The sequence below is a fragment of the Lepidochelys olivacea genome, assembly GCF_965140295.1.
Source record: "Lepidochelys olivacea isolate rLepOli2 genome assembly, chromosome: 10".
Classification (NCBI taxonomy): Eukaryota; Metazoa; Chordata; order Testudines; family Cheloniidae; genus Lepidochelys; species Lepidochelys olivacea.
The window spans coordinates 37374497-37518172 of NC_140420.1; the positions used below are offsets into that span (position 1 = coordinate 37374497).

General features: G+C 49.6%; 1 protein-coding gene across 1 annotated transcript; it reads left to right on the plus strand.

The window, feature by feature from the left end:
- Positions 1-1721: 1721 nt before the first annotated feature.
- Positions 1722-91768, plus strand: NTN3 (netrin 3). The gene is made up of 7 exons (XM_084641435.1): positions 1722-2105; positions 23563-24574; positions 43152-43340; positions 55441-55590; positions 57034-57087; positions 83363-83437; positions 86526-91768. Exons 2-7 carry the CDS (start codon positions 23608-23610, stop codon positions 86852-86854), a joined length of 1764 nt encoding a protein of 587 aa, XP_084497561.1. The 5' UTR covers positions 1722-2105; positions 23563-23607; the 3' UTR covers positions 86855-91768.
- The last annotated feature ends 51908 nt before the right edge of the window (positions 91769-143676 follow it).

Genomic DNA, 143676 nt, shown 5'->3' on the forward strand with positions numbered 1-143676 from the left:
CAAATGATGATTAAATTAGTTTCATCTTTTCCTACACAGGAATTTTGGATTCATTTCACAGGTGACCTAGGGGCTGGCTGAAGGATAGGGAGATCAGGGTAAAACCTGGATGTGGATCAGCTGGAGAGACCATTTGATTTGTGAATTTTATTCCTAGACTTGAAATCCTGGAAACTCCAGTCAAACAGAATGGGAAAAATCCATCCCAGGCATAACCACACTGGCTATGTGTAGCCCAGGTCACCTGATGAAGCTTCAGGTTCTGGGAATTGGAAGTGCTCAGGGAGAGATCTGGCTTCAGGAGATAATCCTGGATCTTTTCACGTCTGGGATGTGGGCAGGATGCTAGGCATAGTTCTGCTCCCCCTTCTGCATGACATCAGCCTTTGATATACAGCCTCCTGGGCTGTTGGCTCACCAGTGCACTCCTTTCTCTGCAGAGTGGCTCAGATGGCTTTCCCTATCAGGGTGGGTGGCTGGTCCCAGTGGGAGGCCAGGCACAGATTGGTTTAGTCCTGGCAGCTTCTCGGCCAGGCAAAACAGGGGTTACAGACTGCATCTGATTGAAAAAGAAAAATCCCCTCTGCAGTTTCTGCAGGTCAGACTAGCTGATCCTGGTGGTCCCTTCTGGCCTTGGAACCTATGAACCTAGTGTCTAATGGTGGCTTTTCCTCTCCCCTTGTGTCAAAGCTCTGCACCAGTCAGGTGCATGAAGATAAAGGAGGTCATTTAGCTAGGCAGCTTATTTGCATATGCAGATGAGATCAGACAATCTCTAGCTAAGGCTACAGTTTGCTTCTGGTGTCTGTGGATGCACCTTTGTTGATGCTGGCCTAGGCCAGCAGTGTACATCACCCAGGTCTCTGAGGCCATTTCACTGCCCCTGAAACAGCCTTAATGACTGCAGTGCCCAGGGACTGCAACCAGACTTGGGGACTCCTAGAACCTGCCAGGGCTTTCCCTGTGAGTGTCACCAGTGTAAAGTGAAAAGGCCACAGCAGCATCCTCTGGCACCATGATAGTTATGTAACAGCATTCTTCTTCCCGCCCCCGCCCCTCCCCCCGCTCCTTTGGGAAAAGCACCCCACACAGGAGAGCTAAGAGTCCTGGACGTTGCTGACACTTTCCCCTCCAGCCCCAGTGTTTAGCTTGAGCCCAGCCTCCCCCAGGCCCGCCCCTCCTTTTTCAATTTCCTAGAACCTCCAAGAACCCAAGTGCCTGTGAAGCGGAAAGTTTCCTGTTCTCACCCTTTGCAAAGAAGCTGGAGGTGAGGCACTCTCCCACTCCCATACACCCTCCTAGCCCCTGCTCTGTTTGCTATACCCTCCCTCTTCTCAGTTGAGCTTTCCTGCTAGCATCCCCCCTCTCCTAGAGCATTCTGGCCCACTCTCCTCTGTTTCCCCTCTGCCATCCTCCTCCCTTTTCAGCTCTCTGGCCTGGCTTGGTTCCCTTCCTCTCCAAATACATTTGACATTGTTTTCCTCCTGTATTTCCTTTACATTTCCTCTCTTCCCCTCTGTCTTTTCTTGCAATGGGGATGGCTTAGGCAGCCCCTGCTCTCAATAGAGCAGAAGAGGGAGAGCAGAGGGAGGGCTGGAGAAGGAGGGAGGAGGCAAGCCACATCACACACACACACCTCCCTGCATGTGATTAAATGTCTTGAAATCTGCTTCTGATTTCCTCGGGGAGTTGACTTTTCCCTTCTTTTCAACCCCTGGATTTATTGAAACCTTTTTACTCTGCTTCAAGGCAGCAGCTGGGGCTCAGTTTTTTCCCTCTTGCCTATGTTTTCCCCTCTCTTCCCTTTTGCTCTCGTCCCTCCCAGCAGCAGTTCAGTGAGATCCAGGAGAGAGGAGGAGTGCAGCGAGCTGGGAGAACCCCGAGAAGCGGCCAAGGGATTCGAGGACCAAGCGAGGGGCTGCTGCAGACCACACCGTGCGGGGGCTGGGCTTTGCTTTACTCCCCCCTCCCCACGAGATAAATAAGCACAAATCTTACACTCGCGTCTGTGTAAAAGGGCTTTGGCGTCTGGAATTACACCCCTTCGGCTGCATCACTGCTGGGAACCGCGCGTTACCAGGAACCGTCTACCTGCCGGGCTCCCAGTAAGTTGCTTCCAGCCCTACGAGTCTATGACAGTGTTTCTCATTCTAAGGAGAGGGGAGAGATCTTGTCCCTGGGGCTGGGGGGAGGTTGTGTCCTGTCTCCCGTCCTTTCCCAATGCCTGGACGCTTGTTTGGGGGAGGGGGCCCTTTTCTTTCGCTTACTAGCGATCTGGGGCGCGCACCCCCTGCTAATTCCGCCCTTTCCAAGTTAAACCCCGCTCAATGCGCTTTTCCTTTGCCCTAGATGCTTTTTCTGCTCCCTTGTTCTCCTGGGCTCCCCCCGGGTTTCCTGTGGGATCTGTTCGCGGCCCCGTCCCGCAAGCGCAGCAGAGACGGAACTTTTCACCAGTCTCCCCCCGCCCCGCTCCTTTGCTAACGCGCCGGGGCTCTGGCAGCCGGCGGTCTCCCAGGCGCTGCTTCCCCGGAGCTGGGGATCGTGTGACAGGCTCCGCTTTCCGCCCAGTTTGTGAAAGAGAGAGTCGGGGGGGGCGGGGGGCAGCGAGCTCCGGGATTCGGTCCGGAGAACTGGGCCGCAGCCGGAGGCGGTGCCCGGTTCTGCCGGATGCAGACCCGCTGGAGAGCCGCCAGGGGCTGGACACGGGGCACCCCGGGCTGTGCGCGGGAGGACACGGGCTGGCCCCTGCCAGCTGGGCTGGTCTAGAGCCCCGCATTCCGGGATGGGGCGGGGGGGATGCGGGACCCCGGGCAGAGCCTGCCTGGCGAGGGACCGGCCCCGTCCTCCTACACAGCTCCTGGCTGGCGGGTCCTGCTCCGTGCGAGCAGCAGCCGCGCCGTGCTGGGACTTCCAGCGGCCCGCTGCCCCGGGGGTGAGGGCGGGGAGCACCGACTCCAGGAGCCCCTGGCAGCTCCCGGGCTGCGGTATTCGAGCTGGCTCTAAGCCGGGATGGGGAAGGGCCCGGGGCGCTGGCCTCGCTGCCTCTCCCCCGGCCCCAGCTTCGCCTTGAGCCGGGCCCGCTCCGTGGCGAGCCGCAGCCTCCCCAGCGCTCGGCCGCTTGTTCTCTTTTCGCTTCCTTTGCAAGTGCAGGGCCCGGCGGCGGGGTCCTAGCAGCGGGAGGCAGGTGCTGGGAGAGGCCCCTCGGCCTCTGACCTGAGGGCTCTTCCCCTCCCATCCTGCTGCTGCTCTCTGCGCCTTCCCCCTCCGCCACGGGTAGGCGAGGGAAAGGCCTTCGGGACAGGTGGCGTCTCCGATGGAGCCCGCTGCAGCTGGGCCGGGGGGCGGGCAAGGCAGAGATCTGGGCATTTCAGTTGTCAGAGTAAAGAAGGAAGGTGTATGTGAGAGAGAGACTAAAAGTCAGCTGATCAGGGGATGGGATGTAAATTGGGAGGAAACGTTTGGTGGGGGGCCATTGAAGCGCTTGGTTTCTTTATATGTTTGCCTGATCCCATATCTGCTCCCTCCCCCAAGTCCCCATGGCTGGCACCCAGGGGAGATGGGACAGAAGCATCTTTCTTCCTGGGCAATAGCTTGCAGAGTGGGGTGGCCAGAGCCAATTCCAGTGCAGCCTGCAGCTCCTGGCCCATCTGGCCCTGTGGCAGTGGCGGGTGGAATGGGTTGAGGGAGGAAGACCCAGTGCCAGACACAGGGTGGCTGCTCACCAATGAAGTATGCCAAGTAAAGTTAGATGCAAAGGAAGCCCTCTCCTCCCAGGGCAGGTTTTGTCTAGCCCCAGAACTTGCACTGCTAAGTTAAATCAGAGTAGTTAAGCTAGCGCAACTTCCATGTGCAGACTCTCTTATAGCCATTTAAAACTCATTATACCAGGCCTGGGCTACACTTAAAAGTTAGGTGGACATAGCTCACTCAGGGGTGAGAAAATCCACAGCGTTGTAGCTCTGCCAACACGATCCGGGTGGAGACGCCGCTCGCTCAGCAGAAGAATGGTATTGCCAACGCAGCTGCCATCACTCAGGAAGGCAGAGTTCCCACAAGTGACAGAAAAGCTCCTTCTGTGGTGCCCTAGCCATGCTATTGTAGTGTAGACGTGGCCTCAGGTTATCTTGTGCCTTCAAGGCCTGGCTTAAGCTTGTACCAGCATCACTATGTTGTTTGCGGGAGAGGGGGGGTGTCACTTTTATTTTACCAACATAGCTGTGCTGGTATCAACTCTAGTGTGGACGCACTTCTAACAGCGCAGGAAGAGCTTTGGCAGGAGTCACTGTCTGTTGGGGCACTCCTCTAAGCTGTCCCGGTAGAAGTGCTTGTATGCCAGTCTGAACTGCTTGAAGGGTTTGTTGTGATCTACCTGTGCGGATACAGCTATGACAGCAATACTTTTCTAGTGTGGACAAGGGCTCTGTCTCTCTTCCAGAGCCTATGGCCGCATAGCCCCCTCGTGTAGGTGCTGCCTACACCGACGGGAAGGAACACCACCTCCCTGAAGGACATTAGCTCTGCCAACAGAAGCATTCTTCTGCTGGCACAGCTGCAACTACGCTTTTTGGGGTAGCTGTGTCGCTCCGGGGGGTGGGTGTTTTCACACCTCTAAGTGATCAGTAGCTATGCCAGCATCAGTGGCCAAGCCCTGAATTTAGCAGTGCAAACTAAACTGCTTTAAGCCAGGTTTAAACTGGCCTAAGAGTGTCCATGCACAAAGCTGTACCAGTCCAACGACATGCAGGGACAGGGGCTCCACATAAGTGTTGAATGCAAGCGCAAAGGTAACTTTAGGGACTGCCTTTTTTCTGCAATATTCCCTTTATAAAACAGAGGGAGCTGACGTGCTTTTTTGCTTATGTTGAAGAGCCCAGCTCTGTGTGGAGGTCCCAGAGACCAAGGTTTGGGGGAGGGTTGGAGCAGGGTACTATGGTCTGAGGGGAATACAGATCCCCAAGCACAACTTAAGGGGCGAGGGGGAGGTTTCTGAGCATGGGCCCAAGGGAGGGTGGGGTCCGGAATGTGAGCCCCACATACTGAGAGGAGTCCAGGTCTAGTGCTGGGCACAGGGCTGGGTTTTACAAGGCATGAAGTAGATCCAGGGCCTAAGAGATGTGTGAGTCCCAGAGCCAGGCTTGAGATGACAGAGGCCTTGGTGCAGGGAATACTGGGGTCTCAGGGGGATGCAGGTTTCACAGCTTATGGCGATACAGGCTTCCAGGCAGGGATTCTGGGACCTGAGGGGACACAGGTCTCAGAGCAGGGGGCTCAGTTTCTGGGAAGGGGTCAGGGCAGGGGTTCACAGTCATTAGAGGGTCCAGTCTTTGGGTGAGTACGGCTCTTGGAGCATTGGTGCCAGGGCCTGAGAGCAGTACAGCTGTTGGAGCGGGGCCTGTGTTCTGCATCCTAGGAGAGCTTAGTATTACTACATTAGCAAGCAGCTGCTAGTACTCAGGGTTCATTCAGCACCTCATTCTCCTCCCACCTCTCCCCAAGTTCTGCACAGGACGCTAGAGCATTTTCCATATTCCGCCTTGCCCACAATGGTAAAAGTGTGAGTCCATCTATTAAATCTATTCCAAGTCTCACAGACTTGGCCTGCACTCAAGCACAATACATAGCCATGTGACACAAGGAGAGTTAAATGTCTTACCAGTAACCAAGGAGAAACATTAGATCAACCCCATGTCAGAGTGAAATAGATTTCTGGACCCGTTGTCATATGCCGCCCCATACCATACGTGAGCTATCTTTCAAAGCCAGCCAAGAGCTGTCGTCTATTAATAACATATTAAATATTCATCCAGTCTATTTTAAACATCTGTGCCCGGCATGTTATGAAAAGGCAACAAGGAACTTTATGGAAACCAGATCACTTTGTTCCCGGATGGGGGCAAAAACAATAGGAGTTCTGCAGCAGAACTGTGAGAATCCCACAGCCCCAGCAGTCGGGATTGGATCAGCAGTAATAAAGCCCTTTGCATACCAAGTGATAGTCCTGAGAGCACGTGACAGAGTGGAACAATGCGGCAGGAATGTGTGAAGGGGTTTAGGATGGCTGGGCCAGGATTAAGGTCATGTAAAGCAACAAGTTGGGCACCATTAGACGTTACTAAATGGTTTAGTGTCGGGACAGCCGCACTATCCCGGCTTTCCGTTCCTGGAAGAACAGTGGCTCCAGGTGTCTTCTTGAGCTACTGTTGGTCTTGAGTGTCGTTAGTGGGAGAAATCACATAAGTAAGCATTGGAGTGATGAGCTAGTCGGTGAATGCAGCAGACTACGTCACTCCTTAAAATAGAATCAGTTTTTCAGTGTGCACATCTAAATCATCCCAAGCTGCCCTTCTGTGTGGTTTTTACCCTAGGGTTCCAGTGAGCAAAGCTCGAGTTGGCAGAATCTCAGGGTTAAAAGCAAGATGGCCATTGTCACCTCGCTAGTTTCCGTTCTTTTCTCTCCCTGTGGTACTAAAAACTCTGCAAAACAGCTTCCTAATGATAATGGGAATGCTTTTAAGCAACCATTCATTGGCAGCTCTCCCTGCATATTTGACAGTCTTTGTTCAGGTTTGGGCCTCTATGGATTTCTCTCCATTGTTTTTGATAACATAGGAAATCTGGTCTCTTTAGGGAAGACTTTCTCCCCTCCTCCCACCCCCATGTCAAGACTGAAATTTATGTAAGCCAAGTTCTGAGAAATTAGGCCAGATTCTGAAAAACAAATGTAAATTGGGAGTAATTCTACTCATTTGCATGCAGTTGGTTATGTCTTATTCTGGTGTAACTGAGATCAGGATCTGGCCTATGTAGTTTAAACCATAAAGTTCTGTTTGGTGTTACCTGTACTTAGTAGGGCCACTGTGGTTTCACACAGCTTGCGTAATACTGTCTCGTTAGTCTGCAACAATGCACTGTAGTGGCCAGTGCTGTGAATGCCTGTTCCAGGGAAGGCTCTCTTGGATGTTCTCCCTGCATTATAGTGAGTGCGTCCATACATGTATGCTTTGTGGAGTGAACAGCAGATGCCTCCAGACCCACTCTACTCTGAGAATCAGCAGAATGATCAGCAGACCAAATCCAAGAGCAAAAAAATTGGTGTGTCTATATATAAATATTTTGTATTGATTTCTGATATTTAAATTTAAAATGGGCCAGAGGGACAGAGCACATAAGGAAACACCAGTAGCCTCATTAGCACCATTGACATACAGCACATCATGCTATGCATGTGCCATTAGCAGCCTCCCCTGTGTACACTGATCATTCCATTAACCCTCTCCCATGGGTGTGCTGGAAATGCCATTCGCTCTGTCTCTTTCTGGTCCTCCTCAGCATATTGTTGGAGCACCTCACCAGCTTTTCTTCTAGCCACACTGTCGGTGGTGTCCCAGGCATACAGCTCCTTGGCCAGCGCCTGCTAGTTTGGTTTAACTGTTATATGCGTTGCCACCTTATGTCAAACCAGACGTTGGTCCCACCACGGGCTGTGTGGAGTTTTTCCTTTCATTTTACATTTTTCTCAGTTGTGTTTTTATCCCGGCGACACATGGAATGATTTATCCGTGGCCGGAGCTGAGTTTGGTCTTGGCACATTCCGCTCGTAGATTGGGGACAGAAACATTCCACAGCTGACGCTGGGCTAAACATGCACGGGAAGCAGCACCAAAAAGGGGTTGGGAGGGCAGAGGGGCCGGTTCTGCAGTGAAGTGCACTCATGGGTGAAATAGGCTGGACCCCCATATTAGAGGGATCACCACTTAAGGGGAGCCCCGATACAATGAAGAGTTCAGAATCTGCAGATTTCTCACCAAGGGTTTCAGTGGAGCAAAGTGGGAGCAAGAGAGAAAGGACTCCCTCATTATATGGACTAGTTCCTGCATGTTCTGGTATCAGACATACCCTATTAATGGGGCATACTCCAGTAGCTGACACCCATCTATGGTCTCCAATCTAAACCAAGCAGAAGGAGCATAAGTTCAGCAGTCTTCATATGAAGGCTTGGATGGTTTATATGTCGTTCCTTATTTTTTAATTATCTTTCTGATGCTGCTGCCCTTCCATCCAGGCTCTCACATCTAAATCATTTCCACACAAGGACACCTCCTATCCCTCGCATTACAGACCCCAATCTCCCTCCTCCACCCCTCACCTGCTGCTAGCCTGCTCCCCAGGGTATCCCTTCCCTCTCCCTTCAACATCAGAACCAACTTCCCACCTGCTTCACCTGTTATTTTCTTCTTTTTAAAAACCTTCAGTCATCCAATCAGTGTGCAGAATCAATATCATGAGGCCTAGGTGACCAATCATCTCTTCTAAATAGTGGATAATTAATCCTGAATGGTCAAAGTGAACAAGCTGGCAAACAACACAGAGGTTGAAAGTCAGTTGTTGAAAATGCTTGTGAATAATATAGACAGCCCCTAGAGTTGGGATCCCTTTGGCAGGGCTCTGTAACTGCAATCAGAGTTGAAATAATAATCAATATTATTTTAAATGAATAGTTTAACCAGATCTAGTGGTGTCTATAGAGAGCTGCTTTTCTAATTGGTTGCTGGGGTCAGGTGCCGCATGGCCCATGACTGGGTGCTGGGGTGAGAGGCTGCGTGGCACAGAGGTCTGTGACTGGGTGCCAGGGAAGGGGGATGCCTGGCACTAGGGTTTGCTGGTGACAGGATGGTGCCCACACCTGTCCAGTACAGTTGGACTTTGGGAGATGGGCTCTTTCTGAATCTATTTGTTAATCTGCAATTTCTTGTTTAATCTGAATCCCCCCCCCCCCCGATTCCGACATCCTTGTGACTGAGGTTTCTAGAAAGGGTCCCCTGCTCCTCGCCAATGCCACTGGACATGTTCTTGCTGATTGTCATTGAGCATCTCCATGTTGGAGGGCATTGGGCCTGGCTGCACTGTAACAGAGCACGTACGTGCTCCTTCCTCTCCAGACAATTGTAGCTCTACGCTGGAGCAAAGGGCAGCTTGCAAACGAGCTCATCCCTCACTGATCCTTGGAACTAATCCCCGGGGGTGTGCCAGGCAAGCAAAGGAGTACTTCTGGAGGGGAGACCAGAGTTTCCATTTCCAAACTAATTCCAAATAAGGAAAAGTGTTTCCCCGGAGAGCTGCTGGAAAAGGGGGCCTGTGAAAATCCCCTGGAATGAAGCTTTATTTTCCCATTTCCCCAAGAGAAAAAAGATCCATTTTATCTGCACTGTACTCTCATTCTGGTCACTATATAAAAACGGTAGAAACTGCCCTTTGGGGAACAATCCTGGTGCGTAGAATGGCTGGTGATCTGACAGTTCTTTTCCATCTCGGAATTCTGAGACTCTGGGCTGATTTCACTAATTCAATTAGTCTTGATTAACAATCGCCCATTACCTATAAAGTAACTCTGATATGGCCACATTTTCCAAGGATGGCCCCAAACCTGCCATGTAACAGACTGGCCTGTTGTATGTCGTGCCCCGCTCTAGTGGTGGGCCCACCTAGAGGATAACCATCTAGTGCTGCTGTCTGCTAATTTAGTTGCACTTTTTGCTTAACTAGGATGGTGCTGTAGGTCCTGGGCTCAAATTCTTCTGCTGACCCACAATAGGGTTATGTACAAAGGATCTCTTTTGCACTAACCTGTTGGGTGCCCTCATAAGGTCCTTTGCAGGTCCCAATGTGGCTTGGCTTCTTTTGCTTTTTTGCTGGCTCATCCATTGCGCCTGTCTTTGAAAATCTGACCCACAGGGAAAGAGCTTTAAAAACAAGTTGCTTGTCTGCGCCTGCAGTCTGTGGGCACCGAGCTGTCCGGTCAGACAATTAAGCACCATGTTGCATCCCAGTTGATTGAGCTGGTGTGCTAAAAATAGCAGTGTAGCTGGGGTAGCATGGGCAGTGGCTCGGGCTAGCTGCCTGAGTATCAGCTTGCTTGGATCCCCTGGGTACATACTCAGTTGGCTAGCCTGAGCTGCCACCTGGGTTCCCCTCGGCTACTCTGTTATTTTTAGCACACTGGCTTCCAGCTGCAGTGTAGACAAACACATAGAGCATAGCTACGGCACCACGAGCAGCAGGATGGGGCTAGCTGCCCCGAGCACAGTTCTATCCAAGATCAGAGGTACTCAGGGCAGCTAGCCACTTGGGCCACTCACACCTCTACAGCTACACTTTTATTTTTAGCATGCTAGCTTGGACTGAGCTAGCGCAGAGATGTCTCCTTAAGTGGGAATTTTGCACCAGCCAGCTCTAGTGTGGACATATGGTTAGACATCTAAATGACACACATTGATCTTGCAGTTATTTATACCCCCATAACTGTGGTTGTAAAACAGAAATTCCATTTAAGGCCAGGCTGAAAATCTGGCCCCATAAATTCTCTCCCTTAAGACATGCAGGGTAAGGATATCCACAGTTAGTGTTTATAAAATGTTTTAAGAGGCGACGTGTTTAGGTGTTAATGGAACAGTTACTTAATTATTAAAATCACACTGATTTCTAATGTAAAAATGTAATACCTCCTTTTAAACCTTAAACCCTATCAAGGCTCCAAAAAATAAATTAGCAGGGGAAATCACTTCACTTATCACTAAAATGCAGCCACCTCAAGGGTGGATCGTGGCACCTGTTTAACAGTGTGCAGTAACACTGCACGGCAGTTTAGGACAGCAAGTCAAGGAAAATATCCAGCTGGACCTGTAGTGGGAATTCAGGCCTTCAAAGGGCACTTTCGAGACATCCACTGGTGGCTTGCTCCTGGTAAAGGGTTAATGATGTGCTCTCACGGCCCTCAGAGGCTCTGACTCAGGTCTCACTCAGAGCCTGTCTGCTAGCGGAGTAAAAGTGCTTGCTGGAGCTGGTGGTGTTACTCACAGTGTATATTGGTATAAGTGAGATCACATTCAGGTCCTTTCTACTGTGTGTAACCTCCAGAGTCTCCATTGGACATGTTAACTGCGGGAGGGCTGCCCTAAACTTTCTCCCCACCAAGGGCCTCCCTGGTAACTTGCCAGTAGTCTGTGGGTCATGCTGAATAGGCATCAAATGGAGCAGATTGCAGCTGCCGTGATCTGCAATAGGCAGGTGAGGCCCGCAGATACCACAGTCCCCAGATCTCTTTCAGTGGTGTCCTGGGGTGAGTTCTGGGTGGTGTGTGTGTGGTCTCTGTCTATGGGATGGTGATAATGATTTCCATTCATGTGGGGCCTCTGCAACATTGATACATTAGTCTGCAAGTGTTGGCTCATTGCTTGACACAAGTGAGAGGCAGAAGCAGCAACCAAAACTGAAGCAAATGTTTTGGCACCAAGCCTTCCAGCCCCAGTCCTGCCTCTCTCCCCCCAGCCCTTCCACTGGGTGAGTCTCAGAAGCATCTGATCCTCTGTAGGGGAGAGAAAATATTTACTCAGCATGACTCAGAAAGCCAATAAAATGAGAGAGTCGGGCAAGAAACGTTTATCTCCTGGAGAGCCATTCTGCTGCCCAAGGTCCAAGGTCAGGCCCTGGCCACAGCTCACTGCTGCTAACGGGAGCCCTGGCACAGTGCGCTTGTAGCTGGCTGCTGGGCTGAGGACAGAATGGGGGGGTGGCTCGTTGTGACCCCCCTTACATGCCAGTGTAAGGATCAGCCACAGTCTGGGCTTTTATGTTTCTGTCACTAATAGTGAGAGCTCAGGCCAGATCCTCAGCTGGGGTAGATGGGCACAGCTCCATTGAAATCAGTGGGGCTGTGTCGCACCCGCTGGGGCCCATTATTAATCGTTGTTGGTTCCTAGTGCTTATGTTTATTCTTTCAGCTCTCACTAGCGGATCCGTTTTTTTAAGTTGGGCTCTTTGACGTGCCTCTTTAGTTTGGAGTGCTGTGGAAACTGAGCCTTGGGAATGGAATCTCCCAGAGTTACTGCCAAAAGGGCTTGTCATAATACGAGTGGCGTGTCTGCCTATTGCTCCGGGAATGACTGAAAATGGCCCAGACGCTCCAGGATGGTGTGCTTCAGATGGAGAAACATTGGTGGGAGCTAATTCCATCCCAAAGGCTGCCAAAACCCATTACAAGCCAGGGACCTGATCCTGGTCTCACTCCTGTCTGACAGCAGGGTGACTTCAGTACAGCAGAGGTTGATTTACGCTGGTGTGACTGTGAGCAGAACTGGGGGATATGTTTTTATCATTGACACGGGGTTTAACAGGCTTCTGATTTTACTCTCCATAGGCTGAGGTTAGCCTGGTGTAAGTGGGGTCAGTTCCCATCAGAGTCAATGGGAGATGAGGGTGCTCAGCTCTTCCCAGATGCAGCATCATCTCAGCAGCAGATCAAGGTTTTGACTGTTCACTATGGATTCCTCCTTCTTGCCTCTCTTTCTCCTTGGCAGAGATTTTTCCAAATGGGTCACGCCCCTGGATTATATCACCACGTTAGGTTGCTTCGTGAACATGTGGACCCCATCTTCGTTGCGATGCAGAGCCATAGATAAGTGGCTCAGGGATTATGCTGTTTGCACCTATGGGCTGGAGAGCAGAGGTCTGGTTTTGCACTAGTACTATAATATTTTTCCTTTCAAAAATAAACCTGATTAAAATTAAATCTGAATTTAATACAAAATATGTTAAGGCCTAAACATTTTAAAATCCCTTAAAACATTAAAATAAATATGCTGAATCCATGAACCGCTATCAAAAACTTTGCGTTAAAGGCTGCTTTTCATTATAAAGAGAGATTTTCCCTCCTGATTCTAACTTTTGAGGTCAAGCTTTATAAACAGCACAATAGATCAATTAAGGGCTTGTTTTGTTTAACACAACTACATTTGATATGCTGTTTAAATTACTATCCTAATGCAGTCTGATACTAATCATGAGCAAAAAATTAACTGGCTGGTAAATAAGCAATATATCATTTACCATTTTCTAACACACTAACAAGGTACAATTAATAAGAATCTGAAAATATTACGCTATATACTTGCTTAAATAAATGCATATAGTTATCGTGTACCCTCATAGGTTGCCACAAGATGTAAAAAATCTCATGTAAAGGCTCTATTTAGCTGTAAATCAACATAGTTTAATGGTTATATCAACCAATGCGAAAGTACCTTTCTTTAGAAAATTATCTGAAACACAAATGGAAAAGTTGATTAATGACTTAAATGGAGGCTTTCCACTTGGTGATTTAAATGGCTGACTTAAATTGCCTTGATTTTAAATCAATCCACTCTGCCAGCAGGTGATGCAGTTGTGGAATCATGAAGGTGTCTTTGCAGTAGAATGCACACTGATGTGTTTGCTGGTGGGTACTGGTTTGCAAATATTAGCAAGTTTGGGTTTTTTAAAATTATTATTATGGTAGCTCCTCACTGAGATTGGGGCCTCATTGTGCTAGGTACTGTGCAAACAAAGAGGAAGAGATGGCCCTGTCCCAAAAAGCTTACAATCTAAAGAGACGCGAGACAGCTCCTGCTGGGAGAAAGAAATGACTCTCACCTCTGTTTTACAGAACGGGAGCTGAAGTACTGAGAGGCTAAGTAACTTGCTCAAAGTCACTCAGGGATTTGAACCCACAGCTCTTGAGTTGCTAGCCAGTGCCTTAAGCACAAAACTGTTCTACCTCTCTGGTCGCTCACTGGTTTAAAGCAGTCTCCTCCTGGCTGCTCATGTTCACGTTTGCTCATGCAAGATACGTTGAGGAGCGTTAAATTTAAATTTTGATAAACTCATCTGGGAACAAATGAATTCTGCACAGGAATTTGCTATTAGAAGCTATTCCGAATGTAATAAATAACTGAAGCATAATAGGGTGAGATGTAGGAGGGCTCTCCAGGGCCTTGTAGGGTGACCTCTCTGCATTGGGGTCTTTTGGTGATGTTGTGGTGGAATGCTTGTGTGTCATAAACAGACGAGGCATGTGTGGTAGTCTCTCTCCACTGAGAAAACGGGGGAGCTGGGTGTGTTGTTTGGACTCTCTGCACATAGGATAACAGTGCTAAGTGTGCTAAGTCTCTGGGTTGGGCTCTCTGCCCATGGCATAATGGGGGAGCTCTGTGTGTTAGGGTCTCTCTGCCCAGGAGAACAGGATGGGCTAAATGTATATATGCTGGAGTCTCTAGCACTGTTCCCAGATCTTACTGCACACACAGATCTTAAACCCCGCGCACACGGTGAAGCACCGTGCGCACTCTGGCTTTGGCGGCAGCTTTTATTTATTTATTTTTTTGCTTCGGCGGCGGCACGGAAGAAATTTTTTGCGTACACGGCCTGTTAAAAATTAGAGGGAACATTGGTCTCCACAGTATAACAGGGTGGGCTCTCTATCTTTGGGATAACTAGGTGTGCTGGAAAGGGAGTCTCTCCATGAGACAGGGCAAGGCACATTTGGAAAGCTCCAGCTTCTTTGGTGCTTTGTTATTTTTTAAGTAGGTTCCCCTTAGTCTGGGAATAGGTTGAACTGAACCTGGAATCGGGGCCAGGGAATGTCCAAAATCAGAGCAGGGCAGGGCATAAGAGCTCAGAGGCAATGAAAAGTATAGAAGAAACAGGAGCTTCCTTCCAGTGCTGTATCTCCTCTCCCCATAATGTTGCCCTGTCCCCAAAACAGCTGGTGTGGTGTAACTCACCCTGCAGGCAGACCAGATGCAATGGCATACGCACACAGAGGAGCAACATGTGCAATGGCAGCAGCCTTGTTAGTTTGTAGGAAGGAAAGAAATGAATGACAGCCCATTGCACCGAGAGCAAGGAGTCTGTAAACGCCAAGCACCCTCTTTGCACTGAGTTACCACTGGGGTTCTCTGCTGCTGGGTAGGAGGTGGAGTGAGCTGGGTTGTCCTCCGTGTATTGTCCTCTGCCAAGAGGATCTAGCTCTCCGAGCAGCTTGGAGGGAGAGGAAGAGCAGGTGGTGGTGCTTTCCAGTGTCCTCAGATCAGGATTCAGCACTGATCTCGTGTGCTCTTTTGCTGGACAGTTCCCAGTGCACACTGGACAGAAGAGGAGCAGCTGCAGCATCCTGCCCCTCCTGGCAGAGCTTGGGATGGGAGATCAGCAGGGCTTCTCTCTCTCTCTCTCCCTGCAGCTTTCCTCTCCTCATTCTGTCTGGGCCTGAGCTGAGCTCTGAAATAGTGGATGCTGGCATTGGACTGGGGAGTACTGAGTCTGGGCTGCTGCTGGATTAGCCCCAAGGGGATTGAAGTCCCTGGCCAAGGTGCCAGACGATCCAGGGTGTGCTGGCCCCAACACTCAGCAGGGTGTTTAAGACTTATTAAGTGGGGGCGATTAAAGGGAGTTTGTAGGCTGGGGAAATGAGTGCTTGGCCTCAGATGGGGGAGACTGATTGTATTGACTAGAGGTGTTGGGGGGGGGATGCTGAGCAGGTGTGGATTGCACACACTCACAATAATGCATCTCTCGCTCAGATCAGCCATTGCCCCTTGGGAGGCATTTGGACGAAGCAGCCGCCCTGCTATAAATCAAGGGTTCAGTCACAGATCAGCTAGCTGCTTTACTCAGAACAGCTAGCTGCTTTGCTGCGTCTGCTGGCCCTGCCAGGAGTATTTCCTACAGCCAGCATTATCCTGTTCTTTCTCTTCCAGTGTGTTTTTGCTGTATGATCCCAGCAGCGCTGCAAGTCTGGACTGTGCCCGTAAAGGGAAGGAAGCCACCAGACAGGCTAAACTGATGCTCTTGACAGAGAAACCAGTGACCATCTGCACATTTCAGTTAGGGCAGCAGCACCAGGGAGAACCTGACAAAGGGCCCAGTGAATTAGGAGAGGAGTTAGAGAGGGTGGGGGCTTGTCTGCATTAGGAAAATTTGCAATGGTGTTATAACTACATCAGCCTTATTACACTGAAACAACCACCTAATCTACCACTAGTAAGCAATTTACTAGGGAAAATCTCACTGCTGCAAACCTTGTTTTGTATTGGTAGAGCAGTTGTCTGCATTAGGGGTTTGCACCAGGGTCGTTATACTAGTGCATTGTGCGGGCAGGACTCAGTGAGATAGGCATCTTGGTTCATGGTACCTGACACTAGGAGATTTAGCAGGCTGGTAATGTTTGGGAGTTTTGGGGTGTTACCCCTCCCCGCCTCCAATTATCCACAGCATTTTGCTCCATGTTAAAGGTCTCCAGCATTGCATTGGGGTGGTAACAAAGCAATGCATTTGCAGAGGAAAGAATGTCATACATTCAAACAAAAACATAATTTAGAAAGAGTTAAGGTTGGAAATGTTTTCCAGGGGAGTCCAGCTGTCACTGTCCCCAAAATGACACTTGCTCTACAAAAACGTTACAGATAAAAAAAACCAAAAGAACCAAAGGGCAAACGTTAAAAAATCTGGCAATGAATAGACAAGGGCTTGGGTTGTCTCCCCCATTATCCATCCATCATTGCTGCCTGGCTTAAGCCCAAATGTCGTGTCCTTGCCTTCTTTTGATCTGTAATGGAGATGTGCTGTTGGGTGGACGCTGTGGAGTTATGGATTGTTCGTTAATGATACAGGAAAGATTTCCAAAGGAATTTGGTCTCAGGGCCCATTAGCTTAGTCAGAGTTTGATCAGTTTTCTCACAATGCCATGTCGAGCTGGAGTCAACAAATCTCTGTTCTGCAGGAGGTCAGACTAGATGACCATAAATGGTCCCTCTGGCCTTCACATCCACAGGTCTTTCCATGCCTAGTGGTGTAATGACTGGTCTGCTCTGTGTTGTGAAATGGGTTGGTTATATCATCTGCAGAAGCCTATCACAGTCTCCCTGATGTGTGAAGTTGGAGGAGGGGGAATGACACTAGACAGAAACTTCCTGGTTTGTTAGCCTCCCTGCACCCACATCCCTGCCTCCAAATCAAAGCAATGATGAAAAGATGCACCTGCCTTTTCTGCCATCAGACTGGGGATGGGATTTGTGGCACATACCCACGAGCCCCTCTCTGCCCTCCCCAAGATGGGTTATGCTGAGAAGGATGGTTCAGTGGCTAGGGCGCTAGCCTCGGGCATAAGAGACCTGGGTTCAATTTCCTGCTCTGCTACAGGCTGCCTGTATGACCCTGGGCAAGTCCCTTACCTGCTTTGTGCCTCACATTCCCAATGGGGATAATAGCTGTGTCCTACCTGCCATAGGATAAATACGCTTCAGGTTGTGCGGTGCTCTGATACTAGGGGGGCATCTGAGTACTCTAGCTAGGTAGAGCAGAAGCTTGTTCTCTCTCCCATGATGGGATATCAGGGGAGGAAATTTTCCCTTCCAAGCCTGGGATATGGAGGCAGGTCTCTCCGTCCCTCTGTGACTGGACATTATGGAGACAGATTCCCTCTCATTCCGCCAGGGGGTTATTGAAGGAGGACAGTTGTGGTAAAGGAACAGGTTGGGAGTCAGAAGATCTGGCCTTTAGCTCGGGCCCTGCTCCAGATATTGTGGGTAACCTCAGGCACGTCGATAATAGCGTAATAGCACGCCGGTCATTGTTTTAAAACAGTCTCCAGTTTTGAATGCATAGATTCAAGCAGTTAGGCATCCATCTGTCCTACGCACACCGGCACTGGTACCCTCGGTTAGTTTGGGTGCAGAGTTGCATACCAAGAGGAGGCTGATCAGATTCTTGATCACTCAGTGCCTCAGTTTCCACACTTGTAGATCAGGGGTAACAACACTTAGCTGCATTCAGTAATGTTTTAAGTGCTTTGATATCCTCACAGGGATGGTCCCATAGAAGTGCCGAGTCTTATTGTATGGGAAGGCCCCAGTGTTCACACAGCAAATTGCCCCTTCTCTTCTGACATGGATTGCTGCTGAAAATAGATACCAAATAGGGGCAAGTCCAGGGATCAGTCTGTGTGGATCCCCAGTGACATGCTGGAACCACCTTTCCCTGCCACCTCTCCTCCTGTTGGCTGGAGTTGTGAGGAGTCTGGTGCCAGCTTTGCTGTTCCAAAGTAGTCAGATGCATGGCTGTGCCTGGCTGGGAAAGGAGGAGCTTCCCAACCCATTAGTGGTTTTGGCATTAGGAAAAGAGCGAGCTTCCTTCCAAAGGACTGGCTCTGTTCTTTAAAGGAAAACCTCCCAGATCATGTTAACCTGATCCTCAGCCTCTCTCCCTTCCTCAGCGGGAGCGAGTGGCTGTACAGTCAGGAGTGGTGTCCAGGAGACGGTGAAAGGTGGTGAAGTCTGAGCTTTAGCAATGTAGGGTTTGCCATATTGGATCAGAGTTTGAGCATCCAGTATGATGCCTCCAATACTTGATTCTTCAGAAGGTAGTGCAGTGGTTTACACAGGGGTGGGGGAAGGATATGGGGAAATTTCTTTTGCATCACTAATAAAATGAGAATATTTAAAAACTACAAAAACCACAAAATATGGGGAAGAAAGTGATTTAGCTTCCCCTACATGCCTGCTCTAGGACTGGTGAGTGGTAAGTGCCTGCTGCGAAGACTGTCCTGTGCTTGGTGTATCTGCAGAAAGAGAAATCCTGCAAAGTGGCAGTTTCTGCTGTTCTGAATAAATACTTTGACCTGGCTTGTGGGGTGGGGGCAGCACTGAACACTGTTGGTGTCGAGACTGATTCCCCACTCTGGCACTTTGAGTGCAGAAGGTGGGGGCCCGCAAGGATTTTAAAAATTAACATTGGCCACTCCAGGCTTGTATTAAACTCCCAAGGTTACAGTTTCTCTCTGAGCTTGGATGGGTACATGCTGCCACCACCCAAATGCAAAAAACCCCTTTGAAACCAGAAAGGCGCACTTGGGAATTCCTTCCTGTGGGGTACCCTCTAGCCATTTCACCTGCCCCTCCCCCCAGGGGAAGAGCTGAGAAAGAAAAACAAAGGAAATTAGCTGTTGCCACCAGCTAATTTAACAACATATGCACAAACCTCTTAGGACACCAAAAACCCAATCCTGTTAAAAAAGGTAAATTTTATTAAAAACAAAAAGAAAGAAAATATATCTGGAACTTAGGCTTTTGCTAGATTTAAAAAAACGACTTACAAAATTTAAACATCAAGAATAACCTTCTCGAGGTCCAGCTTAAAAGTTACAAGCAAAACAAAAAGCATCTGGGGTTAGCACAGAGGAGTCCACTAGCCATAAGAAATAAACAGAAATAAACTAATCACGTCTTTCCAAACATTCCTGATCTACTTATACATTTGGGGTTTCCAAATAAGTAGTTCTAGGTATGATCTGATGATTTATCATCATACCTGGCTTAAAGCTTCTCATAGCATAACTGCTCCCTGTTCCCCTCTTTCCCAGAGAACCACAACAGAGACAAAGGAGAAGTTTTTTCCCATTTTAAAAAGTTCTAGCCTTTCCATTGGCTCTTTTGGTCAGGTGCCCACTCTCTTTCCTTTACCTGGGGGACTCTGTTAACCCTTTACAGGTAAAGCGAGCAGAGAACAACCACCAAGAGGGATTCCATAGCCAACTGGCTGGCTGGGTGTCCACAAAAGGAAGCTATCCCCCCTCTCATTTATCACAGCTGGTATCTCTGTTTTCCTAAAACTCCTTTTAAGAGGAAAGTGCCCAAGTTTGGCAGGAGCAAACATCAGCTCCCCGAGGCAGCACTGTCTTTCCAGAGCTGGGGATGTGACATGGTTGCTTGTCCTGCTATTTCAAAAGACAGTCCCAGTTTTGGCAGGGCCATTGAAAGTTTAAATGCCTCTTGCTGCATCTTCAAAGCCAATAGCACATCAGCACATCTTCAAGCCGTAACAGGGGGATGGTGCAATGTCATAGTGGAGTGATACAAAGTCAAGATGTCTTGTTACATGGTTATTCTAGGATGCGGGGTGGAAGAATCCATCTCCGAGGATTGAGATTTCTCTCTCTCTCATTTCATTTCTACTTAGACCAGATGCTGATCTCAGCTGCCTGGATGTAAATCCAGAATAACTCCATTAAGATAGTGGAGTTACTGTAGATCTGCACTGGTATAATCCAGAGTAGAATTTGGCCTGTTAATCGTACTCTTCTTTTAGAAGAAGGAACGTTTGATTCCAGTTGATTTTTTGTCCTTTTCAATTTGGCAAACACTTTTGTTGGCTTTTTTTCATCCACTCTCCCCTCCCAGCTTCATCTGCCACCTCTGACCCTGCCCAGGAACCTCAGGGTAACAGAAAATGTTCTGTTGGTTCTGGACAGCAGCCACAGGGACTTTGAAGTAACAGGGAATGCAGCGGGGGCCTTAGGCAGACGCAGCAGCAGGAATGGCAGGGCGTTGGTTAGTATGCACTGGGCATAACGTCTGTGAAGTATCACTGCACCACAGCCCTGTTTGTCATGCCCTGTTGCACTGTTTTGTCAGGTCACTGTTAGCACTATTATATATTGCTTATATTGAGGTAGCTCCCAAAAGCCTTCATCAGGCTCAGCGTCCCATAGCGCTAGGTGCTGCATGTTTGTACACAGACAGACGTGGCTCTTGCATGGAAGAAATTAAACCTAGAGTGAAACAAGATGAACATGCTAAACAAAAGATGGGAAGTGGGGAAGGAGATTGAGGATGAAGAAGGTAAGATCCAGTGGTTACATAGATTAGCTACATGCACAACTCCATGGTTCCTGGTTATTCCGACTTATCTGAAATGTAAAATAAACCAAATCACCTGTCCTGAACTGCTGGCCAATCTAGCCATCAATGGTTTCCTGTAGAAGTAGATCTTAGAGTGGGCAAGCTCACCCTTTAGATGCATTGAACGTTTCTCTTTCATGGGCCTCCTGTACAATAGAAAATTTCTGCTTCAATCTCTCAGCATTGCTTCCCCTGGTTCAGCTTGCCCACTGATGGCAAAGGTGAGAGCTAGACGGGCATGCGTGTCATTTCTGTGACATCACATAAAACATTTTCACTATCCTGCTCACCCAAGCATGGGATTTAATTTTCTACATGCTCATGGGCAGACTTACACACAATGATATTGCCGGTTGTTACATGTCAAGCACATTCATGAATGTCACAATTTGCATGACTCTTCTGTCCCGTACCCTGCCATGTTCACTGATATTTTCCTCCCCTTCATGCTTTCTCAAAGCCAGAATATCTGCACAGCTATTTTTAACCCCACAGCCTGAGCCCGCAAGCCCAAGTCAATTGATCCAGGCTCTGAGACTCAGTGCTGGGCGTTTTTCTTTGCAGTGTAGGTATATCCATAGGACTTAAAACACAGACAGAGGCTTGCAGCCCTGTCTACACTAGGGCTCCCACCATTGCTAACATGGAACTGCCCCAGGGTTAGCACCGGTGGGAGAATGTTTCCAAGCCTAGAGTCAACCCGCCACACTAAAAACAAGCCCAGCGCGTGGCTGAACACAGCTTGACTGTGACAGAGAAAGGCACCCTGGCATTAGTGTCACATGGTGTGAGGGGTCAGTGCATCAGAAGCTGGGCTGCCCCTGCTGTAGTGGGTTCTCCCCACTCTGTGCTCCCCACAGTCACTGCTTCACTAAGGCCTCGTGTATAGTCCCTACCTCACCGCGTGGCTGTTGAGGAGAAATACAGTATGATGCTGAGGCACTCAGCTCACTGCAGTGATGGGGCCAGATAAGTACCAGTAGATAGATATGGAGGGCACCGAAGAGCCAAAGGCAAATAGAAAAGGTTTGCCAGGGTAGCTATACCAGCAAACCCTCCTAATGGAGGCGTAGCTTCTACGGGCACAGCTGAGCTTTTGCCAGCACAGCTTCTACTAGGTCCCCAGTGAGATAAGCTAGCCCAGCAAACACACTCTCTTCTGGACTAACTGCATGGAGGTCTTGTAGAAAAGGCTTTTACTAGTATAAAAATGCCCCACCCTGTCACCCCCTCATCGACGTTCCATTATATTCACACAGGGTTCTCCTGGAGATCCAGCCTGAGGATGGGTGACTATCAGGAGAGCCAAAGGCAGGGTGAGGGAAGAGGGAAGGAAATGGCTTGATTAACTTCCCACTCAGAGAATAAACTCTGGCCCTGGCTTTGCAGTGGGTGGGATATGCCCTGTTCTCTCAGAGAATGGCTGCCCAGCAGGCTCTGCTCAGTTCTGGTGTGTTCACACCTCCCCCTCTGACTTTGATGTGGGACACAGAGTTTGGAAGCTGGCTGGCTCCCCTCCTGGGGGCATTAGGAGCTAATTAAATCCCTGCATTCTCACCCTGCCTGAGGCAGGAGCACATTGTCCGGGGCCAGGGGGAGAGAAGGACATCAGAAGTTCTGGAGTAATTGAAAGATTGACACTGGTGCCGGAGGGAAAGGGAGCAGAGCAGTGTGAATGGACAGTGAGAAAATGCTAGGGGAGCATTGAATTGGGGTCAGGAAAGCAACCTGGGCTGATGCAGCCCACCGGAATCTAGATACTGCAGTGTAGCATCAGCTGCTTCCTCACTGGGAATTCTTAGTGCAATTCAAACTGGTTTTGTTGGCTGGCTGAACAAGTGTGGCGAAAACACAGAATGACAGAATCTCTGTGTGTTATCAGAGGCGCTTAGTGTACTTTGCAGGTGCTCAGACACGACAGTGGTGAAGGTAACAACAGAGTGATTAATAATAATCAGGCTTAGCTCTTATGAACTGCTTTTCACACATAGCTCTCAAAATGCCTTAAAGGAAGGCAGTATCCTTACCCCAATTTTACAGATGGAGAAGCTGAGGCCAGGAGCGGGGTAAATGGTTGGCCAAGGTCTGACAGCAGGTCAGTGGCAGAATTGGGAATAGAATCCAGGTTGCCAGGTGCCAGTCCCCAGTTAGTGAGAGCCCCTTCCTACAGCACTATGGCCAAGCGTCTCAAAAGTGTTTAAGCACCTAACTCTCATTGAGCTAGGCACCAAATCCCTTTGAGGACCTGGGCCTGTGCTCCTACCTTTAGCAGCTCTGAATGTGTGATTATCTTCAGTGTTAATGACTTTACCGGTATGACGCAGTGTACATGTGTCGCCAAAGTTAACATATCGAGTAGCGCTGGCAGTTACTCACTGTCTTCTTCTCTTAATGATACTTTGCAATTTTTTTGCACCTTCTAGAGGAGGCTATCAAAGTGCCTTAGAAACACCAGTCTCCCTGTGCCACCAGGAAGGAGGGGAATATTCTGACTTCCATTTTACCAGTGGGAGCCTAGGCATGGAAAGGTTATGTGACTTGGCTGAGGAGACAGAGCTAGTTTCTAACAGAGCCAGGAAAATAACCAGAGCGGTCTGACTCCCAGCCCATTGTCTGCACCATAAGGCCATCCTTCCTCCCTTAACCCACAGACCCGTATGCTATCTATCCAGCTGTCTGTGAAGCTATTTTATGGAGCAGGGAGATAACCATAAATGACGTGTTACTGAGAACCCTGCCCCCCCCCAAATCTAAATGAGATCTGGCTGCTTTCCGTGGTTACAATCTGGGTAAAAGGCACCCAAAGGAGAGATGTCATCAGACTCAGACCTCTGCATGCTCGCCAGCACTGACAATAGCCAATCAATCAGCTCTGGCTATTCTCTGCCATCTGACACCAGCATAACCCCCAGCCAGCCTCCAAACACTGGTTTGGCCTCTGCGCTTCTACCTGCTGAAAGGGAGCTCAAACCTTGGGGGTTGGAATGTGTGATTCACTGCTCCTTTGCTTTATGTTTAGGGAGGATTTGGCTTGTGTGTCTTGGAGAGAGCTTATCCGGCGAGGATGGATCTCTTGCACCTCTTACGGCTGCTGCTTAGTGCCTGTGTGTTCGGCCTGTCCCAGACAATCAACCCCTTTGTGGTGCAGCAAACTGCATCTGACCCTTGCTACGATGAGAACAGCGCCCCCCGGCGCTGCATCCCCGAGTTTGTCAATGCCGCCTTTGGGAAGGAAGTGCAGGCCTCCAGCACGTGTGGGAAGCCTCCCACTCGCCACTGCGATGCCTCAGACCCCCGCAAAGCCCACCCGGCATCTTACCTCACCGACCTCAACACTGCCTCCAACATGACGTGCTGGCGCTCCGAGAGCCTGCACCTTTCCCCTCAAAACGTCACGCTCACCCTCTCCCTGGCCAAGAAGTTTGAGGTGATTTACGTCAGCCTGCAGTTCTGCTCGCCCCGGCCTGAGTCAGCGGCCATTTTAAAATCTATGGATTATGGTAAGACCTGGGTGCCTTACCAGTACTACTCCTCCCAGTGCCGGAAGATCTACGGCAAGCCCAACAAAGCCACCGTCACCAAGCAAAATGAGCAGGAGGCGCTGTGCACTGATGGTCACACAGATCTGTACCCACTCACTGGGGGCCTCATTGCCTTCAGCACGCTGGACGGACGGCCCTCCGCCCAAGATTTTGATAACAGCCCAGTGCTCCAGGACTGGGTGACAGCTACGGACATCCGGGTCATTTTCAGCCGCCCCCATTTGTTCCGAGAGCTGGGGGGCCGGGACAATGAGGAGGAGGATGGCGGGACCGGCTTGTCTTCATACTACTATGCCGTGGGTGAGTTCCAGGTCGGGGGGCGGTGCAAGTGCAATGGGCACGCCTCCCGCTGCGTGAAGGACAAGGAGGGCAAGCTGGTGTGCGACTGCAAGCACAACACTGAGGGCCCCGAGTGTGACCGCTGCAAACCCTTCCATTATGACCGCCCGTGGCAGAGGGCCAACGCCAGGGAGGCCAACGAGTGTCTAGGTAAGAGATTGATCCTCTTCCTCGCCCACCACAATCAGGTCTGGGAGCATGTGCAGAGAAGCAGGGGCAGATTCACTCAGACAGCATTCTGTTTATATCGCACTCGTCGACATGGTATCTCCAGAATGATCAACGGAGCAATGCCAGGGATGAGTGCTCAGTATTTTCTATCTGTCTGTGGGTATGTCTACACTGTAGCACATACAGACAGACCTGAGCTAGCATTGATCTAGCTAGCGTGGGTACTAATGGTAGGGAAGCTGAGGCAGCAAGGGCTGCACAAGGCCGGCTGGGACCTTGGGTATGTACTCAAGCGCCGCTTTATTGCCCAGGGCTTCACTGCTATTGTTATTCGAGCCAGCTAGATCAAAGCCAGCTCAGGTATGTTTGCATGTGCTGCACTCACACATCTGATTGCAGTGTAGCCATCCCCTGTCTCACATTCAGTAACAGTGCCTCTCCAGAGTGGTCAGTGGAGTTACACCAGGAACAACTTTGGCCCAGTGTTCTGCTTCTCAGAGCAATTACTCCCTCACTGAGCACAGCACTTGGGTTCTCCTAAAGAGCAGCTGCTTTGGGCTGGATAGATTAAAAATTCCCTCTGCCATCACATCTATTAGAGCCGCACCTAAAATTCATAACAAACCTCAACCTTTTTAGAGGTTTGGAAAAGCTCAAGTAATTCATTCCCCCCTCTTGTATTATGCTTCATTCTCATAGGTGTCTTTGCATCTTCCATGAATCAGCCAGATGCAAAAGCACCAAAGTACCTTGGAAGTTATTGTTACGATTTATTACTTGAATGATGCCATAAATGTCAAGCACAGCACTTTACAACACAATTAAAAATTGATCAGGGCCTGATGCTGCTCTCGCTTACACTGGGTGTAAATGATGAGTTACTCAGTGTAACAAATTGGATTACTTCAGTGTAACTCTGGTGTAAGTGAAATCAGAATTGAAACCTGAGTCTCATAGGGGAACCAGAGGGAAAGGAGGAAGGAGAAAACCATATGATTATGCAGCCACTTGAGAGGCTAATGAATGTGTCTAGAGGACACGGGAGAAGCTTGTTAGGTTCTTTTATATTTAATGTATTGTTTATATGCGCTAGAACCCAACTTCCTGTTCAAAACAATATTGCAAGAGTACTTTTATAATGGCTTGTGGGTCAGTGTCTAAAGCTGGGCTCTCAAGAACAGAGTTAGTTGCTGTTTTGAAAATGTATAGGCCAGTGTGTTCCCCCCAACCCCTCAGTCTCAAAACTGGTTGAATCAGTTTTGCTCAAACAAGCAAGCAGACCCCAAAAGAAGCCAAATCTGGTAAATTCTGGACCGAACAGTGAAACTTTAGGAAAATCATGAACTGAAAAGAGAATACTAAAATGGGAATAACTGGGCAAGCTTAAGAATAGCTTCTGCTAGTCGCCCTGGCTGTAGCAATCCATTCTATCTAGTATATGTCCAGACTAACTCCACTGGAGTCAGTATAAAGTGGATTGATAAGCTAGAGGAGACTCGGGGGCTGAAGGATTCAGACCAGGGCCTGGGTTTTGAGGATGTTTTCCAAACCCAACCTCTGAACCTCATGAGGTTCACCTCCCACCCCACCCCCCACCCCCACCTCTGGGTTCTGATTGCATCACTGAACTGCGTGGCTGGACCATCCATGTCCATGCTTGAGACAGCAGAGTATCCTCTGACCTCCCCAGGAGAGAGGAGGCTGAAAAAGTCCCTCACAGGCAGGTAATGTTCGCCATCCCTTCCAGAAATATACAAGGAGATTGCTCCTTCTTTCCCACCCCCACCACCATTGGGGTCAGTCCTTTGGCAGATGGAACTGAAAAGATAGAGAAAAGAAAAGCTGGGAGGAGGAGGGAGAGAAGCGCTGGCCCTTTAAGATGTCCATGACAAGCCCACCACACACACAAAGGCGGCTTAGCAGAGCTGCCGTGTGAAAGTTTTTCCTGTGGTCTCCATCTCCTCTGCATCCCTTTCCCCTCTCAGGCTTTGTGCCCTCTGTGAAGGGCCCTGAAAGAACTCCTCCATCACACGCCTCCGAAGGGTTTAGCGGCTGAAAGCCGGATTAGCTCCTCAAGCCTTCCCCTCTGTGCCTTTCAACAATGACATCTTGCTAGCCAGCCCGAACAGATGCAGCAATTAGCACCAATTAAAGGGAGAGGGCCTGCCTGGCCATTCGCTTCACACAGTCTTGGCATTTCCTCACTGCCACCCCTGCGAATCCCCCTGCAGCCCCCGTTCTAGGGGCCCTGCACCTCTGGAGCTGGCTCCACCTTGGCGTGGGGCTCGGCTGGGCCTGAGCCTCAGTAGCTGGGCAAAGGCAGCCTAAACAGAAGGTGCTGTCATGATGGAAGGTTGGATGAAGCCAACGTGGAGGGCGTGAGTCTTGGTAGCTGGATTCCGGCCCTGATCCAGGCAGGCAGGACCAGGGGTGATCTGCAGAGTGCCTTATTCCAGGACCTGCTCCGGATGACAAACCAGTGGAGTTTACAAATACATTTTTCTTAATGTTCCCATTGGGGCTGTCACCGCTTGTCTCAGCTTGCTGTCATTGCCAAAGGGAAAGATCCAGCCCTGAGGTAGCTCAGAATCTGCCCCTGGTGGGAGACTGGAATGCCCATGATGTTCTCCTTGGCTGACACCACATGGGAGAAAGATAACATGAAATGATTTGTAATGGGGACAATTACACATTTCTGACTAAGTGAAGCCAGGCACAAGTGGGGCTCAGAAACCGTCTTTGTGGCTGCCTGGATAGGTTCTTTCCTCCTTCTGTAGCGTCACTTGCATGGCAGCAATACTGTAGCCGTGTCTCCTGTGGCCTCCACACTCAAGTCCTGAGATTCTGGAGGCAATCCTGAGAGCTGGACACCCCCTGCCCCCCCTCAGGCGTGCATTTCGGGCTGTGATTTCATGGGAGGTGCCGGAGTGAAACTAAGAGTTCATTTGGCCCACAGTGAAGAAGCAGAAAATGGGGAAAGCACTGAGGGATTCTTTGGGCTCCACTGACTTTGCTGAAGTTCTGTGAGTTGAGTCCTGGCAAAGAGAAGCTCCCATTAGATTCACAGAACAACCTGGTCTCAGCTCACAGCCAGATATTTGTTATGATGATTTGGGTGTTTCCAGTCGCAGCTGAATCATAGAAATGCAGTGGTGGAAACAAACCCACAAAGAAATGTGAATTTAATGTTGTTTTTGCGGACCTCAAAAAAGACATGGGTTTGAGTTTCAGGAGGAAGCCTGGGTCGGTTCTTCTTTTGGAACTGCCTGCTGCTGTCTGTTTCAAAGCGCTGGTGTAAGGTGCCCACTTAGCAATGTTAGCTCCTGGAACCAAAGAGTCACCTGATGCCGTGTGTTGCTGGGTTGTATCATGGCAAGGTACCAGTGCAATGCTGCAGGGCAAATGCAGTTTCATAGAATCATAGAAGATTAGGATTGGAAGAGACCTCAGGAGGTCATCTAGTCCAACCCTCTGCTCAAAGCAGGACCAACACCAACTAAATCATTGCAGCCAGGGCTTTGTCAAGCCGGGCCTTAGAAACCTCTAAGGATGGAGATTCCAGCATCTCCCTAAGTAACCCATTCCAGTGCTTCACCACCCTCCTAGTGAAATAGTGTTTCCCAATATCCAGCCTAGACTGCCCCCACTGCAACTTGAGACCATTACTCCTTGTTCTGTCATCTCCCACCACTGAGAACAGCCAAGCTCCATCCTCTTTGGACTCCCCCCTTCAGGTAATTGAAGGCTGCTATCAAATCCCGCCTCACTCTTCTCTTCTGCAGACTAAACAAGCCAAGTTCCCTCAGTCTCTCCTTGTAAGTCATGTGCCCCAGCCCCTCATCATTTTTGTTGCCCTACGCTGGACTCTCTCCAATTTGTCCACATCCCTTCTGTAGTGTGGGGACCAAAACTGGATGCAGTACTCCAGGTGTGGCCTCACCAATGATGAATAGAGGGGAATAATCACTTCCCTTGATCTGCTGACGCTGCTCCTACTAATACAGCCCAGTGTGCCGTTAGCCTTCTTGGCATCTAGGGCACGCTGCTCACTCATATCCAGCTTCTCATCCACTGTAATCTCCAGGTCTTTTTCTGCAGAACTGCTGCCTAGCCAATGCAATATGGTGACAAGGCACGTACCGGCAGAGTCATTAAGTCCTTTGCAGCTGTGTAGGCCTCCCGGGTCGATAGCACCGCGAGCTGGTCTGCCCGTTGTTGGAGAGGGGGTTTCACATTGCCCCTCAGAGTCTGCAGTGTGGTGCTGCCGCTGGGCTGCCGGGAAGGGAGAGTGGCCCAGCACAGGTAATGTAAACCATGGCATAAAGACGGGGAACTCGTGGTGTCATGTCATGCCACTGGGGCACAAATGGCCCCAGTATACAACACAGCCCCCTGGTGGGACATGAAAGGTCATGGGATGCTGCAGCATTAGCCCCGGGGATAGCTCCAGATGGTTTTGATGTGCTGCAAGGCCTGGCTGGCAGAAAGGGAGAGCACGCTGTCACATTCAGGCCTTCCCTTGGCACTCACCATTTTGCCTCTCTCCTAACTGGAAGGAAGTTGAGAGTGTATTTCACTCTCCAAGGCTCCTTGGCTTCTGTTGGGAGGATCCAGAGGGGGACGGGCCATGGTGCCGTAGTGCCTGGTTTTGAGCTGAGGATATTGAAATGGGAGCCACCAGCTTATTTCATGCCACTAAACAGCCAACTGCTGGTAACAAGTTTTGCCCATATTGGTCTGAGTCAGATGGGAAGGCTCCGGATCTGATTGCCAATGTCCTGAGCAGCGGGTCCCTTGCGGGACAAACATTCATGGGCGTACCTTGCCCAATCGTCACCCCCTGCTCCCAAAGAGGGGATGCTTATGTCAAAATGATCAACAGGAAAATAGTGAACAATATTGATATTTAGCTTGCCTTCATTAGGCTTCCGAATCAAGCCCCACTTGAGATGAATGGGGGCAGATCACACCCCCTTTCAGCACTGCTGTTTCACGCTGTCTGCAGACTCTGGCAGGCAGGTCACATTCAGAGGGTTTTCTTAATTTGCAGTGAGCTGGGCTAGATAATTGATTTTGAAAATATAAAAGCAAAAGCTTAACTTCTGCCAAAGCCTAAGGAAACTGCAGAGAACCACTCCCACCGGGCCGCAGGTCAGTCTACTCCCACCCGAGCCACCCTGTTCATCTCTGCCACCCCTCCATGCCAGCTCAATCCATCCCCTGCCACCCAACACCCTGCCGTCTTTCCAGTCTATGCAGCCCAGCCCAGCCTTTGTGCAGATGTAACCCACACACTTCCTGGGTGCCGTGCTCTGCCCCGAGACGGACCACTTAGAGGGAGATTGAGTCTGCTCTATAGCCTTAGCTAACAGCCATATGGCTTTTAGCTCATGCAGTAGCGGCTCATATACTAAGCTCCAGAGACCCCAGGTTTGATCCTGCCCCCTAACGACAGGCATCTGTCAGAGTTACACAGTCACTGCCCCTCTTTCCCGCAAGTATGGACCTTGCTCAGCAGTAAGGTTTGTTAATTTCTTGTAAGAATTGGGAAGAGAAGCTGTGAGATGGGGGCTGTGCCCAAGACTCTGCTTTGGCATGATTCAAAGAAATCTCTTGCAGATTAAAACTGTCTGCTGCGGGGGGGAGGGCGGGGGAGATCCCTCCTTCCCTCCCTCCCACTTCCTGATGGGCATCGCCTGCCAGCCACCCACCTGGGTAGATCCCAGATGGGGGAGAATTGCCAAGAGAGAAGGAAGCCCCTCTGATAACCCTGGAGGCTGAAAAATTGCAGTCAGGTCTCTAGGCTCAAGAGACTCCCGTGGTGATCCGTTGGCTTCATTTTCATAGGCTTGGGGCTTTTGTTTTCTTTTTAACAGCCCACGAGGGGGGGAGTCAAAGGGGTGTGAATGTGTGCACAGGCTCCTCCTAGTGATTGTGTTATAATAAGTGCGAATTATTCTTGCTGGGCTTTCCCTGCCCACCCCACATTTAATTGTTAGCGTGCATAAGAAATGCAGCATTCCTCAGGCTCCTGCTCTTGGAATTAGACCTGTCATTAGGGCTTCTGCAGACACCAAGGGCTGCATGTGGGGGGGATTAGCAGGATGCAGCCACTGGAAGTAATTGATCCACTCTCTGGTAATTCTTGAGCTCTTGTTCCCATTGTCGCCACCACGGCTGGAGCACTTTTCTGAATGGAGTACAGAAGGGAAACCTTGCTCCGGTGATTGGAATCCGTTCCGTTTGTAGAGGAGCAAGAGGGAAATAATAGCTGAGGGGAGCTTTGATCCCAGCACTCGCCAGGGAAATGGTAAATTCTCCTGGAAGAGCCAAGCTGGCTGGGCTGAGCTGGGAAGCCGAAGGCCTAATGAATTTGTAACACCAGTGTCTGTGAACAATTCCTGGCGTCACAACCCTTTGCCTTAGCCATCTCCTCTCTCAGCTCCATCCTGTGCCCATTTCTCTCTCTGTCCTCTCAGGGCACCTGTCTATAGGTGGGAAACTATCTCAGAAATTCAAACTGGTTTTAAAACTGGTTGGAGTCATAAAGTAAACCTGGTTCCAGGTGGCCTGGAGCCTTTACAGTGGCTTTGTCCCCCTTCAGAAAAAACAGGCCAAGCTGCCTGGAGCCTGCTCTATGTTGTCTGCAGCAACTTGGAACAGAAGAACTGGGTTTAAAGCCGGTTAGAATTTTTGAAGCAATTTTCCCAACGCGGAGGCTCACAGCTGCCTCCATCACCGCAGCAGTGAAGCTGTTGGAGACCCTCCACGAGAGAGCAGCATTAAGCCAGGCACATCAGCAGACAGGCATTATGAGAGCTGGGTCGGCAGCTTATCCAAATAGAAGGCAAGCCTGGTGTGAGCAGGCTTTCTTTCCTAGCTCTGGCTGAGCCAGCCGAGGAACTGCCTTTCCTGCAGCGTTCTTTCCTGCAGGGCTGTAAGGATGTTTTGGGCCAGCCCCAGTCACATGCCTCCAGCATGCTCAGTACCTGATCCTGCTAGGGATGAGAGAGATGCTCACCTGGACTCCAGGAATGCAGGGCAATGGAACGACACTGGTGAGCAAGGGCTCGGGTCAGTTCCTCTCTGACTGGGAGCGTCTCTCTCTTCTCTAGCAGGATTAGGTACTGAGCGTGCTGGAGGCATGAGGGGCTCTGGCCTGTGACTGGGGCTGGCCCAAAACATCCTTACAGCCTCAGAAGGTTAATGAGCCTCTCAGTCACTCCTTCGGCCCCTTTGCAAGCCTCGTTTCAGAGGATGCAAGATGGTTGCCCCGGGTGGGGCAAGGAAACACAATCAGCATAGCGAGGATTTGCCTCTAGTCTGGTGCGCCAAAAGAAGCTTTGTGTCTGGGGCTCCTTCAGTCAGGTCAGACTTCCCCGGAGCTGGGGAAAACCCTCAGTCTCATTCTCTGGTTCCTTCACATCTTCACAGAATAAGTTATTGCAGGACTGAGAGCATGAGAACTGCCCTCCCCCCAAATTCTTGGTGGATCCCTGTCTGTGCACCCTTCCTCAGGTCTGGTTAGGATGCTGCACTGGGTGTCAGTTGGACCTGGCTTCCCTTCCAACCTCTGCTACTGACTTTGGGCAAAGTCACAGTACTTCTCTCTGTGCCTCAGTTTACTTATCTCTACAGTGGGGATTGTGACACTGCCGTCCTTTGTAAAGTGCTTGGAGCTCTGTGGCACAAATTCCCTAGAAAAGTGTTATTGGGGGTTTTATTTCACAGGCCTGCGCTTGTTGCAATTGCTAGACGGCCTGAGGTCGTGGCTCCAGCCCCAGGCCGTGCTGAATGTTGCTGGCTATGTCTGGGAGGTAGCACAACAAGGCCTGGCTCGTAGCCTGAAGCCCCTGCCTCCTCTCCCCTGCCCTGGAAGATAAAGCCTACCTGGCCAGAGGAGGGAGCACAGCCAGACAATGGCAGGGGACCCAAGTCGGGGGGCCGCCTGTATTGTATGCAGCTCTCCAGCCAGTCTGGACTCCATCATCACCTGAGCGAGGGATCCCTCTACCCATCCCGGAGGATTAGTAGTAGCAAGAGGTCTCAGAAAATCTGAGAGAAGGCAGAGGCGGCTGCTGCCCACTCCATCTCCAGAGCTGCTGTAGCACAGAGAACAAGCTCCCTGGAGGCTGGGGTGAAGAGTGGGATGAGGGAGAAATGCCAAGAGCGTCTAGCTCTAATGTTCGGTCTTATATGTTAGTCGCCATGTCTCTCTCTGCTCTCTGGCCTGGGTCATAACTGCTGCTGACGGCTGCGAGGGGATGCTCTGGGAAAGGCTCAGGTCAGTTAAAAGAGCCCCCTTTGAGGTCTGTGCTGGGCCTGTCCATGTGACTGGAGATGACTGGGATCCAGGTGGTGGCAAGGAAGCAGGACTGAATGCAAGGGGAGGCTGAGTTTACCTGTGGAGCAGGGGCGGCCCCACCCCTTCTGACGGGAAGGAGGAGCCATGCTGTTTTGGAATGGACAGTAGCCACCGGCATAGGCCAAATGCAAATGACTGTGGTGCAGCATGTAGCATCACCAAGAGCTGCTCAGGTGGCGCTCAGCAGAGGGAGATGGTTACTAGCCAGCGGGGCACTGGCTAACGATGGCTGAACCTCAGACTGTTGGCACTGAGCCTCCACATGCTCAGCTGCTTTTCCAACCTCTTGCTCCTGCCAAACAGGGTTGAAAAATCTCCGAGAAGCAGCTTTCCTTGGGGGATTCTGACAGCGGGTTTGGTCCCCGTTGTTCCCAAAGTCACACAAAATTGGAAGAGCAGGGAAAAATGAGCCGGGCTTTGCCGAACCTCAGGGAGTCTGTGTGAATTTAGAGAGGTTTGTGGCAGTTCTTCTGGCGTGCTTGTATACAAACCTGCAGGGGACTGCAAGAATAGCTGGCGTGCTCGCATGAGACCAATGTAAGCTGCATAGTGCTCTCAGCCATGGCGGTAGACTTTTCTTCATAAGGCACAATGTATTTCTTTAGGGTGGGAGGTGAAGGGGGTGTTTGGGTCTAGATTCCCCCTCCCACAGGCTAGCAGTAGCAACCGTGCCTTGCAAGCATCCCGGCTGGGCAATCCTCCAGCAAAAGCAGGGGCGTAGTTCGAATCCATTGTGGGTTTGGCAGGACTGGCCATTCTAGGGTTTCGCTGAGACTGTTCCGTTAAATAATTATTCCCAGTGAATTCCCAGACTCAGGGAGCTCTCTCTCCTCTGCTCGCCAGCCTGGACTCCATCATCACCTGAGCGAGGGATCCCTCTACCCATCCCTCGCCAGCCTGAGCTCCATCATCCCCTGAGTGAGGGATCCCTCTACTCAATCCTCACCAGCCTGGGTTCCATCATGCCCCGAGCGAGGGATCATAAGAACATAAGAATGGCCATATTGGGTCAGACCAAAGGTTCATCCAGCCCAGTATCCTGTCTACCGACAGTGGCCAATACCAGGTGCCCCAGAGGGAGTGAACCTAACAGGTAGTGATCTAGTGATCTCTCTCCTGCCATCCATCTCCACCCTCTGACAAACAGAGGCTAGGGACACCATTCCTTACCCATCCTGGCTAATAGCCATTAATGGACTTAACCTCCATGAATTTATCTAGTTCTCTTTTAAACCCTGTTATAGTCCTAGCCTTCACAACCTCCTCAGGCAAGGAGTTCCACAGGTTGAATGTGTGCTGTGTGAAGAAGAACTTCCTTTTATTTGTTTTAAACCTGCTGCCCATTAATTTCATTTGGTGGCCCCTAGTTCTTATATTATGGGAACAAGTAAATAACTTTTTCTTATTCACTTTCTCCACACCACTCATGATTTTATATACCTCTATCATATCCCCCCTTAGTCTTCTCTTTTCCAAGCCAAAAAGTCCTAGTCTCTTTAATCTCTCCTCATATGGGACCTGTTCCAAACCCCTAATCATTTTAGTTGCCCTTCTCTGAACCTTTTCTAGTGTCAGTATATCTTTTTTGAGATAAGGAGACCACATCTGTATGCAGTCTTCAAGCTGTGGGCGTACCATGGATTTATATAAGGGCAATAAGATATTCTCTGTCTTCTTCTCTGTCCCTTTTTTAATGATTCCTAACATCCTGTTTGCTTTTTTGACGGGTGCTGCACACTGCGTGGATGTCTTCAGAGAACTATCCACAATGACTCTAAGATCTCTTTCATGATTAGTTGTAGCTAAATTAGCCCCATCATATTGTGTGTATAGTTGGGGTTATTTATTCCAATGTGCATTACTTTACATTTATCCACATTAAATTTCATTTGCCATTTTGTTGCCCAACCACTTAGTTTTGTGGGATCTTTTTGAAGTTCTTCACAGTCTGCTTTGGTCTTAACTATCTTGAGCAGTTTAGTATCATCTGCAAACTTTGCCACCTTACTGTTTACCCCTTTCTCCAGATCATTTATGAATAGGTTGAATAGGATTGGTCCTAGGTCTGACCGTTGGGGAACACCACTAGTTACCCCTCTCCATTCTGAACTTTTACCATTTATTCCTACCCATTGTTCCCTGCCTTTTAACCAGTTCTCAGTCCATGAAAGGATCTTCCCTCTTATCCCATGACAACTTAATTTATGTAAGAGCCTTTGGTGAGGGACCTTGTCAAAGGCTTTCTGGAAATCTAAGTATACTATGTCCACTGGATCCTCCTTGTCCACATGTTTGCTGACCCCTTCAAAGAACTCTAATAGATTAGTAAGACATGATCTCCCTTTACAGAAACCATGTTGACTTTTGCACAACAATTTATGTTCTTCTATGTGTCTGACAATTTTATTCTTTACTATTGTTTCAACTAATTTGCCCAGTACTGATATTAAATCCCTCTACCCATCTCTCGCCAGCCTGGACTCCATCATCCCATGAATCAGGGATCCCTGTACCCATTCCTCACCAGCCAGGGCTCCATCATCCCCTGAGTGAGGGATCCCTCAACCCATCCCTCGCCAGCCCGGGCTCCATCATCCTCTGGGTGAGGGATCCCTCTACGAATCCCTCATCAGCGTGGGCACCATCATCCCCTGAGCGAGGGATCCCTCTACCCATCCCTCACCAGCCTGGACTCCATCATCCCCTGAGTGAGGGATCCCTCTACCCATCCCTCGCCAGCCTGGACTCCATCGTCCCCTGAACGAGGGATCGCTCTACCCATCCCTCACCAGCCTGGGTCCCACATCCCCTGAGCGAGGGATCCCTCTACCCATCCCTCACCAGCCTGGACTCCATCATCTCGTGAGTCAGGGATCTCTCTACCCATCCATCACCAGCCCGGGCTCCATCATCCCCTGAGTGAGGGATCCCTCTACTCATCCCTCGCCAGCCTGGGCTCCATCATCCCCAGAGTGAGGGATCCCTCTACACATCCCTCGCCAGCCTGGACTCCATCATCCCCGAGTGAGGGATCCCTCTACCCATCCCTCGCCAGCCTGGGCTCCATCATCCTCTCTTCTTGCCCAGTTGTCCCCAGTGTCAGCTGCACGACCAGAAACACTTCACCTCCCACCCTTGTTGTTTGTGCTCACTTGTTGCCAGTCTGTACTGGAAGGAGAAGGCATCTCCTCGGGGAGAGCAGGAGGTGGCTGCTGTTAGTGATTGTCTCCCTGGGACTGCCCGGGCTACATTCCCTGCCATGGCACAGGGAGCAGCAGAGTGTTGGTGCAAAGGAGTTTCCAGCTAGATCAGGGAAGGCTAAAGTGTCCCCAAGACACTTGAAAGGAGGACAGAAGTTGCCCCATTGCAGAGGGTTTAAGTTGAATTAGGCTATTATTGCAAATGAGTTGATCATGGGATTGTTTATTTCATCCTGTGATTGTTTAATGGGGCGTACTGTCTAAGGAAGGAAGCAAGGCACCATGTAATTAGCTCCAAACTGTGCAATTAAATTCTTATTAATACCCAAACAGCAGGGAAGGTTCAAGCCTTTAATTAGTGATTAATGTGAGACAGACAGCTAGCTGCACCAGCCCAGCTCTTAGTCACAGCACACGTCCCAGGGAAGCTTGTTTGCTTAGCACTAGAAGATGTGGATGGCTGAGCCTGAGAACAGAAGGAGCGCGCTTTGCAAGCTTTGCCCCTCCTCTCTTCCCCAGTTGGATCCGTGCACCCCTGGCTAATGAGGCATTCCTGTCTCTTAGCACAACCACCGTCCTGTGGAACTCGGGTTCTCCAGATGGACCGCATGCCACCTTCAAACCTGGCCTCCCAAGCTGGATTTCCACTGGTCTCTAGGGGCCAGATTTATAACGCTGTTTAGGCGCCTATCTGTATCTTTAGGCACCTAAATACCTTTATGAATGTGGCCCTCTGCGCCTTGTCCTCGCCAGACACTCTTCCCTAGAATTTCGCACTGTGGCTAGCAGCTGTGCAACTCCACCAGCAGCATCAGAGGTTGAGGGAATAGAGTAGCCAAGGTGCTGGGCTGGCAGCTGCTCCCCATGGGTGAGATTGTCAGGTGCTCCTCATTGGTCTATCTCAGCTGCCACTGATGCTACAGAGCGTTTTCCCAGTGATGCCTGTGGGAAGAGCTCCAGGCCAACACTGTAACCCCACTTCGTGTCGCCTAATCCTGCGTGGTTCAAATACTCTTGCCCTGACTTCACTCGCTCTCCCAGGATTGCTACCATCGAAGCTGCACCAGTGACGAAGTGGTGGGGGACGAAGGGATGGAAGTAGAACGTTACCGTCTCTTTGTTCTAAGAGTACAAGCTAGTCATTTCCTGGGGGAGGAGTACCCTGGACAGATTCCAGGCCTATGGCACAGCCCAGGGAGCAGCTCTCCCCAAAGAACCCCTCCCAGGTGCCACAGGAGATCCATCGCAAGCCAGCAGGACAGGCGTGTGGGAGTCTGTTGGTCCTGAGCACTGGTAGTTGGGTTCAGTAAAGTCAATGGTTCTTTCCATTGCTATTGAGACCCCTGGTTCCCAGCATTCTGCATGGGACCTCTCGGGGTTGAGGCCGTGTCAGAAATGGGCTCAGGAGCTCCTGCAGGGCCAGGACTTGGCCAGTGGGATGCAGTTGGGGTGACAATCCGATCACTTGCTGGGCTACCTGGGCTGCTCCCCGGCACTTTTTTCTCCCTCCTTTGCAACAGGCCCCTCGCCAGTTACTCTCTCACTCATTAAACTGGAGGCAGAGAGCGAAATGGGACAAGACTGGCCAATTATTTACCTGACCTTTCCCCTCGTCTGTGCCACACTTCCACCCCAGCCCAGCCCCCATCCGCCTCCAGGGGAATACTGCAATGGGGCTTCCTTTTGCGAGGAGCAAGGTGGAAGTGGGGCACTTGCACTTGGCATTGCTGAACCAGCTGCAGCCCCACCACAGCTCAGATTTATAGTGTGAGCAACCGGCAGCGTGATGGGAGCTGCCCTCGGTTCGTAGCTGTAATGGTGAGCAGCGTCTCTAGCCCTCCATCACCGCCTGGGTTGGGTGGTTGTGATGTCCTATCCCTGCAAGGTCATACAAGGCCTGAAACCCTGCTTGGCCAGCGGTGGCAGAGCGTCAGTGGAGACGATGCCGCGTCAGGAAGCAATGGTGGGCTATGCAATCTCCCAGTTAGGCTGAAGATGGGGGGCAGCATTGCAGCTGCTCCCTGATTTCGTCTGGTCATCGCATGTGATGGGAGCCTCCTCCCAGAGCGTTCCTGGCTGGTTTGTTATGTTCACAAACCCTATTGTGGGGACATGTGGATGGCACGAGGGGATGGATTGCTTGTTCAACAGCAGTGCTGGACCTCAGCCTGAGTCAGATGTTCAGTTCAGAGAAGCCTCCAGAGCCTTCAGAGCCCAGTTCTCCTTTCATACTGATTTGCCACTGCTGCAACTTGCTGACTTCCACAGCGTCCCTCCCATTTACTGGCTTGACCCAAAACTCCTTGCAGTCAATGAGAGGCCTCCTGCTGACTGCAGCGGGCTTTGGATCAGGCCTGGACAACGGTGGGCGGGAGGAAGAGAAGAATCAGGCCCTTCTGAGGCTGAAGAATCAGGACCTGCACCTGTAGCCCCTGGGTGCAGTCTCATTAATGTTAATGGATTTCCTCCCCGCTTGCCAGAAACTGGGAGGTGCTGTGCACCCTCCTAACACCTATTGCTTAACTAGCTCTGTCCAGCCACAGAGCTCAGAGCACTTGGTAAAGGAGGCAAGGATCAGTGTCCCTATTTCTCAGACAAGATGCTGGGACTCACTGAGCAGCTGAGCCAGAAAAGAAGCAAGGTTTGCTGAGCCCCAATGCAGTGCCCTGTCTGCTAGGCCACAGGCCTAACCCTAGTCATCCTTGCCTCCAAGTGAGTTGGGAGCACTCAGTGCCCCGCAGAATCAAGACCGGTGTGGAAGTGCTGGAGGAAGGAGCCCTCACGTGGGACTAAGCCCCTGAGAGCCTCTTTCTCTTGAGAGTTCCATTAGGTTGGAATGCTATAAGAACAGCTTTGTTCCCTCTTCTGCCACTTCTCTCCTGGTCCAGGCCGGAAGGTGGAAATGCAAAAGCCCAGCAGATGCACAAAGGAAAAATCACAGCAGTATCTCCCACTCGCGTGATGTCATCACAAAGCTCACCATTTTCGATGCTTTTCTTAAAGCTCCAGCTCCTGAAGTCATGTGCTTATGTGAGAATCTCAGCTTTGGTTTAAAACAAAAGTAAGTTTCTGTCCCTCATGGTTGTGGAGCAAATATGAGCTCTCATGGCTCAAAACCAAAGAGGCAACTAAAAGAAACCCAAAAGGTAGGATTTTTAAACCAATCTCATGATTTTTGGGGGTGCTGACTTGTGATTTTTTAACATTTGGGAATGGCAAATACTGCAACCGGGGGCAGAAAAATGTCGCTGAGCTTTTTCCCACCTCCAGAAAGGCTCTTGGTGTACAGAGGTCTGGTTTGGGGAGAAGGCACAAGGTGGTTTGGAACCCCATTTCCCACCCCTACCATTCAACAGTGTCTCCCCACCTCTGAGGCTGGGCCTGAAAGCAGCAGACAGGGGAGAGGGGCCTTGACAATAGGCAGCAGGCAGCAGGCAGCTGTTTGACCTTGAGGAGTTAACCCTCCCCAGCTTTCTTCTGTCGGCTTCTGCAAAGGGTTGAAGCTGGGAGCTGATGGGGAGGGGGCTGGGAGAGGAAATTTCACACAATGACAAGCAGGCCCAGCAGTTAAATCTTGGGCTGACATGTTAATGAATTTCACAGTATGCCTGGAAAAACTCTCACCCAGCCTCAAGTTCCCAGAGAAGCGGGGGAGGGAGAGGGTGCTGGGCTTCGCCGAAGGAAATCTTGTTCCCATTATCTTTTTGCGAGAGTGTTAAACAGGAACTGGCAGCGCTTTTTCCTTTTTATCTCACACACGTGGATTTGGAATTCCCCCCCCCCTCCCCTTTGGGTTCCTGCGGCTAATAAAAAATAAAGGGTATGTGTGTGGTGTGGGGGGGGAGATCTGAAATAAAACGAGTTTAGCAGCTCTCTCCTCTGCTGCTTCTGGCTAGCAGATTGGAGACCAGGCCCTTCCTCTCCACCACAGCACCCTGGCCACAGCTGGCACTGTTCATGCTCCCTAATGGGCCTGGCACTGCACAACAACAGAAGGAGCTTTGCCGTTCCACCCCGCAACCCAGTGCAAAGCGGGTGGTCCTTTTAAAGGGCCAGACTGGGGGCTGTTGGGGAAGAGGGCTGTGGGGACAGGCCAGAAAACAACAAACATAACTCTCCTTGCACCTCAGGGGCCCAATTCTGCCCCCATGACAGTAATAGCACAACCTCTATTGCCTTTAATAGGGCAGAGCCTAAGGGAGTGGGGCGCTTCCGTGGCTTTTTTTCACACAAAAGGATCTTCTGGACTTGCGGTGACACAGATCTGGTAGCCTGGCGAGGATCGTGTGTGCAGCCCAGAATGAATCCCACCCTGCCTGTGCCCCCGGGAGAGGCAGGGGGGAAGGCTTACAGCTCATGGCCACGGGGCAGACAGGCTGGTCAGAAAGGTGGGGCATGCCTCCCAAAGTGAAAGCTACCAGGCAAGGCTGCGGTTAGGCAGTAAAACCTGGTCTCCATTCTCTGACACTGACATACTGGGTGGCCTTGGGTAAGTCACTTGGGAGTTAGGAGCCTAAATACCTTTGAGGCTCTGGGCTTTAGCCTCTCCGTGCCACAGTTTCCTCATCTCTAAAATGGGGATAATAATAATGACCTCCTGGGGAGTTATGAGTCTCAAGTAATCAGCAAGGAGCACCTAGCAATACAGGTCTGTGTGTAGCCTTCTGTAACAGGCAGGTTGGAGCCACGAGCCATGTGAGCAGGGGGCGCACAGGTGGCATGGCAAGTGGCTCAGTGCCAGGGCCCGGTTCTCCCAATCTTTCCCAGAAGCATACTGTGTGCTGCCACGGGGGGGCTGGGTGCGAAGCAGATTCAACCTTATGTTCCGGGTAGCTCTGTGCCAGGGGCAGCTGCCATCTGTTGGCAGCAAGGGGGGAGATGCCGTGGCAGCAGGATGGCAGGTGCTCAGCTGGCCTTTCCGCTGGGTGTCTCATTCTAACCATCCACTTTGCACTTGTCTATGATTTAAGGCAGAACTGGCCTCCCACCTTCCCCTTCCACATGCCCCAGGTCCTCAGCAGCGACCTCCCCAGCACCCAGCCCAACGGGGCACAGAGGATATTACACATCTGGAGAACACATGGAGGCAAGCTGCTCGTTCCCCTTCCCCGTCTCCTCAGCCATCCTGCCAGCAGCGAAGCCATAAGCCAGTCGATGGGCAATGAGACAATCACGGCTCCTCGGAGGGAACTACACTAGACAACAGGCGCTGGGCAGCTGTCTTCTTCTGAACCCTCCTCCCCTCTGCCTGCTGCATGGTCCTTTGTCTGCCAGCACCGCCCTGCCCTTCCCTAGCTCCTCAGAGGCCCTCTGGGTTGATTGTTTACTCCTCCCCTCTCCCTTCTCTCCTTCCCCCCTCCCCCCGCAGTGGAGACAAGTTCCTGTGGGGAGCCTGTTTATGGGGTGCGATAAAGGTCGGCACCTGCTCCTTCCACCCCATGGAGGGGACTTGGGCGAGATCTGGCAGCTGCCGGGGAGGGGTTCCTCCCTCTCTCTTCTCTCTGGCTTCAAGCTCCATTAGCCCAGGTTCTGCGCCTCATTGGAGAAAGGCGTGGGGGTGTGTGTGTGAAGGGTGAGGGGAGGCTGGGAAGAGTTAGCCTGGTATGAGGTGCTGGAGGTTTTGAGATTTTGGCTGGATCTCCAGGGTGGTGGTTGTTATTTGAATTGTGGTAACACCCTGGAGCCCTATTTGGACCAGGCTCCCTTGTACTAGGCACCGAACGAACGCAGGACACAAAGACAGTCCCTGCCTTGTATAAGAAGAAGTACACCAAACGCTCAGAGGAAAGTCTAAGGCAGTCTAGACCGGTGTAGCCTGCAGTGCCTCCTGCCCCTCAGCATGGGTGTTGCACCAACCTAGATGCCCTCCCGGCTCCCTGAGACCTCCTCTGTCCTTAGCCTCAGATCTTGATCCTGCTCCGGCTGAAGTCCATGGCAAAGCTCCCAATGACATTTGTGGTGCACACAGAGTCGCTCCCTCACCCCATACCACCCAGTGTGCCGCTTCCCTTCTCTTTTCCCGTCACTCCTGCGCTTGGCCCACTGTGCCTAAGCAAGTCTCAGCCGATGGAGCTCAGATACACTGGATGGAAGACCTGGAGCAACAAAAACAACTAAGGGGAGGGTAGATGAATATCTGGATACTCCCGGCTGTAATTTACACCTCCTGATTTCTAGGTGTGTAAATTACATTGATTTAGACTCCCTGACACTGTGGTGAGTGGGTATACAATACGTCCAGGGAGTCTGCGCATGACTTACAACACCTTACCTGCAATCCCCTCTGAGTGTGGATCTGTTCTCTGCAGCGATGGGCCAAAGCCAAAGGTTCAGTACCTCTCTCAGGTTTGCAAAATGGGAGGGAGGTCTCATGAGAACAGGCCTTTTCGTGGGAGTTCTGGCTTCTCCAGCTTCTGTTCACAGCTGTGGCCTGCAAGGGCACAAACAAGAGCAAAAGGAAAAATAGCATGTGAGTGCGAGTGAACTAGCAGAAGTTTCCGAATGTTTGTTTCCAAGTTAGGGGTGAAGGCTCAGGTTGATTTGATCTGAACTAGTTGTCCCAACCTTACTCACTGATCTGTAGCCAATCAACCTCCTACCATTCTGCTCCTGCCTGCACTGCACACACAGAATGCCTAGGAGGTGCAGTAGCCGTGCTTTGGGCTCTTTGGCCCATTCAGTCCTTGACCTCTCAGCTAACATTGACCCCACTTACCTCGCTGGGGGATTGCACCACCTGAGTACAAGAGCTTGAATCGGGCCTCCCTTTCGAGGCGTCTATGGACGTTCTGTGTTGGGTGGCTCACTCCGACCTCCTCTGGCTTAGTGCCTTGAGTTGAAATTTTGCTAGTGGCTCTGAGTCTGCATCCTGGCCAGGGCAATCCTCTGAGTGGGTCTGGCCCTGGGGTTGGAGGCTGCGTGAGGGGACTCTTCTCTGGTCCCTGAGCCCTTTTTTCACCTGCTCATCCTCTTCTCCCCCCTCCTCCTGCAGCCTGCAACTGTAACCTGCATGCCCGGCGCTGCCGCTTCAATATGGAGCTGTACAAACTCTCAGGCAGGAAGAGCGGAGGTGTCTGCCTCAACTGTCGCCACAACACAGCCGGCCGGCACTGCCATTACTGCAAAGAGGGGTTCTACCGGGACATGAGCAAATCCATCACCGACCGCAAGGCCTGCAAAGGTAAGGGGAGCTGTCAGCAAGGGGGATCCGCCCCCTTCGGCCTTCCTCTCCCCCTAGACCCCATCTCCCAGCCCTTTCCTCCTCTGTTGGCTGCACCATTGCCCTCTCTAAGGGGGCACACCTACTTTTCTCTACTTAATTCCTTCTGAATGCAGCTGTTTGTCCTATATAGCCCCGTAAGTCCTGCTGCCCCTGCCAGGTTCTAAACTCCACTCACCAGGGCAGTCATCTCCCTCTGGCTGCAGGCTGAGGTCCCTGCTGCTTTCCCAATGAGCTGATGGAGCATGAGGGAGAGCAGAAGGGAGACAAATAACAGGTTGGGCTTGTCTTCCTCCCACAGAGAATCCCAGCATTCTACTGATGGGAGTGTGTGAGTTTCAGCTGCCCAGGCAATAAGGATGGAATCCATCTGTCCATCAGCTTAGTCTGTCTTTCTGATGTCTAATGCACCCATCCTTCATCTCGAAGAGGCAATGCATAGACACACATAGATATCTAAAGCCTTGTCTATATTAGAAAACATGCACCAAGGTAACTAAATTCATTTAATATTGATCTAGTTACACCAGGGCAAACCGTTAATGTAGACGCACTTAAAAGGATGGAAATTACTTTCGACCTGATTTAGATTAATGCGGTCAATTATTACATTGGTTTAAATGCAACTGGAACTGATTTGGGTGTGTCTATTGTAGGGGGTTGCACTGGTGTAACTAGATCCACTTTAGTTCCCCTGGTGCAAGTTTTCTAATGTAGATTGACTTCTAGGACCTGGTGCTTGAGGGGGGCTGTGCCCCACAGCTCCTGTTAACTGCAATTGGAGTGCTCAGCACCACTGAAAATTGGATCAGATCTGCACTGGATTCTGCCCACTGTTGGACTTATCCTCTCCCTGGTTTTTGCTCTGCCTTAGGCAGATCCTTACAGCCAGCTGTTCTCATTCAACCCCCCCTCACAGCACACTTCCTCTGTGATGCAGCATGACCACAGTCTTCCCAAGGAAAGGAGCGCTTCAGATAACAGAGCAAGTGACAGTTGGCATCACCTAGGCCATCGCTGGGAAAGCTATTTACCTGGGATGAAATACTGCCCCCTCTGATGTCAACACAAGTTTGGCCATTGACTTCAATGGAGCCAGGATTTCTCCCCTGGACTGTGTCTAACGGAGATTGTCAGTTTCTTCAAGAAGGGAGTGGGGCTGCCTTGCTGGCATCAAGAAGACATCTTATCTGCACAAGCCGGAGAGGCTGCTGGGAACACACAGGCCTTGTCTTGTCTTTCTTTTCTACTCTGGAACACTCTTCCACCCACCACAGTGCGAGACAGTGGCCAGTATGCACTTGGCAGCTGGCTTTAGGGATCTCTCAGCTTCTGGTCATGCCGGTGGGAGCCTTTCCATTGGCTTGTTTGGGGCTGGGTTGGGCCCAGGGAACGGGTGGGTAAAATAAGTCTCTCTTTACTCCAACAAGTTTGTGCACCAATCTAGAACCAACCTCTCCTTCCCCCTGACAAGAACGGATCCTTTTTGAGGTCTGAGAAAACAGGCCGCTCATTATGGTTCATATTGGTCCTCTGCCACCCTCCTTACGGGTTCTGGAAGCAGACACGCCCACATAAAGAGCCACAAACCAGGCTGGTCGCTCAGGATCTCAAGCCTGGTTTCCCATATGCAAGAGGTGCAGCATATTTAGAAAAGCTTTGGATAGGCATCGAAGCCAGCACAGCTCCAGCGGTCTGAGGTTCACCCTACACAAACTAGTAGTTCCCAGGCTGGAGAGAGGGAGCTGGGAGAAGCCAGTTCACCACCTCAAAGGACTCCAATCTGGGTGGTTGGGAGCTTCTCTTCTTCTCCAACCTTGATGCCTGTGTCAGACTGTGGTGGGTGACCATCCATACTGGGAGGGACTTCAGCCCTGACCCAGTCACATGGTGGGAGCATGCTGATGGGCCAGGCAGCCTTGGAGAGGGGATGCAGTGGATCGTTCTTCTTGTGGGTGTTGCAGAGTCGAAGGAGTGCCAGACCACAAAACGTTGCTTTTGCGTAGGCCTTACACATAAACAGTGACTGCTAAAGATTTTGGGGAGGAGGGGGCAGTTTTGCAGCAGTAGGATAGGTTTAGAACGTTGACATTTGGCCCCTGTTCTTTGGCAGATTAGAACAATTTGAAGGTAGGGAGCTAAGCATGTTGCTTTGTGCTGGGCAAGTTGGTAGCCTCTTCATCAGCCCTAGTGCATGACGTACACAAATCCCACCCCGCCTTCGGGGAGCGGCGCGAATGCGGATGCGAGGAGGAGGAGGGAAAAGTCCCCGTTTTAACGAGCGTCTCATACAGTGAAAAGCAGCAGTGGCAGAGGCGCGACTGCGTCTGGCGCTGGTACAGACAGCTGAGACCTGCCTTGCCGCCAGGGCATCAGGAACTGAGAACAAATCGTTTTTAATAAGTGGAGCCTCTGAGTTGGCAGGCCCCCCATGCGTGTGTGCCTCACCTCGGCAACCAGCTCTCCCGTGGCTGGGGGATTTTACATTTGCTTCAGACACCATTGGCCTTTCGGTGACTCGGCTTGGAAATGCTCCCCCCCCCGCCCCCCAGCTCGATGTGGGAGCCAAGTGGGGTGTGGTTTATGTCGAGCACCTTGTGCCAGAAGTGAGCTGAGTGTCCTACTGTGGCAAAGGGAGGGAACGTGGCTCGTCGGAGCAGGAGCAGTGCTCCAGTGGCTTGTGGTGCACCCCCACCCTGTGATGCTGCCAAGGGGAAATTTTCTTCCTCTGGGAGTCCTGCAAGGGACAGAGAGCTCTGCAGAACAGCTGAGTGGCTAACCCTGGTCTGATGCTCCCAGGCCATCAATGCCCCACTATCCCAAGAGATGTGGTGTTGCCCAAGCCGGCTGCAGAATCAGGCTGTAGCTCTGAATCCAAGCATGGGGCTGAAGGTGCAGGAGACTTGTCACTCTTTGCATCCGATGAAGTGAGCTGTAGCTCATGAAAGCTCATGCTCTAATAAATTGGGTAGTCTCTAAGGTGCCACAAGTCCTCCTTTTCTTTCTTTGGGGGTGGGTCTCAGTACCCACTTGGGATGACACCTTTTGTAAAATGGGAACCCCTATGTCTGCTTTGTGGGGGATGGGAAATATCCCCTTCTGCTGCGCCATTCTCCATTTCCCTCCTCCATCTGAGGGCCTTAGGGAAGAGGGGATGGTTAGATCTCTGCTTTAGGGGCCTTGGCTCCCTGCTGCTCCCCTTCTGCCAACCCCTCTTTATATGGGTGGGGCAAGGGTCAGTCTTGGCTTGGAACATGCTAACAGCAGTTGCATCTGATGGAGAGACTTGGGATGGAGCAGTGAGGGATGCAAAGGAGGAAAATGTTATCGGCAGAAAAGAAAGAGGAGGAATAAGGGAGGAGGGCAACGTGGACTATCTGGAAGCTGCACATTTCCAACCTCTATACATACAGCCAGTGTCACATGCCAGGGCCCTGCTGCCAGAGGTCACCCCCTGTGATGAGTGTGTGCATAGGATATACACGCCAGGGCACTGGTGCAGGATTCAAAGGCTGGTACTGTGAGTGGTAATGCCCGCGTCTGGATCTTGCTGCATGAGAGCTGGAATGAAAGGGAGCCAGTGTCTCTTCCTCACAGATTTTCATTCCAGCGTCTCCAGTTTCGGGATCTATACCCAGGTTGCATTGTCACTGTGGGAGCATTCTTGCCATCTCCAGACACTGCTCATCATGCCTCTGGGCTTGCTGCTCTGTTGGTCAGGCCATATGGTTTCCCAGGAAACAGCTCTGAGTGCAAAGTATTCCCTAAATATTGCAATCCAGCACAAATGCAGAAGGGCAGGCAGCAGACTTGTCAGCCTGTGGTTTCTCCAAAAAGCCCTGAGTCATTTCCTCTGGGGGGTAGGGAGGGGATCTGCAGGAACTGTTGCTGCAACGCAATCTCTCCGGCTCCCTATGCCACTATTCTCTCCCGCTCCTCTCTCTCACACACCTGCCCTGTGAAAGTTTTGGTGGTGGCAGTTTGCTGAGGCAGTGCTTTATTTCTGCCTTTGTTTCATCTCTTTACACACCTGCCCTTGATCTGCTCAGTCAGTACCCATGCCACTGCTGCTATGCTTCTGACCAGCTCCAGCCAATGCTGTGTGTGACTCCCACAGTGGCCCATGTTTTGCTGGTTGGCTGTTCAGTTCTGCAGAGGCTAGAAAGCGATGCCCTCAGCCTGCCAAGCCCTCCAGAATGTGGCTTCAAGCTCTCTCTCTCTCTCTGCCTGGCTTCTTCAGGCTTCTCTTGCCAGTACAGCAGCTCCCCATGCATGGAGGAGCCGTTGTATCAGCCACGTGGTGCTCCCTCTATAGAACTCCTTGCCCAGTGCTGTCCTGGATGCTGTCCACTGCTGACACTGCAGACTTGGGCAATGTTAGCTCAGCACCGCAGATACTGGGCCGGATTCTGATCTCTCTTACTCCAGATTTGCACTGTTGTGAATCCACTAGGAGGAGAATCAGGCCTTCTCTTGCCTTAATTACAGCATGTCTTTTATAAATAACTCTTCCTTTCTTATGGGTCAGAGGCCTCTCCCGACTTCTTTGTTACAAGCTAGGCTGGAAGTCTTCTGAGTTCCAGCTCTATCTGAGCCACTTAGGCCCTCCAAAAGACCTCTGTCACTTCTGCAGCTGGTCCCAGCCCAAACCAGCAAGAGCAGAGGGAACACTACATTGGAAAAGGTGGAAGCGAGTTAGCCAACTATTTCCAATCTCCGCAGTTCAGTCTGAGTCTTGCACAGAGATTTGTGTGAGCTCTGATCTTCTCTGAACCTGTTTGTCCACCCTGGTTGGAGATGGTTGGGCATCGTCATAACCCGGCACTGTGAAAGCAGAAACTGTTGTTACCCTGCCTGTGTTCTTTGCTGGGGATTTTTAGGTGCCTTCCTTGCAGATGTCCTATTTACCCTATGCACCACCCGTGTGTGCACACAGACAAGTTGCTGTGGAAGCCTGTCAGACAGACAGGAAGACACTAGACAGTGTGTGTATGAGTGAGTATGAGTATTCAAAGGACCAGGCAGATTTATTTCCACACTGAGTCGTGGGAGGAACTCTGAGCATTTCCTCCCCTGGCTGTCTTTCAGGCTTCTTTATTTTTGGAGATGAGGGCAGGGTAGCATAAGAGGCCCTGGTCTCCTCCAATGAAGTGTGCCACAGTTCTGACTGCCTAATCCATATGGCAAAAGCAGCAGCTTGAAGTCTGTTGGGACAGTCCCACTCTGATATCCTCACAGAACGTAACTGCAGAGTATTAGGCTGATGGAAAGTATCCATTCAGAGGCAATTCTGCTGTGATTTTATAGCCAAGCTGCAGCCTGTGATGCACAAAGGAAGCCTGCTTGCTTACCCTGTTGCTCCTCGGGACAGATCCTGCAGGGCTGGTTGTGCTGCTGCTGAGGGCCTACAAGCCAGGCAGAAGAGGGGCAGAGATGGCCTTCTTCCCAGTGGCTTTTGACATTCCCATGTTCCTAGATCCTAGACAGGGATTCCGCTCGCTAATTCAGACTTACCGGGAACACCAGGAGTCCCGGCTAGGTGAGGAAGTGATAGGAATCTCTAAACACAGCTTGCCTGCTGGCAAGGAAGGCTACATAGTTCTAGGAAGAGGGAGGGGACTGAGAGGGAAGAGCTCCAGCATGCAGTTCACCAGGAGAGCTCTGCACAATGACTCTGCACACTCAGCTGAATCTTTAGCAGCTCTCTCCTGGGAGGCAAGCACCCCCGGTATGTACTGCAAGCAAAAGGCAAGTGTTTTGCCAGCTACATTTTTGGGTGCGTTTTCCTGGAGAGCCGGCAGAATTTGCAAACACCCCCAGAATGTCACAAAGTTCGACAAAACCAGGGGAATGCTTGCACTGGGTCATCCCCTGCTGCATTGTCTGTGTTGAGCGGGAGGCTAGTCTTGTGGTAAAGGCACTCTGCTGTGACCCAGGTGAACCTGGTCCCGTTCCTCTACCACAGACACCATGGGCAAGTCACTTCATCATTCGGCATCTATAAAATAGGGATCATCCTATTGTCTTTCTCCCATGGTTCTCTATCTTGTCAATTTGAATGGTAAGCTCTTTGTAATCAGGATGATCTATGTGGTTATATGGTGCTCAGCACAATGGAAGGGCCCTCGAGATGTGATCATAATACATATAATACGGAGCAACATTTCCACCATATGGGAACTGTAACATCTCTGCCACACCAGCTGCCTACTAATTCTCATGCAGAGCAGCACAGTTAATGAGCCGCTCCAGCTCAGCCTTGCACTGAAACGGACATGAGAGCAGGAGTACCTGGGATCCTACCAGGGTCCATTTTGCTTAGTGCACTAGCAAGGTTGTTTATAAATCACACCCTGTGCGTGGCTAGGGGAAGGTTTCCAAGTGTCAGGAGGCAGGAGTGACCACTCCTGATTCGCTGCCATTTCCAATTGCAAGCCAAGCTTTAGGTATGAGTGAAATGAGTCAACTTGATGCACTGCAAGAGGTGTCTATATGGCAGCATTTCAACAACTAGCAGTTAAGAAAGCCCAAAATATTCATCAGAATAGGACTACGAGCTATTCTAGCAGGCAAAACTAGCTCTGTACTAGATGTGGATGAGAACATGATGACCTCCTGAGGTCCCTTCCAACCCTGATATTCTATGATTCTATGATCCAAGAAATTGCCCATAAAAGCAACAGGAAAGATGATTTTTCAAAGGCTTGTCAAATAGCTAAAGCCCAGAGTGCTCAAATACTTGCAGAAAAGCAAGGCAATCTCCTTGTAGGTACAACATCTGCAGCAGAGCAAACTGCTTCAGACTGGCAAATGCAGTCAAATGGCAATGGCAGAACTGTAGCTTTTCAGTTGAGATACTGGAGCACAACTAGAGTTATTCCAGGGAAAATATAGAACAAGCTCACTAAGGAAACTGTACAGGTGTCTGAAGCAAAGACATGGAGAACTGCTTTCTAGACCGACGGCTGAGCAGCCAGTGCCCCAGCAACACTCGATACTTGCCGCAAGTTAAAGAACTATGGATTGAATAAGGTGGATAGAAAGCTGGCTAGATCGTCGGGCTCAACGGGTAGTGATCAACGACTCAATGTCTAGTTGACAGCTGGTATCAAGCGGAGCCCCAGTGGTCAGTTCTGGGGCCGGTTTTGTTCAACATCTTCATTAATGATCTGGATGATTGGGTGGATTGCACCCTCAGCAAGTTTGCGGATGACACTAAGCTGCGGGGAGAGGTAGATACGCTGGAGGGTAGGGATAGGGTCCAGAGTGACCTAGACAAATTGGAGGATTGGGCCAAAAGAAATCTGATGAGGTTCAACAAGGACAAGTGCAGAGTCCTGCACTTAGGACGGAAGAATCCCATGCGCTGCTACAGTCTGAGGGCTTACTGGCTAAGCGGCAGTTCTTCACAAAAGGACCTGGGGATTACAGTGGATGAGAAGCTGGATATGAGTCAACAGTGTGCCCTTGTTGCCAAGAAGGCTAACGGTATATTGGGCTGCATTATTAGGAGCATTGCCAGCATATCGAGGGAAGTGATTATTCCCCTCTATCTGGCACTGGTGAGGCCACATCTGGAGTATCGCGTCCAGTTTTGGTCTGCCCACTACAGAAAGGATGTGGACAAATTGGAGAGAGTCCAGCAGAGGTCAATGAAAATGATTAGGGGGCTGGGGCACATGATTTATGAGGAGATGATGAGAGAACTGGGCAGAAGAGAAGAATGAGGGGGGATTTGATAGCAGCCTTCAACTACCTGAAGGGGGGTTCCAAAGAGGATGGAGCTAGGCTGTTCTCAGTGGTGACAGATGACAGAACAAGGAGTAATGGTCTCAAGTTGCAGTGAGGGAGGTTTAGGTTGGATATTAGGAAAAACTATTTCAGTAGGAGGTTGGTGAAGCACTTGAATGGGTTACCTAGGGAGGTGGTGGAATCTCCATCCTTAGAGGTTTTTAAGGTCAGGCTTGACAAAGCCCTGGCTGGGATGATTTAGTTGGGGTTGGTCCTGCTTTGAGCGGGAGGTGAGACTAGATGACCTCCTAAGGTCCCTTCCAACCCTATGATACCCCTGCAGCACAGTCACAGTCATGTATTGTACCAACAGGCAGAGATGCCAGAGGAATCATCAAAGTTGTTTAAAATGCCTGAGCCATCCCAGGCATCTGTCAAGAAAGGAGATGAAAGTGCCCATTGCTCTAGTCCAGAGAAAGGCAAAGTAGTATTACTATTAAGAGTCAATAGCAGTGGGGTTGGCATGATGAGTTATACAGTTTGTTGCTCTCTGGCATCACTTCTGTAGTTGTTGACATCACTCAAGCCCCTAGATTGAGAGATGGCTGATAAATAACCACCTGCATCACGTCAATGAAAAGTTAACATCCCTGCATCTCAGTCTTGCTGCGTGAGACCCCTCTGCCCATCTGGAGGGGCATTTCCCAGCACTCTGTTGGCGTGGAGGGTGGCTGAGTCTAGGTGGGAGTTTCCGTAGTTCTGCCCTCGAGAGCGAGCATGTCACTGTTGTGGCTACCCTGTGAGAAGTCTGGAGCAGAGCCGAGCCTTGGAAAGGGAGACGGGATGAAGCAGTGAGAGGGATGGACTCAGTCCACTGAGGTTCAGGGGAAGGTGCTGGGTTGGGTTCACTGCAAATTGAAGCCTCATGTTAAAGAAGCTGTGTGGACAGGGGCTAGCCAGAGCCATAGAGCTGGGTGAGAGCTAATGTGACTGGCTCCAGGGAGCAACTGGCTCTGGGTTACCCCACAGTCCAGTCCAGGGACCTGGGCAGTGTCACGCTGCAGAGCAGCTCCAGGGGCCCACACAGGATCCCCCTAGGACATGGCCCCAGGGGTCTTCTCAGGGTTTCTGCTGACTACTTCGTGTTTCCAGGAGAGCTAGTGAAGCCGTGGATTGCTAAGTGAGGCGTTACAGGCCCCCACAGTCCTGGCACCAAAGCATGCTGGGGCTGAAGAAAGGTCCCGTGTTTCTGAAGGTCCCATGCCATGCCAGGACTCCCTCATCTGCTGCCATTTGTTATCACAGCTGAGCCCCCAAATACTCTTGCCAGAAACACGTCCGTTTCCAATCCCAGCCAAGATCTGATAAGGACCAAGGCATCTGTTCCACATTAGACACTGCATGCTCTCATTTCTTGCTGAGCATGAGAAGGCCTGGTGAGCAGGGATGCTGTGCTCCAATGAGATCCCATCTGGTGAAAATTAGGGAAATGATAACATCTTTGGGGGGGGGCACAAGGGGAGTTGTTTTTGTTTGGCTTTGGAGTCACGTTTGACTATTACACTGATGGAAACCAAGATACCTTTCCCAGTTCTTAAACAGCCCCAGTCCTAAGCTGGCTGATGAGACAGTCATCTCCTGGTTTAGCAGCTTTTCTCTCTCCTGTGACTCTCCCATCAAGCACTCACTACAGAATGAGTAAACCGTGTGGCTGTAGGGCTGGGGCACGGGAATGAGCCAGATTGGGTCCTCCCCATGGAGCTGGAGATCAGATGTGCTGGGAATCACCAAGAAGACTCACTTCAGATTCATCCCATGGCTCTAGAGCCAGAGAGGAAGATGCGAAAGCAAGAACCATGAAGGAATAACTTCACTTCCATCCCCTGCGTATAGCTCCTGCGATGAGGGAGTGAAAGGGAAAGACCCACTGTGAGTCTTTCCAATGAAGACAGGAGACTCAGATTGACTCTAGCTTAGCTGTGTCCTCTGATGAGGGGAGATTGGACTATGGAAGTGTGTGGTGTGTGCATGTGCGTGCCTGTAAGGAGGGAACTGTATTCCAGTCCCAGTTCTAGCACTCATCCCATCTGAGAGAGAATCACCCCATTGCTATGGAAGAATGAGAAGATGGGTCTCGTTGCTAAGCATGGCTGTGATACAAGCAGTGTTACTGGAGTGAAGCTTTCATCCCAGTCCCTCAGCTTCCTCCTTGAGGGTGTCAATGGTTTGGTTCAGCAAATTCCTGCTGCATCAGCAAAAGTGTTGCAACCTCACGGGTGTTCCATTCATTGCAGTACCTTTCATCCCGTGAGATTGACGCACTGCTCCAGGCTCCAAGACCTCCTCTCTTGCCTCTGTAGACGGAGAGAGGGAGATAGCATAGAGGCCAGGAGTAGCTGGAAGGCAGGAGGGAGGAGTCCAGACCATTGAGCCTAGGAGCAGCACAGCTGTGGTTGCTTACAAGACACTGAGCGACTGGTATGGTTGGATCACAAGCGATGACACAGGTGTTGCCTCTCCTCTCCCCCGCTCTGCCCTGGCCATGGCACTGCACCAGGCAGATCCCAGCTCACTGCCCCCTTTGCCAGTATGCTGGGCTTGCCAGCCATGGCACGCACACTCCTCACCTTGCCAACAATAAAAACGAGCAGAGCATTGTAAATGGTTCTCCCTTTTTCTGACAGAAACCAGGATCGGTTTTTACACATTTTTTCCAAAGTTAAAAATCCCCTGCTGGAACCCAACTTTTTTATTTCTCTCTCTCTCTCCTCCTTTTTCACTCCCTCCCCTTTTTCACAAGGCTGCAATTAGTTACCTTTAATGAGCCTTAACACTCTCTCTTTCACCCTGGGCCCCCCCAGCCTGCTCACGATTGGCTAATTGATGGGGCCAGCTGGCAGGAGAGCCCCTGGAAATTCCTCCCAGGTTCCACAAGGTCCTCTGAAGCAGCTGCAGCTGTGTTCGCCCTAAGGTAGGGAAGGGGGTGGGAGAAATTGGCTGTTCTGATGTCCGAAGCTCGAAGGATGGCAGACAGCTGTAAGTGCCAATTCAAACACTCTGAGCTCTAGGGACTGAACCTGAGGAGACCTAACTGAGAAGAGGTCATGCCCTGCTCCAAGCCCTTTATAAAAAGAAACACACAGTAGGAGCATCCTCTGGGCAGATCCCTGCGCTTGGAATGAGATGGGAATTCCAGCTGTATGCTTCTCTGATCCTGGAGGCTGCTTCTCCAGTTGGCCCCCGTCCCTGACTGAGGGGGAACTACCTTCTCCCATGGGTGAGAAGAGAATTAACTCTCCATATTCCAGTCCTGGACCATCCCACTCTTGTCTGTTTCACCCTGCCTTGAGAGTCCCATGATGTCACTTGCATTGCTCAAGGCTCTTTCCTCTCAGGAGAATCCTCTGGGGAGTTTCGAAACTCCCTCTCCTTTACGGTTGGTCACCGAAGCTAATGTGTTTATCCAAGCAATAGGCTGTTAGTTGTAGCTGGTGCTAGATGTAGGGCAGGCAGGTGTTCTGCAAACTGTTCCTACCTAGTTTTGTCAAGGCACTTCAGTCGTGACCGGCAGCAGCCCCTGCTATTTCAGTGCCGCGCCCCACCCAGCTTTGCCAATGCCCTGTAGTCCTACCTTTATATTCATTATGCAGTCGATTAGTATGTGTGCAAACAGCCTGTGCAGCACTTACATCACACGCATGCCCTCACCTACACAAATGGGCTCCTGATATTCGGAGGGGGGGTTGTTCTTCATATAAATACCTTTAGAGACAATCACTGCCATTTTTCATTAGTCACTGGTCACCATTCATTATTTTTCTGCGTAAAAACTTCAGTCATCCAATCAGGGATTAGCAACAATACCATGTTTCGGAGTAGCAGCCGTGTTAGTCTGTATCTGCAAAAAGGACAGGAGGACTTGTGGCACCTTAGAGACTAGCCAATTTATTTGAGCATGAGCTTTCGTGAGCTACAGCTCACTTCATCATGTGATTCAGGTGACGAGTCACATGCCACGAATACCAGATCGTGAATAGCCAGTTGTGAGAAGCCCTTCGGTTTAAAATTGTTTATCTGAAAGGTTCAGTGAATTCATCAAACCCATACACAGAAAATCAGGCTTGGTTAATGAACAGAAAAGAAGGGTCTAAATGAGCTAAGTAATACCCCCAGCCAGATTTATGGTGTTTTAAAAATATTTTGTTAATTTTCAGTCTGTGTGCAATGGCTGTTATCAGAGACATGTCCTGTTCAGCACAGAGGACTGTGTGTGAAATACATCTATTGACTTTCTTTTCGCAGCATTTCTCTTTTTCTCTTGTTTACTCAGCTTGTGACTGCCACCCTGTTGGTGCAGCTGGTAAAACCTGCAACCAGACCACCGGGCAGTGCCCATGCAAAGATGGTGTGACAGGGCTCACCTGCAATCGCTGTGCCAAGGGCTACCAGCAGAGCCGGTCACCTGTGGCTCCATGCATCAGTGAGTAACGCTGTCAGCAATGCCTAGTTCCAGCAGTCCTGTGTTCTAGAGCCCCGGTTCCTCCTTCGCCATCTTTACAAGTGCAAGATCTTATAGCCATTTTTTTACCTGGGGCTGCGAAGTGCTGTCCTGCTGCCAGGGACTGTGAGGTCATTGGCTGTTAGAAGCTAAGCAGGGCTGGCATGGGGCAGCAGTTGGGTAGGAGCCCTTCAGGGGGCACCACATGCTAGTGGATCCATACACTCAGGGGCTCTGTGCTGCTGGAGAACATCTTTTGAATGACCCTGCAGCCATGTGGGAACTCTGCACAAGAGGTTTTCTCTACTCACTTCCTTCTCTTCCATCTCGCTTTCTGCACTGGCAGCCCGGCCAGTGTCCCAGCTCCCACAGCAGTGCTGGGTTGAAGCTGAACTGGAAGCCTTGGGGAGGTTGTAAAAGTCTTTCCATGCTCCTTGCCCCAGGGAGGCCAGGGGTGGGAAGAGATTAAAGGTGGCAGCTGCGTTGTGCCAATGGGAATAGGATGCTCCTAGTTCGGCTCCCTTGCAGGAGCACAAGGGAGCAGAGTGGGGGCCCCATAGTGCACAGAGTCAGCTAACTGGCATCTCTCTCCACCCACTGATCGCAGTGCTGCAGGGAGCACAGCAATGGCTCTCGGGGCCAAGATAGGCAGCTCTGGTGATTTCTCTAAAGGTCTCCTGGAAGCCTCCAGTTCCTCTTTATCTCTGCATCAGCAACAGCAGAGCTGTCCCAGCAGGGTCAGCGGATGCCTGGCCTGGCTCTCTTGTCCAGAGAGCAGCACTGGCTGGGAAGAGGAGGAGATATCTGAGCAGAGAACATCTCTTCCAGAGACTGGCTGGTGCCAGGGCGGAGGCAGGAAGACAGTGCTGCTGCACAGAGAACATGAGACAGCACACACTGGCCTTGTCCCTCACTGCCACTTATCTGCCATGGCTCCCAGCAGTCACCGCTCTGCCTGAACTGTATATAGTGGGACAAATTCCCTCTTGGTGTTAACTACATTGAAATCATCAGAGTTATGCCGGTCTTGGCCCGTTGACTTCAATGGAGTTATTCTAGATTCACCCTGAAAACAGAACCAGCGGCCACCATGAATGAAGCTTGTTAATCCTCTATATGACTCCTTTGGGGTGTGTTTTTCCTGGGCTTATCCCTAGGGGAACCCTACGACTCCCAGGGCTCCCTCTAGCCTGACTGGCAGAGTCAACAAGGGGGATGTGTTGTGATGCACCCCCTCTTAGTACCCCGCATGTCCCAATGGCAGCAGCAAAGGAAACCAGCAGGGGGAGCTGCTTTGTCCTTTCTTGCTGCTAACAATGATTCTCTCTTCACCAGCAGAAACGGGGGAGAAGGTATAGGTTTGGACAAACCCAGCAGTTGGAAAGCAAGCACACTTCCTTAAGAATCTCACCCTTTCTTTTCCAGAGATTCCTGCCATCAACCCAACCTCCGTGGTCACCAGCACAGAAGAGCCGGCAGGTGAGTGCTCTAAATTCCGGTTTACAAAAGACATAAGAAGAACACTATCTGGGCACCTTGCAGCTATCCCTGTCTAATTGTATTTTCCCCTTGCCATTCCTGGAGGACTCCCCACTCTCCCCTTATTTAAGCATGTGCTGGCATTGAGCACTGAATAGTCTCCTCATGCCCAGCTTGGTTGCAGAGAGCAAGCAGGTAGGTCTCCTCCAACGAAAAATAAAATGTGCAAATGAGGTTTTAAATCCTATTTATTTTTGGAAACCAACCAAAGAAACTTGACAGGAGTCCTAGCAGCCTGCATGCACTCTGGCCAAGAGCAGCCCACCCCTTTGGAGGAGGGGACCTAGTGCTTTCTCACACTGGGATTCAAGGGGAGTTTGTTTCTTTAATCTCCTCCAAACACAAGAGATTTCCCCTGAGTGCTCTTTGCTGCAGCATCAGTTCCCTCTGGGGAACGTGTGGTTTCGAAATCTGCTGTTCTTGTTCCAAGGCTCTCAGGCCATGGCATCTATCCCACAGCTGTGCCATCCAGTGGCAGGTTGAGAAATGGATCAGCTCGCACCACTGGGACACATGTTGAGTTCTCTTTTCAGAGCCAGATGGGGCCTGGTCCTCGGGTGGGTGCATCCCCCCATCCTTGCATTCCCACACAAGGGCCTGGCATAGTTGCTGTCTTGGCATTCTCCTGAGAGCGGGGAGCTCCTGGCCTGCCTAAGCAGACAGCAACATTGCTGGCTACAGCTGATTTCTGAGATTAGATGAACAGCCATGGTTCCAAATGGAAGACTGGCCTCCTGTTGCTAGCTCCTCCGACGGCTTCCCTCCACCTATCTGCATCGCCTCCTTCCTCCCAGACTGGGCTTGAGCCAGCTGTTTTCTGAGAGGCTAGGACAGCAAGGTGATGGTGCACACTTGATGGGAAGGGGAGAGAGAAGCCAAGTGTCAGCTGCATAGCGATGGCATGGTAAGCCCATAATGTCTCGCAGCTTCCACAGGAGGCACATATCTGAGTTAAGCGGATTTAAGAGGCAACAGGATTGATAACTATGGGAAACCTAGGAGCATGCTTTGACAAGGAGAAACAGCTGTCCGTCATAGTCCCAGGAGCTATCTAAGAGGAAGGAGCAGGACTGTTTTAATGGAACTCCACTCACCCCTGCTAGATCCTGTGGGCAGGTTAGTGGCACCTCATGGTCCACAAGCCAAAGACTGATGATAGCAAGAGCAAGGCCTTCTGTCCTCAGGCTTCATGACATCATCCATCAATATGATGGACCCTATCTCCATTGAAGGCCCAGATCTTAAATCTAGGCCTGGAAAGGGTCTCAGATATTGCAGCAGAGGAGATGCTGCTGGAGGAGACCCATCCGCACTGAAGTAGAGGGATTAGAGATAGAATGGCATTGACAACATTGCTAGCATGGAGGGATGGTGACCTGAGCAAAGACCTGACCTGGTAAATTGTCTCTCAAAGGGGAAGTATCGACAGTCTTTCTCATTAGACATCCAGACACTTCCACTGCTTTGCACTACCCCAGAGAGGCACAGGTCTGATTTCCAGTTGGTGGCTTGGACTTCCTCAAACTCTTTCAGAAATTGTGCCTCTGAGATGTGCCAGTACTCAGTCGGGCCAGGCTCCCAGATACCTTAGTAATGATTGTGGGATGGAGGGATTAATAGATAGAGGTGGTGAATCTTTTACACAAAGCATGCTGCTATCGACTTTCAGTGCTACCATGTTTGTGCCTGAGTCTGGATAAAGAGTCCAGAAAGATATAGCAGCCAGCCGACAGTCTTCTGACTAAAAGAAAAGGAGTACTTGTGGCACCTTAGAGACTAACCGATTTATTTGAGCATGAGCTTTCGTGAGCTACAGCTCACTTCATCGGATGCATACCGTGGAAACTGCAGCAGACTTTATATACACACAGAGAATATGAAACAATACCTCCTCCCACCCCACTGTCCTGCTGGTAATAGCTTATCTAAAGTGATCATCAGGTTGGGCCATTTCCAGCACAAATCCAGGTTTTCTCACTCTCCACCCCCCCACACAAATTCACTCTCCTGCTGGTGATAGCCCATCCAAAGTGACAACTCTTTACACAATAAGAAAAGGAGGACTTGTGGCACCTTAGAGACTAACCAATTTATTAGAGCATAAGCTTTCGTGAGCTACAGCTCACTTCCTCAGATGCATATCGTGGAAACTGCAGCAGGCTTTATATATACACAGAGAATATGAAACAATACCTATTCCCACCCCACTGTCCTGCTGGTAATAGCTTATCTAAAGTGATTTCCAGCACAAATCCAGGTTTTCTCACCCTCCACCCCCCCACACAAATTCACTCTCCTGCTGGTGATAGCCCATCCAAAGTGACAACTCTTTACACAATGTGCATGACAATCAAGCTGGGCTATTTCCTGCATAAATCCAGGTTCTCACATCCCCCCCACCCCCATACACACACAAACTCACTCTATTTGTGTGTGTATGGGGGTGGGGGGGATGTGAGAACCTGGATTTATGCAGGAAATAGCCCAGCTTGATTGTCATGCACATTGTGTAAAGAGTTGTCACTTTGGATGGGCTATCACCAGCAGGAGAGTGAATTTGTGTGGGGGGGTGGAGGGTGAGAAAACCTGGATTTGTGCTGGAAATCACTTTAGATAAGCTATTACCAGCAGGACAGTGGGGTGGGAATAGGTATTGTTTCATATTCTCTGTGTATATATAAAGCCTGCTGCAGTTTCCACGATATGCATCTGAGGAAGTGAGCTGTAGCTCACGAAAGCTTATGCTCTAATAAATTGGTTAGTCTCTAAGGTGCCACAAGTCCTCCTTTTCTTTTTGCGAATACAGACTAACACGGCTGCTACTCTGAAACCTGTCTTTACACAATGTGCATGATAATCAAGGTGGGCCATTTCCAGCACAAATCCAGGTTTTCTCACACACACCCCACCCCCATACACACACAAACTCACTCTCCTGCTGGTAATAGCTCATCCAAACTGACCACTCTCCAAGTTTAAATCCAAGTTAAACCAGAACATCTGGGGGGGGGGGTAGGAAAAAACAAGAGGAAATAGGCTACCTTGCATAATGACTTAGCCACTCCCAGTCTCTATTTAAGCCTAAATTAATAGTATCCAATTTGCAAATGAATTCCAATTCAGCAGTTTCTATCACCAGCAGGAGAGTGAATTTGTGTGGGGGGGTGGAGGGTGAGAAAACCTGGATTTGTGCTGGAAATGGCCCAACCTGATGATCACTTTAGATAAGCTATTACCAGCAGGACAGTGGGGTGGGAGGAGGTATTGTTTCATATTCTCTGTGTGTATATAAAGTCTGCTGCAGTTTCCACGGTATGCATCCGATGAAGTGAGCTGTAGCTCACGAAAGCTCATGCTCAAATAAATTGGTTAGTCTCTAAGGTGCCACAAGTACTCCTTTTCTTTTTGCGAATACAGACTAACACGGCTGTTACTCTGAAACCAGTCTTCTGACTAGCTCTACTGCTGGCTGTGACCTGCCACATGCAGTGGTGGAAAAGTAAAGCAATCTCTTTCCTTCCCTCATCACTGTGGTAGAGGAGCCACTGTTTTTTAGGTCACATTTTCCTTCCCATCCCCATGTAATCCTTCCATCTAATCTGTCTGTCGCCTGTATTTCTGAGGTGTTTATTGCCATAGTAATAGTCTCACAAGCAACCTCCAACTCACTCTGTATCCATCTGTAGTGTTCCTTATTAGCTAGTCAAAGAGCAGGGGAGGAAGGGAGTGTAAGGGTCTCTGACACTTTTTTCTTCTGCCCATCATACTACTCTCCTCAAGGCCTTGGTCTTCTCATACACCTCAGCATGAGAATAGCAGACACCCTACCCAGTTTCCGCTCCTGGTCGATAGCACACATGGGGATTCAGGTGCTAAGAGGACAACAAATGCATGTTCTTGCTGCTGAGCACCTCCTCAGGGTCAACAAGCCACCTTCTCCAGAGCTTCTCCAATAGCTGGCTGAGATCAGGAGACTCCTTGTAATGATCATGTGTTTGGACAAGTCCCTGACAGGGTGGAGTAGCATGGGCTTTCTGTATCATAACGCCTCCATGTTGTCAAGATGCCAGGTTATCTCATGCCACTTCTGCTTTCCTAGTGTGAATGGGCTCCAATGGACAGGTCATTGCCCCCAGGTACATATGGAGGATGTAGCTGCAACAACATGAAGTCTAGAGGTGTAGAACAAAGGGGATCCTTAGTGACCTCTCCCAGCCTCCTCAACCCCTCGTGCCTTACCCAGACTGGGCATAGAGTGACCCCCGACAGCATATCCCCCCAGCCATTTGTGGAGTTAGTAATCTCTGTCCCCCCACCCCCTGGCACATCTGTGCAGTTGCTCTTTAGTGCTAGGAGTTCTGTGGGAATGTTGTTGCACGTCTCCCTCTGACTTAGGCTCGTGGCTGTTGGAGTTCTTGCAAGCCCTTCTCCCAGCCTGGCTCAAGGGTGGACCCTTCAACAACAGTATGTCAGTGCTTTGGGCCATTTTCTGAGTCCCATGAATCTGTGGGGCCCCCACCTGGCCCACTTTTTTTAAAAATATTCAGATATTGACTGTGTTGGTTGCTTTATTTTTCCAAGGAAAGCCACTTCAGTGTGAGCTGGAGTTGGCTGCATGTTTTATAGACTAGTGAAGATACTTTCCTGGGCCAGACTCCCGGCTGGTGTGAACTGGCCTGGCTCCATTGACAGTAATGGAGCTATGCCAATAGCTGGGGCTTTGACCCACTGTCTCCAATGGAGCTGCAGTGATTTACCCCAGAAGAAGAGCTGGCTCAGAGTATATCAACATAATGTCAAACTGGAGTGACATTTATATTTTTGTAGCCTAGTCTATAGTGTCTATAAACTACGCTTCATTTCATGCAACAAGCATGGCATAGGGACAGTTCTCTGCAAGTCAAGTGACTTGTGCAGTATAATTGGACAAATAATAGGGGCTGTGATGCATTCTCGACAGTGTTTCCTGGCTGGGGAGACTGACAATAGACCAACATGCCCTGTGCTCCTACATTGTTCCCTAAAGCACCTCCTGCTGGAGGAGACTGGGACTCTGACAGCCACCTACCCCCACCTCTTCTACACATCATTCCTGACAGTACCTTCAAGTGGGGGCAGCTAGGATTGGAGTTCCACAAAGCAGCACTCCTGCCCCATTCCCTCCAGTCTGAAATGGGATAAGGAGCTGTGAGATCCCCCAGCAGGAGTCCTTTGTCCAATCCCTCCTGCTGGGATAGTGAGAATTGTGACCAACATATCCACTGTTACCTAGCAACTCCTGCTTGAGAGGCTGAGCTTGGTACCACAAGATGCGCCCTGATGCAGTCCACTCTGCCATTCAGGGGCTCCATTTTTCATCCCTACCTCTGGTGAGAAGAAGGTGGGGAATCTGAAATAATTTCTTTGGTCTTCATTGTTGGGCAGGAAAGATTGCAGGGAATAAATTCAAGACAACTTCCCAGGTCACTTGGAAATAGAAGCTTTTTGCTTTTGGACATTAAAAGTCCTAATCAGGAACATCAAAGAATGGACACTTTGGAAAGGAAACAAATGTTTTTTTCCGTAAGTGTTGATCCCAAGTCTTGAGTTACACTTTGAGAGGAGTTAATCGATGTACCCCACCCACAGTGCTTTACAAATAGGATGGTCTTAGAAACAGATCCTAATATTTTCAGCCGAATAAAAATAAATGACACTTGATGGAGACCTTAGTGTTTATTTTGCTTTAGTGGAGTGAGCCCGTGTTAAGCTGCTTGTAGTTTTATCCGCGGGGTTGTATTTTTAGGATTTTCGGCTTCTAACTCAAGTATCTTCAGTGCAAAATCCACTCCAGGAGGCCACAGAAATCCAGTTCAGGTCCCTCTTTCTCTTAGATACACAGATTTTTAAAACCAGAAGAAGGGACCATTATGATCATGTTGTCTGACCTCCTACGTAACAGACCAGAGAACCCAGCTACATCAAGCCCATAACTACTGGTGGAGCAAGAGTACAGGACAGCCCATGAATTGGGTTTGGGGTCTGCTTCTCCCTGGAGCTGTACCCATGGGCCATTCCAGGAGGGCACAGGAATCCAGTTCAGGTTCATAGCTGGTCATAAAATTTTCACTGCAATGCAGTTTTGATGAAATAAGTAAAAATCCAGTACTATTCTTGTTCTGCCCTGCTCTACTCAGATTCCTCTTCCCCCAGTGTCAGTGTCTCTCAAGTCTGTATGCATCCATCCCCTTGGGGTTGTCCTCCTCTCTGCAACCCCTCCAGGCTGGCATGCTATGTCCACCTCAGACTTCTCTTTCCGAGGTTGGGTCTCAAAGGGAAACATGCTCTTGTTTAGGTTATCAATCCTGGATCCCCACAACAGCTGCTGAAAGGGAAAGGAGGGGGAGGGGAAAGCAGGTACAGAAGCTAGAGGACCAGACTGGCAGACCTGGTCACTAGGGAGCCTGGTTCCCTTGTGCCCATTCCCTCCCCTCCATGCTCCCAGTCTGCGCCTGGGGGAGAAGGTGAGTGGCTTTTTGGGGAATGGATGGCAACTGCTGGGCAATCCTGGCTGCCTTTGTTCGTGAGAGGTGTCAAAGGTTGGGGTGCAGGAGGGGGTATGGTCTCTCGACTGGGGGTGCAGGGTCTGGCGTGGGGCCAGGGATGAGGGGTTTGGGGTGCAGGAGGGGGCTTCGGGTTTGGGTGGGCTCAAGGCTGGGGCACGGAGTTGGAGCTCGGGTTTGGAGTGTGGGCTTACCTTTGGCGGCTCCCGGTCAGCGGCACAGCAGGGCTAAGGCAGGCTCCCTGTCTGTCCCGGCTCCATGCTGTGCCCCAGAAGTGGCTAGCAGGTCCGGCTTCTAGGTGGGGGGCCCCAGGAGGCTCGACGTGCTGTGCTCCCAGCTCCCATTGGCTGTGGTTCTCGGCCAGTGGGCATGCAGAGCCAGTGCTCGGAGCGGGGGCAGCACATGGAGCCCCATGGCCCCCCCACCTAGGAGCCGGACCTGCTGGCCGCTTCCGGGGCACAGCGCAATGTCAGGACAGGCCTTAGTCCTGCAGCACCGCCAACCGGACTTTTAACGGCTTGGTTGGTGGTGCTGACCACAGTCGCTAGGGTCCCCTTTCAACCAAGCGTTCGGGTCGAAAACCAGATACCTGGCAACCCTACCAGCTGGTCCTGTTCCTATGGCAATCTAGCAAAGCCACTTCCTGTTGCCTTCCATCACTAGGCCTTGCTCACCTGCTGGGGCATGCTTATCTGCTTCATCCCTTCCTGGTGGTGGGAAAGCAGACTTGAATCTGTCTCTGATTTTTATTGCTGTTGTTATTGGGAGAATTTTGCCCCGATGAAAAGGGAGGGATAGTGCCACAGCTGAGAGCTGGGCAGGTGCTGGGCAGGTCTGAAGCAGTGCATTGGGTTCTTCCGTCTTAAGTGCAGGACCCTGCACTTATCCTTGTTGAACCTCATCAGATTTCTTTTGACCCAATCCTCCAATTTGTCTAGATCCCTCTGTATCCTATCCCTGCCCTCCAGCATATCTACCACTCCTCCCAGTTTAGTATCATCCGCAAATTTGCTGAGAGTGCAATCTACACCATCCTCCAGATCATTTATGAAGATATTGAACAAAACCGGCCCCAGGACCGACCCTTGGGGCACTCCACTTGACACCGGCTGCCAACTAGACATGGAGCCATTGATCACTACCCGTTGAGCCCGACAATCTAGCCAACTTTCTACCCACCTTATAGTGCATTCATCCAGCCCATACTTCTTTAACTTGCTGACAAGAATACTGTGGGAGACCGTGTCAAAAGCTTTGCTAAAGTCAAGAAACAATACATCCACTGCTTTCCCTTCATCCACAGAACCAGTAATCTTATCATAGAAGGCGATTAGATTAGTCAGGCATGAATCCATGCTGACTGTTCCATGAATCATGGTGAATCCATGCTGACTGTTCCTGATCACTTTCCTCTCATGCAAGTGCTTCAGGATTGATTCTTTGAGGACCTGCTCCATGATTTTTCCGGGGACTGAGGTGAGGCTGACTGGCCTGTAGTTCCCAGGATCCTCCTTCTTCCCTTTTTTGAAGATTGGCACTACATTAGCCTTTTTCCAGTCATCTGGGACTTCCCCTGTTTGCCACGAGTTTTCAAAGATAATGGCCAATGGCTCTGCAATCACAGCCGCCAATTCCTTTAGCACTCTCAGATGCAACTCGTCCGGCCCCATGGACTTGTGCACGTCCAGCTTTTCTAAGTAGTGCCTAACCACCTCTTTCTCCACAGAGGGCTGGCCATCTATTCCCCATGTTGTGATGCACAGCGCAGCAGTCTGGGAGCTGACCTTGTTCGTGAAGACAGAGGCAAAAAAAAGCATTGAGTACAGTCTCAGTCTAGCAGACAAAAGTCTAACAAAATCCAATGGGTGGAATTTGAAACTAGACAAATTCAGACTGAGAATAAGGTGAAAATTTTTAATGGTGAGAGTAACTGACCATGGAAATGACTTACTGAGGATCATGGAGGAGTCTCCGTCAGTGGCAATTTGTAAATTGAGACTGGCTGTTTTGCTAAAAGCTCTGCTTCAGGAATTGTTTGGGGCAGGTCTCTGGCCTGCATGATACAGGAGGTCAGCCTAGCTGATCACAATGGTCCCATCTGGCCTTGGACTCTGTAAACCCCTGCCATCTGTGGGAGCAGCTGCCATGACATCGCAGGCGCAATGATGTGAGGTATACAGGTGATGTGGGGGGGAGGGTAATTCTTCCCTAAGGTACACTGATGTAAATAAGCTGTAGTATCACTGAAGTCAGTGGAGGTTCCCTGGTGTTGACAGGGTGTAGGTGAGAGGAGGGACAGGTCCAGCCAGGTCCCAGGTCCTGTCTCCGTGGGAGGAGAATAAGGTTAAAGTCAGTCAGACAGCAGGAGTCAGTGACTGGAAGTGGTAGAGCAGGCTACCTGACACCCATGTGCATTCAATGGGTGGGCAACGTACCCCCTCCTTTATCTTACACCTTCCTGTTACTTTTCCTGTTACTTCTTTGCCACGCCTCCCCCCTTCCATGCCCCGCAGGCCCAACTCTGTCCCCACTGTACGGTTTCAGAGTAACAGCCGTGTTAGTCTGTATTCGCAAAAAGAAAAGGAGTACTTGTGGCACCTTAGAGACTAACCAATTTATTTGAGCATGAGCTTTCGTGAGCTACAGCTCACTTCATCGGATGCATACTGTGGAAACTGCAGAAGACATTATATACACAGAGACCATGAAACAATACCTCCTCCCACCCCACTGTCCTGCTGGTAATAGCTTATCTAAAGTGTTCATCAAGTTGTGCCATTTCCAGCACAAATCGAGGTTTTCTCACCCTCCGCCCCCCCCCCCCCCACACACAAACTCACTCTCCTTCTGGTAATAGCCCATCCAAAGTGACCACTCTCTTTAAAATGTGTATGATAATCAAGGTGGGCCATTTCTAGCACAAATCCAGGTTTTCTCACCCCCCATCCCCCTCCAAAAACCACACACACAAACTCACTCTCCTGCTGGTAATAGCTCATCCAAAGCGACCACTCTCCCTACAATGTGCATGATAATCAAGGTGGGCCATTTCCAGCACAAATACAGGTTTTCTCACCCCCCCACCCCCATACACACACAAACTCACTTGATAATCAAGGTGGGCCATTTCCAGCACAAATACAGGTTTTCTCACCCCTCCCCCCCCCCCCCCCACAAACTCACTCTCCTGCTGGCAATAGCTCATCCAAACTGACCACTCTCCTTACAATGTGCATGATAATCAAGGTGGGCCATTTCCAGCATAAATCCAAGTTTAACCAGAACGTCGGGGGGTGGTGGTGTAGAAAAAAACAAGGGGAAATAGGCTACCTTGCATAATGACTTAGCCACTCCCAGTCTCTATTTAAGCCTAAATTAATAGTATCCAATTTGCAAATGAATTCCAATTCAGCAGTTTCTCGCTGGAGTCTGGATTTGAAGTTTTTTTGTTGTAAGATAGCGACCTTCATGTCTGGGATTGCGTGACCAGAGAGATTGAAGTGTTCTCCGACTGGTTTATGAATGTTATAATTCTTGACATCTGATTTGTGTCCATTTATTCTTTTACATAGAGATTGTCCAGTTTGACCAATGTACAAGGCAGAGGGGCATTGCTGGCACATGATGGCATATATCACATTGGTGGATGTGCAGGTGAACGAGTCTCTGATAATGTGGCTGATGTTATTAGGCCCTTCGATGGTGTCCCCCGAATAGATATGTGGGCACAGTTGGCAACGGGCTTTGTTGCAAGGATAGGTTCCTGGGTTAGTGGTTCTGTTGTGTGGTATGTGGTTGTTGGTGAGAATTTGCTTCAGGTTGCAGGGCTGTCTGTAAGCAAGGACTGGCCTGTCTCCCAAGATTTGTGAGAGTGTTGGGTCATCCTTCAGGATAGGTTGTAGATCCTTAATAATGCGTTGGAGGGGTTTTAGTTGGGGGCTGAAGGTGACGGCTAGTGGCGTTCTGTTATTTTCTTTGTTAGGCCTGTCCTGTAGTAGGTGACTTTTGGGAACTCTTCTGACTCTATCAATCTGTTTCTTCACTTCTGCAGGTGGGTATTGTAGTTGTAAGAATGCTTGATAGAGATCTTGTAGGTGTTTGTCTCTGTCTGAGGGGTTGGAGCAAATGCGGTTGTATCGCAGAGCTTGGCTGTAGACGATGGATCGTGTGGTGTGGTCAGGGTGAAAGCTGGAGGCATGTAGGTAGGAATAGCGGTCAGTAGGTTTCCAGTATAGGGTGGTGTTTATGTGACCATCACTTATTAGCACTGTAGTGTCCAGGAAGTGGATCTCTTGTGTGGACTGGACCAGGCTGAGGTTGATGGTGGGATGGAAATTGTTGAAATCATGGAGGAATTCCTCAAGGGCTTCTTTTCCATGGGTCCAGATGATGAAGATGTCATCAATATAGCGCAAGTAGAGTAGGGGCGTTAGGGGACGAGAGCTGAGGAAGCGTTGTTCTAAGTCAGCCATAAAAATGTTGGCATACTGTGGGACCATGCGGGTACCCATAGCAGTGCCGCTGATTTGAAGGTATACATTGTCCCCAAATGTAAAATAGTTATGGGTAAGGACAAAGTCACAAAGTTCAGCCACCAGGTTAGCCGTGACATTATCGGGGATAGTGTTCTTGACTGCTTGTAGTCCATCTTTGTGTGGAATGTTGGTGTAGAGGGCTTCTACATCCATAGTGGCCAGGATGGTGTTATCAGGAAGATCACCAATGGATTGTAGTTTCCTCAGGAAGTCAGCGGTGTCTCGAAGGTAGCTGGGAGTGCTGGTAGCGTAGGGCCTGAGGAGGGAGTCTACATAGCCAGACAATCCTGCTGTCAGGGTGCCAATGCCTGAGATGATGGGGTGCCCAGGATTTCCAGGTTTATGGATCTTGGGTAGTAGATAGAATATCCCAGGTCGGGGTTCCAGGGGTGTGTCTGTGCAGATTTGAACCACTGTACGGGTTCACCTCGCAAACACTCATGTAGCTGAGCACTTTGGCAAGCCCTTGGTGGCCTGATTTACCACTAATTTTTACCACTTTTCCACTGGTTCTTCTGTCAGTTCTTCTATCTGATCCCCCTCAAATGCCCCTTTGCTCTCTCCCTGAGCCAGTGCCAGCAAACCTACCGGGTTTCCCCTGTGCAGCCATTCACCCAAGCCCCCCCATTCATTTACTTTCAAACTGAAGATCCACTGCTTGGGGCCAGCATCCCACTACAATAAAACCCAGTGCAGGCGTGTGCAGGGATCCCACAACTACCTCAGAGCAGTGATGATTTACACACAACATTGGTGAGTCCCCAAATACCCCACATGCACCCTCCCTCCCCCTTTCATTTCATCTCCAAAGGCTTGCAGAGTTCACAGCAGGTGTGTCACATTCTTTGAGGCGTCTGCTAACAGTGTTTCATTGTTTCAAGCCTCCTGCTTTTCAGGTGTTTGGCTCCCCTCCCCTTTCCTCCCCCACTCAGGTCCCTGGCGGAGCCCTGGTTTTTCTCTAAGATCTCCATTTGCCCAGCTGGCGTCTTCTAGTCCCCAAATGTCTCCAGCAACCCAGGCTTCTGCTCCTGAGCCCCGATTCCATCTAAGTGTCAGGCTAGCTTTGGAACAAAGTGTTCTGGGCCCTCTTTTTATTATTACTATTTTTAAAAAAATTCTGCTCAGTGCTTGTTCCCCATTAGAATTAGCAAAAACTGGCAGAGTGCGTCTTAGGGCTTTAAAGGAATTCAAAGTCAGCAGTAAAAGATTTGCAGCCGTAACACCTAATTAAGTTACATCTCTCTTAAAACAAAATATGCCGTCTTTTTTTAAAGCAGGGAGAAGTAAACCAGATGTGCAAACTCACTCGCACACTCACACACGCGTACAGCCAAATGCAGTTTGTGTAACTGCCCTCCAAGTCAATGGGAATAACACCTCGTTGTGCCAGGGCTGGGTTTAGTCCCCTTTCTCTCTCTCTTTCACACACACACACACACTATCTCTCTCACTCTCCATCTGTTTCCCGTATACTCACTCATTGTCTCATGCACTCCTTCGTATTCCCATACTACTGTCACTCACAGAAATACATACAATACACAGACACAAATTCTGGCTGGCTGGCTAATGGCCTCTCTTTGTCACTCACACACAGAGTACATGTATGCTTTACCCTCATACACACCCATATATTTTCCCATACACAGAGCCTCTTTCTTCTCTCATTTACACCGGTGTATATCCAGGGTCAATACACTGACATGAGTGGAATTACTTTAGTCTAAGGCCCACAATGCATGTGCATGCGCACACACACACACACACACACACAATGTAGCCATACAGTCTCATATACACAGTATGTACACAGACACACCCAATACACACTCACATACATTCACTCTGTCTCTGTCTCACACACACACACACACTCATCTATAATCTCTATCATGCACACACCCATGCACTCTCTCTCTCTCTCCTGTCCACGCTCACACAAATGGCAGCTATTTCCTTTCTTTGCCCACCTGGATTCGTGCCACAGTACCGGGTCCCCCTGCTGAGCATGATGCATTCAGATCATTCCTAGTGGTGTTGAAAGTTCCAAGTTGAGCTACGGAGACTTGGTTAAGTGGAAAAAGAAGTTTCGGGGCAATGGAGGAGGGATGGGAAGGAGGGAGGGGACGGAGGGTATGTGCTTTGGATTAGAGAGGCTGACCTGGGGAATGTGTCTATGGAGGAGAGGAGAGGCAGGAGGAGGAAAGGCAGTTTATTGACGTCTGTTTTTAATCTGATATTCCCCTTGTGTTTCAGTAAAGCTTTTCGTTGTGATACAGGTGAGTGCCCCAGACTAACAGCCCAACTGAAAGTTAAAGAGCTCCGCCCGACTCATTCTTCCTGTAGGGGAGAAATTAACTGTTCCGTGGTGGTGTTAGCTAAGTGTTAGAGAAACCTAAGTGGAGTCGAGTACCTCACTGCCAATGCAGGGACTCCTTCACAATACCACTTAGCACTTACATAGCTCTGTGCGGGCCAGATTCTGCTCAGCCACTCCAGCCTCCATCTGCAGTCACTTCAGTGTACATGAGTGCAGTGAAAGAAGAGTCTGGCTCAGGGGCCTCAAAACACTGTAGTCAGTGACTCAACATCACAGCACACCTGCGAGGTAGGCTGCTGTTGTTATCCCTGCTGTACAGAGAAGGAAACTGAGGCACAGAAAGTGAAGTCAGATGGCCCAGGATCTCACATCAAGTGAGTGGCATGGCCAGAATTAGAATTTGGGACTTCACAGCTCTCACCCTGTTCTCAGTGATCAGGAAAGTGATCAGGAACAGCCAGCATGGATTCACCAAGGGAAGGTCATGCCTGACTAATCTAATCGCCTTTTATGATGAGATTACTGGTTCTGTGGATGAAGGGAAAGCAGTGGATGTATTGTTTCTTGACTTTAGCAAAGCTTTTGACACGGTCTCCCACAGTATTCTTGTCAGCAAGTTAAGGAAGTATGGGCTGGATGAATGCACTACAAGGTGGGTAGAAAGCTGGCTAGATTGTCGGGCTCAACGGGTAGTGATCAATGGCTCCATGTCTAGTTGGCAGCCGGTATCAAGTGGAGTACCCCAAGGGTCGGTCCTGGGGCCAGTTTTGTTCAATATCTTCATAAATGATCTGGAGGATGGTGTGGATTGCACTCTCAGCAAATTTGCGGATGATACTAAACTGGGAGGAGTGGTAGATACGCTGGAGGGGAGGGATAGGATACAGAAGGACCTAGACAAATTGGAGGATTGGGCCAAAAGAAATCTGATGAGGTTCAATAAGGATAAGTGCAGGGTCCTGCACTTAGGACGGAAGAACCCAATGCACAGCTACAGACTAGGGACCGAATGGCTAGGCAGCAGTTCTGCGGAAAAGGACCTAGGGGTGACAGTGGATGAGAAGCTGGATATGAGTCAGCAGTGTGCCCTTGTTGCCAAGAAGGCCAATGGCATTTTGGGATGTATAAGAAGGGGCATAGCGAGCAGATCGAGGGATGTGATCGTTCCCCTCTATTCGACATTGGTGAGGCCTCATCTGGAGTACTGTGTCCAGTTTTGGGCCCCACACTTCAAGAAGGATGTGGATAAATTGGAGAGAGTCCAGCGAAGGGCAACAAAAATGATTAGGGGACTGGAACACATGACTTATGAGGAGAGGCTGAGGGAGCTGGGCTTGTTTAGCCTGCAGAAGAGAAGAATGAGGGGGGATTTGATAGCTGCTTTCAACTACCTGAAAGGGGGTTCCAAAGAGGATGGCTCTAGACTGTTCTCAATGGTAGCAGATGACAGAACGAGGAGTAATGGTCTCAAGTTGCAGTGGGGGAGGTTTAGATTGGATATTAGGAAAAACTTTTTCACTAAGAGGGTGGTGAAACACTGGAATGCGTTACCTAGGGAGGTGGTAGAATCTCCTTCCTTAGAGGTTTTTAAGGTCAGGCTTGACAAAGCCCTGGCTGGGATGATTTAACTGGGAATTGGTCCTGCTTTGAGCAGGGGGTTGGACTAGATGACCTTCTGGGGTCCCTTCCAACCCTGATATTCTATGATTCTATGATTCATGCCTTCACCACACACAGCCTCCTTTACCAAGCGCTATGGCCAGGTCCCAGAGGAAATGGTGGCAGGATTTGGGGGTGGGCGAATGTGATGTTCCCCTCTGGTGTTGTCTGCATGGGTGATCTGCTAGGTCACTCCAATCCTTGACTGTGGGAGCCAGCCTTACCCTGCTCTGCTGTGAGAAGCCCCTCTCCTGGGCTGTTCACGCACAGCCTCTGGCATGTAAGCTGCTCTTTGGATTGTGCAACCGAATGACACTAGCCAATATCTCCAGTCCCAGACACAACTCTAGGAACCTCCATCTTTCAGTGGCCAGTTATGCCTGCTGGACGCTGCAAACGTATATGAGTTCGTCAATTTAACAAAAAAATTGATATGTACCAGGCTTGTTATCCCAAGGGGAGTCTCTGACATGCTTCAAACCAAACACACTGCTTCAGGTAGAATAAACACATTTTTAACTATGAAAGATAGATTTTAAGTGATTATAAGTCAAAGCATAACAAGTCAGATTTGGTCAAATGAAATAAAAGCAAAACGCATTCTAAGCTGATCTTAACTCTTTCAATACCCTTACAAACTTAGATGCTTCTCACCACAGGCTAGCTGCTTGTGCTTCAGCCAGGCTCTCCGCTTTGATCAGCGCTTCAGTCACTTGGTGTGGTGTCTATAGATGTAGGTGAAAGAGAGAGAGAGAGCATGGCAAATGTTTCTCCCTTTTATCATGTTCTTTCTTCACTCTTGGCTTTGCCCACCCCTTCCCCCTTAGAGTCAGGTAAGCATTACCTCATTGTAGTCCCATACTGACCAAAGGAAGGGGGGTGATTCCCTCAAGAGTCCAACAGATTCTTTTGTTGCTGCCTAGGCCAACGTCCTTTGTGACTGTGAAGCTGGGCTGGGTTTGTCCCATAGCTGCCCTGATGAGGTGTGAACTGCCTTTCTGCTCTTGCAGAGTTTTTGCCTGGGCTTATTTTAAGCCATGTGGATTTTCAGCCTCATAACTACATACATGAAATTATAACCTATAACCTTACTATAACATTACTGTAACAATTACTATAACATTACACTAACAACAATGCTCAGGGCATCATGAGCCTTCTGAAGACAGCCGACATGACAAACTTCGCATTGGATACCACACAATCATTTTATAAAGATGAACATGGGGGTATAGGGTTTTCCCCCGAGGTAGAGAGGGTCATAGCGAGTGTTAGTGGTCTAGTGCTATGGTCATTTGGGGCTATCTAACAAAATGTATTTCCTGCCCTGCAGGGACCTTGGACACTGGTAGCACCTCAGTCCCTCCTGATCTCTGCCTGTGGCACAAGACAGTTTAGTTTCCAGAGCTGGAATACTTTAGTCTAAGCTAGGTTATTGGATGTACTAAAAGGGTGATTTGGTTTAGTGCCCTGGGCTGTGTGGGAGGTCAGACTCCATGAGCCCCTTCTGGCCTTAAATTCTAGGACATGTAAGAAAACTCCACACTGATGGGTGGGTGAGTGGGTGCAAACTCCACTGGCATCACCTCTTACTCCACAGCTGCTTGGCACATCCCCATCCCTGCCAATGCACTTGTGGTACCACTGCCCAGCTTTTGCCAGCCCCGGCAATGGCACGTGATCTGCCCGCCCTGTGCCTGGTTCTCCCCAGCACTGGGAGTCTCTCATTTGCAGGGACCTGTAAAGAAAAAGCTCGCTCTTGTGCAAACAGACCAGGCAGAAGCTTTAAGCAGAACCCAATGAGAGCTTATCCCCATCTCAAAGGACTTTGGCACAGGATTCTAGAGATTTGCAGTGGTGAGAGATGTGTCCAGCTGTGGTACTTGTAAGATAGTGGCAGCTATCCAACTGTGTCCTGGGGCTCGGGCTCAGGGGGCTGCGGTTGTGTCTCAGTGGTGGGGATTCCAGGGCCTGATATATAACAGAAGTGATCCAAGTGTCTCAGTGCTAGAGCTTCTGGAGTGCTGTAGTGTGGTTAGGTCTCAGTGCTGGAGGTTTCCTGTGGGCCATGCTATAGTTCAGTGCATGTCACGGCTTACTGCCAGCGGCAGCTGGGTGCTGTCCTGTTGGGGAGTGGATCCAGTAGTGTGTTAGTGTGGAAAGTCCCCAGGTGCTATGCCATAACAGAGGGAAAATTGCTGGCTGGCTCACTACAAAAGCAATTTTCCCTTTCTTGGTATTGACACCTCCTCATCAATTATTGGGAGTGGACCACATCCACCCTGACTGAATTGGCCTTGTCAACACTGGTTCTTCACTTGTAAGGTAACTCCCTTCTCTTCATGTGCCGGTATGTTTATGCCTATATCTGTAATTTTCACTCTATGCATCTGAAGAAGTGGGTTTTTTACCCATGAAAGCTTATGCCCAAATAAATCTGTTAGTCTGTAAGGTGCCACTGGACTTCTCGTTTTTTGTAGTCCAAGTGATGACATTATGACATTGTGTCTCAATGCTGGGATTCCCAGGTGCTATGACACAGCAGAAATTATGCAGCCATGTCTTAAGGCCAGATTTACAATGGTATTTGGAGCCTAAAATGTTGATAGGGTCTAGGGGAAATTACAGAAGTGCCTAGGTGAGTTAGGTGCCCAACTCCCCTGTACCTTCAATGGGCATGTTTCCTAAGGGCAGCTTTACATATGGCTGAGGCTGCTACTCAAAGGTTGTCCTGAGACCTGCAATTTAAGGGCCAGATGTCAAAGGAATTACACTGATGTACCAGTGGATGACTTGGCCCAACAGTTTACCAATAGTTGAGTGCTATAAAATAGCTGCTGTGAGTCACCCCAGAGGTGGCTGCATGTCATGGGTGGGCGACGTCATTCCTGCTGTGTTTGCAGTTTGTGGGTTGAAATTCTCAGAGATGGATGGTTCTATGTGAATATCATATGTTATTTATTATTAACAGTCAGGCAATTTCTGCCCTGTGCTGCTGCTTCCCATGCAGAGTAGCGTGTCTTGGAGTTTCCTTGCGTGTGAAGAGGTTTGCTCCCATGGATGAGGTCGGAGGTTCAGGGAATCCATTGGACACCTTGTGAGGACCTCTTGTCTCTGCCCTGCAGCCTGGCTGCCTTCCTCTGCTGGTCAACATGGGTCCTGCAGTAACTTTGCTACCAAAAGCATCCCTCATGACTGGGGCAGGGGCTGCTTACACCTTGTAGGCTGTCTGCAGTGACTTACACTGCAGTGCCCCATGCAATAGGGGGAAGTATCCACTAGAGACCAGCTGGCCCCATGCCCCCTACCAGCCTCCAGACCTCGGTCCATGAGGGGTTGGGATCTAGCAGGGAGCATGCCATGGAAACAGCATTCCCTCTTCTGCATGCAAAGACACACCCTCACCCACAGCCACAGCCGGGATCCCCTCCATTCACCCTCACCCACAGCCACAACTGGGATCCCCTCCATTCACCCTCACCCACAGCCACAGTCAGGATCCCCTCCATTCACCCTCACCTCCACCAGAGCTCCCCTGGCAGTTCTGTCCCAGCCAGTGCTGGTGGCTTAGCCACACTGGAGCAGGGCTGCGTGCTGTATCCTGGGAACATAGATGGATTTGCACTGGGCCCATTTATACCTCACCCAGTGGAGAAAGAGGAAACATCAGCTGTGGATTGGCTTTGGCTGCGGTCCCTTTGCTTTGATTTCCCTTTCCACATGGAATGTTTCGTTCTGAGTGGTGCCAACACAGTAGGCAATGGGATTGTGCCCCCCAGGACTCCCTCATACCACCCCCTCCCCAAACGTCAACTCTCCCCCCATCACACACTTGTGTACACCTGTTCTTCAGCTCTGGCAACAGCTGACTCTGTGGATGGTCCCCCAGCTCCCAGGTGTCCTCTTCATCCTGGAGGGAACCCCGAGCTCAGAGCTACGTGCACTTTTTCTGGTGGGGAGGGTGGTTGTTACAGGGGGAGGCAGATGGGTGGGTGTCTGTTCCACCTGGATGATATCTGGGGAGCCAGTCAGACTTAAACTGATCTTCTTTCTAAATCCCCTTAGCGTGTATAACACCATGTCCGGGAAGTTTCAAGGGAGCTGGGAAGAGGAAAAAATGCTCTGGCAGCTGGCAAGTGAGAGAGGTGCTTGTGAAGCATTTCCTCTGATGGCTGTCCAACTTCTCTTGACACTTTTATAGGGTTGCCCTTCAGGGTTGATATAAAGGGTGTAGCACAGCCCTGGCTCACGGGGCCAGAAATCCACTTGATTTGAGGCTTTTCTTTGCTTTGCCTTTGGAACAGATTTGCTGCACCCTGCACTCTTTTCTCAACTCTTCTGTCCCTTCCCTTCTGTGTCTTTTGTTTCTCTTGCTCCGCTCACAGGTCAGCATCACAGCATCCCGGAGCGGTGTCTCCACTATGCCCAGCGCAATGAGTAACCCCAGAAAGAGACAAGCCCAGGCCTGACTCTCCTGTCCGTATAACTCCAGTTAACACAGTGGAGTCACTCCTGATTTACAGCAATGCCCGTGAGAGGAAAATCACTTCCTTGTCTTGTCTGAACTATGAGCCCACGTTGCTGGTCAGGTCTATGCTACAACCTTTTGCCGACGTAGTTGTGTCAGTCGGGGTGGGGTTTGTGCCTACATAGCTGTACTGGCAAAATCCTGGGGCCTGGAAGAGTGAAGCTGCCACAACACAAGCTCTAGCAAAATTACCCCTTTGCCAACAGCGCTTATTCCAGCTCCACTCGAGCAAAATAAGTGACACTGGTAAAAGCCAGCTCCAGTATGTCAGCTTGGACTGCAGTCACACCCAGCCATACCCTCCCATGTGGGGCATGAGTCTTACTTCCACTGTGGCTCTGTTACACTGCTCTGGTAGTGCAAAGTATATGTACACCCACTTCAAGGCCACATTCCATGACCAGAACAGTATCAAATGGTTTGAATTTAGCTGAGACTCAGGGCCATGTGGTAGAATGGGGGAGGAGAGAAGGGGAGATAAATAATGAGGGTTTCTTGGGTTTTTTTAAGTTTCTTACATAAATTGAAGTAGAAATTAATTTTATATTCTAGGAATGTTCCTCGGCACAAAACAGAGGTTAAAAAAAGCCTAAATTATTAATTCCAAACACTGTTTCTGTTCTTTCATAATCACATTTGTATTATATTAATCATGACTGTAAATCCAGAGCAGTTTTTTTTTTCTTCAAAACCCAGGACTGAGTAGGGAGGCTGCAGGGAGAGTGAAGATGTCACCTGTGTGCTTCGTGTCTGGTGTATTTTCTTGTTTTTATCTCCCACCCGTCACACCAGGTCTCTGGCTGCCCCCCAAACTCAGCTTCATGCCTCCCTCTCCTCAGTCATCCTTCCCACTCTGTTCCATCTTTCAATTCCTCTGTCTGCATTTCATCCCCAATTCTTCCTGCCTTGTTACCCTTGGGAATAGGACCCAGGCAACTCTTGGAGATCAGCAGTCCATGTGTTTGCACCAGTGCTGCCTCCTACCTGTAGGCAAAGAGAAGCTAACCAGGTTCCATCCCTGTTTCAAGTGCAGCTCACCCTTGCTTACACTTCAGGAGCACTGACAACCCCAGCGCAGGAGGGCTGAATGCTGGCTGCCTGTGACTGAATCAGGGTTTTCACCAGAGCAGACAGGCTCTCATCTCTCCAGCCTCCTCTTCCCTTACTCCTCCTCCTTCTATCTTGGGACACTGGGGAAAATCTTCAACAGCCCAAGTCCCATTTTCAAAAATGCCCATAGACTTGGGCTTCCAAGTGCCTGAGTCCCTTCTGATAACGGGAGATGGGATCCTAAATCACTTGGAGCCAGATTCTTAAAGGTATTTTGGTGCCTAAAGATGCAGGTGGGAGTCAAATGGGATTTCAAGGGAGTTTGGCACCCTCAGTGCTTTTGAAAATACAATTAGAAAATACATCTTTAGGTACTGAAATACCTTTAAAAATCTGTCACTTTTGAAAACTTTATCCACTGTCTCCCGCACCCACTTCCCACATCATTTTTCATTCCTCCCACTTGCCAACTTCTCTCCCCGGCCTCCACATCTCATGCTGCCCTCAGCCCTCTGTGTTATGTTCCTGCTTAATCTTCTGCTGATGAGCTTCTAGCAGCATTGTGTGGGGGGGACTGGGACAGAATGGTGGGGTGGCACAGTGAAGGGGGAATGATCTTTTGGAAATCTTTATAGCTTTTACAAATAATGGTGCTAATAATAATTTCTAGTCTTTGTAAAGAACTTCACTGTTTCCTCTGAAACCCTCCTGGTTTCTTCAAGAGAAATCGTTCAATTCCCTAGAAACATGTTTTTCTAACTAAGTAGATTAGTTTACATCTTGTGGCACTTAAAAACATTATTATTATACCAAAAAAAAAAAAAAGGCTCAGATTTATGGCTCTTTCTCAGGCCAGATCTCCCTGGCAGTGGTCGCTGGCTTAAACTTCAGTTTCTTCAAAGCTTTTCAGCTGCCAGGCTTGCTCTGTCTCTCCTTCTCTTCCCATCCGCTCTGCACATCTCATGAACCTCTTCTCCACAACCCAAGGCTTTGCCCCAGGACTATAATCTACTGGCTTTCTGCAGGGAGAGGTGTTAGCAAATTGTCACTCATCACAGTCTCTCGTATACCCCGTGTGTGCCACAATTACAACCCAGTTAGAGGATTGGTTATAACACAGTTGTCACTTGACCCCGTTCCAACATCGATAAAGTGTAGATGGAACCTAGTCAGGACTCTGTAATCAGACTAACACTAGGCCATGTATGGCCATTTAGCACTCCTCCTTCTTTTGCATCCCCTCTCCTTTCAGCTTTCTGAACAACTTCCCATCCCGTGGCTGGATGTGGTTCGGTGCTATGCTATTGCCACCAGCCCCAGTGCCATCTGCCCCAGTCTGGTGCTGCTCTCTGATACTTACTGCTGTGAATTCTCTCCCACGGAGAATTAGTCTGCATGCAGATACAGCCAGTGCTTGGCCCAGTGAGGCGCTGGTTCTGACAGGGCCCTTAGTGCCCCACTGCATTAGTGATACAGCATTAGGGATACAGGTCTGATGAAGGCATGAGAGCAGAGACTGGCACGAGGTCTTGCAGTGGGATTCTTGACTCACCCTGAATCCTCTTCTGGACAAACCTGCACTTTGTGGGTTCCTTGAATGCTGCATTTGAAGCCTAAGGACAGACGTCAAACACCAAGGCTATGGTTACACTGCCCAGTTAACCTGGGTGATCAGTACCTGGGTCTGAGCACCCAGGTTAGCCTAGCCTACTTGTGAGCATCTCCACAGCAACATCTACAAGCTGCCCTCCTTGCCTCAGCCATGATCCCCGCCATGACAGGAGGGATGGGGGAAGAGGGGGTGCTATATACCTATGCTGGGTGAGTTTCAATAGACAGACTTTAAAGCAGAATGGTACAAAGCAGCCTTAACACACCAGAGAAGCTGGGGCAGTTGCTAAATCACAGTATCTTAAATTGGGGCATTTCACATGTGCCCTATAAACTGGAGCTGGGTGAAAACTTTTCATCAAAACAATTTGCTGTTGAGACATGCCATCATGATGAAAATAGTTTTTTTGCAAAATCGTATCGATTTTGATGAAAGTTCATTTTGGGAAAAACATTTCAAAAATGTCAAAACTTCCAGATGTTTTGTTTTGAAATTTACTTTATTTTATATGAAAACATTTAAAATAATAATAAGTGGTCAAAGTTAAAACAAAATGTTTTGGTTGACCGGGGGGGCGGGGGGGGATGCGAATTTTGTTCTGTGAAAATTTGTGAAATTTTGGCTTTTCCTCTTCATTTGGGATGAAAAAAAAATTTCAAGTTCTCCAAAGATTCTGTGGAATGGAAAATCCATTTTCGGGGGGGAGGGAGGGGCTCTACCATAAACACAACCAAACTGAGGGGATGAAATCTGCTTGTCATGGCTGGAGCACTTGGGCCTGAAATAACTCCTGTATAGGAGCCAAGACTTTCCAACTGATTAGCTTGAACAACTAGCTCACAAAAGAGTCCAAATATAGCCATTTACACCAATTAAGGATCTGACCCGTAGAGTTTCTTAAACTACTATGGAGAAGTTCCTGTATTTTTAATCTGCCCATTGTTCCTTTCCCATTTAGTCTTCAGATTTTTAGGTAGATCTGTTACTTCAAGTTATGTTGTTGTGTTTAGTTTTGCTACCATTATTTAAAAAAATAGCAATGACATTATGGGCTTCCTTCTGGTTTTTCAAACCCTGGTGTAAATCAGGAGCAACTCAGGTGAGATCAGCCAGTCACATTCTCACCTATTTCCATTGATGTAAATCTACAGTAATGGCTGTGTAAACCAGCTGAGTTGGATTAGATTTGTAGTGGTTTCACCAAGAGCAGATTTGAGCCCACTGGAATAATTCAGGGCAGGTAAAGCCAATATCAGCGAGATCAGAAGCAGCACTGAGCAGTTCTCCAAAAACAGTTAAAAATAATGTGAAGTTCACTCCTTGCACAAGATCTCAAAAGTCCACTAAAGCCCTGAAAATAGGCTCTGCACAGGGGTGAATTTTCCCCATAAGGCGTAAACATAATAAAGTTCTGACCCTTGTCAGAAAGTCAGCCCCATCTGGCAGCAGCTCCATGGCCTGTGTGGAATGAGCTGGCCATCTCAGACTATTTCCCAGGGGAGAAAGGTCCATGTCCAAAAACCACCATTGCCAAGGTCACTCGGGCTGCCCACTCAGCAGAGAAGCTGAGGACTGAATGGGTCATGGAGAACGAACTGTGTTCTCTCCCTAGAGCCATGCCTTGGAGTCATGGTTCAGATCCATTGGTGGCAGTGGATGTGCAGGAAGCTTGCACTGCTGCTGCCCATACTGTACTTGTTCTGTTAACAAAGAAAGGGATTCAGGCCCCAGGATGGGCAGTGGAGCATCCTCTGTCAGCGCTAGATTCATTCAAAAAGGGAAGGGAGAGAAATGGAAAAACCTAGCATAAATGTCTTTGTCATAAAAGCTGCCAGAGTGTGGCTCTGTGCTTCCCTAAATAAAAAGGGAGAGGAGAACAAAGTGAAGCAGGAAAAGACCGGTGCCCCCTGGGCACCGTGAGCCCAGCTGAGGTGGGCAGGGCAAGCTGGGGTAGAGGACAGCACTCACTCCCCTTTGCTGGGGAATTAGCTTCGTGCTGAGCTGCTTTTATCAGTGACAAATTTGGAGCCAGCAGCACAAAGGCCAGAATAAAAGGGAGCAGGGCGGAAAGGGAGAGAGCAGCAGAATCCAGGGTCCGTTTGTATTTTTGGTTTTCTTCCTTTTTTCTTGTGGAAGTTGGCACGGGGAGGTTGGTGTTTTGTTTTGTTTCTTTCTCTCCGATCCCTCTGGCAACCAACAGACAAAGAGAGCTTCATTGACTGCTTGCTCTGTCCCAGGGGAAATGGAGCCAAGCTGGATAGAGAATCTGCAAGAGGGGAAGAAAGGAAGAAAGATGGGCTCAGAAAAACACAACCTAAGCAAAATGTGCAGAGAGAGACAAATTGAGCTGTTCAAAGGACGGTGGCAGGAGAAAGGAATGAAGAGGGGGCTGCTTTGGGAAATCCTTGGGATCAAAGACATTGGGGAGAAAGGTTCCAGAACTGCTCTGCTCTCCATGCAAAGCTGGGCTTCCAGTAATAGGCATAAAAAGGCTGGCCTATGGCATGAGCCCAGCCCCAGGGAACGTGGCCAGATCAGGGAGCGCAACGCCCTGTGCTGTGCCAAAGACCTGGAATGATGCTGCATGTCCACAAAGAACACCTCCCCGGCCACGTCCCAGCAGCGCAATGCCCCTCACGGGTGGAAGGTGGAGTGTGTTCAGGTTATTCAGGGAAATACCTCCTGCAGCAGAGCAGCCTCCTACACTGCCGGTGTGCTGTGGGATAGGGAGATGGAACGTGTTCAAACGTACCTATCTGTTGCTGGACTCTGTTGTTTCCTGTTGTCTCCATACCCGTAGCCTTGATGTTACCCTGGACTCCAATTTCCTTCTCCTCCTACATCCCTCAGATCTGCAGCACACCTCCTGCGTGATCCTGCTGTGATTTCACCACCTTTCCCCTTGCAGCTCCTCTCCCTTGGATTCCTGCAACTCCCTTCTCTGCAGCTCTGTTTCCCAGAGCTCCAGGGCCTGGCATGTGCAGAACTGCATTGCTCCTGCCTCCTCACACCTATGAGGAAGCTTGAGCCCAACCCATGCCACAGACAGTTCCGCTGACTTCCTGTCTGCATCAGAATACAGGTCAAAAGGATTCTACATGGTCCAAGTTCATCCCTGGAGTAACACCCTCAACTTCAGTGGAATTACATGAGTTTGGCAAAATGTGTTCTAACTCCCTCTTTAGAACTTTCTCCAGCCCATCCTAAGGGACATGGGGCCAGAATCTCAGCTGATGTAAATCAGTGTAGTTTTGTTGGCTTTGATGGAGCTATGCTGATTTACATCAGCTGAAGATCTGGCCTCTCTGGGCCTCTCTCCCAGCTCCTTTATTTAGCTAGCATCAGCCTCATTCTCACAATCTGGCTATTGGTGGTGCAAGAACCTTCTCCTTTGCTGCTCCTACCACCCGGGACACCTTGCCTCTAATACTCCACTGTCCATCTCAAATCTAAGCTGAGGACACATTTTCTCCCTTGCCCATGGTTATTATTATTTAATATTCTCATTATGTTATCCCAAAAGTCCCAGTAAGAATCCATTATGCTAGAAGCTGTGCAAACACATACAAAGACAGTCCCTGTCTGAAGAGCTTAAAATCTGTGCCTCTCGATTTCTCTCGGCCACCGCTGTTATTTATTATTAGCTCTATAGTTTTATTATCCACAGCTGCTGTAAATCAGCAGAGCTCAGCTGAAGTCAGAGGAGCTCCATCAACTGAGGATCTGGCTCAAAAGCTCTAGAGAGTTTGAGGATTCAGTCTCTCTGAAATCTGCTGTATGAAATGATATTGCCTTTTATTGGTCTTTGCCCCAAGTGGGTGATTCACTGTTAATACCAGCGTACAGTGTTGCAGGTGAGAGATGCAAACTTCCCCTAGCCTCTCCTTCCCCCTGGTTGTGATGGTTTTGCTTGTACGGGATTTGTTTGAAACTACTCAGCTCTTAGTTTGCTCTGTTCCTTCTCTGCAGACTGTGATTCGTACTGCAAGCCAGCCAAAGGCAACTACAAGATTAATATGAAAAAATACTGCAAGAAGGATTATGGTAAGCTGCTCTTCCTTCCAGAAGTCAACTTCGCAGGGAAGAAGAGTGAGGAAATGGGCCAGCGGACACCTGCTGCCACGCCTTGGATGGGCAAACCCAGTCCTGGGATGGGAACACAATTCTGTCCCACCCTGATCTGTCGGAGCATCTCACCCTGCCCTAGGCGGGTCGTGCTCTTCTGGACTGAGAGGGGAATTCAGTTTGTGTTCACTCCATCCAAGCTTCCCCCACCCTCTGTTCCTCTCCTATTGGGCCTCAATCTAGCCAGAGATCCAGCTGCTTACAGAGAGGCATCCAAGGTCAGCAGTGACCAAAAGTCATTGCCATCTGGTGGTAGTTCGATGGCGCATGGTGGTTTCTGGCCAATGGTGGACTGGTGTCCACATCCCCTATCTTTCCTCAGCTGACCCTCACCCTCACTGTAAGAGATGGCAATCAGCACGCTAGTTGGTAGAGATGCTAAAAATTAAAGGCTATCTTGTTCAATGGCTTGAATATGCATTTGCAGGCAGGAATCTGAGAATTTGGTGTTTTAATTATCTGATTTGCAACTGCAGTCAGGAATTCTGGGCTTCAATTACTCAGATTTAATTTAATTTAATGGAGGGGGCCAATTTTCCAGACACTTCAAGGGAAGCCATCTTCCCCAAATTCACCCCGAATATACATGGAGTATAGGTGACCCTCTCACTCCTTGAGGCCGTCTGTCTAGAACATTGCTGAAGTGCACCGATGAGGGGGTGCTGGAAGCTAGTGCTGCCACTGCCCATCTGGTACCTGCCGTGCAGGCAAAGTGACACCTTCAGTGTCTGGTGCTGTCAGTCTGGCCCTTTCCACCAGCATGACATTCATTAAAGCAAACCTGTTAAATCATTCCATGCCCTCTCCCCCTCCATCCCTCCCTGCCTGCCAGATACCTTACAAAGAACATTTTCTCCATACTCTTGTTGTCTGAGGGGTCTTGGGAGAAAGCTGATGTGAATCACTACTGTGAGGCCAGGCTGGGCGGATGCTGACTGCACGTTGTTAATCACTGTGACACAGGGCCATTCACACTCGGGCGTGGAGGGAGGTTCGCTAGAGAGAGCTGGTTGATTGATCTTCCACAGGAACCCTTGGCTCCAGCCGAAAAGATGGTTTTGGCAAGGTGGAGAGCAATAGAAATGGCTGTCAGATGGCTCTGAGTCATGGGGTGGGGGAGGAGGCTGGAGTGAATGTGAGCTTGGAGAGAGAAGAGCTCACCAGAACTAGTCCTTCCATTCAGCTAGACTTTCTTGCAACTTTAACCCATTTACGTTTCTCAGAACTTTCAATGGAAGGGTTCCAAGTAGCCACCTGTGCCATATGTGCCCGTAATAGACTCATGGGAGCTTGTAGATCCCCCATAAAAGGAATTCTAAGTGTGGGTCATTTCAGTGTCGAAAAATTCAACATTGTGTTTGCCGGCAAATATCTATTGAGCCACAAAACTCTAATTTCCAGGTACTTTCCAACTATTTCTTTTAGGGTGACCCCTGATTTTCCTCTTCAGTCCCCTGATTTAGTTGGGGATTGGTCCTGCTTAGAGCAGGGGGTTGGACTAGATGACCTCCTGAAGTCCCTTCCAAACCTGATATTCTATGATTCTATGATCCCTGAGCTGCTCTTTGTACCTATGGACCACATATGAGCACCTCACAGATAGGCATGACTTTATCCTCACAACACTCCTGAGAGGCAGGGAAACATCATTCTCGCCATGGAGAACTGAGGCACAGAGAGATTGTAAGTGACTGGCTCCAGGTCACCTAAGGACTCAGTGACAGAACTAGAAACTGAGTGCACATCTCCTGAGTGACAGGCTACAAACACCCAGTACTACCCGTAGCCCAGCCAGCCAGGCAGCTGCTACAACTGCTTGTCAGGAGTCCCGTCACTGGGTCGTGGTTGGTTGGTGAGGTCTGAGGCGTTCCAAGTTAATGTGGCCTCGTTCTGAAACCTGACACAGGTTTTAACCCAGCATAACTCTATTGACCTCAGTAAAATTAACCCCAATTAACACCAGTGTCAGTGAAGGGAGAATCAGGCCTTCCAACTCTTTGCTGCCCTGTGTCTTCCAGGGCCAAATAACTGCCTTTCCACTTTGGTTTCCCCAGCATCCTGCCCCTTCCTCATGTACCTGGCCTGAGATGAAATCATGTTTGGCCAGCAAAACTCAGAACCATATGACAGTCCCAAAGCAGGGTGAATGTCACTGACTAGCAATGTGTGTCTGAAAAGGAAAATTAAGCAACATCTTGTCCTCCAGCAGTGCAGGTAGAATTTGGAGGCTCAGTAGGCTCCTGAAGGCTGCCTTTTCTGAGCACTCAGCAGTCTCAATCATCCTCTGGACCACAGAAGCTGTGCCCTGGGGGCTTGTTGCTTTAAGAAGCATGGGGATAGCTGTGCTGAGTAAGGCTGGTCAAAAAATGCTAATTACTTTTCGCTGGCAATTTTGGAAAATTGGTATGAGGTTGGGGGGGCGTTAAATTTTCCAGTTTTTCATAAAAAAACAAAAACAAAAAAAGTTGGTGATTTTTTTTTCATTTTTTGTGGGAAATTTTACCAAAACCAGAAATTTTTTACTGAAAAATTTATTGTGAGCATTTTTGTTTTCATCACAAAGCCATTTCTCATCCCCAAAAACTGTTTTGAAGGAAAAATTCCAAGCATCTCTAGTGCCAAGGAACTGAGTGTTGTGGCAAGAAGATGTAACTAGATCTTGTGGAATTGGTCCGTCGAGAAGCTGCAGTGAAACAGGACAGAGTGTTTTCTTAAAGGGTGGGTGGTTCCCCTGTCAGAGCAGAAACAATCCCACAAAGATTGAGCCATGCAAATGTGCCTGTTGCCAGAACAAGGGGGTGGGAGGTGGGGTGGAAGAAGAGTATAGGCTGACCAAATAGCAAGTGTGAAAAATCGGGACGGGGGTGGGGGGTAATAGGAGCCTATATAAGAAAAAAAACCAAATATCAGGACTGTCCCTATAAAATTGGGACATCTGGTCACCCTAAAAGAGTATCATCACTGACTCTTGCTCCACTCTGAACATCTCTCTTTGTCTCTCCCCCAGTTGTCCAAGTGAACGTCTTAGACATGGAGACAGTGGCCAACTGGGCTAAGTTCACCGTCAACGTCCTCTCGGTCTACAAGTGCCGCGACGAGCGCGTGAAGCGTGGTGATAACTTCCTGTGGATCCACATGAAAGACCTGGCCTGCAAGTGCCCCAAGATCCAAATCAGCAGAAAATACCTTGTCATGGGGATCAGCGAAAACCCCACTGACCGTCCAGGACTAATGGCAGACAAGAACAGCCTGGTTATCCAGTGGCGGGATGCCTGGACCCGGCGCCTGCGGAAACTGCAGCGGCGAGAGAAGAAGGGGAAGTGTTTGAAACCATGATGGGTTTTGTGTCTGTCCCTTACGAAAGTCCCCGCCCTATGCGCACTCTTCAGACTGTTCCCCAGAGACTCTGTATATATATATAGCGAGAACTGACTCTCCTGTCTATAGTGTATATTTGCGATGGGTTCCTTTGTGTGCGTGAAGGCCCGGGTGTGCCTTGGGGGGGGTGGTGTCCTTAATGTTGATTAAAAGTAACACAGTAAGGACAAGCCTTTAAAGAGGAGTGAAGTGCAGGATGAGCCCAGTGTTACTAGGTCTGAAGTTGCTCAGAAGATATAAGCAAAAGACCTCTCTGTCTGGGCCCGTCTCCTGTGGGTGTCTCTCAATGTTTCTGATCTCTCTTCCCTTTTGGTGATGAGCTCCATGCCCTGCTTGCTCCCAGTGTCCAAGCACAAGTCCTCAACTCTTCACTTGGCCACAATACACCTGGGTGTGGAGAAGTCTAAGCTCTTCAGTCCCCTTCCCATCCGTAGCAACTGAGACTGACCTGGTGTCAGTTCATGGATTATGAGGTAAGAAGAGACCACTGTGATCATCTCGTTTGCCCTCCTGAATAGCACAGGCCAGAGAATTTCCCTGACGTACCTTCCCCCATTCCCATCTTCTACCCTATTTCAGGTCTCTCTGAAGGGAAAGCAAAAGCATTGGACATAGAGGGTCAGATTCTTCTGTCATATGTACTGGTATAGATAAGGAATAAGTGCATGGCTTGTTAATAGATTTCCATATGCATCCAGTATGAGAGGAGATTCCAGCCCTGGAGTTCCATGAAAAACCAAAGGGTCTGATTTGTCAGTTACACCATGTTAATGCTGATATACCACCACTGATTTCACTGGCATGACACTGACGTTACACAGTGAGAATCAGGCCTTTTGGGTTTATTCAGCGACTGCTGCCATGGACCAGCCCCCACCTACAGACTGGTCTTAGCCAAGGTCACTGCCAAAGGCCCTCTTATATCCTCTCAGAAAATGTGTATGTTTGTGGGGGAAGATCCTCAGCTGGGTGAAAATCAGCCAATTTGTATCAGCTGAGGATCTGGCTCGACATGCATAAATCAGCTGTGGGCCTGATTCTGCCCTGCTTTTCACCTGGTGTAGTTATTTTCATCTGGGCCAAAGGACTGTGAAATGCTGCCATTTGGACTTGGACAGTGTTTTGCAGAGGTGTAAATGGGGGCAGCAGGTGAAATCCCAGGAAGACTGAGTCCTCGGAGTGTTTTTGTGCTTCCCCAGCCCTCTGAGTCTCAAGGGGTAGGATTGATAAAGCAAAGTTAATGCACTGGTGGTAATGGCGAGAAGCTCTAGTTCACCAGGGCAAGGGAATTGTAGTCCCTTAACACAGGCATATTCCAAATGGGCACAGAGTGGGCCTGGGTGGCTGTTGGATTGGATCTACTCAGAGGGCAGGAAATGGTGCAGCAAGATAACGGAGCAGCCTGGAAACAGAGTGTGGCGGGATAATCCTTGTAAACCAATTGCTGTGGGCACCTGTGGCTCAGGGAGGCATTATGCTGCAGAGCAGTTTAAGACTGAGGCTCATTGGCAGAGCTGTGTGAGGGCCCAGGCCTAGCACAGGGACCATTGCAGGTTAAGATACTGGCAGAATTGTGTAGTAGCTCAGGAATGGAAGAGTGTGTTGTGAGGCCAGACTGAGGTGATCTGCATTGTGATGCAGGACTGAACACCAGGAGGTGCTTTGGGGCATGGTTAAGGTACATTAGCAGAGCTGGCTGAAGGCCCAGAATTGGCTTAGCAAAGTTCTTTGAGGTCAGGACTGTCATGCACTGAAGGCCCATGAATGCTGGCAGAACAAGGGGTTGCTGAAAATCAAAGTTCCATAGCTGTGGGAGGACCAGAGACAGACTAGCAAATGGTCACATGAGGTGTGCTAGCTGGACTAGTTTGCCCAGCGGCAGCCTTTGCTGTTCTCACAGCAGACAGCACTAGCAGGTGCACCCTTGTGTTTGCATTAGTACATGGAGCAGAGTGGAAATGCACGTTCCTGACACCTAGTCACTACTCATGTTATTTACATTCAGCCTCCATCATGGGATGGTCATTGAATCACAATCCAGTCGTCCCCGTCCCCCCCCCCGGCCAGGCCCCAGCAGGTAATGTCACCTGGGACCATACATGTGAGGCCATGTTTTCTTACAATGCCAAAACCTGGCTAATTATTGAAATCAATTGCAAAAAAACCCCACCCTTTTCTCCAGGGGGCCTGTGAGTTCACACTGCAGCCTGATTCTCCTCTCATACCAATTTTACACCAGTGCAACTTGCTTGATTTGAGTGCAGTTACTCCTCATTTACCCTGGTGTAAGTGTGATCAGGACCAGACCCACAGTGTGCTGTGTCACACATATTTTGCACACCCACTGAACACCAAAGCCCTGACGCTGATCTCATTTACACCCATGTAATTCCAGAGCAACACCATTAAAGGCACCTGAGCTACCCTGGATTTACATTGATGTAACTGACCTCTGGAGTTGACCCCCCCCCTCAAAAAAAAACCCACAAGCCATTGCTGTGCTAGGAATTGTCATTTCCTAACCAATTTACACCATGGGGCAAACTCAGGCCTGGTGTAAGAAGCTGCAATGCCATTTTTGACTATGCTTAGGGAAGAAGCTGTACAATGGTTTATTATTGTAGGGTTACAAATAAAGCCCATTTTGTTTGTGGCCCTACTAATGTATTCTAGCAGAACAACACTCTAGCAACCTTCAGGGCTCATTTTTGGCTTCTGAGCCGTACCAATGCCCCCTCCATCCCGTGTCAATCTCCTTACCTACTGCTGACACATGCAAAGGGGCACCTAGAGCCTGACTGCAGCATAAGCTAGCGTGGCAGCTGCCTAGCCTACTCCAATGAGGGGTGGGAGGCTGAGACCTGTCTCCCAGAATGTGGCTCATGGGACACGGGAATACTGGCTAGAGCGTGGTGGAGCGGCGCGAATGCCCAACACCTGTGGGCCGGCAATGAGATGGGGGGCAGGGCTTCCAGAGTTGCGCTGAATATAGTAATTGACATAATGGCCACAGGCGCCTTGACAAGTAACAGACTCATGTGTCACTAACACAGTTGTGACACGGGCCCATTTGTAGCATAGTAACTGCTCGTCCCTCGGGTCACCTGCATTGATGTAGTTGCTTGGCAGGGCTTTGAGCGAACTCGCACGCTCCTGGCGTTAAATGTTACAGGTACTTTTTGTTTAAAATGTTCCTGTGAATTACAGCCACACAGTGAGAACAAACGTCATGTCCCCTCCCGCTCCACATGCAGCCCCTTGTGCTCTCAGGAGTGGGGGAAAGGGCCCAGGTAGCACAAGGGTGGTGCACAATCTGTTCAGGTGCCAGCTGATGGGGAAAATGCACGGAGCACCCATGCCCTGCTTTAGCCTAATGTGACTCTACCTTCCCGTCCCTCCGGTGTCTGTGAGCCACAGGACCTGGTCCACCCCCGCCTTACCCTGTGTGCAGTCCGTTAACACCAGTGCAACGTGGTCATGCAACCTGTTACCAAGTAATGGGCCAGACCCTCAGCTGCTGCAGTCTGTCATAACTCCACGGAGGGCAACAGAAGCACTTCTACTTTACACCAGCTGAGGAGCTGGCCCAGGAGTGGGAGTGCTTGACACCCCCTTGCAGCACACAGGGTGCAGGGTAGGGGAGAATCAGGCCCACAGGCCTCTGCAGCGGTGTGATGGGCCCTGGTCAACTCCCACTGAAGCCTAAAGAGGCTTGTTCTGCTGGCTTCTATGGGCACAGTCGCCATCACTTTCGCTGTCCCTAGTTTCTTGGGGGTAGGGGAGACGGGGTGTGTGTGTGTGTGTGTGTCCGTGTATGTGTGCTGTTCCTGTTCTGCAACAAAGACCCTCTCAAAGTGACCAGGAAAGTGTGCAACTGTCACAGTAACTGCTTAACTCCCAAGCTGCTAGGCACAAACCAAGAGAAGGGTGTTTTTTTTGTGGAGGGGTTTTGCATGGTCGCTGAGAACGGCTGCTCCTGGGTGAATATGCTGTGGAGAATTTCTCACTTTCTCATGCACTAAATGCCACTTGGGCTGCACCTTTTGGGGGAGGAAACTCACCCCACATAGAGTTGCGGCACAAGTGCATCTTAAATCACACCTACACCCTGAGTGGGGCTGCAGGGGCGCTGAAGCTGCCTGCTGACCATCTGTACAAGGGGTAGATTTCACTGCTGTAGCTTATGAACCTTGCGTGCCCAGACTGCAGCCTGAGGGTCAAATCCAACCCAGCCCAGCCTAAAACAAAGCTCACTGCTGCTCTCTCTGTGTCAGGTGAGGACAAAACTGTCGGGTTTGACAGCTGGTGAACTCAGACCACAAGGCATTTCACGTCATATTCCTTTACTGAGCAGGTAAATGCTATGGTTGACATTTGCAAAGCTGGCTAGGGGAGTTAGATGCTGCTCTAATTAAAGAGGCACATCTACAGCCCCTAGGCTGCTTGGAGACTCTCAGCCTGTGCCTGTGTGCCTTTACTTTGTATTTAAACATACAACCATATAAGGGCAGATTCAGGACAGTTTTTGGTGTTTTGGCAAGTTGCCCTTGAACGTTGCAACGTTTGGGCACCCAGAATGGTAGGTATGACATGGGCCAAGCCTGCTGCAGGAAACACCATCTCCCTGACCCTCTCCTCAGGCCAGCTTTGGACCTCTAGGTTATAACCTGTATGTCTTGTCAATAGTTTCCAATATGCAACAGAGCAAAAGAATTGGAGGGAGGCTGTGGACCAGGACATCTCCATGAAATAATGTTGAATATGTAAAAAAAAAATAACAACCAATGTTATGGAACATAGTGTAACATATATAAGATATGTACTTTTTCTTTTTTATTATTATTGTTTTTAATAACACGAGTCTAATGTGTATTGCCTGCCTAAATCGGTGTTTTCTTTCCCTGAGACTGCAGTTTGCATTTGGCTTTTGATGCTAAACTGTTGATGACACCTCATCCCCCACCCCGGACATGGGTTCAGCTGCTTCTTAATTGCACCAGTAAGGCCCACTTGGAAGCATGCCTCGCACAGAGCACAAGGCAAGTGCTCAGCATAGCGGGGGTAAATGTGCTTATTGACACCAGCTGAAGATCTGTGAGTTTGGGGGGTGGGACTGAGACCCAGACTGGATTCCAAAGGAGGAGGTTCAAGGGATCCCATCAAGATCAAAAGCAAGGACCCTGATTCTGAGCTCACTTAGATGAAATTCAGCCCTGTGCATGCAGCCCTGGGCCTGTGCACGCTGATTACATTCCACTTGCTGTGAGTGGTGCCTCGACTTCAGGCTGGTGTTCTGCACAGGGGTGAAGGTCACTCTTACCCCCATTTTACTCTGGTGCAACCCCATTTGCTTCAGTAACTGGACATGGGGGTCCGAGTGAAACCAAAATCAGGCACTGGGGCCAACTCTGCTGGCAACGATTGGTGCAGCTCCATGGCAATCACGGGACTTGGGGCAGTTTGCACCAGTAGAAAATGTGCCTCCATGGTTTTAAAATTGCCTGTAGCTTTGTTACTAGCGCCACCTTTGCTGATGAAATATGCCTCCTCAGCTGGTGTAGATCAGCACGGCTGCAGGGGTTACAGCGGCACGCCACAGCGGAGGTGCTGCCTCGGCCCTCTGAAAGGGGTAGAGCAAAAAGCCCACTTCTCTTCACTTGGTGGAGCGTAAAGAAAGGCTGGCCAGTAACCACACAGAAAACGGCCACCGAGGCGAGCCGATGATACGAGTAGGGGATGGTGCATACACACGCTTACTGGTCACGCTTATGTTAAGGGTCCACTTACAAATAGTTTCTATAAGGTGGATAAATAATTAACAGATGCTATAAGCATGTGACAGCTATGAGTGGTCTGTGTGACAGCAGGTTATGAACAAATCAGGAGGCAGTGTTACAGATGATTATATGTAATCTATTGACCTGTTGGATTGTATAACAATCTGTAATAAATGATGGACTATTTATTAAACCATCTATTAACATTTTATTAACCCTTTATAAGCTATTTAGAAACGGACTCTGAAAATAGAGGGTGCCACTGACTAGCAGGCATGTTAATCTCAATAATTTAGCTTCCCTGAGCAAATTTTCTCACTTTTGTCACTTCTTGACCCTTCTTCCAGGCCATATTAAATGCCATTTCTTCCATACTAAGCCCTGGCACACCTCGCCTCTGGCTGCTGAGAACTGCCATTTACTGCTAGCTCTGAAGATGGTTTTAATCCATGACAGACTTTGCCTCTAACTCTGGAGTTACCAGGTTTCCTTAATAGCCTCGTGAGGATTTAATCAAAAATTCAACCCTGAAATTCTAAGTGCATCACATCCCCTCTTCTCCTGGTTCTAAAGGGCCTAGCAGGCTGGGGAGCAGTCAGGCGTGGTTTGTTACATGCAGCCCGATGATTGAGTATTTTTTGGTTAATCTAAACCTAATCACATCGATATGTGTCTTACTTTTAAGCCCTGAAGCAGAGCTCTGTGGAGCTGGAAAGCTTGTCTCTCTCGCCAACAGAAGTTGGTCCAATGAAAAATATCACCTCTCCCACCTGGCTGCTCTAATAGCCAGGGCCAACACAGCTACAACAACACTGCAAACATACTTTTAGTCTAATCTGTCCGTCTGTCTATCCCCACCAGCATTTTTAATGTGCCTCTCATAATGTCTTGGCACCAGAGCTACAGTTAAGGATTTCCCTGAAATTCATAGAGTTTAAGGCCAAAGGGCCCACCGGCTCATTCAGTCTGACCTCCTGTTTGTCACAGGCCACCAACACAACCCAGTCACTTGCCCACTAAAGTCAACAATCAAAATAAGACCAAAGTATTACAGCCCTCAGGAGACGAGGCTGTTCTGTGCCACAGGCAGAGAACAAGAGGGACTGAGGTGCACCAGTGCCTGAGGCCCAGCAGGGCAGATGTACCCAGATAATCCCAGCAAGTGACCTGCATAAATGGCTCTGTGCTCTTTCGGTCTTTAACTTCAGTCACTGTTAGAACTGAGATATGGTCTTCCTTCTGCTTTTCCCTGACCCTCACTGTCTCCTGCCCACCGGAAGTGAAACCGATGGTTCCTTCTGGGGGAAAGCAGCTCTTGCATTTTGCTCCATAACCAGGCATAGGGCTTATTCTGATACCTTCTGGGCCTTTGTTCCACATCTGGAGCCATCTGACCAAGAACACTGTGCCCTGTTCCCAGAGAAGCCTTGCTCTGGCTGCGGACAGGATGAGATAGTATATTCGGGTGTGCCATTGTCACCACACCCATTGCTTACTTAGCTGCCCACTGATCACTGTGCCCCACAGCTCCAGGCACAGGAAAGCCAGAGATGCTGTTGGAGAGTGAGCCAGCCTGACTCTCCCTGACATCTTGAAGGAAGTTAGTTAACTAAGGCTAGGATTTCCAAAAGAGACTAAGGGAGTTAGGCACCCAATTTCCATTGGAATTCAGTAAGATCTGGGTGCTTAACTCCTTAGAAATCCCAGTCTGTGCTCATAACACTTACCGTATACCATGGCACCCTCCAGCCCTCCATGCATTGGCAGCAACAAAAGACTGTTATCCTAATTGTGGGAGTAGCCACTAGAGGGTGATGCAACAGGCACAATGCAAGTGTGTTATGCATGCACATCGTTGTATAAAGTGTGCTGGAGACAATGTATTTGCTTTGCTTGCAGCGTTGCTGGGCGGGGGGGTGGTGTTTTGTCAGGTTTTTCAATTAATGTTGCATCTTCCCAATGAAGGTGTAACTCTCTTCAGGCAGTTCTATGGCCACCTAACCTCTCCTCCTGCCCCAGATCCCTTTGGCTTGGTCAAGTCACACACAGCAAGGGAAGGCCAGGTGGCAAAAGGAGGGAGGTTTCCTGCATCAGGCCAAGTGTACAGGGAACATAAGGAAACCATTAATTGATTGGCTGACCTGCCCTGTGTTTTTGTAAGGAACAGTTAAAGACAGGGAACGGTTGGGGTCAGAGGGGTGGCCATCTGGTGAAACCCATTGGCTTCCTTCGGTGCAGGTTTTCCCACTGCTGAGTTAAAAGAATGAGTTAAAGGCCCAGCTCTGACCCTGGCCACTCCCAGGCTAGCTGCTACTTCCTGCTCTTGGCTAGGACCTGGGGAGAGCATCTGTCTGTAAATATCACTGCTGACTTTCCGAGCGGGGCAGTGCAGGGATGCTCTGCTCTGGGAGACAGGGATGAGATCACAGGGGGGTGTAGACATAGCCAGGAATTTCCTGTGATGGCTACAGGAAAGGAGGTGTTGGCTGTGGCCAGTATTAGGTTGGGCACCGTGCTCTTGGAGTTCACTTGGATAGATTCAGTAACGCTAGAACTCTCCTCCCCCACAACCCCCCATGTGTTGTTGTTTATTATTTGTATTACTGTATTGCCAGGAGCCCCAGTCATGGACAGGCCCCATTGTGGTAGGTGCTGGGATCCTCCAGAAGCTTGCTGGGAAATGGGTTTTCAAATCCTGCAAATATTTTTGAGAATTCAACCTCTTTCTCCTTCTCAAATCAGAACGAAAAGTCCAAATCTTGAAAATATCCAGGAGCTGAAACACTGATTTATTTCTTTTGTTTCAGGGAATCAAAATGTTTCCTTTTCATCCCAACCTGCTGTAGATCCAACCCCTAGCTGGCGTTGAGACAGTGAACTGGGTTCAATTATTGAATCTGCCAAAGATTCCTTCTGTGACTGTGGGCAAATTCACTTAGTGTCTCTCTGCTTCAGTTCCCATTTGTACAATGGTGTCAATAATTTTGTCTTGTCAGTTAAACTGTAAACTCTTTGGGACAGAGACTGTCTCGTCCTCTGCCTATGTACAGCCAGCACCATGAGGCCCTGACCTCAAGCAAGGTGTCACAGTAGTTCAAATAGTAAATCTGATGGAATTAGCTGACATCCAAACTGCAGATAATATTTGATCCAGGAACCTCAAAGTGCTTTACAAGTTTTAATTCATTAAGCCTTACAGCACTACTTATGAGGTATGTTATTACTACTAGCTTAAAATGGAGAGATGGGCATCAATTTGGGAAACCGAGGTTCCTAACATTATAAAAGAACCTGGCAATAGAACCCAAGAAAATGTCTAATCACCAGGACCCACCAGCTGCCTGAACTGGCTAGCACTGGGAGAATGCTAGGACATTCACCCAGGTTAGACACATTATGTTACCAGGTTGTTTTAGACGGAAGCGGACCGCTTTAGGGTGGAGAGGATGTGATCTCCCTGTTTATTCCATCCTGAATTTCCCTACCAAAGGCCCATTCCTGACTGGAGTAAGAGGGGAAATCAAGTCCTTATGTTCATTTTCTCCCCTGGGACTGATTTTTAAGAGTCTGATTCTGAAAGCTATTGAGCACTTTGGGGAGCTGCAAAGTCACTTAGCATCTCTCTCTGAAGCCCTTAGCATTATGCAGGATCAGGCCCTAATGGAGTAACAAACCACAAAGCATTTGTAAAAGTAAGCCCTCTGTTTATACAACAAACGGTCCATACACGACATTAAAATAAATACTTTTGCTTCCATCTCAGACAAATCCCATTTCCCAGAAATGCCAAAGAGCAGAACTTTCTGTTGTCATAATAAATACTGCCCACTCCATTCCCCTGTCTCAGGAGCCCACGCAATGTGAAATGAGATGGCTAGGGTTTATTAGGAGTACAGCACATTGGGCAGAAGGTTCATAGACACAGCACTTGGACAAAGACACGTCGTCATCTATGAAAAACAAGAGATGAAGACAGAGTTGATCATAAAAAATGGTTACCTATCTTTTCCTAACTGTTGTTCTTTGAGATGTGTTGCTCATGTCCATTCCATGCTAGGCGTGTTTGCCCCCCCATGCACAGTTATTGGAGATTTTTGCCTTAGCAGTATCTGTTGGATCAGCTGTGGTGCCCCCTTGAGGGCCACACTCATGCATTGGTATGTTAGGCACTGCCGATCCTACACCATCTCAATTCCTTCTAGGAGGGTGGGTCATAGCAGAACAGGGTGGAACAGGGTCCCTGACGTGCAGGTAGAGGGGCTTGAGGCCCTTGAGGAACCTGGCAGTCATATCCTGGGCAAAAACCGACCTGCTCTAGAGTGGCAGTTGGAAGGCTGAAATAGTGGCCAAGTGGACCTTGATAGATGAAAGGGACAGGCTTTGGAGCTTGAGATGCAGAAGGTAGTCCAGGATCAACTTCACTGAGGCCCATTCAGGCCAAATACCTTTATCCAAGGTCCAACAAGCACTTCCATTTGGCCAGGTAGGTTGCTCTGGTGGAGGGCTTTCTGCTGCCCAACAGGACCTGCTGGGCCACAACTGAGCACTCCTGCTCCTCCACATTTAACCAAGCAGCAGCCAAGCCGTCAGGTGCAGTGCTGCCAGGCTTGGATGCAAAAGACTGCCATGGTTTGGGGACAGCAAGTCCAGCCTGAGCAGCAGCTGTAACAGAGCAGCCAACAAGAGGTCTGAATCAGTGATGGTGCAGCCACCCCAGCACTATGATCACCTTCGCCCTGTCCTGCTCGATTTTCATGAGGACTCTGTGAATTAGCAGCACTGGAGGGAAGGAGTACAACAGAGCCCCTGACCACGGGAGCTGAAAAGTGTCTGACAGGGAGCCTCTGTCGATCCCCGAACTGAGCAGAAAACGTGGCATTTCCAGTTCTGCCTGGACGCGAACAGGTCCACCTGGGTAGTTCTCCACCTCTGGAAGATGAAGCTGACCACTTCCAGATGCAGGGACTACTCATAGCGAGACGAGAAGGTCCTGCTGAGGTGATCTGCCAAAGTGTTCCTTGCCCCGGGGAGGTGAGTGGCTATGAGATGGATGCCGTGTTGTATGTAGTAGGTCCAGAGCCTGAGGGCTTCCTGGCAAAGGGCAGAGAATCTGGCCCAGCTTGTTGGTAGAGAACATAGCTGCTGTATTGTCCATCAGGACCTGAACAGAGCCATGAAGGGGACTCCCTCCAACACCGATGCAGGATTCTGCCACCAGATTAGTGACGATAGTACATGATCCAGGACCCTGACCACATGGTCCATGCTGTGTCTGTTGGGGATGCAGACCGACACCAGCCACACATGCAGGGGCCTGAGGTGGAGCCATGAATGACGGACCACATAAGTGCAGGCCGCCATGTGGCCCAACAATTGTAGGCACGTGGGAGCAGTGGTAAGAGGGCGGGCTTGCATGCATGAGATGAGTTCTGCCATGGCTTGGAACTGAGTATCAGGGAGGAAGGCTTTGGCCCGAGTAGAGTCGAGGACCGCTCCAATGAACTCTATGCATTGTACCAGGATTAAGGTAGACTTTTGCTCATTTATTAACAGCCCCAGGTCGCAAGAGGTGGAACAAACCAGATCAAGATTCATAAATATTAAGGTCAGAAGGGACCATTATGATCATCTAGTCTGACCTCCTGCACAATGCAGGCCACAGAATCTTACCCACCCACTCCTGCAATAAACCTCTCACCTATGTCTGAGCTATTGAAGTCTTTAAACCATGATTTGAGGACTTCAAGGAGCAGAGAATCCTCCAGCAAGTGACCCGTACCCCATGCTACAGAGGAAGGCGAAAAACCTCCAGGGCCTCTTCCAATCTGCCTTGGAGGAAAATTCCTTCCCGACCCCAAATATGGCGATCAGCTAAACCCTGAGCATATGGGCAAGATTCACCAACCAGATACCCAGGAAAGAATTCTCTGTAGTAACTCAGATCCCAAACCCCATCTAACATCCCATCACAGGCCATTGGGCCTATTTACCATGAATAGTTAAAGATCAATTAATTGCCAAAATCATGTTATCCCATCATACCATCTCCTCCATAAACTTATCAAGTTTAATCTTAAAGCCAGATAGGTCTTTTGCCCCCGCTGCTTCCCTTGGAAGCTTCCCTTGTTCCAGAACTTCACTCCTCTGATGGTGAGAAACCTTTGTCTAATTTCAAGTCCAAACTTCCCGATGACCAGTTTATATCCATTTGTTCTTGTGTCAACATTGGTACTGAGCTTAAATAATTCCTCTTCCGCTCTGGTATTTATCCCTCTGATATATTTATAGAGAGCAATCATATCTCCCCTCAACCTTCTTTTGGTTAGGCTAAACAAGCCAAGCCCCTTGAGTCTCCTTTCATAAGACATGTTTTCCATTCCTCGGATCATCCTAGTAGCCCTCCTCTGTACTTGTTCCAGTTTGAATTCATCCTTCTTAAACATGGGAGATCAGAACTGCACACAGTATTCCAGATGAGGTCTCACTCGTGCCTTGTATAACAGTACTAAAACCTCCTTATCTCTACTGGAAATACCTCGCCTGATGCATCCCAAGACCGCATTAGCCTTTTTCACGGCCATATCACATTGGCGACTCATAGTCATCCTATGATCAACCAATACTCCAAGGTCCTTCTCCTCATCCATTACTTCTAATTGATGCGTCCCCAGCTTATAACTAAAATTCTTGTTATTAATCCCTAAATGCATGACCTTACACTTCTCACTATTAAATTTCATCCTATTACTATTACTCCAGTTTACAAGGTCATCCAAATCTTCCTGTATGATATCCCGGTCTCTCTCTAAATTGGCAATACCTCCCAGCTTTGTATCATCCGCAAACTTTATTAGCACACTCCTACTTTTTGTGCCGAGGTCAGTAATAAAAAGATTAAATAAGATTGGTCCCAAAACCGATCCCTGAGGAACTCCACTGGTAACCTCCCTCCAGCCTGACAGTTCACCTTTCAGTAGGACCCGCTGTAGTCTCCCTGTTAACCAATTCCTAATCCACCTTTCAATTTTCATATTGATCCCCATCTTTTCCAATTTAACTAATAATTCCCCATGTGGCACGGTATCAAACGCCTTACTGAAATCTAGGTAAATTAGATCCACTGTGTTTCCTTTGTCTAAAAAATCTGTTACTTTCTCAAAGAAGGAGATCAGGTTGGTTTGGCACAATCTACCTTTTGTAAAACCATGCTGTATTTTGTCCCATTTACCATTGACCTCAAAGTCCTTAACTACTTTCTCCCTCAACATTTTTTCCAAGACCTTGCATACTACAGATGTCAAACTAACAGGCCTGTAGTTACCCAGATCACGTTTTTTCCCTTTCTTAAAAATAGGAACTATGTTAGCAATTCTCCAATCATACGGTACAACCCCTGAGTTTACAGAGTGATTAAAAATTCTTGCTAATGGGCTTGCAATTTCATGTGCCAATTCCTCTAATATTCTTGGATGAAGATTATCTGGGCCCCCCGATTTAGTCCCATTAAGCTGTTTGAGTTTCGCTTCTACCTCAGATATGGTAATATCTACCTCCATATCCTCATTCCCATTTGTCATGCAACCATTATCCCTAAGATCCTCTTTAGCCTTATTAAAGACTGAGGCAAAGTATTTGTTTAGATATTGGGCCATGCCTAGATTATCCTTAACCTCCACTCCATCCTCAGTGTTCAGCGGTCCCACTTCTTTCTTCGTTTTCTTCTTATTTATATGTCTATCGAACCTTTTACTATTGGTTTTAATACCCTTTGCAAGGTCTAACTCTACATGGCTTTTGGCTTTTCTCACTTTATCCCTACATGTTCTGACCTCAATAAGGTAGCTTTCCTTGCTGATCCCTCCCACCTTCCACTCCCTGTATGCTTTCTGCTTTTTCTTAATCACCTCTCTGAGATGCTTGCTCGTCCAACTTGGTCTACAACTCCTACCTATGAATTTTTTCCCCTTTCTTGGGATGCAGGCTTCTGATAGCTTCTGCAGCTTTGATTTAAAGTAATCCCAGGCCTCCTCTGCCTTTAGATCCCTAAGTTCTTCAGTCCAATCCACTTCCCTAACTAATCTCCTTAATTTTGGAAAGTCAGCCCTTTTGAAATCAAAAACCCTTGTTGCAGATTTATTTTTGTTAATCCTTCCGTTCAGTTTGAACTGAATTAGCTCATGATCACTTGAACCAAGATTGTCCCCTACAACCATTTCTTCTATGAGGTCCTCACTACTCACCAAAACCAAATCTAAAATGGCATCCCCTCTAGTCGGTTCAGCAACTACTTGATGAAGGAATCCATCAGCTATCGCATCTAGGAAAATCTGAGCCCTAATATTATTACTAGCACTCGTCCTCCAGTCTATATCTGGGAAGTTAAGGTCTCCCATGATCACACAGTTTCCATTAGAATTTACTTCATTAAAAACATTAAAGAGGGCTCTATCCATATCCAAATTAGATCCCGGCGGTCGATAGCACACCCCAAGCACTATCCCAGGGGAAGCTCTAGTAGTTTTCTTCCCCAATGTGATTTTTGCCCAGACAGACTCTGTCTTATCCATTCCATCGCTTCTTATTTCTTTACATTCTATCTCATCATTGATATACAATGCTACTCCACCACCTTTACCTTTGTTTGTCTTTCCTAAACAGCACATACCCTTCAATACCTGTACTCCAGTCATGACTACTCTTCCACCACGTTTCTGTTATCCCTATAATATCTGGTTTCACTTCCTGCACCAGTAGCTCTAGTTCCTCCATTTTGTTACCTAGGCTCCTCGCATTGGTGTACAAACATCTTAATTTTTGCTGTTTGGCCTCGCTCACATTCTGTACCCGATTAGGCACGGTCATTCTACAGCCAGTATAACCTATTAGACTGGTATCCACACTGCCCTTCCTCCTTATGTCCATTCTCCTACCCACAGCTGTATCCTTTCTTACTTTGTTTTCTTCCCTCTCAATGCTAAAATCCGGCGTGGAGATTACCTGGACATCTCCCAACCATCTCCCCCAAATTCCTAGTTTAAAGCTCTCTTAATCAGTTGTGCCAGCCTCCATTCTAGAAGTCTATTTCCTTCCCTACTCAGATGAAGTCCATCCCGAGAGAATTGTTCTCTGTCCATGAACGCCTCCCAGTGGCCATACATCCCAAAGCCATCCTTATAGCACCACTGCCTAAGCCATCTGTTGATAGTGATAATCTTGTCACACTTTTGTTGCCCTTCTCTAGGAACAGGCAGAATCCCACTAAAGATCACCTGAGCCTCAATTTCCTTAAGTGTCTTCCCCAGCCTAGCATAGTCTCCCTTGATACGTTCCAGCGAGAATCTACTGGTATCATTTGTTCCCACATGAAGGATAATTAGGGGATTCTTTCCCGCTCCTTTTAGGATCCTTTTCAACCTCAGGTCTACATCCCGTATCTTAGCACCTGGAAGACAGCACACCCTTCTATTCTCTGGATCAGCTCTGGTTACAGACCTGTCTATTCTTCTCAGTAAAGAGTCCCCGATCACGTAGACCTGCCTTTTTCTGGTGACTGTGCTATTCTCCAGACTATCCCCTGTTCCCTCTGGCTGCAAGTTCTTTCTATTCCTATTCTCCCTTGTAATCCTCTTCAACCCATCCTGTATCCTCCTGGGACTCATATTTGGTGTAGTCTCCATTGACTCTTCCCCTTTTCCTATAGGACTAGCTTCTCTTCTCTTCTTCCTTGGCCTTCCACCTTCAGTGACCACCTGCTGAGCCCCTTCTTCGTTTTCCAACTCTGCAAACCTATTCTTGAGCTCTATTTCTCCTTCACTAGCCAGTCTTTTCCTCTGCCTGGTTCTCTTAGTCACATGCTTCCACTGTCCACTTTCCTCACCCAGCTGAATTCTCAGAACCTCAGAATTCTTCAGTCCTGCTTCTATCTGCAAGTCTGAGCTTTTCCCTTCAGCTGCCTCATGTCTTTGCTCTATAATCCGCTTGAACCCCTTTCTAAACTCAACCAGACTTTCCACCTGCGTCTCCAATCCTCTGATCTTTTCCTCCATCAGCTCTATTAGACGGCATTTCATATAGACAAAACTCTTACCAGGTGGCCCCTCCAGGATCATGTACATACCACAGCTTCCACATCCAGTCATCTTCATTGTGTCTTCCACTACACGGGTCACTCCCACTGCTGCCTCTGCGTCTGTCATAGCCTTCTCACCTAAATCCTGTTAATCTGGGGAACACAAACCACACCAAACCACCACCACCCACAGCAAAAACAAACCCCAAACAAGCACCGCAATACAAAATCCCACTGAAACTCCCCTGTTTACAGCTCTGTTTGCTGGCTCCTGAGCCACTGCAGTTGCCGCACCCGATCCCGGGACCGACCTTGTATTAGCCAGTTGTCAAGGTTCAGGTACCTTTGAACACCCCAGTGCCTCAGGTAAGTGGCCACTAGCACTATGCACTGTGTGAACACTTGTGGGGCTGATGAGAGACCAAATGGCATCGCTGTGAATTGGAAATGGCAATGTAAAACGAAGGAAGCGCCTGTGCCTTGGGAAAATGGAAACATGGAACTACGCATTCTTCAAGTTAAGGGCGGCATACTAGTCTCCTGAATCCAGGGAGGAGATGATGGAGGCCAGGGAGACCATGTGAAACTTCAACTTCTTGAGAGACTTGTTGAGGCAACACAGGTCCAAAATGGGTCTGAGGCCCCGTTTTGCTTTCGTGATTAGGAAGTAGTGGGAGTAGAACCTTTGGCAATCTTAAGGACCCCTGGATGGATGGGCAGTGCAACCCGGGCCGGGGTGGAGAAGGATATAACATTAAAGGGGTCATTGCACTCCTTCGCGACCCCCTCAATTTTTAAAGTCGATTTGGTAGCCACCCTTTTATGGAGGGCGTGGTGTTCCTTGAAGTGGTCAGGGGGACTGATCTTTTGGGAGGGATCTGCCACCGTTTTGTCCAGAGACAACGACGACAAATGCACCACCTGGGGAGTGGTGGGTTCCCCTTCCATCTCCGGGGATGGCTCTCTAGGTGCTGGAGTCCAATGTGCTGCTCCCACATAGGATTCAGTACCGTGTTCTGACTCCAGTGCCAGCAATGCTGGGGGCAGTTTGTCCAAGGTGGCCAGGGAGGACTGGCGGGAATATGGGATTGGCATAACACGCACTCCCCACGGGTTCCAGTACAGCCATTGAGCGTGCCACTGTCCCTGTTACCATGCCATTGCTGCAGGCGCCGTGCCAGTTTCATGGGTCAGCTGCAAATCACCCCTCCTTGGCAAGGGCTGAACTCCCGGTCCAACTTGGATCATTGTCCTTCCAGCAACCAGGGTGCAGCCGTTGAGGTCTGAGTCTGTTGACTGACCCTGGTCGGTGACTGGTGAGGCGAGGGCGAGGATCGGTGCCTGCTGGACAAGCGGTACCGTGGGGCTGGTGACTGGGGGCACGACAGGGAGTGATCCCACCCTGGTGGGAACGGACCTCTGGGAGACCATCTAGGCGAGGGTGACCTGCGCCGGGGTGATCTTTGGTGGGAAGCTCACCGGTACCGGTGGTACGGGGACCAGTGCCTCAACTCAGGTGTCACGTCTCACCAAAACTGCTGCTGACTTTAATGGGATTTTTAGCACACACAACAGGACCCAAAGTCCACTCTGTCTCAGCCTCCTTCTCTCCTTACATCCTACATGGATGTGAAAATGCTAAACGTGTAACAGCACAACTTTTCTAACCAACAGCCCATGCTGCTGCATCATGCACACTGGGGCTAAGTGAGCCATCAGCAGAGTGGTCCCATTAGCGCCCACAGCAAGGCTCTGGGCATCTTGTGAAGAACATCTAGGGTTCAATTCCACCAATCCCTGGTGGATGTTGGTGCAGATCAGGCATCAAAACATCTGAAATGATGGCAAAGGGAATGCAGACGCTGGCTGGTTTGCTGCTTTGTATAGCAATCTTTCCTTTGTTCCGGTGGAAAAGTCCACCGCCTTTAAGAGAAAGCTCTTTCCAATAGCCTACCCAGCTTACATTAGGAAACTTCCAGTCTTGTCTGTTTCACAAAATTAACTTGCAGGGAGTGTGAGATGAAATCACAGGTCTTTGTCTTCTGAGGGCTCTTTCAGACTTTTCACTGGCATCCTCTGCACCAGCCATAAATCTCTGCTATTGCCTTCAAGTCGAACATGTCCTCTGAGCCCCATTATGAATATTCTGAAAGATCCTATAACACCCCAGATGGAAAAAAATAGAGAGAGATTTTCACATGTGCCATAAAATGCACTGCTCATCTATTTCAAATGGATGTGGCAATATATAAAACATACTTGAGGAATGAGCCAGTTTTCATGGTATTTAAAATAGGTGGCATGATGTAATTGGAATTTACAATAGTGGAGCAGATTTAAACTGGGGCTGGATCACATACCATATATCTCAAATCTCATGAACATTTGGCTGGTTCTACAATACTAAATGTCTTTTGTACCTTGTCTCCTACATTTTAAATAGATGAATGGCTTCTGTGAAATATAACCATATGAAAATGCGTATTTTCCGTCCAAGTATTAAAAGGCCTCTCAGGAGAGATGAAATTTACATTGCCTTCACTTCAGCTATATAGACAGAGCATAGAACCAACAGGCTACTAAATAATTCAGTGCTCACACTTTCACTGCCAGATCTCAGAGCTGCCTGGTTACCCCCAGTTTAATGGTGCGGTGATGCAGCTACCATGTGCAGGTGGTGCAGTCGCACCAAGGCCTACACCATTGTGGGAGGCTGGGACAGGGCACACCACTAACCGCTCGTCTGGCGCCTCCTCCTGGTCACTCTGGGGATTAGCTCTCAAGCTCAACACCCCTTCCTGCAGTCGCACACCATCACACCATCTGTCTCAAGTCTGCAGCTCCTCTCTCGTCCCAGGAACCGCAGCGTCCTCTTCACGTCTCAGTCCTCCAACAGGTCACTCAGTTTTCCCCCTTCCGGGGTATATCAAAGTCTTTCCTCTAAGAGCCCTAGGCAGTCTTCCCATTCACTGCCTCAGGTGCCCCTCCTTCAGTGGCTGGTAGGAGAACCAGGCCCGCAGGACCGGTGGAACCACTAGGCGAACTAGGTGGCTGCCTAGGGCGCCAAGATTTGGGGGCGCCAAAAAGCAGTGCCCCCCAATTTTTTTTTTACACTATTGCTCCCGGTGGGGGGATGCCTTGGCTGGCAGTGGCAGGGGAAACAGTGCAGCCGACAGTGCCTCCCCCTGCTCCCTGGGGGCTGCCAGCCAGGGTGACACAGCCAGACACACAACACCACCTTCCTGCCTCCCGGAGAGCCTGACACCATCTGGCACTGCAGCTCCTGCTTTGAGCCAGCCTCTCCCTCCCTGCTCTCCAGCCCTCTCCACCCCTGGTGGTTCCTCCTCCCTCGCCCCGCACAGCGCCCAGCCCGGGACTCACCGCTCTCTGTCTCCACCCAGGCTCGGAGTAGCCCCCACTCCAGCCATGCCCTGTGCAGGGGAAGCAGCCTGCTGGTAGTGCTCCCCCTGCCATGGGGGTGCCAGCCTCTCTGCCCCTCGCCTTGCCGTCAGGGGGGACTTTTGAGCGATGAGATGGCCGAGTCGCCGGCTGGCTTTGTCTCTCTTGGGTATCCTGTGGATCACTGCTCTCCTCGTCTTCTTGGGGGTGAGGAGGAGACTGGAGGTGGCAGGACCTGAAGGGGAGACGCCAAAGGTAACGAGCACCTGCTTCTCTTCAGGGACTGGTGGCTGGGGTGCAGCCTGGATCGGCGCGAGGGGGCTTTGCAGGAGCAGTGTGGTGTGCTCAGCTGTCCCACAGGCTAGAGCCCCTGCAAGTGGTCATGGGGAAATGCCCCGAGCACACATGCAGCTTTGAGAACAGTCACATGTGGGAGAACCGCTTGGTTCGGTGCCCTCCCTCCCCCTGTGCTCATGCTGTACGCCAGGCTTGGGGAGCTGGGTGCCAACTTCTTTGCAACAGTTTCCCAGTGAAGTCCTTTAGGCTCTTACTTCCCTTAGAGAAGGCAACCAGACCATGGCACGATGCATCATCACCAGTTGCTTACATTTGTCCATTAAATCCCTGCCACCATCTCTTCCTGCCTCCCCCCTCCCCCGCCAAAAAGGGGCTGGAGGAGCGAATAGGATTGCACGGCAGCCTCGCGATAGCCCAAAGGCAAGCAGCGTTTGCTGTGATGGGACTGGAGATTAGCTCGCTGGGTTCCTTGCAATCTGTGGGAGTTTTGCCTGAGTAAGACCTGAAGTGCTCAGCATCTCTCAAAATCAGGCCCAGAATGACACTCACACCTCTGCCCTGGGCCAGACGCTCTGAGTAAGGGGCTTCAGCAGCGATTGGCGGGGGGCAGAGTAAAGCAACCAGGACGGCCATGACGGAGGCTGGAACTCTGTCCTTGCCTCACACCTGTGGGGAAGACAGGCCTTCAGACACCCCTCCTGCCTGCATTGCACTTTCCAGCCCAGGAGCAAGGAACCGTTTCACAACTTAGCGCTGGGGGGAGCTGAAGCCCAGAACGGGGAAGTAACTTGCCTGAAGTCATCCAGTGAGTTGGTGCCAGGGTGGAGAATAGAAGCCAGATCCCGACTCCCAGCTCTGTGGTCTGATCCCCAAAACAGCCCTTTCCACATCTATGGGGGGGGTGGTGGTGCAGGAGGGACTCTAGCCATGTGCAAGAGACCCAAGGCCATTTATTTTCATTAAATATGTAGACCAAATAATTAAATTAATAAATTTTCAAGCCGAACATGTATTAATTCTAATGAACAATGCCACATTATGCAGTATTCATTTTTGAAAGTTTATAATAAGCGATGTTCCAGGGGGAGGGGCGGAGGACGGGGGGGCGCGCAAGGTGGAAGTTTCGCCTAGGGCGCATAATATCCTTGCACCGGCCCGCCCTATACTCTGGGTCCAGTCCCAGAATCCTCCACCCAGCAGTTCTGGGCTTCCTCCCCCATCCCTCACTGCTCCTTTCCTGGACTGCTTCCTGCCACTCCTAGTTCCCCTCCTTATCCTGGGAGTAACAGCTCCAAACCCTCCTCCTTCTTTCCAGGGAGTAACTACTGCCTACGTCTGGTGCCAGCTTCCTGGCTTTATAGCTGCTGAGCCTGCTTGCCAGCAATTCCCTGCTCCCTGGCTCTCCCCCGAGGTGCAGCTTGTGGAGTTAATAGGCCTACCTGGCCCCTTAAACCCTTCCAGTCCTGGGTGGGGTGGACACCCTGTCACAGGGGCCCAACCAAAACAGAGCCGTGCTCCAGCACTTCACCTGGCACAGGGGGCCACCATGCCTCGGAGGGTTTGCAGAGCTTGGAGCGGTGCCACTCCCCTCCCTCCGGTCCCAGGCCAGCACCTCCAGCTGGCGGGAAGAGGAAGGCTCCACTCTCTCACCACCCATCCCTGGCCATTTGCTTGCAGAGGGGAGGGGAGAAATCATAACAGACTCAGAGCCAAGCAAACCCCCACTTGGCTGACACAGCACAGGCTAGGCCTTAGAGACATGCCCACAGATCAGTGGCAGAGTAAGGAGCAGAGCCCAGCCCCTCCCAGTGCTGTGTTCTTCCCACTAGGCCACAGCAGCCCCGTGGTGCTTAGTGTTTGCATTACTAATGGTGCCTCACAAGCTCAGATGAGGGGCACTTCAAGGCAGAAAAGGGCCAGCTGCAGCCACCCCCATCCTCCTGCCTCTCCACCCCCCACCCCGCCCGCTGACAGCCCAAGTGAACAACGCTCAAAGGTGGCCAGCTCCGGCACCACCCACCCCATCAGGAGCAAAGCCCCAGCTCTTGCCCAGCAGTAACACAAACGACATCTCTCGCTCATTCCCTGCAAGGAGAAGAGAGTGACACTGTAAGGACTGACTGGCATGTTACACAGCACAGCAAGGAGTTGGGGGCAGCCAGGCAAGTCGGATCTCGTCTGCACCTGCTCATCAGTGTGGGTGGGGGCAGCTGCTCCCAGCCCCCACCCCCACAGGTAACCCAGGAGGGGCAGAACACCATAGGAGGGGAGAGAAAAGCAAATGGCTCCCTTTATTCATTCTGGTCCCTATTGCAAATGTACGTCCCAGGTAGCTCCTTGAAGGATGCCGAACTTTCCTCGCTGCTCCTAATGCACCCAGCTCACACGGACCGGTGTTATGATGTCTGTGGACAGATCACCTGTGGGCTCTGAACCTGGAGCCTCATACTCTCAATCCATGAGCTAAAGAAGCAAGTCCCACTGCTCTTAGGAGCAGTGGAGCCATCGACTGCTGGATGTGGTCCAGCCATTAGAGGGAGACAAAGAGCCGAGCTCCACCCACCCAGGTTATGTGCCTTACAGGCCCAAGCTCTATTTCTCTGCTGGCCCAGCACCCAGTTCAGTTACAAGAGCATGTACAATTAACCACTTTGGAAACAACCCCCCCTCCCCCCGCAGTCCTGTCCCCAGCCTGTGGCATTGGTTAATGGGTCCAGGAGAAGACAGAAGCAGAAATCCAGGGCCCTGCCCCATTATTAGGGACATTCCTGGCAAAGCCAGCAGTTCTAGCCCTGGTGCAGGTTTGTTCTGGCCCAGCTCACTGCGTTCTGCTGCTGAAGGCAGACAGGAAATAGCTGCTATCTGGGGCACAAGCATTCGAATCTCCTCCAGCAAAGCTTCTTTCAAAAGAGGTTCATAAACTTGCTACACTAGTGCCCTGGCCCACCGAGGTGCCCTCAGCTCCCAGTAGAGTCCAGGCACAAATGCACCATGCTCACCAATGGTGCTGAGTCTCTTTGGCACTGGACTCTGCTGATCTGTGTGAAGCCCTGGTATTTCCGGCACTCATGAGCCTTTCAGGAAACAACTCCTCTGCCCAACTCAGGTTAGTTTAGGAATAGTTGTAACATGGAATGTCTGGCTGGTGAAAAACATTTGCTACAATCTATGTTGCTATTCAGCCCCCTCACTGTATATCTGAGAGCATCACCGATATGCCTAACCTTATCCTTGCTGCACCACTGTGTCTCATTTTACTGAGGGGAACTGAGCACAGAGGGAGGCCACAATGTTCCGAGGGACTAGTGATTGTGGGGGCCCAGCTGCAGACCTGGATGCTGAGCACTGCACTGTGCCTGAAGATGAACACCAGAAAATGGAGCCACTCAGAATTACTAGTCACTTTTGAAAATCCTGGTCTAGGGCCCAGCCCCTCCAGGGCAATGATTTCAATGGAGAATACGAGCCTAAACACCTTTGAGGATCTGGGCCTACATGACTTGCTCAAGGTCATACAGGGAGGCTGTGGGAGACATGAATGCACGGCTCTTGATTCACAGGCCATTGCCTTATCCACAAGCCTTCCTGCTATGTCAGCTAAGCGTTAAATAGCTGACCCCAAAGCTGCATCACTTCATATTGTCTACAGTGCAATAATTTCAGCAAGGATTAAATCCCCAACACAAACAGGGGCTGGCTAGAGCCACTCTGCATCTGCTGCCTTGCTCCAGGGCTGGGGATGATGCTTTCTGCAGTAAGGGTCCCATTGGGAAGTCTTTCTGCATTAGAGCTATCCAGCCTCAGACCCTGAAGCTCCTATCGGCTGATGGAGGAGTATGGCGGATGTTAACAGAGACAGTCTGGTCTAGTGCTCAGAGGGAGGGAGTCAGGCTTCCTGGTGTAGTCCAGTGGATAGAGACAATCTAGGAGCCAGGCTTGCTGGTATCTATTCCAACTTCCAGCACTAAATCACTATACAGGAACTCCTCACTTAATGTTGTAGTTATGTTCCTGAAAAATGCAACTTTAAGTGAAACGATGTTAAGCGAATCCAATTTCCCCATAAGACTTAATGTAAATGAAGGGGTTAGGTTCCAAGGAAATTTTTTTCACCAGACAAAAGATTATATATATATATATATATATATATATATATATATATATACACACACACAGCATAAATTTTAAACAAACAATTTAATACTGGTACACTGTGATGATGATTGTGAAGCTTGGTTCAGGTGGTGGAGTCAGAGGGTGGGATATTTCCCAGGGAATGCCTTACTGCTAAATGATGAAATAGCACTTGGCTGAGCCCTCAAAGGTTAACTCTCACACTCTACAAGGCAGCAGAAAAGGAGGGAGGGCAGACAGAGACACACACCCTGTGTGTGTTTGAGAGATAGAGATTCGCATTTCCCCTTTAAGTATGAAGAGTGGGGTCAGAAATACACTGCCCTGTTAATTAGATCAGCAAGCTGAGACCTGACGGAAGCTGCAGCTACTGCCTAAGGCAGCAGCTCCCTCCCTCCATGTGTCCCCCTGCTCTATGGAAGATGGGGTAAGTGAGGTACAGGAGCAGGGGGGGAGGTCACCCTGACATTAGCCCCCCTCTTCTTCCCCTCCCCCCCACACAGCAAGCAGGAGTCTCCGGGGGCAGCTCCAAGGCAGAGGGCAGGAGCAGCACATGGCAGTGGCGGGAGGGATAGCTGAACTGCAGTCTGCTGAGCAGCTGCTGCACAGGGAACATAGGGAAGTGGGGAGCAGATAGTGGGGCTGCTGGTCCACCCTGGTTCCAACCACCCACCAGCTCGCTGCAACAGGCTGCTCTTCCTGCAAGCAGTGGACAAAGCTGGCAGCTGCCAAACGACGTTAGAAGGGAGCATTGCACAACTTTAAACTAGCATGTTCCCTAATTGATCAGCAACGTAACAACATTAACCGGGACAACTTTAACTGAGGAGTTCCTGTACTCTAGCTCAGAGGTGGGCAAACCGCAGCCCACGGGCCACATCCGGCCTGCGGGACCGTCCTGCCCGGTCCTTGAGCTCCCGGCCCCTCCCGTGCAGCCTCAGCTTGCCGTGCCACCAGCACTCTGGGCGGCGGGGCTGTGAGTGCCTGCTGGGCTGCGTGGCTGCAAGAGCCGCAGGTGTAGTGTACTAAATTACTCCCCGTAGGAATGTGCTACTTATGGTGTACTACTTATGGCTGCCAGTCCTGGTGCTCTGAGTGGCATGGTAAAGGGGTGAGGAGCAGGGGGATTGGATAAGGGGCAGGAGGTTCCGGGGGGCAGTCAGGGGACAGGGAGCAGGGGGTGGTTGGATAGGCGTGGGAATCCTGGGGGGCCTGTCAGGGGGTGGGGGTGTGGATAGGGGTCAAGGGACAGGAAGCAGGGGAGGTTGGATAGGGGGTGGGATCCTGGGGCGGTGGTTGGGGCAGGGGGTCCCAGGAGGGGGCGGTCAAGGGACAAGGAGCAGGGGGGTTGGATGGGTCGGGAGTTCAGGGGCAGTCGGGGGCAGGAAGTGGGAGGAGGCAGATAGGGGGTGGGGCCAGGCTGCTTGGGGAGGCACAGCCTTCCCTACCCCGCCCTCCATACAGTTTCGGAACCCGATGGGGCCCAAAATGTTTGCCCACCCTGCTCTAGCTGGAACCCAGCTTCTATTGAGATCCTCTAGAGTGCCTCCTACTGGCAGAGTGTAAAACAAGCGTATCTGTGAGCTTTTCCCCCCACCAGCCAGCCCCTCTTTCTGGGACAGGCCAGGACCGAAGCTGTGCACTTCCCACGGCCAGCGCAGGGCATCCTGAATAGAGAGGAGAAATGTCCACAGGCTGAGCCCATGCTATTTCTTGCACCAGCATAGCTGATGGGGCTTTTAGAAATACAGGCCTTAGCCAGGGATGGCGGAATTTCTAAGCCTCTTCCAGAAACATGCCCTGGGTTCCTCAGCTGTCCCTGGGCTGTGAATAATGCTTTCTGTGTTTCCTGCCCCTCTTGCTACCTACCACAAGCAAACAAGAGGGAGGAAAGAAAATCTTTCCACCCAGAGCCCGCTGCCAGGAAGGAAGGTAACAGGAGCCTGATGACACACAGCAGCACCACCGGGGCAGCAGTGGGCGTGTCAGATCAGGGAAGTTCTGCCGGCTGGAAAGAGTTTGCAATGGTTGCATGCTAAAGCAAAACTCCTCCTGGCTCAGTGAGCAAATGCTCACTGGGAACTCTGTTATTGTGTCATCAGCACGGTGTGTGCCTCTGCTGGATAACTCCCTGCTGCCCTTTGCACTCATAGAATCATAGAAATGCTGGGCTGGAAGTGATCTCGAGAGGTCATCTAATCCAGTCCCCTGCACTGAGGCAGGACTAAGTATTACCTAGACCATCCCTGACAGGTGTTTGCCTAACCTGTTCTTAAAAACCACCAATAAAGAAGATTCCACAACCTCCCTGGGTAATTTGTTCCAGTGCTTAACTACCCTGACAGTTAGGATGTTTTTCCCAATGTCCAACCTAAACAACCCTTGCTGCAATTTAAGCCCATTGCTTCTTGTCCTATCCTCAGCGGACATCGGGGGCACTGGGCCAAAAGGCTGTTATGCTGCAGCAGACTGGCCACCAGCTTGCCACACACATTTTGCAGATGTGTTAGGTGGCTGGAGCAACAGATACCAGCAACTCCAGTGTCTGTCCCTGGATTCGCAGGCACCTAGCCCAGTGAAATGCAACACAACTGAGTCGGGCCAGACCATGAGCTGTAGGGAACTGGGCATTCATGAGCTACCGGTTGATGAGGGCATATTGGTGGATGGCTAGCTCCACACTCAAGTCATCAAAAGTATACAGGGTAAGAACAGAATTCTGCTCTGTTAAACCAGAGTAAATCAGGAGTAGCTTCATTGTGGTCCATCTGACTAAAGTAAAATCAATGGGAATGGGGGTAGAATCAGGCCCTATATGTTTGTACTGCTTCAGTGTAAAGACCTGGCCTGGTTACTCTTGTTTAGGACAATGTGTACTGTGTATCATGGTTAATATGGTGGATTTGCACCAACGTTATCAGTGACACTGTAACAACCACGAGTGTCAGAAGAAATCGCTCATGTTGCGATGTAGCAACGTGCGGTTTTCATTTACATTCATGTCAGTCGTTTTGCTGACAGTAGCCCCACCACCCTGATCCAGTCCCTTCCCAGATAGAGCCATCTCCTTTGTACCTGTGACGGGTTCGGTCACAGAGACCCCCTTGGGACTGTCACCTGAGGTGCTGAAACTACCTCTGAGCCCATTTTCCCCGCCAGCTTGGGCCTCCAGAACCCTGCCTTGTTGAGCCAGACACGCTAGTCTACTACAAACACGGTCCCAGGGTCTGGTCCACGCCCCCAAAGCTGCAGGCTTTAACTGAAAACCACTCAGTGGGTATTTCTGTCTCCAGTATCCAGATACCCAGCTCCTAGTGGGATCCAAACCGCAAATAAATCCATAGAAAAAGTAGGATTTAAGTGGTTTCAAGTAATAAAGTAAGTTACCAAGCAAAATAAAACAAAACACGCAAGTCTAAGCCTAATACATTTAAGAAACTGAATACAGGTAAATCTCACCCTCAGAGACGTTCCAATAAGCTTCTTTAATAGACTAAACTCTTTCCTAGTTTGGGCCCAACCCTTTTCCCTGGTACAGACCTTGTTCCAGCTCAGGTGGTAACTAGGTAGATACACTGGAGGGTAGGGATAGGACAGAGGGCCCTAGACAAATTAGAGGATTGGGCCAAAAGAAATCTGATGAGGTTCAACAAGGACAAGTACAGAGTCCTGCACTTAGGATGGAAGAATCCCATGCACCGCTACAGACTACGGATCGAATGGCTCAGCAGCAGTTCTGCAGAAAAGGACCTAGGGGTTACAGTGGATGAGAAGCTGGATATGAGTCAACAGTGTGCCCTTGTTGCCAAGAAGGTCAATGGCATTTTGGGCTGTATAAGTAGGGGCATTGCCAGCAGATCGAGGGATGTGATCGTTCTCCTCTATTCGACATTGGTGAGGCCTCATCTGGAGTACTGTATCCAGTTTTGGACCCCACACTACAAGAAGGATGTGGAAAAATTCAAAAGCATCCAGCGGGAGGGCAACAAAAGTGATTAGGGGGCTGTAGCACATGACTTATGAGGAGAGGCTGAGGGAACTGGGATTATTTAGTCTGCAGAAAAGAAGAATGAGGGGGGATTTGATAGCTGCTTTCAACTACCTGAAAGGGGGTTCCAAAGAGGATGGATCTAGACTGTTCTCAGTGGTAGCTGATGACAGAACAAGTAGTAATGGTCTCCAGTTGCAGTGGGGGAGGTTTAGGTTGGATATTAGGAAAAACTTTTTCACTAGGAGGGTGGTGAAACACTGGAATGTGTTACCTAGGGAGGTGGTGGAATCTCCTTCCTTAGAAGTTTTTAAGGTCAGGCTTGAGAAAGCCCTGGCTGGGATGATTTAGTTGAGGATTGGTCCTGCTTTGAGCAGGGGGTTGCACTAGATGACCTCCTGAGGTCCCTTCCAACCCTGATATTCTATGATTCTATGATTCATATTCTATGATTCATGACTGCAGCCCCCTTTGTTCTGTTCCACCCCATTTTATAGCTTTGGCACAAGGCAGGAATCCCTACCCCTCCTTCTAAATGGAAAAATACCAGGTTTAAGATGGATTCCAGTTCAGGTGACATGATCATATGTCACTGTAAGACTTCAGTACCCACTCGCTGGCACACATGAATGCAGGAATGCTTACAAGTAAACAGCCATCTACAACCAATTGTCCTAGTTAATGGGAGCCATCAAGATTCCAAACCACCATTAATGGCCCACAGTTTGAATAACTACAATAGGACCACAGAATTATATTTCATATTCCTAATTTCACATACAAGAATGCTACATTCATACAAATAGGATGAACACACTCAGTAGATTATACACTTTGTAATGATACCTTACAAGAGACCTTTTTCGTAGAACATATTCCAGTTACATAATATTTACGCTTATAAACATATTTCCATAAACATTTGGAGTGCAAGGTCACAGTAACACTCGTTTGTTTGCTCTCTGATTGCCCTTCTCCCATGCCCTCTTCTCTATCTTCTTTCTTAAACCCACCTGTGTCTGGAGCTGCATGCATCGATTCCAAGGCCAGAAGTGGCTACTGTGATCATCCAGTTGACCGCCTGTATAACAGAGACCACCGGACTTCCCCAAAACAAGTCCTAGAGCAGAGCTTTTAGCAAAACATCCATCTTGATTTAAAATTGCCAATGATGGAGATTGCACCATCAACCTTGGTCAGTTGCCCCAAAGGCTAGTTATCCTCATCATTAAAAATGTACGCCTTATTTCCAGGCTGAATTTGTCAAGCTTCAGCTTCCAGCTGGATCTTGTTACACCTTTGTCCACTGGATTGACTAGCACATTAGCAAATGTTTGTTCCCCACGTAGGTACCTATAAACTGTGATCCAGTCACCCCTTCACCTTCTCTTTGTTATGCTAAATAGACTGAGCTCCTTGAGTCTCTCACTAGAAGGCAGGTTTTCTAATCCTTGACTCATTCTCATTGTACTTCGCTGAACCCTCTCCAATTTATCAACCTCCTTCTTTAATTGTGGACCCCAGAAATGAACCCAGGATTCCAGCAGTGATTGCAACAGCGCCAAATACAGAGGTAAAATAACCTCTCTGCTCCTACTCAAGATTCTTGCGTTTATGCATCCCAGGACCACATTAGCTCTTTTGTCCCCTATCCTGTAAGCATGGCCTACATTCTTTGCTCCTAGATGAACACATTCACATTGAGCCATATTAAAACATATCTTGTTTGCTTGTGCCCAGCTTACCAAGTGATCCAGATTGCTCTCAGTCAGTGACCCATTCTTGTCCTTATTCACCACTGCTGAGGCGCCAGGCAATGAGCTGGATCTGAATGGGCAAGCTGGTTCCATATAGACAAATCAGCATTTTCCAATGGAAGACCATTCCAACCATCTCAGGTTCTGGCTCTCTCTGGTCCCGTGACTTGGTGGAGCTGGCACCAGAAGCTCTTCAATCTATGTTGATTTGGAAGAGGAACCGTTGTTGCTGGGGTTCCAGTTGCATGAAGTATTTCTTACAGAATGGTATGAGCTGGGCTTCTGTTGGGTTTGGCCCGATTTGGCAGAGTGGGCTGTTACAGTAGTACCCCAGACTTCACTCCCATAAATGGAAGGGGTTAAGTTATTCTGCTGACCCAGAATTTTATTGGTGAACTGTATTTGTGGTTTTGTTATAGCACAGAAGGCCCTCACATCTTTCTCCCAGGATGCTTTTATAACCAGTCTGAAGCTCTCTGAATCATAGCATCATAGAATATCAGGGTTAGAAGGGAGCTCAGGAGGTCATCTAGCCCAACCCCCTGCTCAAAGTAGGACCAACTAAATCATCTCAGCCAGGGCTTTGTCAAGCCCGACCTTAAATACCTCAAAGGAAGGAGATTCCACAACCTCCCTAGGTTACCCATTCCAGTGCTTCACCACCCGCCTAATGAAAAAGTTTTTCCTAATATCCAACCTAAACCTCCCCCACTGCAACTTGAGACCATTACTCCTCGTTCTGTCATCAGCTACCACTGAGAACAGGATCTAGACTGTTCTAGATCTAGATCCATCCTCTAGTAAATATGGCAGGCGACCAGCTTGGCTTAACGGTGAAATCCTAGCAGATCTTAAGCATAAAAAAGAAGCTTACAAGAAGTGGAAGGTTGGACATATGACCAGGGAAGAGTATAAAAATATTGCTCGGGCATGTAGGAATGAAATTAGGAGGGCCAAATCGCACCTGGAGCTGCAGCTAGCGAGAGATGTTAAGAATAACAAGAAGGGTTTTTTCAGGTATGTTGGCAACAAGAAGAAAGCCAAGGAAAGTGTGGGCCCCTTAATGAATGAGGGAGGCAACCTAGTGACGGAGGATGTGGAAAAAGCTAATGTACTCAATGCTTTTTTTGCCTCTGTCTTTACGAACAAGGTCAGCTCCCAGACTGCTGTGCTGGGCATCACAACATGGGGAATAGATGGCCAGCCCTCTGTGGAGAAAGAGGTGGTTAGGGACTATTTAGAAAAACTGGACGTGCACAAGTCCATGGGGCCGGATGAGTTGCATCCGAGAGTACTAAAGGAACTGGCGGCTGTGATTGCAGAGCCATTGGCCATTATCTTTGAAAACTCGTGGCGAACGGGGGAAGTCCCGGATGACTGGAAAAAGGCTAATGTAGTGCCAATCTTTAAAAAAGGGAAGAAGGAAGATCCTGGGAACTACAGGCCAGTAAGCCTCACTTCAGTCCCTGGAAAAATCATGGAGCAGGTCCTCAAAGAATCAATCCTGAAGCACTTACATGAGAGGAAAGTGATCAGGAACAGTCAGCATGGATTCACCAAGGGAAGGTCAAGCCTGACTAATCTAATCGCCTTCTATGATGAGATTACTGGTTCTGTGGATGAAGGGAAAGCAGTGGATGTATTGTATCTTGACTTTAGCAAAGCTTTTGACACGGTCTCCCACAGTATTCTTGTCAGCAAGTTAAGGAAGTATGGGCTGGATGAATGCACTATAAGGTGGGTAGAAAGTTGGCTAGATTGTCGGGCTCAACGGGTAGTGATCAATGGCTCCATGTCTAGTTGGCAGCCGGTGTCAAGTGGAGTGCCCCAGGGGTCGGTCCTGGGGCCAGTTTTGTTCAATATCTTCATAAATGATCTGGAGGATGGTGTGGATTGCACTCTCAGCAAATTTGCGGATGATACTAAACTGGGAGGAGTGGTAGATACGCTGGAGGGCAGAGATAGGATACAGAGGGACCTAGACAAATTGGAGGATTGGGCCAAAATAAATCTGATGAGGTTCAATAAGGATAAGTGCAGGGTCCTGCACTTAGGACGGAAGAACCCAATGCACAGCTAAAGACTAGGGACCGAATGGCTAGGCAGCAGTTCTGCGGAAAAGGACCTAGGGGTTACAGTGGACGAGAAGCTGGATATGAGCCAGCAGTGTGTCCTTGTTGCCAAGAAGGCCAATGGCATTTTGGGATGTATAAGTAGGGGCATAGCGAGCAGATCGAGGGACATGATCGTCCCCCTCTATTCGACATTGGTGAGGCCTCATCTGGAGTACTGTGTCCAGTTTTGGGCCGCATACTACAAGAAGGATGTGGATAAATTGGAGAGAGTCCAGCGAAGGGCAACAAAAATGATTAGGGGGCTGGAGCACATGACTTATGAGGAGAGGCTGAGGGAACTGGGATTGTTTAGTCTGCAGAAGAGAAGAATGAGGGGGGATTTGATAGCTACTTTCAACTAGGTATGAATGAGAGGTAGTTCCAGAGAGGATGGTTCTAGACTATTCTCAGTGGTGGAAGAGGACAGGACAAGGAGTAATGGTCTCAAGTTGCAGTGGGGGAGGTTTAGGTTGGATATTAGGAAAAACTTTTTCACTAGGAGGGTGGTGAAACACTGGAATGCGTTGCTAGGGAGGTGGTGGAATCTTCTTCCTTAGAAGTTTTTAAGGTCAGGCTTGACAAAGCCCTGGCTGGGATGATTTAATTGGGTATGGGTCCTGCTTTTGAGCAGGGGGTTGGACTAGATGACCTCCTGAGGTCCCTTCCAACCCTGATATTCTATGATTCAATGATTCTATGATTGATTCTTTGGAACCGCCTTTCAGGTGGTTGAAAGTAGCTATCAAATCCTCCCTCATTCTTCTCTTCTGCAGACTAAATAATCCCAGTTCCCTCAGCCTCTCCTCATAAGTCATGTGCTCCAGCCCCCTAATCATTTTTGTTGCCCTTTGCTGGACTCTCTCCAATTTATCCACATCCTTCTTGTAGTGTGGGGCCCAAAACTGGACACAGTACTCCAGATGAGGCCTCATCAATGCCGAATAGAGGGGAATGATCACGTCCCTCGATCTGCTGGTAGTGCTCCTACTTATACAGCCCAAAATGCCGTTAGCCTTTTTGGCAACAAGGGCACACTGTTGACTCATATCCAGCTTCTCATCCACTGTAACCCCTAGGTGCTTTTCTGCAGAACTGCTGCCTAGCCACTCGAACCTAGTCTGTAGCAGGGCATGGGATTCTTCCGTCCTAAGTGCAGGACTCTGCACTTGTCCTTGTTGAACCTCATCAGATTTTTTTTGGCCCAATCCTCTAATTTGTCTAGGTCCCTCTGTATCCTATCCCTACCCTCCTGCATATCTACCACTTCTCCCAGTTTAGTGTCATTTGCAAACTTGCTGAGGGTGCAATCCACACCATCCTCCAGATCATTAATGAAGATATTAAACAAAACTGGACCCAGGACCGACCCTTGGGGCACTCCACTTGATACCGGCTGCCAACTGGACATGGAGCCATTGATCACTACCCGTTGAGCCCGATGATCTAGCCAGCTTTCTAGCCACCTTATAGTCCATTCATCCAGCCCATACTTCTTTCACTTGCTGGCAAGAATACTGTGGGAGACCGTATCAAAAGTTTTGCTAAAGTCAAGGAATAACACGTCCACTGCTTTCCCCTCATCCACAGAGCCAATTATCTCGTCATAGAAAGCAATCAGGTTGGTCAGGCATGACTTGCCCTTGGTGAATCCATGCTGACTGTTCATGATTACTTTCCTCTCCTTGAAGTGCTTCAAAATTGATTCCTTGAGGACCTGCTCCATGCTCAGTACCCACATAGGCCTTTATCAAGGCCTCAGTCTGGGGAGTTGCCAGGCTAGAGCTCCCCAACTCCTCTTGCAGTTCTCCAGCACAGCTCTGATTCAGGTCCCAGTCTTTATTAAATTAGGCTTGAATAAAGACTAGGAGTGAATGGGTCATTACACAAAATTAAAACTATTTCCCCATGCTAATTTTCTCCCTACTGTTACTCACACCTTCTTGTCAACTGTTTGAAATGGGTCCTCCTTATTATCACTACAAAAGTTTTTTTTCTCCTGCTGATAATAGCCCACCTTAATTGATTAGTCTTGTTAGAGTTTGTATGGCAACACCCATTTTTTCATGTTCTCTGTACATATGTATCTTCCTACTGTATTTTACATTGCGTGCATCTGATGAAGTGGACTTTAGCCCATGAAATCTTATGCCCAAATAAATTTGTTAGTCTCTAAGGTACCACAAGTACTCGTCATTCTTTTCACTTGAAAATGTGGGCCCTGGTTTTTCCAGATTGGCCTGTACAGCTGAAGGATTGCAGCATGTTTCTAGTAGGTGTAAGTCTCTTGGGAGGCCATCTTGCACAGGTGATAGTTCGCCCAGGTTCTCAGCATTCATAAGAACATAAGTATGGCCATACTGGGTCAGACCAAAGGTCCATCCCTGTCCAGTACCCTGTCTACCCAGGTGGCCCAGAGGGAGTGAACCTAACAGGTAATGATCAAATGATCTCTCTCCTGCCATCCATTTCCACCCTCTGACAAACAGACACTAGGGATACCATTCCTTACCCATCCTGGCTAATAGCCATTAATGGACTTAAACTCAATGAATTTATCTAGTTCTCTGAGCACTTCCTGGAGTTGTTTGGTGAATTGCTCCAGAAGGCCTGGTAGGTCACTGATTTAGGGCAAGTAACTTAGAGCTGGATTCTTCTACCCTAACACACTTTGAATAGTTCCTTACTCTGAGATTCGTTCCATTGGTTCACACAGGTCCTGCACAAAATAAGTAAGGATGGCAGAATCTAGTTCTTCACAATTAATCCAGTTTAGTAGGATGTCAACAGACTCAAGCCCCCTTCTAGCATTTTGTGCATCTGTCACAAGGTGTAGGAGCCTTCATTCAACATGCCAGTACATTGGGACCTTCACATCAGGATGCATCTGGCACATCAGATTTTAAATAAAGCAGGAATGGGCTGAGAAGAGCTCTGCAAGTGCTAACAAAATAAGTACAGAGCTACTGTAAACTCCATGTTCCAATAGTGCTTGGGCCAAATGATGAAGAAAGGGAACATGCTAGTTATCTACTGGTACATGCAGAGTATAAACACTGAGCATGGAGAGGGTGTAAGTAGGATGAAACTGAATGAAGAGGAAATTTAAGCCTGATGTATTTTCCTAATGATTATACCTATTAGACTGTGGAATAGTCTACACAGGGAAATGGTGGGGAGCTCCATTGCTTGGGACACTTAAAACTAGACCAGATCAAGCACTCAAGAATGTAGTAGGGAACAATCCTGCATTGACTATGGAGCAAGATTAGAATAGTTAACAGGTCTTCTCCTGAAGATATGCCAGAATGCAACAGTCTGGGACATCGCATACACCTGAAGTTTTGTGTCATGTCATATACCACTTTGTGCATGATGGAAATTTGTGCCTCTGTGATAACACCAAACAGTGAATTCTAGGATATCTTCAGCAAGCCAGGAGGAGTCAAGGAACATCACAAAATTGCCTCATTTCTAGAATTCTCCGATAAACAATGAGGAGTCCAGTGGCACCTTAAAGACTAACAGATTTATTTGGGCATAAGCTTTCGTGGGTAAAAAAACCCACTTCTTCAGATGCTTCAGTGGGTTTTTTACCCATGAAAGCTTATGCCCAAATAAATCTGTTAGTCCTTAAGGTGCCACCGGACTCCTCGCTGTTTTTGTGGATACAGACTAACATGGCTATCCCTCTGGTATTAGAATTCTCTGTATCCCTGGATCTTTCTGTCACATCCTCACTATCCCCTTCTCTCATGCATCTCTCTTACTGTCCATTTCTCTGCCTCCCCACTTCCTGTACCCCCTTTCACTTTTTCCATGCCTCTTGCTGTTTGGCTGATCACCGCCCCCTCCCCATCAGTGTAAATTATCTATTCAGATAAGCATTTTCCATACACCTAACTCATCCTTCCTTTGACCTCAGCTCTGAGCCACCTCTAGTAGATAAGAACTGGACACAATTACATTGGAGAGGGGACTAACAGTGGACCCAGGAAGACATGTATTGGTCACTTTCCTTCTTCCTCCAAATCCCAAACTCTCCTAACTTTGCCCTCACTGTTTCTCTTCATCATATAGGCTTGCCAAGGGTTCAGTCCTTGTACCATGTTTCTGATTTACCTTGGGCAGCTCACACAGCTAAGAGATGTCTTTCTGTGTGGGTGGGTGGGTGGGTGTCTCACACCTCATTCCCCCTCCCCTCTCCCACAACACACATCTGCTCATTCAGTTCCAGAGAATTCTTTTAATCTCGCCATTGAGTTGTTTATTTCTTTCGAGAAAGTTAAAAGCCTGTCTCCCTTGATTTAGTGAGTCAATAGTGGCGGGGGGCGGGGGGGGGGGGGGGGGAAGGGAGAATGAAAGAAAGAAACAAAATAATGAAAAAAGGTCTCTGGAACATCTGGAGTTGCTCTTAGGCAAGACACAATATAACCAGCCAGATGTTGGGTGACTGGCTGCTACTTGGGAAATGTCAACATGTCAAACTTCAAAATTCCATCCACCACCACACTCTTCCCTCCCCTGTCCTTCTCCCTCCTCAGCCTCATGATTGGCTCCCCTTCAGAGATACTGCCTGGGGCATCCCCTGCTGGTTGGATTAAGATTTTGGCAAGTCTTGTTCAGAATAGGACCCTGCTGAGCTTTCTGGAAAAGTCCTGGTGCTCTGAGCTTTTCTAAGGACAATTTGCTTGGAGTTTTGATCCTTGGAAATCCCAAGTTCATTCAACTTGAGGGAGTTGCAGAACTTGGGAGCTCTTGATACAGCTGCAGTTAGGAACAGGTGAGTTTGGGGCATTGTGAGCAGATGCTCTCCTGTGGTTTTGAAGGGCAGGGAGTAAGGCTGCAGTGAGAATGTTTGGATCATGGAGCTGAACTAGTTGGTAGCCTGTCCCAGGAGTGGTCTTGTTCTGACCTCTTCTCCTTCACTTCCTCATTCACACCACTTCTCTTCTTCCCTTCCACTGATGCCCTCTGAAAAGTTCATGGTGGTTGATGGGATTGTGACAATCCAGACTAAGACAAGACAATCATCACCTTCCCCCTGCACTCATCCTACTCTTTCCACAGCCACGCCTCTTCAATTCATTTCCATCCTGCAGTACCGCCAGTTATAATTGTGATGGGTTCCTCCCAGGGTACCACCTGGAACTGGGGTACCACTGAGCCCTCTGACCCACCAGCCTTGGCTCCTTCTCGCACTGTGCTGCTGTGACAAGCTGCAAAGCCCTCCAGCCTGCATTCATACAGTTAGGGACACACCCAGCTGTAGTTACATGCAGGCTCTCTAACCACCAGCATCCCAGCCTAGGACCCCAGAACAGTAACATCCCACCCTGATCAAATCTGGCCAGTATATGGGTTTAATACCTGGTCTGCCTCTCCCTCAATGTGAAGAGGACCATGCACAGTTGTGGTAACCAAGATGAGATTTTCCCCAGACACCTTAGTCAAATGCATGCTGGTTTGGATTAAAACATAAAATAAGTTTATTAACTACAAAAGAATAGATTTTAAGTGATTACAAGCGATAGCAAACAGTCCAAATAGATTACCTAGTAAATAAACAAAAACGCAAACTGATCTTAACATACTACACAGATAGGATATGAATTAGCAAATGCTGACCCTGGTGATAAACACACTGGCAGATTCTTATGGCCCAAGCTGCATTTGCTTTGCAGCTTGGGCTTCCCAGGTTTTGATACACAGGCTAGAAATCCCTTTGGCCTGGGACCATCACTTCCCCCAGTTCAGTCTTTGTTCCTCAGGTGTTTCCAGATGTGTTGCTCTAGGGAGAGTGAGTTACTATCATGATGTTATTTCCCCCTTTTCTATCTTCTTCCCACTTGCTGGAACTGGAAAGCTCTTTTGCTGTGACCTGAGTCAAACAGTTTCCATTGTGTAGTGCTCTCTCTGAGAGGTTGCTATTGTACACAGTTCCTCCTTGTGCTTGTTTGCATTTCCTCAATAAACCAGTAACACTGTTTGGCCTTTTTACTGTTGTACCTGAAAGGCTGCTTGTGGGTGTTTTCAACCTCACAGTTTAGTAACACATACATACCCAAACTTAATAACTTCACATACAATGACAGCACATGCAATCCAATGAGATATTAATGTCTAGCAGATCAAGACTATTAGAATGATATTTCACAAGGCATACTTTGTACAAAACATATCTTAATTATATGACAGTGGTGAATAAGGGGGTGCCAGGGTTTTCACAATAATCATTGCATCTCCTATTGTTAACTGCAAACCAAGTGTTTGGGTCAGGGTGTTGTGATGGCCACATATCTAAAGGACAAAGTGATCCCAATCTGATCCCATCCGTACTGCATCTGCGGAAGCCATTCGTGGCCCACAGGAGTTGGCGTCCAGACAACTCAACAGGTTCCCCACCTCCAAACACTTGCCTGGCTATCAGCTTACCTCTTTCCTGAGGTTCAGCAGTTAATGTATGTAGACTGCATTGCACATGAAAAACATTATGTCAGGGTTAAACGTTGTTATTGGGCCAAAGCCTGGGATCCTTTCTCAATTCTTACTCAGGCTAAATTCCCATTGACTGAGTTATAACAGCATAAGGCTGTCATTGGTGCATTGTTATTAGGCTGCAAATAATTTCCTGACACATGGCATTGATTTTGAGTGTGGTTCTGTTGGGAACATGTGACCAAACGGCAAGGGAATAGGGGAGACAGCATTGGCCTGCCAGCTATTCGCTGAATGTAGTGAGTATGCTCAGCACTGTAGAAGGCCAAAGGATGGGCTCTGCTTCATGGAGCTCACAGGCTACAGGCCAGACTGTGGAGATGCCCTGGGGGAAGCAGGGTTGGTTGCAGGGAGTGACTGCACAGAGATTGCGCCCAACTGCAAAGGCCCAGCACAACTGTAGGGCCCCAGCACAATTGCAGCCCTTGTATTAAAGCAAATACCAGGGTTGCCTGTAATGGTGCAAGACACCCCTCCAGAGAGGTAGGGAGAAGGGGATGGGAGTATAACCCAGTTCCCTCATTGCACCAGACATCAGATCTGCCCAGCTGTGGAGGGTGTGTAAGAGTGATTGTGCTCTGGAGAGCACAACAAGGTGTTGCATCAGGCCTCCCTGAGGATTAGCAGGAGGGGTTGGGACTTATGTGTTGCCAGAGCTGGGTGGGGGCCCAGCACTGGAATAGCCAGGGGGCTGTGGGTCAGGACTGCGGGCTAGGTTGTGGGGGGAAGCGTAATTCTTTAATTACTTCATGTTTCCACAGTGCTTTGAAATGCTGCAGAAGGGCTAAGCATTCATGCAGTGTCTGAGGTCCTGTGTTATTACTGTTTTGTCTGCCCCATGCCAGCCTCTGCCCCTGGGCACCTGGCCCTTTCAAGAGTCCCAGACAGCCAGGAGAGAAGCTCTTTATTGTTCCCCAGGTGAACTCTGCTGACTTGATACAGATCAGTGATTCATCGCGATACAGATCAGTGATTCATTGCTGAGAAATCGCAGACCAGGCATTTGGGCAGAGGCAGCCAGTATACTCTGAGCCGCTCCCACAAAGAGGGAACTTGGATTAATCTTTTTTTAATAGAATTAAAGAAAAAAAAAGGTCGGATCCTAAGGTGATGTAAATAGGCACAGCCCCACATCAGTGGGGCTACAGTAATTTACACCAACTGAGGATCTGGCCAGGAGTGAGTGGAACAGATGCAGGGAGAGAGTAAGAGAGGGAGTGCCCTTCAGTGAAAACCCTGCATAGCATAGGAGGTGATGCCCTTCACAAACTGGACACGCTCCGTCTACCACAACACCCCAGTATAACAGCAAGAGGCAGAGGCGCAGGCGCAGCGGCTGGAGGGGTCATCATATGCTGGACATGCTCCATCTGTCAGCAGCTTGGGGTGGTATCAGAGGGCTGTGTGTTCTTGAATAGGCTGTTCTGCAGAACTCTGGACACAGTCCATCTAGCCCACACCATGGTGCCCATCAATCATTGAGCCGGGGCATTCAGGAGAGTCACCCAGGGCTGCCTGCGAGTGAAATATTCCTTTTTTCCACAAGCGGCTCCTGCTTATAAATTATGAGCTGCAACGTCAAAAACCAGAACCCGGGAGTTAATCAGATGACTATTCCAATAAACTGCCAGGGATGGCTGCATAAATAAAAGACTTCCCTGGACAAAGAGAATTCTGGGATAGCACCCTCCTGGCATGGGTCAAGGGGAATTCTGGGATAGCACTCTCCTGGCATGGGCCAGGGGAATTCTGGGATCGCACCCTCCTGGTGTGGGACAAGGGGAATTTCGGGATAGTACCTTCCCAGTGTGAGACAAAGGGAATTCTGGGATAGCACTCTCCCAGGGTGGGCAAAGGGAATACTGGGATATCACTCTCCCTGCTGTTCAGGACCTTTCTTCCCTGTGCCATATGGTCACATCTCTGCCAATGTACTGTAATTTCAGGCCTGGTACCCTAACCATGGCCCCCTCCAATACACCTCAATCCTAAACTTTCCCACCATTGTTATTCCAGTCCTAGGCCTTCCTGAGCTGAGCTGTCCATCATGTGGAATTAGGCAGTGATTTGGGATGTGGGTGATAACTCTTTGTGTGATGCATCTAAACCACTTCTTCGTCATTCCCCACAGCCCCAGAACTGCAGAAATTTAGCATCTGACGCACACCCGCACTCCCCTAGCAGTGGCAGTTTGTCTCCAGTCCCGTGGTGGACTCCAGTCTGGGCATTGTGACCTGACACACAGGGTCATTAGCGCTACTCAGATTTGAGGGGCAGCCAGAGCCACCTTAAGGTATGGTCACTGGGCCATACCTGAGTGACATTGCAACTCCTGGGCTCTTTCAAACAGGGGGCCCAGGGCAAACTAACTCCTTTGTCGTCCTCCCCGACCCGGCAGCCCTGTCTCCCAGTTGGCACCCTGCCCATGGTGCATGCTGGGCATACAGCTGTGGGCGCCTCTGCAGCCCCCTGTGCTGTCTCTGCCTCTCTCGGGAATGCTGCTGCTCTCCCTCCATTGCTGCAGTGAATGAAAGCCCTGCTCCTCTACTCATTGCATGAGTGACAAGTTCTGAAAATACAGTGAGGGGAGGGAAGGGAAATTCATGGAGGCCAAGCTAAGACTTTCACACTCATTTCACTCATGCCATGATCAGAAAGGAAAGACTAGTCAGCCATCATCTGTGCTGCTGCCAACCAAACCACCATCAACTGGTCTTGCTCAAGGTGGCTCTATCCTCTTGGTGCCCCAGTCATCCCTGGTAGGTGAGGTCTGTACTCCATGCTGGAAATGTAGAAAGGGTGAGTGTAAAGGGGTTGAATGGGTCAGAAAAGGATGGGCATTGGCATGAAAAGCAGGAGGAAGTCTTTCAATCGAGATTGGAGGTCTTTCAAGAAGATCTGCCTAGTTCAAAGCCATTACTGGGCTAGCTACAGGAAGCATTGAGTGAAATGCCATGGCCTGTGTCATACAGAGGGCAGGCAAGATGCTCCGAGGGTTCCTTTGTGGCCTTAGAATTCATGCATCAGACTGATACCATTAGTCATGCCGAGTTGTGCTGTACCCCACATGTGCAGTGGGACTGGGTGGCACCAGTACTATACAGCATGAGCAAAGGGCACCCATTCTGGGCCTCATTATTGTGGGACTTTAAGAATTAATTCAGGGGGAGAATGTCTAGTGCCTAATGGATTTAGGAGCATAAATCCCATTGAAAGCCAATGGAATATATGTTCCTAAAACCCTTAGGAAATCATCCCCTTTAAGATGCTCAAATGTGGTGGCTGTTGGTGGGGGGTTTAAAATCAAACTTTAATCTGAATTTAGAGAGAGAGAGAGAGAGAGAGAGAATGTGTGTGTGTGTGTGTGTGAGGGAGTGAGAGTGACATCCTTGTGCCAGCTGCTGACAGCCAAACAGGCCAGGCTCAGGTTTCTAGGGGTTCCTTCTGAAAATGTAGATAACACTGGCTTGAGCCTCCATCCAGAAACCTTGGAAACTCTCTCTACCATGCTGGACATTGCTGACAGGCAGTACTTCCCCACCCACAAGGCTGAGTCCAGGCATTTAAAACAAAGAAAACTTTAGGGAGAGGGGAGGAGAGAGACAACAAAATGAACTTGGGAAAGCCAGCCATTAATTAATTAACCCTAATATTAACCAAATAACAATTAATATTATCTAGTAACAATATTAGGCAAGACCCCCGACCACCACGCCCATGCCTTAACAATTGTCCCATCTCAGCCCCGCTCTTACAGCTGGGAGTGGCTGGTGTGTTCTAGCCACATCCTTCCTCCCCAGCTTCCCCAATCACAGTGCGTTGTCCTGGGTTGGTGGAGTCCAAGAATTCTGGCCTTGCCCCACTCTGGAGGCTCTGCCACCTGCCCCAGCTGAGGTGATTTCAGCTTTGATTGCTGGGTAGGGAGGCCTGCATCAAAGATCCTTGAATAGGCTGCTGCTCTCTGCAACTTCAGCCTGAACTACCTCACAATGATCACCTGCTGCCTCTATACCAGTGGTTCCCAAACTGGGGTTCGTGTACTCCTGGGTGTTCATGAAATGGTACAGGGGGTTCTCAGGAAAAAATTCCCTAATGGTGGACAGAGCTGTCCATAGGGACCATGGGCAGCATGGGGTGAGCAGCCTGGAGCCTTGGGGACTTCCAAGAGCTAAGCAGATCAAAGCAAGCATATCTATTACACTGAGGACATTTAAACTTCAAAACTCCTTATAAGAAATGGAAAGGGAGGTGGATATTTTTTGCTGTTTTTAAAATTAAATAGACAGCTAGTGTTGTTTTTAAAATTATTATGAACACTAAGTTTAAGCTCTGTTGTAATGTGTGTTGTTTGCCTGGACTGCTCAAGACCTGAATGCTTGTGTAGGAGGAACTCTGAGTTGGCTTCTTAAATACCTTCATGCTGTTTCATATCTGATACTCCTTGATTAAACATAAGAGCCAGAAGCGCCAGTACTGTGGGGGTGACGAGGGTCACAAGCCACCCCCGCATCAGTTCCCCTCCCCCCGCAGGTCCCTCCTCTTTTTTTCCAGCAGCCCCCATGGGTCCCCCAACTTTTCAGGTGGTGTCCCCCCAGGCTCTGGGGTGCATGAGGGCTTTGCTCCCACACCCGTTTTTTCTACTGCCGCCTCTGATAAGAGCCTCGCCTTATAAGAGGCTTAATCAAAAGTGATACAAGCTACAAAAGTGAGATCTTGGAAGAGTGTTGCTGTTTTCATAATGTAATAAAAATATTGCAAAGATAAATAATAATTAGTAAATAGTATGTAATAAGCATGTCATAAAAACAAATTTTATATTTCCAAGATCACTGCTTTTATAAGTTATGCTGAGGTAAGGGAGAAAATCCCTGGAAATATTCATTTTTAGGAGAGGGGTTCACAAGACTTGACATTTTTGTGAAGGGGTACACGGGTTGTTAATGTTCAGGAACCACTGCTCTATACTACCCAGTGCTTCAACATCAACTGGGTTCTGCATCATATGCTGTTTTACAGCTCAGCCAGTATATAATACACTCTTGAACTCCCCACAAACATAGAACTCCCTCCCTACTTCTTCCCCTGTCAAGCCTCTCCCAGCTCCTAAACCCAGCTATGGCTAACTGTGGTTCTGGTGAGAGTGACCCCTCACCACAGGTACATTTGGTGTAGCTCTCCTGTCCCTTCATATCCCAACAAAAACAACAGCATTTTCTTGCCCCCAAACTCAAAACTTATCTGTATTTAACTAGAATGCCCTAAATTGTCCCATCACTGACATGCAAATGAGGCCTATCCCAAGCAGTCATTTCCAGTTACTTGCCAACACATGCCAGCAGAGAGCTCCCTTCCCAATGGAGCCCTGTTCACGGGAGTTCTCCAGCAGCTCTGGGCCGCTCTGCTGTCTGTTTACCAACAGATGCCAGCAGCGAGGTCCCTACTTTCAGGGTTTCAGGCCACAGATGCTACATGTGTCTATAGAACTGCAACTACAACCTTCTGAGAATGTTTTTTCTCTACCAGGTGAGCAAAAGGGCACCCCCTTCATGTGACAGCAAAGTCCCCCTAGAACCATTCATCAGCAGGAATTTCACCTGATTTAAATCAGGTAACACCAGTTCAAACACTCATGATCTCACACTTTCATCACCACAGAGCAAGATGGGTGCCCAGTGTTTTCAAGAATGCTTTAGTGTCCACTACAGAAATGCAGCCTCTGCTGGGGTGAAATGAAACACAGCAACACTACCTGACAGTTTGAGACAGGACTGCTGATGATTCTGCTGCTGGTTGAAAGCAGAGCAGAGAGACCTAGTCCAGCAGGACATAGTTACGCAGCCTGGGAGTTGGGCAGCATGCCTAGGCTAACACTCTTGCTCTTGTGGAAAGAGCTACCGTGTCCACCAGTCCAGGGAGCACAGTTCTAGGTGTGTCAGAATCAAACTGTCACATGCTCTCCCAGCCATCCTGGGTGGGGCTTAGGTCGGTTACAGCTTCAGGCAAGAGCAAACGCATCAGTGGTTCTTGGTAAACAGGTTGGGGCCCCATTGTACAGACACATAGCAAGAGACAATCTCTGCTGCAGAGAATTTATCATCTGAATTACAGTCCCTATTTTATTCTGTTTCTCCCCCACAGACTCCCTCCCCAAGCCCGGCCAAGGCACCTGCAATCCTTCTGCCAGGTGAAGTCTGCAGTGACGACGGCTAGGTTCAATATCTAGAGGTTCCTTTTCACAATACCACAAAGAGCCAGCTAGAGCCCCCACCCAGTAACCTGAGGAAATTACATACCACCCTTGAGCACCTCCGAGAGGCAATACTTCCCCTGTCACAAGCACTGAGTGTCAAAAATAAACTTTTAATAAAAAGGAGGAAAGTCACTTGGTATTAAGTTGGGAAAATGCCACAAGCAGGATTCATATGCATAAAACCATGAGCCAAACCCCCACCCCAGATTATGTTGGGCCATGTCCTTTTGCCTTGGGTTCTTAAACCCAGCAACCAAAGGTTCCTCTAATGTGCCCCTCCCTTTTCCCTCCACTGCATCCCACTCACAGTTGTTGTGCTTGATCAGGGAAGACCCAGAGTTCAGAGGTGTATCCACATGAGTTCACCTCCCACCCCAGGGTTGGGGGAAAAGAAAGGCACCTTGTTCACTCCCCTGCCCAGGCACTTGCCACTCCACAGGCTGCTTTGCACCCTCAGGGATGTCACTCACTGCTCTCAGTGGTTTTAGCTGTTAGTGGGGGAGCTTCACTGCTAGAGACTGAGACAGGGTACTAAAGCAGATCTAATACTTACACCTGATTATCAGTGATTTCTGCTTTATTAGCCAGCAACAAAAGACTCTCAGTTGAGTCTTAAACAGCTATGTTATTACATAGTGAAAACGAGTAAAACGTCATCTAAAGCAGCCACACCCACTCTTTCAACTCCGCTAGGCTTTGGCACCTCTGTCCCCTGGCTAGTGAGTGCCGTTTAGTTGAGGGCGAGTCCCTCGATCAGGACATGCCAAACACAGTTCCGCTGCCCTTGATTCACACAACAAGGATAAGGAGTACTTGTGGCACCTTAGAGACTAACCAATTTATTAGAGCATAAGCTTTTGTGAGCTACAGCTCACTTCATCAGATGACTAACACGGCTGTTACTCTGAAACAACAAGGATAACAACCCTTTATTATCTCTGCCCCAATAACAAAGTTACTTGTGATCCAACACCAGCCAAAAGTCATCTGTGATGTTGCTTGATTCATGGAAATATGAATCATGGAAATATGTTTATAAGTGTGAATATGATGTAACTGGAATATGCTTCATGCAAAAGGTCTCTTGAAAGGTATCATTCCAAAGCTTATAATCTACTGAGTGTGGTTCATCCTATTTGTATGACTGTAGCATTCTTGCATCTAAAACTCGAAATATGAAGTATTACTATGAGGTCCTATTGTAATTATGCAAAGTGTGTGCCATTAATGGTGCTTTGGAATCTTGATGGCTCCCATTAACTAGGACAATTGGTTGTAGATGGCTGTTTACTTGTAAGCCTTCCTGCATTCATGTGCATTTGGGGGGGAGGGATAGCTCAGTGGTTTGAGCATTGGCCTGCTAAACCCAGGGTTGTGAGTTCAATCCTTGAGGGGGCCATTTAGGGATCTGGGGCAAAAATTGGGGATTGGTCCTGCTTTGAGCAGGGGGTTGGACTAGATGATCTCCTGAGGTCCCTTCCAACCCTGATATTCTATGATTCTATGTGTGCCAGCAAGTGGGTACTGAAGTCTTACAGTGACATATGATCATGTCACCTGAACTGGAATCCATTAATTAGAACAATTGATTGTAAATGGCTCTGTTTACTTGTAAGCCTTCCTGTGTTCCTGTGAGTCAGGCTGAAAAGAATGGAGGCTTGGGGTCTCACAAGAAATGTGACCGTGTCACCTGGTACTGGAATACATCTTAAACCTTGTGCTTTTCCATTTAGAAGGAGGGGTGGGAATCCAGAGAGACAAAAGATTCCTGCATTGTACCAAAGCTATAAAAGGGGGTGGAACAGAACAAAGGGGGCTGCCAGTCATGAGAAATCCCCTAATTACCACCTGAGCTGGAACGAACAAGGTCTGTACCAGGGGAAAGGATTGGGCCCAGACTAGGAAGGAGTCTAGTCTGTGAAAGAAGCTTATTGAAATATCTCTGAGGGTGAGATTTACCATTCAGTTTCTTAATGTAGTAGGCTTAGACTTGCATGTTTTGTTTTATTTTGCTTGGTAACTTACTCTGTTCTGTCTGTTATTACTTGGAACCACTTAAATCCTACTTTTTATACTTAATCACTTCTGTTTATTAATTAACCCAGAGTAAGTGATTAATACCTGGGGGAGCAAACAGCTGTGCATCTCTCTCTACCAGTGTTATAGAGGGCTGACAATTTATGAGTTTACCCTGTATAAGTTTTATACAGTGTAAAACCATTTTATTTGGGGTTTGGATCCCATTGGGAGCTGGGTGTCTGGGTGCTGGAAACAGGAGTACTTGCTGAGCTGTTTTCAGTTAAGTCTGCAGTTTTGGGGGTGTGGTTCAGACCCTGGGTCTATGTTGCAGCAAGCTAGCATGTCTGGCACAACAAGGCAGGGTTATGGAGTCCCAAGCCATCAGAGAAAATGGGCTCAGAGGTAGTTTCAGCACATCAGGTGACAGTCCCAAGGGGGCCTATGTGACCGAACCCGTCACATGATCATTTGGGTAAAGCAGACCCATCATGCCATGCACTTAGGCAGAGCAGGCATGTCTATGCAAACAAGGTCAGTTCATGAAGTCTTCTTCCCCAACTCATTGCTAGATATCAGGGGAGAGGTCATGCAGACCTTGCTTCCATACCTCACTGCTGTTGAGCAGCATCCCTTGGCATTCCCAGCCTGAGCCACTTATACCAAGCTGTTTGATGATGTGGACAGAGGGGGTGAGGAAGTGAGACTTTGAACACAGGCTGCTAAGATTCAGTCAAGCTGCAGAGGCCAAGTTGCACTGAGCAGTGGGGCAGGCACAGGCCAACGCAAAGGACATGTGGTGTGGGAGCAAACGGCCAGCCTTGTGTGAAGCCGCCATGCGTACATAGGAAGGCAGGGACATTCATACTGTAAGATGCCAAGGATGTGGCAATCTGAACTCCCCCTCACAAACTCTAGTTATGGGGTGCTCATGCAAATCAAATCTCAGTTCACTCCCACCACCAATCTGGACGGGATGCATCCTATGGCAAATTCCCACCCACTAGGCCATAAAGTAGCACTGGTGGCTCTGCAGGGCCAGGATGGATGGGCATGACCTGCCCTGCATTGAACCAGATCCATGATGGTCTCTACTGGCTGCTGCTAATGGATGCATAGCTTTGTTGTTTTGCATCAGTTTCACCCACACAGTTCACGTCTCCACCCATGCTGTCACTGGCAGATCCAAAGAGTCAGGGCAGTATGCATAGGCATACCCGAACTAGCTTATGAAAAATAACAGTGTAGCTTCAGTGGCACAGATGGTGGCATGGACTAGCCACTGAAGTACATACCTAAGGTCCCAGAAGGGCTTGTACTCAGCCGGCTAGTCTGTGCCACCGTGGCTATGCTAGTTTTAGCAAGCTAGCTTGATCAAAGCTAGGTTGGGTAAGTCTATATATGCTGCAGTCATAACCCCCAACTGCTGTGTAGACATACCCAAAGTTGCTTCCCAGCTACAGGTAACATGGCTGTATGAGACCAAGTAGAGTCCACAGCTACCTTTGGTGTGGAGGGAAAGGGATGGCTAGTGATGAAAAAAAGGAAGAGCATGAAAAGGACCTGGACAATATTCAAGTGGTGGCCATAGGCGCCAGTCAACCCATGGTTGAGCTAGTAATCAGCAGCTACTGTCTGATGTGAGGAAGGTTGAGTATGTGGAAAATACCAGACATATGGGGTCACCTCCCACAATTTCCCACTAAGAGGAAAGCCATATAACTCTGCATCACAGGGTGAGGAAATACTGGTCCAGACTGGATCACAGCATCGATCCGACACAGGCCAAGGCACCATATAAGGGCCATTGTTTAAACTCCTGAGCAGGTGGTCGCCCTGCAGCAAATGCTCAGCTGGGGGTAGGTGCGCTCAGACAGCCCCGTATTCCTGGGGCACTCTGGGTAATGGCAAACAGGTGAGCAGCCTGTGATAAGCCCTGAAGAATGCAAAGGCAGCAGCTGTGGGCACAGAGCCCGTTCAGAGCAGGGACGGGACAATTAAGTAAATAGAAAAGCTGGAGCACTGGATCAAAGCTGGAGAGCCCGGGTTATAGTTATTTGGATAAGGTTGGATTATACTGGCAGATGTGTAAAAACCCATTGGCCCAGGTTGAAGGTTTCCTGACAGGCGTGTCGTTTTTCAGGGTTTCTGTCGGCAGCAGGGTGGGGAGAATATTAGCAGAGGCCAAGAGTGAGGCCACAGTGGGAGAGAGTCTCTGCTCTTGTTCGCTCTGCATTTCACCATCTGATCACAGCACATTTCTCACCTTTTCTGGGTCCGTCCACCCCCATCTTCTGAGCCACCGCGTTCAGATCCGATTCAGAACCTGCCCTCAACGGCCAGGCCCATTCTGGACTTGTCCATTTGTAAGACCAGCAGGGACCGTTAGAGCATCTGATCTACCCTGCAAAATCCAGGCAAGTGAATCTCATCTAGTATCACCTGTAGGGAACCCACTGACTACTGGATCCAGGGGCTGGTTCTGAGCTACAGGCCCCACTGGAAAGATTGGATCTGAATTGCAACAAAGGATGGGCGTGGAAAAAGGGAGTGGTCGGGGGGACTCTGCAGGCTGTGTCCTACTCTCTGTTGCAGCACTGACCTGGAAGGTCCCACAGTGAAACACGGTCAAGTGCATTAGGAAGTAAGACATGATGGGTGAAGCCGGCATCTCTGACCATGGCAGCCATTGCACTCAGGTCAGCAACCCCAGCAGCAAGGCAACCTCCTACAGGACTGAGTCCCACCACAAGCTGCCTGGTCCCTTTCCACAAGCATCCTTCACTCTCATGTCCACCAAACTGGATTGCAGCTGGATTGGCTCCTTTAGTCACAGTTTGTGGATCGCCCTGGGACGCTGCTTCCAAGGGGAGCAGAAGCAGCACTGGTTGACTGCCCTTCCATGATTGCTTCTCTCCCATCATCTACTCAAAATGTAGTATTATAAGAACAGCCCCACACAAATAACCTATAGAAACCATCTCCTTCTGGCACCATGAACCCCAGGGGTAACCTGCCAGCACCCACAACATCCTCCCTGACATGGCAGGTGCCACTAGACGGAGATACCGAACAGCATGGTAATGGAAGGTCCCCTGAAAATCACTGTGCCTTGCCAGCTACCATAAGAAATGCTGCCCCAAGGGATTAAAATGTGTCCATGGGATTCACGCGCCCCAAGCAGCTAAACACTCCAGCGATGGGTGCCGGATAAATACCGAAATAGGAAAATCCTGGCCCGTACCCCTGGCCCAAGTTGATCTGGGTGGTTGCTAATTCCATGTTTCCAAGGTCCATAGACTTCACTGGAAGGAGCTTCCCTAAACTGCTACAAAGGGGAGATGTTCTGGGGATGATTTGCAAGCCCCGAACCAAACGCACCCCCTGGTTGGCGTGTAGGAAACGGCAGACAGGCAGGAACTGGGCCTGGGGATGGGGACAGGAGTCCAAAAGGGCAGCAGATCTGGGAATGGGATCAGAGGGTAGGAGAAGTGTGAATTAAACACAGCCCAGGAGGAGAAGAGGGAAATAGCTGAACAGCCACTGGTCGACAAAGTCCAGCGTGGCCAGGAGCTTGGCACCAATCCCTGTGTTCAGGCAATACCAGTTTGTTGGCAGGTCTGTAGGGCCCTGGGAGTGAGCACAATGCTGCTAACTGGGGTGGCAGATGCCCCCCTAAGGTTTTGCACTTGCTCAAAGTTCCATAGGCTGCAGATGGGGGCCATGGCCCGAATACTTTCAATCGGGACGACTGTGGCCAGAGTGGTCCTGCGTCGAGCAGGGGGTTGGACTAGATGACCTTCAGGGGTCCCTTCCAACCCTGATATTCTATGATTCTATGATTCTATGAGCCAGAGTGTTACTTGGGCTGCATGATCGCAGCGCCACTCACATTTGTCCAAGCTGCGCCTCTGTACAGAGGGGAGGTCAGGCCATTTCAGTGAGTGGTATTGTGACCTGGCGCATGGGACCCGGGTACCCCTTTGTCCAGATGGAGTGGCGACCAGACCAAGTTTGGGGGAGAGCTCTTGGCCCAGCACCTGCCATCAGGGTGCTGCAGTCTGCATGATCTCAGCCAACTGGGACATACCAGGCACGGGTTGGAGAGGACACAGTGCTGGGAGGTGGGATCCTCTTGCCTCTTGGCCACAGGGCCTAGCGGCACCTGGTGTCATGCCAAAGAGAGCAGGCTGTGCATCAGATCAGCCATGAGTGGCAGGAATACTGCTTTGTGCACTGACAGCAGCAGAGCAGCTGCCCCCCTTACGTGTCTTTGCTCACTAGCGGCCATCAGGTTGTGATTCACACCCTCCTGGAGGCTTCCTGCACCTGCCACCCTCCAGGAATAAGTAGGTTCCCTTGCCTCTTCTGTGTGCTGGTGGGTTCGAGTGCCAGGAGCGAGCTGGCCATGATGTCTCTACAGCCCCACCCTCACCGCCCCCATCTGGCTCAGGAGGGTAAGCAGCCCGAGCCAGGGAGGAGGGCATTTCCCAGGCATGTCATCACTGTCTGTGCGACATGTCCTCACCACAGTGAAACACTGCTGGATCTACCAGTCCCAGGGGGAGACAGGAGCCTCGTTGCCCCGTCGCCATTGGGAGGAGTGGCCAGGGAAGCAGGCACAGGGCTCCCGGGAAAGCAGCGCTATTTCACTAGCTTTGTCAGTCATGAGACACAGGGGGATGGACCCAGATTCCCTGCCTGGTGCCAGGAGCAGCTAGTGCCAGGCTAGCTGAGTCAGCACTGGGGCCCACAGCAGGATGCTTTGGTGTGAGCATGGCAGTGGATCAGGCAGGCACTAGAGTCCGGGAATCTGCAGCGGGAGGAGGACAGGTGTGGGATTCAGGGAGGCAGCATGGGGGATGGGAACTGAGTGACTCCCAGCTGCAGGGCTGAGAGGGAGATGGAACGTACTTCATACGGGCACATGAATCTCCTGTACACTGAGGCCGCAGACACCCCCTAAGACCTCTGTGCAGCCCCTTTCTGCTGCCTACCAAAGCAGACCCTTTGTGCACCCATGTGAAGTGTGTTCCCTCTCCTTGTCAGGTCCCCCAGCACTGACAGTGACCCCCAAAGCACACACCATTCATGGCCTTGGCTCATTTCAGAACCAGCCAGGCCCCAGCCTGGGGTTCAGGACATTGAGGCTCCGCACCAGGCATTTATCAGCCAGAAGCTAAGGCCAAGCCAAAGCTCTGGCACTGTGTGTGTGATGGTGCCATCCATCCACCAGGGTCTGAGCCCTCCCCGGCTCATTGCACACGGACCCCCAAACGGAGCTGTGCTGCCTAGGTCAGGGAGGGGTGTCGCTTGGCCTGCTCCACTCTCCCCTCCCACAGCAGCCGGCGGGGTGGAATCTGCAGTGATTTGGGCTGGGCGTCCCCATCTGCTGCCCCGTGGGCGTTTTCTTTCTATCAAGGCCCCTCTGAATACCTGTGGCTACCATCACGCTGACAAGCAAAGGAAAAATTCCCAAGGCCCGAGTTCGGCCCCAGCATTCCAGCACCGGAGAAGCCAGGCTGTGAGCTGGGAAGCAGGCAGGCTGTCCCATTCCCTGTCAGGAGAGGAAATGGTTGAGCAGCACCACACCTCCCTGGCACTCACAGGCTGGGAAGCTGCCCCTTAAACCAACAAAGCCTTCTGCAAACTGCAGAGGGGCCAGATAACGGGAGAGAGGGAGAAGGGAGAGACAGGCAGACGGAATGTGGAGAGAAGGGGAGAGAGGGATGGATAAACAGACAGAGAGCTGTAGAGCACTGGGGGCTCAAAGGTTTTCCTGTGTGGGTCACATCTGAACAGAGAGATTGTCTCATGGACCCCACCCCACCTATCTGCCACTGCCCAACTCCATTACCCAGTCCCCTCCCCCTCCCATCTGCCAATGTCCAACCCTATTGCCCAACCACCTCACCCACCCATTGGCCAATGGCCACCCCCATTGCCCGGCCCCCTCCCTCTCCCATCTGCGAGTGCCCAACCCCATTGCCCGGTCTCCCTCCCCGCCCTCCCATCTGCCACTGGTAGGCTGATGTAACAGCGCTGACTCACTGGTGTGGTGCCTCATAGAATCATAGAATATCAGGGTTGGAAGAGACCTCAGGAGGTCATCTAGTCCAACCCCCTGCTCAAAGCAGGACCAACACCAATTAAATCATACCAGCCAGGGCTTTGTCAAGCCTGACCTTAAAAACCTCAAAGGAAGGAGATTCCACCACCTCCCTAGGTTACCCATTCCAGTGCTTCCCCACCCTCCTAGTGAAAACGTTTTTCCTAATATCCAACCTAAACCTCCCCCACTGCAACTGGAGACCATTACTCCTTATTCTGTCATATGCTACCGCTGAGAACAGTCTAGATCCATCCTCTTTGGCATCCCCTTTCAGGTAGTTGAAAGCAGCTATCAAATCCCTCCTCATTCTTCTCTTCCGCAGACTAAACAATCCCAGTTCCCTCAGCCTCCCCTCATAAGTCATGTGTTCCAGTCCCCTAATCATTTTTGTTGCCCTCTGCTGGACTCTTTCCAATTTTTCCACATCTTTCTTGTAGTGTGGGGCCCAAAACTGGACACAGTACTCCAGATGAGGCCTCACCAATGTTGAATAGAGGGGAACGATCACGTCCCTTGATTTGCTGGCAATGCTCCTACTTATACAGCCCAAAATGCCATTAGCCTTCTTGGCATCAAGGGCACACTGTAGATTCATATTCAACTTCTCGTCCACTGTACCCCCTAGGTCCTTTTCTGGAGAACTGCTCCCTAGCTATTCAGTCCCTAATCTGTAGTGGTGCATGGGATTCTTCCCTCCTAAATGCAGGACTCTGCACTTGTCCTTGTTGAACCTCATCAGATTTCTTTCGACCCAATCCTCTAATTTGTCTAGGTCCCTCTGTATCCTATCCCTACCCTCCAGCATATCTACTTCCCAGTTTAGTGTCATCTGCAAACTTGCTGAGGGTGCAATCCATGCCATCCTCCAGATCATTAATGAAGATATTGAACAAAACCAGCCCGAGGACCGACCCTTGGGGCACTCCACTTGATACCGGCTGCCAGCTAGACATGGAGCCATTGATCACTACCCGTTGAGCCCGATGATCTAGCCAGCTTTCAATCCATCTTATAGTCCGTTCATCCAGCCCATACTTCTTTCACTTGCTGGCAAGAATTCTGTGGGAGACCAGTATCAAAAGCTTTGCTAAAGTCAAGGAATAACACGTCCATTGCTTTCCCCTCATCCACAGAGCCAGTTATCTCATCATAGAAGGCAATCAGGTTGGTCAGGCATGACTTGCCCTTGGTGAATCCATGCTGACTGTTCGTGATCACTTTCCTCTCCTCTAAGTGCTTCAGAATTGATTCCTTGAGGACCTGCTCCATGTCCAATACCCACATAGGCCTTTATCAAGGCCTCAGTCTGGGGAGTTGCCAGGCTAGAGCTCCACAGCTCCTCTTGCACTTCCCCAGCACGGGTCTGATCCAGGTACCCTATTCCCAGGCAGCTAGGTCCTTCTCTCTCCACAGCTAGAGAGAGACTGACCCAGCTTCTCCCTGAGCCCTTACAGCAGGGCCAGGTGTGGCCCCAGCTGTGGCTGCTTCCCCAATCAACCTAGACTTTTTCCACCAGAGCGGGGTAACTACCCTGCTACAGGTGACCAAACAGCAAATATGAAAAACTGGGACAGGGGATGGGGAGTAATAGGCTCCTATATAAGACAAAGCCCAAAATATCAGGACTGTGCCTATAAAATTGGGACATCTGGTCACCCACTGTCCACCCCCATTGCCCATCCCCCTTCCTCTCCCAACTGCCACAGTCCACCCCCATTGCCCAGCCCCCTCCCATCTGCCACTGTGCAACCCGATTGCCCAGACTCCTCCCCCTCTCACCTGCCACTGGCCACCCCTATTGCCCAGCCCCATCTCTCCTCCCCATCCACCACTGCCCAACCCCACTCCCTAGCCCTACCCACCACTTTCTAGCCCCACCACTGCCCAGCCCTATCACCCCTCCCCATCCACCACTTCCCAGCCCCATCACTCCTCCCCATCCACCACTGGCCAGCCCTATCGCCACTCCTGCCCACCGTCACCTGGCCCATTCTGCTCCTTCTCATCACTGCTCAGCCCCAGAACCCATCCTGCCCACTGTCTTCCAGCTCCTCTCTTGCATCTGACTGACTGCCCCTCTCCCCTCTTACCTATCTCCCATCTGGTGGTCTCTTACCTCTTGTTGCAGTGAGTACCGTAGGCTAGGTCCATCTCCTGTCCAGGTTCCTTCTCCCCCTCTTGGTCAACAGTATCATTGTTCCGGCAGGACGTAACTATCATGAGAGGTCATGGTGGCAGGGGGGCAGGCAAACTCTCGGGCAAGAGCAGCTAGAGATGAACAGGGAGAATATCTTACACTCCAGCTGATGTACGAATGCAGTATCAGGAGAAGCTCTTCCCCCTCACTCACTGCAGAATGCAGCCACTTCTGGGATGGAATGGGGCAGCTGTTTTAGGATGGGAAATGAAACTGCAGAGGGAATGCAATTAGGCAGAATGTAATGACTTGAGCAGGAGTGTTGCCAGGACAGCAGGGCTAAGCCCCCCCACACACAGGGGAAAATGCCAGGATCTTTAGTTATCCCAGTAGCTAGGAGCTTGGTTTTACATTTCCTCTGAAAAGCATGCTCTCTAGCAGCATGAAGCCCAGTCTTACGCTAGGCCACTGGGTCAATATTGACACAGAGGGATGAATGCCACCTACTGGATTGTACAAGCACTCTCCTGCAGCACTGGGTGCTTGTGACATTCCCCTGGTGTCATCTGGACCAGTGATCTGCTAGGTCACTCCAATCCCTGACTCTGGGAGCCAGCCTTACCCTGCTCTTCTGTGAGAACCCCCACTCCAGGGCTGTTCACGCACAGTCTCTAGCATGTAAGCTGCTCCTTGGATTATACAACCGAATGACACTAGCCAATATGTCCAGGCCCAGACACAACCTTAGGAACCTCCGTCTTGCAGGGTCCAGTTATGCCTGCTGGATGCTGCAAGCTTATATGAGTTCGTTAATTTAACAAAAAAATTGATAGGTACCAGGCTATCCCGAGGGGAGTCTCTGTCATGCATCAAAACAAACACACTGCTTCAGGTAGAATAAACAAACAAATTTATTAACTACAAAAGATAGATTTTAGGTGATTATAAGTCAAAGCACAAGAAGTCAGATTTGGTCAAATGAAATAAAAGCAAAACGCATTCTAAGCTGATCGTAACACTTTCAGTGCCCTTACAAACTTAGATGCTTCTCACCACAGGCTGGCTGGTTGCCCTTCAGTCAGGCTCTCCCCTTTGATGAGCGCTTCAGTCGCTTGGTGGTGATGTCTGTAGATGGAGGTGGCAGAGGGAGGCAGAGCATGGCAAATGTCTCTCCCTTTTATCATGTTCTTTCTTCCCTCTTGGCTTTGCCCTCCCCCTTTCAGGGTCAGGTGAGCATTATCTCATCATAGTCCCAAACTGACCAAGGGAAGGGGATGACTCGGGAATCTAACAGATTCTTTGTTGCTGCCTAGGCCAGTGTCCTTTGTTCCTGTGAGGTTGGACTGGGTTTTCTCATACCTGCCCTGATGAGGTGTGAACTGCCCCTCTGTTCCTGGGCTTGTTTTAAGCCAAGCGGACATATTTTCAGCCTCATAACTATACACATGAAATTACAACCTGTAACATTACTATAACAACAATGCTCAGTGCATCATCAGTGTTCCGAAGACACCCGACATGACAAACTTTGCATTGGATACCACACAATCACATTATAGGGATGAACATGGGGGTGCAGAGTGTTCCCCCGAGATACAGAGTGTCACATGCTCCTCAGAGGATTCCCTCTAAGTCAGTGGTTCTGAACCTCTTTGCCATTGTGGGTCCCATATGCAGCTCTCTGTGTGTGGGCTGCATCCACACAATATATACAGTACCTGTATGGCCCTGAAGATGTCACATGGGCCACAGCTGTGTGCTGATTGAGCTGCAAGCAGCCCGCAGGCTGCGGGTTGAGAACCACTACTCTAAGTACTGACCAAGCCTGACCCTTCAAAGTACTGCTGCTTTGCACAAGCCTCAACCTTTTCCATCCAGAGATTTCAAAGCTTCATTATCCTGGGGAAAATGAGGTCCAGAGGGGTAGCATGATCTTCCCAACGTCACTCCCCAGCAGAGCTGCTAGTGAGGTCAGGTGGGGTCACAGGTGGGAGAGTCTGTAGCATATAAGACAGAAAATCCCAAGCCAGGGTGGAGAAAGGCAAGGAGACCAAACGGGGAAGGACTGTGTTCTCTGGGGCAGGAAATTGTTCAGCTTTGCAAGTGCCAGACCCACCTTCTAAGAAAACAAACTCAGGGCGAGAGGAGGTGGGGGTAGAACAGCTTCCAGCAGAAAGAAAGAAGGGGGAGCAGGAAGTGGGCTTGGGCAGTCAGGAATGTCAGCAATGTCCCCAG

What these genes read in the sequence shown, in the direction of transcription:
- NTN3 (XM_084641435.1), top strand. Translation starts at nt 23,608, where the DNA reads ATGGATCTCTTGCACCTCTTACGGCTGCTGCTTAGTGCCTGTGTGTTC. An exon ending in ACCTGTGGCTCCATGCATCA is followed by an intron (nt 55,591 to 57,033) that starts GTGAGTAACGCT and finishes TTTCTTTTCCAG; the next exon opens with AGATTCCTGCCATCAACCCA. An exon ending in ATACTGCAAGAAGGATTATG is followed by an intron (nt 83,438 to 86,525) that starts GTAAGCTGCTCT and finishes TCTCTCCCCCAG; the next exon opens with TTGTCCAAGTGAACGTCTTA.